The 144,179-nt window shown below is 50.0% G+C and overlaps 1 protein-coding gene and 1 pseudogene across 7 annotated transcripts; both read right to left on the reverse strand.

Annotated features, from left to right (window-relative positions):
• Positions 1-1,413: 1,413 nt before the first annotated feature.
• On the reverse strand, positions 1,414-106,368 carry LOC140688710 (transport and Golgi organization protein 1 homolog). Of its 7 annotated transcripts, XM_072948433.1 has the most exons (22): positions 106,195-106,368; positions 48,205-48,406; positions 45,621-45,750; positions 45,222-45,289; positions 44,965-45,052; positions 44,368-44,428; positions 40,611-40,751; positions 38,716-38,856; positions 17,702-17,833; positions 16,319-16,343; positions 14,755-14,843; positions 14,428-14,505; positions 12,543-12,615; positions 10,372-10,510; positions 8,903-9,001; positions 8,143-8,203; positions 7,998-8,033; positions 7,851-7,921; positions 7,636-7,730; positions 6,475-6,542; positions 3,140-3,298; positions 1,414-1,570 (listed from the first exon to the last, which is right to left on the reverse strand). In XM_072948433.1, exons 8-22 carry the CDS (start codon positions 38,797-38,799, stop codon positions 1,550-1,552), a joined length of 1,230 nt encoding a protein of 409 aa, XP_072804534.1. In that variant the 5' UTR covers positions 38,800-38,856; positions 40,611-40,751; positions 44,368-44,428; positions 44,965-45,052; positions 45,222-45,289; positions 45,621-45,750; positions 48,205-48,406; positions 106,195-106,368; the 3' UTR covers positions 1,414-1,549. The 7 variants fall into 7 exon arrangements, with proteins under 7 accessions (XP_072804534.1, XP_072804537.1, XP_072804533.1 ...); XM_072948436.1 differs by lacking the exon at positions 45,222-45,289; XM_072948432.1 differs by lacking the exon at positions 44,368-44,428.
• LOC116278337 (pseudouridylate synthase 1 homolog pseudogene) lies at positions 62,175-103,124 on the reverse strand (annotated as a pseudogene).
• Positions 106,369-144,179: the final 37,811 nt, after the last annotated feature.

The following is a 144,179-nucleotide window of genomic DNA, read 5'->3' on the forward strand; positions in this document are numbered from 1 at the left end:
TCCCGGGATCCTGCGCCCCCGACACGTGCACACATCCTGCACACATGGACCTTCTTAGTAACACAGGGGGCACCGACCTGACTGGGAAAGAAGAATCAGGAAACTAAATAACCCTGCAGACAGGGCCAGGTCAGCCGGCTGGCCGAGCCTCAGTTTCCCTTCTGTGGAACGGGGACGGACGGTGCCTGCTCACAGTGTCTCTGTGTTAAACTAGAGACAGCACCTCTGTGGTGCTGGGGGAGCCCTCCTGGTGCCCCTTACCGGGGTGGCCAGAGGGCAGTGGGGGCGGCTCTCGGCCCCCTCCTGAGGGTGGATGGTGCCTGTAACCTGGGCGGGCTGCTGGTCCCTGGGGCCCTGATAGTGGCAGCTGTAGGGTGAAGGACGGGCCAACTCCCCTTCCGAGTCACCCTGGCCCATGGTCCCCACCACGCACCCTGGGCTGACTCCTTCTTTCCTTCCTGCCTTGTCTTGTCTCTGCTTCGCTCTACCTGGTCCTCCTCTATCACCTCCTGTCACTCTCTCTGACTTGACCCCCACCTGTCACTCATGCACTGTCTTTCTCCCTGTCTCCTCCCAGGCCCTCAATTCCGGTCCAGCCCTGTCCAGGGTGACAGGGCCCCACCCATCCCAGCCCTTGCACCCTCACGGCCAAGCTGCGGCCCTGGCACTGCTCACAGTGGACGCAGTCTGGGTACAGAGGCTGCTCCTGCTGGATTTGCTCCTGCAGGGCTGGCCGCCTTCCCCACCTGGAAGGAGGGCGGGCCCCGCAGGCTCCAGGGGCAGCCAGGGCAGAATGGAGTGGACTGGGAGACCTGAAGGGAGCCAGGCTTTTCTACCCAACACCATTTCCTTGGCAGTGGTGCTGTCCCAAACAGCGACCCCTGCCCTGCTCACTTCGTAGTAAGGAAATTGTGGGAGGATGAAGGGAGCTCATGGGACTTACTGAGAAAACTGCTGCCCTCAGTCCCCCTCAGTCTGCCTAGAACTGGGGCTGCAGGGGCAGGTGACCACGTGGGGCAGAGGCACAGGCCTGGGTCAGTGCAGGGCCTCTCGCTGGACGCCCACGGCTGCTCCTGGCCCCTCGTCCGCTCCTCACCACGAGACACGGCCCCTTCATCCTGGTCATGTGTCTCACGACTGGACACCCCTGTGACTGACAGACCCTGTGTGCCCAGTGAGTGTTTATAGACGGAAAAAACACCGCCATCACTGGATCTAGACATAGGCTGTGCCCACCGCCCCAGGGGGAGCTCCTAGGCTCCTGCGGTCACTGCTGCCCAACAGGGGTGACCTTGCGTCTGCCCCGACACCCTAGTTCCTGCTGGCTTGTGAATTGTGTGCCCGTGAATCGCACTGTGTCCCCTTGAGAGGGTGTGACCACTGATCCTCCAGGAAGCAGACACTGAGACAGAGAACTGTAACAGGTTTATTAGGGGTGACGACAGGAGAGACCACAGCAGAGGGGGCAGGATGGAGCAGGGAGACACCGGGGCCGTAATGTGCCTCTGCCGTCAGCTCTATGTGTCACTGCTGCAGCGCAGGGGCCTCTTCAAAGCTCACACCGACTGTCCTGAAAGGCAAAGAGGGCTTTGTGTTTTGATGGGGTCTTCTTTCCTGTTTTGCCTTCTCTTATGTATGTATGGACTCCAATGGACGCTGCAGTTGCATGTGCATCTCTGTGTGTCTATATAACGAAAATGACTGTCTTCAGACCTCAGACACAGACCCCAGAATGCACACACTCTCATTATTACACTTCCTTCTTTAACTAGTAAGACATGAGTTTTAATAGAAGAAAGGGACCCTTCGCCTCACCTTCAAAGCAGACAGTGGTAAACTCGGCCTGAGCTCTCGTATCTTTAGTTTAACTTAATGTACTTGCCGGGGTACCTTTTGATGAATCCGTGTGCAGACATTTTCTTTTAAATAGGAGAATGCTGAGTGAGAAGTATGTCCATTTTTGAAAATAGTATGTGTACTTGATCCAACCTTCCTCACAATGACATCCGAAACCAGCGTTACCCTCGGTTCACATGTAACAAACCTGAGACCCTGTGGAGGCCCCCCTGAGTCTCGGTATTCAGGACTGAACGTCAGGAATTCAAGCAAAGAATCAGAAATTGGAGACTGTGACATAAACGTGGCAGATGCACAGCTGATGGTGTGGTGACCAGAGGGTGCAGGGGTGTGGGGAGAAGGGTCCTGCAAGGGGGGGGTCCCCTGATCACCCACGGATCTCCCAAAGAAGCTGCCTCATGCTGAAGGCCCAGACAGCTGCTCAGCTGGTCTGAAACTTGCCTGCACTTTTCGAATCACTGGGGCAAAAGAAAACTTCAGCCACACAAAATATCCTGAACAAACCCAGTTAAACGTCAGTTTCCCTCATGCCCAGGGCTTTCCTCCACCTGGGACAGGACACTCAGAAGCCCAAGGGCGACAGTCATCTTTGCAGAAGGTGGTGAACTCAGGGCTTTCTGGCAGCAGCGGGTTCTGACGGGCACAACTGCAGGGCCGCACTGGGCCCCCTGAACACACGCGTGGCTCTGCGTGGGCCCCGTGCTGCCTTCACACATCCTGCCCCAACGGCCTGCCCTGCTGGGAGTGACCTTCCAGCTCCATCTGAGCGAATCCAACAAACCCCCACTGGGCACCCCCCATCTCCTTCCTTCCCCTCCACAGCCACCTATCTGCTCCTGTGTGGCTCACGTGTCCCTCTTCTGTACTCCGGGGCCCTGTACTGGCCCTTCTCTTACGGTGACCACAAGCCGTCTGTTCTGACTGTCTCTCTCCCCCTCTCTGTCTCCTCCCCACCTCTCGAGGAAACACCTTAAGCCCCTGAAGTTACGGATGTGCCTCCCCCCTCACAGAGCACACACAACATGGTCCGCGCACCAGGCACACGTGCAGAACTGGGACGTCTGACTTTCTGTCAATAGCCTCTTTCCTTCTCTGCAGGAGACACCTGCTGCCCAGGGCAGGGCGGGGAAACGACACAGTCCATCAAACGTGCGCGCTAAGGACCTAGAACATTACAGTGTCCTCGGTCAGGTTTACCCCTGTGCTGCAAAGCCCTGGAGTGACAGCTCCCCTCCTTCTGCAGAGACTCAACGGACACAGATTGACTGTGCGTTCATCTTACCACAGAGTGGAGGTGGAGGTGCCGGTTGAGGTCCCAGGGCCACCAGGGTGGTCCCGGTGGAGGTGACACACAGCCCACGAAGGGTGGTGGACATCGCCTGGGGTACAGCACGTAGGCTGCTGCTGGGATGGGACGGGGGGCTCTTCCAGCCACACGGACCTGCAGGACAGAAGTTTCAAAATATGTTACTATGGTGGGCAAACACACGAACACAAACGCCAGCCAAGACAGGATCCGTCCCTGTCACCTCCCCATCCACCAGGGTTCCAAAGAACAGCATCAGTGCCCCCCAAACTCTGCCCTCTGGCGGGTCCCACTGGGAACCGAGGGAAGTTGTAGGAGGCCAGGCTGTAAGTCACTGCCAGGGGCTGCACACGTAGGGAGGGAAGGGACCAGGCCTCGGGGGTCAGAGACAAGCCAGCATCTATCCCCAGGGCCACCCCCCCACCACGGCTCCTTCTCTGAGAGCTAAGAGCAGAGAGGAGAAGGAATGGTGGTCTCAGGTCTTCCCCTTAAGGGTTTAAGCCACTCCAAGTTAAACTTTGGGGGTAGAAGACAGGAGCCCCATCCTTCCACGCGGGAATACCCAGCTTCCGCAGCGCCACTTATCCCAGACACTGCCGTTTCTCCACTGAGCACCCGCGGCTCCCGTCAAGTGTCCGGTGACCTGTGTCCGCGTGGGTTCACTGCTGGGCTCTTGCGCGCGTCCCACCGGTCCCGGGTCTGGCTTCGTGCCAGCTTTGGGAACTACAGCTTTATGACGCAGCCTGCAATCGGGGGCTGTGATGCCTCCACCACTGTGTTCTTCTTTCTCAGGAAATCATGTTGGCTCCCCAGGGTGTCTGGGGGAATCCATATAAACATTAAGAATTTTTCCCCTACTTTTATAAAAATGACATTGAAATCTTGAAAGGGAAAGCAACGAATCTATGGATTGCTTTCTGGGGCACGGACAGTTTAACAATAATAATTCTTCCAATTCATGAGCATGGGAGACTTTCCCATGTAGTTGTGCCACCTTCATTTTTCTCATCAGTGTTCTGTAGTTTTCTGTGCAGACATCTTTCACCTCTTTGGTTAAAGCTGTTGCCGAGTGTTTTACTATTTTTGGTGCTATTGTAAGTGGGGTCGTGTCCTTTGTTTTTTTTTTTTTTCAGATAATCTGTTAATGACTAAAAATGCTGTTACTGACTATTAATTGTTTTTTATCTTGCGACTTTAATGAATTTGTTCATTAAATTTAACATTGTTTGGTGGTGACATCGGGCGTTTTCTACACATGAGACCATGTCGTCTGCAAACAGGCCACTCTGCTCCTTCCCTTCCAGTCTGACTCTCTCCTTTCCCCTGTCTTACCGCTCTGGCTGCAGCTTCCTGTCCTAGACGGAACGGCAGTGGTGAGCGTGGGCGCTGGACTCTGCTCTCCTTCCTGATCTCAGAGGAAAGGCTCTGAAACGTTCACCACAGAGTACAGCGCCAGCTGTGCACGTGTGTGGATTTCACCGTGTTGAGGCGAGTTCCTTCTGCACCTAATCTGGTAAGAGAGTATGCCAGGGACGGGCACTGAACCCTGTCAGAGGCCTTTCCTGTGCCTACTTAGACGGCCGTAGGAGCTTTTATTCCTTCCGTCAATGCATCACATTTAACCACCTGTGTGTCCCCCAACATAAATCCTACGTGGTCATGGAGAATGATGCCCTTGATGTGGCGATAAATTTGAACTGTTCGTATTTTCTGAGCAGTTCTGCATCTGTACTCATCAGGGAGCTTGGCCTCCATTTTTTGTAGAGGCCTTTTCTGCCTTTGTATCAGGGCAACGCTGGCCTCGGAAAGTAAGTGTGAGTGCTCCTTTCTCTTTGAGTTTTGGGAAGAGCTAGAGGGGTGCTGGCATCAAGTCCTGTTTACTGTCTGGTTCTCTTCACCAACGACGCCGTCAGTTCCTCGGTTTTTCTTTCTCGGGATTTTAATACAGCTGGTTCCATCTTTGCAGTAACTGGTCTGTTTTGTTTCTTCCCGATTTAGTGTTGGTAGGTCATATATTAGAATTAGGAAATACAGTCTTTCCATTTCTTGTATAAGTTGTCCAGTATGTTGCTGCGCAGCTGTCCACAGTAGCCTCTTACAATCTTTCGTATTTCGGTGCCATCAGTCATAACGTCTCCTGTTTTATTTATAATGCTGTGGACGTGGGTCCTCTCCCTCTTGACAATTTGTTAGTCTAGGTAAAGGCTTGTCAATTTTTAAAACCCTCTTCAACAACACACTCTTGGTTTTGTTCACCTTTTTTATGGTTTTCATCTTCGCTGTTTCATTCATTTCCTCTCATCTGTATTCCTTCCTTCTTTCTGTGAACTCTGGGCTTCTCTGTTACTCCTGGAGGCTTAGAACCAGATTGTTTACCTAAGGTCTAGGTCCCTTCTCCACACATGCAACAGCTGCTCAGCTGAGACTCATAAAGACTTTTCACGTCCTGTCTCTGATTCTCAGAACTACACAAGGTAACAGTGACCATCCTGCTCTAATCGTAAGGAAACCAAGGCTCAACGAGGAGAGAGATAAACCCCCAGGGTCACACTGCTGCCAAAGGCAGAGCAGGGTGCTGACCAGCTCTGACTGCCGGGCCCTGCTGGGCGCCTCTGCTCCCCTCTGTCTGGCGGTGCTGCCCAGGGTCACAAAGATCTCTGGACAGATGGCGATCCTGGAGGCCTGGAGGCAAGCTGGGAAGGGGTTTCCTGGCAGGAGCAATGCTGCCCACAGAAGTCACACAGGCACAGCCGTGGGATTTATCTCACTCCACAGGCAATACTCAATTTAACGTAAACTAGGAAAAGCAGACTAACCTTGTTCTGTGGAAAACTGTCTGGAATTGTCTAAATGACACAATTAAAAGGTACGTATTTTGATACCAAGAAGGAAAAGTCCTTTCAACCACGCTCAGAAGATTTACCAACTGTTGCAGCTGCGCGGGCCGTCAGGGAACCGGGCTATGTGAGCGTAACGTGAAACGCTCTTCTCCAGGAACAAGAGCCAGCCGCGCCAGGGGACGTGCGCGGAGGTGAGTGTCATCCCCTCGGGTTGCTTCCGGCCGCAGAGCCAGCCCTGCCGTCTGCAGCCTCTAAGCACCCATGGCCTGTGTAGGCAGCACCAAAGGTGACCCGCTGAGTGGAGAGGCCGTGGGGAAGAGTCTGCTTTTGAAAAGTGACACGGCAGACGCATCACAGAACACCCAATCCAGAAGCAAGGCCAGGAAAGGGCGGTTGGAGAAAAACAGATGTTTCCAGAGATAGTCCCGACACAAAATGACCACGGAGACACGACGGGAAGAAGGCACTCACCTGGGTGTCCTCGGCCTCGTCGGGGAAGAAGCCTCCGCTCCTCACAGGCGCGGCGCCAGGTCCTGAACCTGATAAAGGGAGAGCAGCGCTGACGGCCGACTCTTGACAGATGCCCGCTCCCGCCCACGCCCGGGCTGCAGGCAGAGGCGGAGGGCTTCCGTCGTGTCGCAGGCGACCCCGAGGACCAGGGGAGCCTGGGCCCCTGACCCTTGAGGAGGACACCCCAGAGCCCTAGTCCAGGTGTTTTCATAACTAATTAACCTGGATGGGAGCTCACGGCTCAGATCCCTGGAAATCAGCACTCACGCAGGGGACTCACCATACACTTCAGGGGAAGCCACAGTTTCTATGTAGGTTAAACATGAAAACAGAAGAGCCGTTCATAGGAAGAGTATCAACGCCCCCTGACCACGAGCTCCACCTCGCTTTCGCGTCAGCCCACTGGTTAATTTTTAAAGTCTTTCAGTCTGATAGAATGTCTTGTTTAAGTGACCAGGTGTAAGTATTTATGAAAGAAGTGGCTTTAGAAAGACTAATATTGTAATAATGGGCAAAACAATGGTGAAGTATCTGGAGAATCCAATGGAAGATCTAGAGTTACACTTACAACTCTGGAAGACTGAGACTATGTAGAAATGTCACTTACTAGCTGGCTACTCTAGGTCACTGTGCAACATTTTTTGTAAGAATGAAGGGACCTGCGAAAGTAGTAAAGAAATGCTGGCTGTCTTAAAGCAGATCTTGAATAGAATATTAATGCACCAAGACAAACGAAGATGATGTTTTCCTCATCAGGAAACACTGCCTTCATTCTAAAACACTGTGCATGTTATGTTTCTGAAATCAAAGGAAAATCCAGCCTTCAACAGTGTCTCCAGGAGGGAAGAGGGTGCTGACGCTCATGTCTTCTAGTGCACAGAAACCAGCCACGCCAGCCAACCAAGGGCCTGGGGGGCGGCCCACTGCTCACAGGGGACAGAGCCCTGCTGGTGGGTGGCATGTGAAAACAGTGTTCTGTCAGTCAAGTGGGAACCTGTTCCCTGCGGTGAGTGTATGGCATGGTGTCCAGGAAACCCAACAATCACCCATGGGGACAAGAAGTCCACTGGGCGGCTTTTGCTGCAGAAATGAAGCTGCTGCCCTTCACGGTGCGCTCCTTACCTCTCAGGGGAGGAGGCAGCCTGTGTGGTCCCCCTGGGGTGGGCGCCTGCCTCACGCACTCCCCTGCCTGCCTCTGTCCGCAGGCGACGTCCAATCTTAAAGACAGAGAAAGAATGGCTTCAACAAGGATTACATCATCAATTCCTCTCCTCGACACAAACAGCCAATCCTTAGAAATCTCAAAACACTCTTAAAAATGTGTCAAAATTCTGTACCTTTGTTTCAGGTGGGCAACCTCCCTTCTTCTCATCTGAGCCTTTTCCATCTCCAGGCCGTGAGCCCTGAGCTGTGTGAGAAAAACCACACCCACGTTCAGTTGTGGCCGACTGTGCACAAAGGGAAGGAAGGGAACAAATTCTCACCCAGTTGTCTGCAGCCTTCCTCTCAGCAAGTGTGATCTGAAAAAGTCAACACAAGAAACGGCCCGTGGTTGGGGCTCTCAGGGCCACGGGAACCGTCTGCATCAGGTGCCGAGGACTCGGGTGTGTCAGGGGGAAGGCAGGGTACCTGGTGTCTGAAGGCGTCCTCTGCCTCCTGCATTTTCTGTTGCAATTCTTCAAGTCTTCTCCTACGAGGTACAAATTGTTTCATCAGAGAAAACACAATGCTGGGTATGATTTTAAATAACCTGCTCAAGTCATATGATCCGAACTACACGCTTGTACACATTGCCTAACCACACATGACAGATGTCACATGACTGTACAAGCACAGTAGGCTCGAAGCTACCGCTGCAGTCACTCCTTCCCTCACCACTACGTCACGCCCGCCACGTTCTGCACTCATGTAATTTCCTTGCCCATCCTCAGCATTTCCCTACTGTATCCTGTACTGAGTATCTTTCATCATAAAATTCGATTCTTCTTTTCCTTACATCCTTGTCCTGCCTCTCAGCCTTACGACATGTAGTTCTCTCCAGTGGCGTGGCCATAATTACTGGTGCACCTGACGCTACACCAAACTGCTGTCCTCAGGTTGAGAGCAGTTTATAGCACCTTCAGAAACACCTCTGTGGACTGTCTTTCCACAGTCTGGCCAGCACTGGGGACCAGCAAATTCTTAGTAACTTAATATTTTGTAAAGTTAAACCTTTAACTTAACGTGTGTAAAACTTAACATTTTCTCTCCTGTGTGAAGTATGAATACAAATGTCTTCTGAACATTTGTTTTGGTCTGTGTATGATACTGTGTCTGAACATTTTAGAAAAGCTTTTAAAAAATCCATGAGGGGTTTTCTGAGCTGCGGGTGTTGAGGAGCTGAACTCACTTGTACATTCGTGTCTCTTTTTCAGCCAGTTTTGCCCTCTCCTCTGCTGCCAACAGCTGCTTCTTTTCCACCAGCTCACATCTGTTCATGTCCACCTTGCTAAGAGGAAAAGAAACTCTGTGAAATTCTGCCAGTTTCCCTCCCAGAAAATGGAAGGGAAGAATTCAATGTTCCTTTTGCCCTTCCCCATAAATGCACAGACTGACAAATACAGAGGAAAGAATTAAAGGCCCCATTAATAGGTATGAAAAAATTAAACTCAGACCTCTGGCAAGTGTTTGGTACCCGAGCTTCCCTTCAGCGTCTCCATCCCTAATCACTTGTGCATAAAGTACGCTCACAGGAAGAGCCCAAGTGAGCTGCGCTCCGGGCGCCCCCAGGCTCAGGCTCCTGTGACCAGGACAGCGTGAGCTCACTGCGTTTCAACATGGGACACACGGCCTGACCAAGTCATCACAACCGAACACATTAGGATGAAGCAAGCGTTCATGACTCATTTCATTTCTCCCATGGAGAGCCCTGATTTCAGTCAAAGCCTGGGGCACAACCTGGTTCTTCAGGGAACAGAAGAAAATGTTTCCTTTTGAACGTGGGTTAATGGGTGTGAAGTCCATGACCTCCCCCTGAGAATGAAAGGAAATGCTGGACAAATTATGAAGTCCATGAACAAAGGTACCAAGTTGCTAACAAGCCAGGAAGGAACATGAGGCCAAGATGGAGAAGGAAGCCCAGGACGGGGTCCACCTTCCCCAGGGCTCACCCGGCAACTACAGAGGAAACCACTGAGGCACACAGCAGCCCGGCAGCTGGTGACCCACCTCCCCACACACGGACACCGCAGTCAGACGGCTGGAGCTCACGGCCGTCAGCGCAGGTGATTCCTAGGGAGCCCCGCAGGCCTTAGGTGGGATCCACGAGAGCTACGTGCCAGGAGTAGAGGTGGACAGGAGACACACGGGCCTCAGGAGGGCTGAGCCTACACTGACTGATCTCAGCTGCTAACTGGGTTAACAGGACGCAGCACTGCTGGTGCCCTGATCACCTGCCAGCTGTAACGCCCACCTTCTCTGCAGCAAGTTAACCTCACACGAGGCCTCCGATTTCCTCTATTTTCTACACAGCGTCTAGAGTTTAATAAACGTTATGGATGCACGGCAGACCATGACACTATGATGGGCTTGAAACCGAAGGACAATGAAAATGGACTCAGGAGGATCCAGATAACGAAGTGATTGAATCTGGCCCAAGAACCCGCTAAGATGTCAAACTAAACGCAAGCAAGACCTCCGGTGACCAGTCAGGATGAAAAGCAGCAGGTGACAAATCACGGCAGGAAAGTAAACCAAACACGTCCAGGTCAAACACGGTAAAAAATGGTGGTGGGAATTCTGACACACATCGTGACATCCACGTTTCCACACATTCATTCACACGGCAGCATGTGTCGGAATTAACACGGAACGCCTTACCCTTGGGTGCCCAAACTTCCTTCTCCACAGATTTCATCAAGGAAGCGCACTTTCTTCTCCCGCCGGTGGAGACTGGCTTCCTTCCCCACTTTCAGACACCCCGACGCAGCGTGGTGGGCTTGCGCTTTCTTTTCACTTTCTGTAAACACAAAACAATTGTCTCTGCACGTGTACGTGCGCACACAAGAGCTTGGCTGAGCTGGGGGTGGAGAAAGGAGAGAATCCTGAAGGCAGGAATCCACTTACCTTCCCAGAGCAAGCTCATGTCTACTACACACATGTCTCATTTCACTGCCCTTCATGATGTTTGTTTTTTCAAGCAAATTGAAGATATGTAGCACCCCCGAGTCCACCAACTTTATCCGTGACATTTTTTCCCAACAGCATTTGCTCATTTCTTACCTCTGTGTCACATTTTGGTATTTCTTGAAATATTTCATTCTTTATCATTTTGATTTAAAAGAAGCATGACATTCCTTTAAGACAAAGCCTAATCCAGGGGAAGTCCCTAACTCAGCAATTCTAGGAAACCTGAGAGAGACGAAGAGGCTACGCGAGAGAGGTATGAAGCCACAGGCTTGATCCATGAAGTTTAAGGCAAGACTCCATCACCACTGCATATCTGTGCAAGGGTAAGGTGGGAAGACCTAACCCAGAAGCTGCTGCAAGTGCTCCAGGAGGTGACGCTAAGACAGCCAATGAAGGTGGCTGCACGAAACAGATTTTCAATGCAGAGAACTGCAAGGGGAGGCCGCCCAGCACAGTCACAGCTGGAGAGGAGAAGTCAGCGCCTGGCATCGAGGCTTCCGTGGACAGGCTGATCTTCTTGTGAGGGGCCAACACAGCTGGTGACTGTACCCTGAAGCCAATGCTCATTTAACACTCTGGAAGTCCTACATCCCATAAGCATCATGTGAAATCTACTCTGTGCTCTATAAATGCAACAAAGCCTGGACGACAGCACATCTGCTTACATCATGGTTGACTGAGTATTTTAGCCCACTGTTGAGTCCTACTGCTTAAAAAAGATGCAAAACATTTCCTTCAAAATGTTACTGCTCATTGGTGATGCACCCGGTCACCCAGGAGACCTGAGGGAGATGTTATGAGATGAATGCTGTCCTCATGCTTAACACGATATCCATTCTGCACCCCACGGATGCGGAAGTAATTATGACTTTCAAGTCTGATTATGTAAGAAATACACCTTGGAAGGTTTTAGCTGCCAAAGGTAGTGATACCACTGATGGGTCTGGGCAAATGAATGGGAAAGTTCCTGAAAAGGATTTTCTATTCTAGATGTCATTAAGAACATCTGTGATTCATGGGAAGAAGTCAAACTATCAACATGAACCGGGGTTTGGAAGGAATCGATTCCAGTCTTGATGTGTGACATTGAGGGGCTCAAGACCTCAGTGCAGGAAGAACTGCAGATGTGCTGAAAATAGCAGGAGAACCAGAGTTAGACGCGGAACCCGAAGATGTGACTGAACGGCTGCAACCGTGTGGTAAATGTGCACGAATGAGGAGCTACTTCTTATGGACGAGCAAAGAAATTGTTTTCTCGAGATGGAATCTACTCCTGGTGAAGATGCTGTGAAGAAGGTTGAAATAACAAAGGACTTACGAGAGTGCATGAACTTAGCTGAGAAACTACCGCAGGGTTTGAGAGGACTGACCCCAATCTGGAAAGAAGTTCTCCTGTGTGTAAAATCTATCAAACAGCACTGCCTGCTACAGACGACTTGTTCCTGAAAGGGAGAGTTAATCCTGTGACAAACTTCATTCTGGTCTTATGCTATGAAACTGCAAAAGCCACACCAATCTTCAGCAACCGCCACAATGATCGGTCAGCAGCCACCAACATCAATTCAGCACCATCCACCAACAAAGAGACAACACCTCACTGAAGGCTCCGAGGACAGCTGGTAGCTTTTAGTAATAAAGTATATTTTAATTAAGTTATGAACATTGGGGTTTTTAGACACCGTGGCATTGCTCACTTAATGAACTACAGTATAGTATAAACATAACTTACATGCACTGGAAAACAAACCGAAAAAACCCTGTTTGACTCTATTATATTTATTTTATCTCAGGGGTCTGACACTGAAGCACACTACCTCCCAGGAAGCCTGCATATGAGGTCTTCATCTCAAGAAGCAACATACCTTCCAGGCTGCAGTCCTCAGTCATCACGGTTCTTTGCATCCCAAGCTCAGATCTTGTCTTCAAACCACCTGGCTGCAAGACAGATGTGAGAAAAGACGTTCAAGAAGTACTGATCCACAGCAACGTGAATGTACTTAACGCGACAAGGCCGTACACATGGAAACGGCTAAGACAGGCCATCGGCTCCGCGTGCGCCACAGCACAACTGAACACTGACACAGTGGTGCTCGGCTCTCTGAGGTAAGCATCTCTGGGGGGGACTAACGTCTGTGACCCTCTCCTTGCTGCTGAGCTGCGCATCCTCCCGCACACACACTTCTGCACATTTCACTGTGGCTTCGTGGACACGAGCTTTATTAAGAGAAATTTCAATCTAAAGCAAAACATTCTCATTGATGACTTAATTCTCAAGAATAATAATTTGAATAGGTATCAACATTTTAATCATCTAGGGCACGAAATTGCTGTTCCTTGTGAAAGCTGATGTGTACAACGAAGTCCTGCTGCACCTGGAGGCATTTACCTCCGAAATTCCTCAAGTATTCATTGAAATAGCACCTTTCAAGTTCTCTGGAGATTTTCCTTTTTCCAGTATCTTCACCCAGGATAGAAACAAAGCGTGTACTAAGATTTCACTGGACACTCAGGGTGATATGCTCAGAAAGTGTAACTTTATTTTTCAAAAACAAGTTATTTGTGAAGTGCAAAACAAACTGTAGACAGTAAATCTGTTAGCCCTGGTACACGTCCAGAGACTTGGGGAGCATTCTCTCCAGACGGTACTAGTGCAGTGAAATGATTCTGAACATTCAGATTTTAAAAAGAAAAGAAAGCAAGTGTCACACGTCCCCTTCCACAGGCCTGAGCGCATCTGGGACTCCGTATGAATCTCGGCTTGGGGTCGAAGACACTGCGGCATTTGAGTGTTTACAGCAGACAGGGCCTTGTACTTCAGGTTCTAGCACTGGCGGTCCTAACAGCTCCTCCTCACCCCCTGCGTCTTGCATTTCCTTCTTTAGCTGGTCCTCTTCCACCGCCAGCCTGTCAATCTCTTCCAGCAAGTCCTGGTTTCTTCTGATGGGCAGTTGCTTCTCTTCAACCCATGTGGAATCCTGCCCCTTCTCAGCCAGGACCCACAGCCACCCCTAAGTTTCCTGTGAGGGCGGCTGATCCAGGCTGGGCCCGGGACGAATGTCAAGCCCACGAAGAAATGCAGAACAAAGAAAGACCTCCAGGCACAGCTACTTCCTCACCTCCACAGACTTCCTCCTCACTGGACAATGGGAGGCACGACCGGACGACAAGGGAAAGCAAGGGTGGGAAACTTATCATGTCGAAGAGCTCACAAATGAGTGTCCCTGGTGGAATACACACCCAGTTTATCCAAATTCACATGGAAAGTTCCCTGTTGAACATCAACAGGGCAAGGGGCTGTACTCCTTGGCTAGCAACTTCCTTCCCCTCTCAGGTGTTTCCTGGCATTTTCCATGTATCTCGGAGGGCGCTGTGAGTGGCAAGAAAACTCCCTAGGTTGTGAAAGTAAAATGTATTTCCTAGTCTCTGAAATAGGAAAAGTCACGGAGGTTTTAGACCATGAAATTCTGGGTCACTGTTCACAGGGAGGTGCCGCTCCCAACTCCCACACTCTGCTGTGGACAAAAGCAAGAGGAGGGGAACGCGCAGCCTGCCCAGTGCACAGAGCGCCTCGGAGCCCCGTGCCGGCCAGCGCAGCAGTGCCAGGCTCTCCCGGAGCCGGCCCCGCGCGGACGTGGAGGCTGTCGCTCAGAGATGCTACCCTCCAACAACACACGCTGCGTCAGTGACAGCTCCGCCTTATCGTGCCACCGCTCTTGGAGTGTGATCCAGGGAAAGGAGGAGTTTTACCTTAAATTTAAGGGCTTCCCCAGAGAGCATCCTATTGTGACGAGTGGTGTCTCGGCGACTTATCTTTGACTCAGTGATCTGCGGAAAAAGGAATCAGGATTACAAGCATTAATTACAGTGTTAGACCATCATCTCTTCTGTGTGTGATTCCTCCCACAAACACAGAAAGCAGTGCTTCGCATCTATGAGGCTGGCTGTGAATTTGGACTCTTTGTGGAACATATGAAATGGGACAGCAGGATGAAACAAAAGAGAGAAAACTTGCCAAGCTCTCAGAGGTGGAAGGAGGTGCAGGTGAAATCATGAAAAACAAGAAGAGGACGGTACCTTCTGTTCCAACAAAGATATACTTTTTGAAAGTTCTCTGTTTGTTTTCATGAAGCTATTGATCTTCTTATTTGTTCGCAGTAAGTTAACTAAAAGAAGATAAAGCAATTTGTAGGACTGGTAGGAAAACCCAGTTAAATTGAATTATCCCAATGTATCAGCAGCAGAGACACATTATCTGACTGGTACCATGAGTGTAACTAACTTTTCAGCTTTACTATTGTGCTTGAAGGAAACAAAATTTAGTAGCATTTTATATGTAAGAAAAGCTGGATTCAATGATATTCCCATTTAAAATGTTTTCAAAGATGAAGAAATACAATAAAAAGTCTTTTCCTAATTTCCCTCCCATCTCCAAGCACCATTCCTAGAAAATTCAGTCACTTCAAATAATTATGTCACCACCAGGGATGGAACAAAGATCAAATATCCAATTATGAAGGTAAATAAATAAGTCTCTGTTTAAAAAAAAAAAACCTTATTTCATTCATGTTGACCTCACTTCTAGACCCTAAGTGCAATTCCACAGAAGGCAAGTTCAAAATGTCGACTGGCTACTCAAAGATGCCTCCCCATCTTCCTGCTGCCCAGCTGACTGCCTATCATGGAAACCACGCTGGGGGCCCTGAAGGACAAGGTCGTTGGAATTAGACACTTCCGTACCATGGGGGCTTCCCCACCTAGTCACTGGAGGACCTGGGTGACTCACAGGCCCTAAAGACAAGCTTTTCCATCCCCAGGATGAGAATGCTCCCATCACTGCTTCAGGACACCAGCACACACAAAGCAGTCGGCCACAGGTGACTCCATGTGTGACGCTCCAGAACGCGGCCCTGAGAACCAGGCTTCTCTCTCGGGCATTTAATTCCCTCATGTGACCACACAGCGCACACGCATCTCTCTGCCCAGCGGGGAAGCTCTGATGCTGAGATCCCTCTTCTCAGCACCAGCACTTCTGCATCCACTGTCACCAACACCAGTCCTTGAGGGCCTACTGAGCACCGGGCAGCCGCCCTGACCACCACGCACACCCCTACTCGGTCAGCAGAGTCCGTGAAGCCTGCACAGAAAGCACCAACCTCAGGCTGCGTCCCTTTCATTAAGTCTCGACCGGCACTAATGGCCCCCTTCACTGCCGGGTCACAGCCCATGCTTCCCCTCAGCTGTGCCACACACGCCTGGCTACACCTGCGTCCCCCCTCAGCCTGGAGCGTCCTGACAGGCTCCACTGGTGTCTCAGCACCTTTACTCTTCACCAAGACCCAGGTCACATCAGGGAGTCACTGCAAACATCACTCTTCTCATCACCTGCTTCCTAAAGGTTTCTATGCAAAATCAAACTCATCCTGGTCTCCCTCCTCCTGTGACCCTCCTGGCTTCTTAGCTCAATAGACGCCAACTTCCTCTATGGTGTCATGTACACACCATCCCAGGAGGAAATTTTTCAAGAGTTCAGAGGTCTGACATCAGAAGTCACTGTGTTTACTCTTAGTTGAATTAAAATCCACACTGAATCCCAGTAATGAGAATATATTACAGAGAAAACTAGACCCCAATATCTTACCTTGATACTTCTTTGGACGCTTCATCTAGGAGAGAAAGAAGCAAAATTAAACTTGATGTCAAAACATATAATTAGTAAATATACAGTCTGTAATAAACTATCAAAACAGTAATCCACTGAAACGACGATTAGCATTCCGGTTCAGCATAACAATTTATATCATTGAAAATAACGAAAATCAGCATTTCCTATTTCAGGCACGATCTTTCACTCACCATTTCTGATAGAAGGCACAAGGGTAAATAACTGATTTGGGGCCACAAGATCGGCTTACATTCTATTAAATAAACACCAATCTACTTAACTTTTATAATGCTTGTTAACTATTTTATGTTCATAAGACGTTCTTACAAATACAAGGATGCATCATTTATCTGAATTTTTTATTGTCAAACCTTACACATCCACACTAAAGTCAGAGCCTGGATTGTTGTATAACCTTGAAAAAAAAAGGGGGGGGGGAACTAAAAGAAAAATGCAGGCAACACCTTTACACTAGGATAAGCCCATGTGACTCACTACAAGCTTTTCTGAAACCTTATGCAGAGCTGACTGTGTGCTGAACTGATGCACAGCTGTCACACATGAGGTCCTAAGACTTTTGAGGACCACTGAACACACAGGGGCACCTAAGAAGGCAGCAAATGAGAACGGACGTGGGCAATGGCTGGAATAAGAGCACGAGCAGCAGCAGGACAGGCGGCGACCATTTCAGAAACCAAAGTGCCTCCTGACTCAGACGTGAGCCACCACGTCAGGAATCACAGCTCAGTAAACCCAGGCAGGACTGCACTTTAATGCCATGCAAGCACACATCTCCTTGACCCTCAAAACATTTTTTTATTCAAAACTTTGAATGATGATGAGATACTGAGGCCAGCCCAAACCTCGACGAGATACGGGAGTACCGTCACAGGGCCAGACGCCGGCGGTAACCACGGGCTGCGGGAGCGCGCACCTGCGGGGGGCAGGCGGGCACTCACGGCGCTCCCCTAACTTCACAGGCTGCTCAGGGAGCGCTGAGCTTCCTGGTCCCATCACCCCCCACACAGGCAGGGCCACGTGGGAACAGCGATGGGCTCACCAAACACGAAATAGTTCTGTTCTGTTACTGAGAAGAAGGGCTTATAAATTGTCGTTTTCTCATTGAGAATACACTGTGGTCTTGCTCATTGAGTTCTCACTAAAAAGACAGTATTTTGCAATGAATTTCCATTTCAAAACTAATTTCTGTTCATGTGAGTAATCTGAAAGGAAACAAAGAAAAGGGTGGGACTCCTGGATTCTGGCTGAGGCATGCAACTAAATTTACTCCAGTGACTCTCAAAATTCTTGTTAGGTGTGATTAAAAGGACACCGCTCAGTTACTGTAGTAACACTCACAGCAAGGACGGTCCGGAACAGGAACACGAGAAATGAAGCAACAGCCCAGGAGGCAGCCATCGTGCCAAGCCTCCACAGAGCTCCGGAAACAGCAGGCCCAGGGCGGAGAAGGTCAGGCAGAAAGTGGGCGATCTGAAATGACACCGGAGATAATGAGGAACCTCAAAGACACTCACAGTTTATCTGTCACAACGAATCGTCTTTACAAACCCCCTGCCAGCCTCCAGGAGGCAACCGCGCCCCTCAAGTGGCTCCTAGGGGAAGACAGAGCGGACACTCGAGCCCAAAGGGAGCAGGAGGAGGCTCCTGGGAGTGTGGGGACGACACTGCCTTCATCTGCTGATGGTGTCATCCCTGCACATCTCCGTCAAACATCAACAGACGGCATTCACTGGAAGGTGCTATGATTACTAAAGCTGTAGAAAGAAGCCTGAGTGTTACAGACTTGCTCTTGCTGACAGACACAGTGCAAACATTTAAAAAATAGTTAAGAGAACTTAACTTATGACTGTAGAAGCCAACTTGAAATTGAAAATAAACAAATGAATACAAACCTACAGGGGATGGGAAGCCTGTATCCTCTATTGTGTTTTCATGAAGCACCTGGGTAAACTCCTATGAAGTATCCCCCAAAATACACCCAAAACGTACAGAAGACGGGAAAGAACAGCAACCAATGTAAGTGCTGAAACACAACTGAGAGCAACACACAGAGACGTTTGTGTGTGTCTGTTGCACATGAGTGAGAACGTGGGTCAGCTGCTGTTACAACAATAAAATTACTATTCCAATGAATATTAATTATACCTTATTTTAGCTCAACATGCGAAAACCTATGGTGGTTTTCTTTCAACGTTCACTTTGATTCTGAACCAGAGCACGTAATGTCAGACTTCCGAAATACGTAAAGATTTGTATAATCCAGTAATCTTGTATAATACGATTAGAACTGTGAGAATGAAGTTATGTGAAAACAGAATTCAAAATAATCAGTACAAATAATTCACACGCATACTTCATAATATTGTACCTACACCGGTGAACAGCCATCCTGAAAATTAATCTGTATTTCTGGAATGTGTGGTCTCCAAAACAAAAGGTAAACACATGGTTTTGTAAAAACTAGATTTGAAAGTACTACAGCAGGGAGTAAATGCACAATGGCATTTATACTAATCCAGACACCAAGCTTCAGCCTTGCGCAAATAAAACCTCTGTAGAAAGCAGCCTTTGAACTCGGTAACACTGCCATTGCCAGCTCTCAGTGGTGAGGTCAGTAAGATGTGTGCTGGTGGGAAGCACGCACGGTCTTTGCGTAGCCGCTGTCTGAGCGAGCAGTGGCTCTCAGCACAGAGAACAGACGTGCAGATCAAAGGCACAAAAACACAAACACCGTCTGGTCACCAACTGGTAAAACCCCCTTGTCGTGGGCATGCCTGTCATGCATGGTGCTGTCTGAGCGCGGACATCACTAGCTGCCTCCTACCTGGACTCTACCCACCAGGGCCGAAGGACTCCGGTTCTGTCCATGAGCAACGGTGGAGGACAAGTCAGTTTATCCAAATGCTCAAAGCTGTGGTGGGAAAGAGGGCTTTGCTCACTTGTGAGAGCTCAGCCTTGTTCCCTCTGAGGGAAACATCCCAACAAAGATGACCTGGAAACACCCTCCTTAGCGAGCTCAGAAGACACAGAACAGACTCTGCTTTGGGTGGAGGGTCCCCATGGCGTGATGCTGCCTCGGCGCCAAGGTTGTTCCTGACACGTGATTCTCCCAGGTCCCTAACAACCTGCTGCACGCCCATCAGAACAAACCCACCTAAATCCATGGGGTGTTCTCAGCCTCTCTCTCTCCTTCCTAGGTATGAAGGCGCTTTATTCTGAGAGAGTGAAAACTTTCACAGTATGTACCTGAATTACCTTTGTATTTGAACAATTCTGAGGACACGAAGGACCCTGTCTGCTTTGGGTAAATCAACACTCAGCACGTGGACACTTCACTCTAAAGCAAGGACGACAACGCGTCCCCCCGGCCATGTCGCTCCTAGGCACTTCCCCGTTACAAACATCCCAGCTGGCCGCAGCCACTGATATCCACATCGGCTGGGCTCTCAGGGCTCCCGTTAACCTGGCTGGACACAGGGTCCCGGGGGCAGCCTCCAAGAGGAGAAGCAAAGGGACGACTCAGAAGCTGCTGCAAGTCCAATAGAAACAGAAGCACAAATAAGCAAGTGGGACCGAATTAAACTTAGAAGCTTTTGCAAAGGAAACCATAAGCAAAACAAAAAGACAACCTACGGAAGGGGAGAAATATTTGCAAAAGATGAAACTGACAAGACCTTAATTTCCAAACTATATAAACAGCCCATACAACTGAATAAGATGAAAACAAACAACCCAATAAAAAAAAATGGGCAGAAGACCTACACAAGCAATTCTCCAATGAAGACATACATATGGCCAATAAGCACATGAAAAAAGCTCAGTATCACTAATTATCAGAGAAATGCAAATCAAAACTACACTGAAGTATTACCTCACACCAGTCACAACGGGCATCACTCAAAAGTCGACAAAGGAGAAATCCTGGACAGTGTGGAAAAAAGGGACCTCCTACACTGTTGGTGGGAATGTCATTTGGTGCATCCAGTGTGGAAAAAAGTGTGGAGATTCCTCAAAAGACTAAAAACAGACTTATCATTTGATCCAGCAATCCCACTCCTGGGCATACATCCAGAGGGAACCTTAATTCAAAGACACATGCACCCCAATGGTCACAGCAGCACTATTTACAACAGCCTAGACATGGAAATCACCTGAATGTCCGCCGACAGGTGATTGGATAAAGAAGCTGCAGTATAGTTACACAATGGAACACTACTCAGTCATAAAAAACAGTAAAATGATGTCATTTGCAGCAAAATGAATAGACCTGGAGGCTGTCATTCTAAGTGAAGTCAGTCAGAAAGAAAAAGAAAAATAACATATGATATCACTTACATGTGGAATCAAAAAACAAACAAAAAACTAAAAAAACCCCAAAAGAGCTTAATTAAAAGACAAAAACAGACTCACATAGAAAGCAAACTTAATAGTTACCAGGGGGGAAGGGAGTGGGAAGGGAAAAACGGAGTTTGAGATTTGCAGATACTAACATGCAGATAAAGTAGAAGAACAACTAGCTCATGCTGTGGAGCATGTGGGATTATATTCAATATACTGTAGTAACTTGTGGTCAAAAAGAATATGGAAATCCGCACGTTCCTATGTGACCGAAGCACTGCGCTGCACACCAGGGACGGACACAGCATGGTAAACTGACTGTACTTCAATAAGGACATTTAAAAAAACATAGGGCTACTGAGTATTTTTGTTACATTAAAATTTCTGAATGAAAGAGTACACTCCTCAAAAAAGGAAATAAAGCTTGCTAAAAGTCAACAGACCAGAAAGCACAGAGCACAGATGCCGCGTCACTGGTTAACCAACCAGCGCCAGCCCAGAGCTGAGACCCCGCTGCTCCCAGGGCTGCCACACGGCACAGCTGGGAAGGGCGCACTCCCAGGAGAGCGCGCCGCACGGGGACTGGACCCGAACGTGCAGCTTGAAGCAGGATCCTGACACGCTCTCCAGAAGCCGGCCTAACTCTATGACTCCTAGGAAATGAGAAGTTCTCAGATTTTTAAAAAACAGCTTTACTGAGATATAATGCACACATTCCCCCATTGTAGGCGTACAACTCAACGGCTTTTAGTACATTCACACTCCCTTCTTTGATGCAACAAAGTAACTATTTCAGGCTTCCTCCTGTCAACCCTACTGTGTTTGGTCCAAGAAATCCTGACAGGACCCAGATCTTGATGAGGACGGACGCCGGTGGCCAGGGCCGCTCCAGGCTGGCCAAGAACCTGCCCCAAGGGCCTCGGTCTTCACAAAGGGTGAGGTCCCATCAAGGACCCCATGAGAAAGCAGAGACTTAACCACAGTGTGGAAGAAAGCCCAGGAGAAAGGAGGAGCCCCCCGGTGCCCGTGTTGACTCACATTCACGTCCTGGTACGTGGGACACCCTAGCCACTGGGGCCCAAAGAGCAGCCTCAAGACCTCCAAGACCTCCATGTCCTGGTCCTCTCAGGGGCCCTCAGGTCCCCAGGCAGGTCGGGGGGGGGGGGAGGGAGGGGCGGGGAAGGGGGGGAGGGAGGGGCGGGGAAGGGAGGGGTGGGGTTGGAACTGGGGATGGGACTGAGAAGGGAGTGTGACAGGAAGGGGGGTTTGGCACTTGGGAGGAGAAGGGGGTCACAGAAAGGATGAGGGTCAACCAAGCTCTTGAGGGGAGGAAGGAGGGTTCAGACAGGTCAGCAGGTCAACAGATCAGGAGAACAGACAGCAGGTCAGATGGACTCTCAGGAGCAGTTGGAGGGGACGAGACTCCTTCCTCCGAGCCTTCTCCTGTTTGAATGATGCCTTAGCAACGCCGATGCTTTACACCCTCTCTCGACCAATCACCTGCCTTCACCCCTGAACATTCCGGGCGACCTCACTTTTAGAACACGCCCCACCACCTGCCATCCAACCCTGGGTCCTCTCTGCAAACCTTTCTGACCTTATGCTTTCTGGTCCTTCTCAACCCAGGTCCCCTGACCCCACTTCTGGGCGCTCCCTCCTCCTCCAAATTCCCAGCATTTCCCATGCACAGTGGCTGAAAAATACGTACGGCAAAGAATGACAGAACCAAGAGGAATCAGCTGCACAAGCAGAGCGGGAGGTCTTCACTCCCCCTCGCTCAGCACTGCACGCAAAAGGCAGACAGAACATCCATAAGACGGAGAAGATCTTAAAAGCAAACCATCTCAGGGCGCCACACCCATATGGCCACCTATATCTGAAATACACCTGCAGATGACACATTGCTTTTAGGTACATACGACACATGCTTAAAAATCAACCCTATTACTCTCACCAAAAGTACATGTAATAATAAATGACTATATATTGTCACACCTCCTACAGTTCACTTGGGTGATTCATGTACAACCAGGTCCAAAGAGGCACAAAGTACTCTGGTGGGGCAAAAGAAAAGTTAACACTTTGGGGTAGTCATGACTGCGAGGGGGCCTTCTGGGCTGGCGGAAAGATTCGGTATCCAGATATGGGGGTGTGGTTGTGTTCATTCAATCAGTCAATACTGAGCACGTGGGGCCTGCCAGTCACAAGGGTCAGAGAGACCCTCCTATCTGTCCCCATTAAGTGGCCAACTGCTGACAGTGAGGAAGGCATGAGGTGCCAGGAGTGGCCGCTGGAGTCCAGTGAGGGGGCCCCGCAGTAATACAGGCTCTGTGCCCCACCCTGCCAGCTGCCCCCAGGAGCCCCACTTCCAGGCAAACTCTGAAGGGGACTGAGGGCAGCAGCTCCCTCCTAAGTCTCAGGAGCTCCCACAGTCTGCCCAGTGTTCTTAGTGAGAAACGGGCAGGGCGCAGCCAGTGGTTTGGGACTCTCTGCCACTCACGAAGAGGAGTTGGGCAGAACCATCCGGCTCCTTAGTGGTCCCTCAATCCAATCCCCTAGGAGCCCCTTAAGCCCGCAGGGCCCTCCCTCCTTCCAGGCGCGGGAGGCAGCCAGCCCTGCTGCGGCCCTGGGGACCAGGCCAGGCCACCGCCAGGGCATGTGGGGCTGCGCCGCCCGGGAAGCAGTGGGAACAGTGGGGCAGCAGTGAACACCAGCGGGAGCAGCCTCTGTGCCCAGACTTCATCCACTGTGAGCAGGTCCGGGGCCACAACTTGGCCGTGACCGTGCAAGGGCTGGAACAGGTGGGGCCCTGTGGCCCTGGACAGGGCTGGACCAGAGCACAGGGCCTGAGGGCCTGGGGGGGAGACAGGGGAAGACACAGGCAAGGAGAGAGACTGTGTGTGAGTAACTGAGAGAGGGGGGGATTAAGTCCTAGAGAGGGACAGGAGGTGACAGAGGGGACCGGGTAGGGGGAAGCGGAGACAAGAAGGAAAGAGGGAGCCAGCCCAGCGTGCATGGTGGGGACCTGGGCCAGTGTGGCCCGACCCTGGGAAGGGGCCCAGAGTGAAGGGGGCAGAAAAGGCAGGAAGCCTGGCCTCGCAGTCCCTCCCGCTCTGAGGTTCTGGCCTCCCTGGAGCTGAGCTCCCCAGGGGTCACCATACTTGCAAACATTGGTACCTCCCATTCTTCTTGGGACTGCTGGTTCCAGCCTCTAGGTCTGTCCCTGTCAGGGCTGACATCCAGGAGAATGGGCTCCCCTTGGGGAGGAAACTCCAGAGCCTGCCCTGTGGGAAGCTGACCCTGACTCCTCACAGACCCAGCGGGGCTGCGTTTCCAACTGCACCGTGGGCCTTCCTGGCTCCACAGCTGGGCTTCAGGCGCTGTGCTGGCCCCAGGGTCCCCCGGCCTGGAGGGACTGAGTCCCATCCGGGGTGAGCAGACTTCAGGGATCCTGGGTCAACCAGAATTCCCTCCAACCCTCAGGAGTCGGGGCCCCCAGTAAATTACCAAATAACATCAGGGAAAATGCACTGAGGACTCACACTGAGCAACACGATGTGCCAAGTGACCAAATTCTTTAACTGGAGTACTTACTGCATTTATACAACATTCTCGACAATGCATTTTATACATAAGGAGACAGAGAGGGTGTGAATCACCTAAGGGTCTCAGGGGTGGTGAGCGCTGTAACTTGACCTTGAACCAGGGTCGACCTTGGAAAGGGATTCCAGCTGGAGCCCATCCTGTGACCTGCTCCCTGAGGTTTGAGGAAACCACTGGCTTTGTCTTAGGTAATTCCTCTTGCAATGACACTAAGTCATGCCTCAGTCAGGACAAACAGAGTGAGGATGTGGTCATCGGTGATCCTGACTCCTAACGGCAAGTCGATTTCGTCTCAGGAAATTGGTCTTTTAATATCATTAAGTCAGGCACCAGGGCAATTAAGAGTAAAAAAACATAAAATCCATCATACATACGAGTACTTTTTGTATTTTAAATAAGTAACTTTATGAACTATGATGGACGCATTGCACTGGTCCACGACAAACAGGACACTACATACATTCATTACAAAGAAGTGCTGTCATGGGTGGGGATGTGGTGACAAGAGCAGGGCCATTTTTCACAGGGAAGGAGGTCCTACAGCTCCCAGTACAGGGTGGGTAAGTTCACAGTGCTTCTCCCCACGACTAAACTCTCACCCCCCCACACACACAGGCAAATACATATGGATCCTAAAACGAGTATCTAAAGACATGTGCACACATCACCTGACCACACACACAGTTCCCATAATACCATCTTAATACTTCAGTTCTGTGAGCCTCTCAAGTTTCCCTCACTTGCGTTCCCATCATCTAACAGAAAGAAATCATAAACAATACTTCAAGCCTGATTCATTACAGTTCCTCTGGGAACTTATTTTCTATTACTGCAAGCGTCAGAAGAATACAAAATTCAGTTTCAGATGGAGTTTTGGCTCAGCAGCTTTCACGGCTAAAAGCTTCCACCAACTACACAAAATTACTGGCTCGACTTCTCTCATTCTGTGCTTTCTACGCCAGCTAAAATTCCTTTACATCTCATCACTTTGGATTTCAATCCACGGCCCGATACTGTGTTTTGTAGATAAAGTGTGATTGTTCTATAGGATGCTATCTATTGATGAGCATTTTATTCTCTAGACCTAAACAGTACAATTGACTTCCACCCTACAGCTTTTCCTGTAACTGGAGAACAATAATGAAGCTTACACTGACGTCACTCCCCAGGGAACTGCCGGACTCACAGCTTGTCCCATCACACTCTGACCTCCTCTAGTAAGTGTCTGTCCGGAAAAATCAGGCCCACACATGTGGATGTGACTCTGTAGGGTCAGCGCACCCACACTTCTCCATTCACTTACTCAGTAGTCACTACTTTTCTATTATTTGACCTACAAATTGCCCCCCTCCTACCCCTACACTGAGCATTTCAAAAGAATGACCTAAAAACTAAACTTTTTATCCCACAAACTCTAATCTCATTACTAGGAGCCATAAGGTTAGCCTATGAATGAATTAAAAAGGATTAGAACGAATGTATACGATAATCAGTTTAAATAAAAATACCCTTTTGTCTCATAAAAGTATAATTAACTTCGTATTAATCAAGTGGCATTAGTCTTTGTTACTATCATTTTTGCATTTACAGTGCCCTACATGGATACTAACAAGTAAATCACATTTAACATCCTCCTTACTATGCTTAGATTGCAGAAGATCATCATTACTCACTACAGAAACTGTCACCATGCTCAGCACCCACTCTACATGAGCTGGCGTAACACTTACTATCTTATCGGTGCTCCCCGCCTGTGAGGCTGCACCAGGACGATCATTGACAGCTGTGGAATCCAATGCCTACGGCACTGATCATGTACGAAATCTTAACCTTCCTCAAGGCTAAAACTCATTATCACAAACGTTATATAATACAATTAACACAGCTATCAAAAAACATATCTTCTGAATAAATACTACATCTTACAGCCTGTTAACCAGCCTTATCAGCTCATTCTTCCTGAATCAACTGAGTGACACTAGCCTTCACTTTTCCACTAACCTTCCTCTGTTAGTGCCTCCGCTTGCATCAGCAACTTGTCTTCTTCCCCCAGTACACACAGCCAGCCAAGTTCATCTTTCCTAAGGATGATTAGCCTCCAAAACTATGTCATCACAATGCTAACCTTGCTACAAATATCCTTAGACTTTCACACTTCACAAACGATCACATTCTATAGTTTAATAAAAAGATTAGTCAAAACCCTAATCATTTATTACCCACTGAGAAAATCAGACAAGATGATTAAATTCAGGACTTTCTTTCTTACTGTATGTACTACCTGGATCACTTCCACTTGTCACTGCACTAATTTTGATCCAGAATCTTACAGGTTCATTACATTCTCTAATAATTCAATATAAACTCAGGCAGCATTCATCTCTTAATCTGGCGTTTCCCTATGACTGACACGTGTAGGAGTATTTACGATAAGCAGACCCCTTTAGGACCTGCTCCTTTGGTTCCCAAGAGCATCACTGGAGTTTGCATTCCTGGACCCGGAGCACCTACAGTCATGCTGCTCACACTAGGCAGCTAGGGCACATCACACATTATAATATTCAAGCCCCTGGAAAGTGACACGGCATATCTGGCCTTATACCATCTTTGTGAGGAATGATCATGACGAGCCCCAACTGTCTGTGCGAAACAGACTTACAGCCGCTCCCCGCAGGGCCCTCCAGCAGCCACACACACCAGGAGCTGTGGGCATCCGTGCTCAGACAGCATGAGGTCCCAACGCTGCTCCGGCCCTGACAACCACCGTGCCTCATGTCATGGTCTGAACCACGCATCAGGCACGCCAGGCACGGGGTTCAGCGCTGGGACGAGGAGCCCCTCAGCTGGGGTGAAAAGCAGCGGGCTTGCTGGGGCGCTGTAAGGAACCCAGCGTCTGCTCTTGAAGAGCCAGTGCAGACTCGCAGGCTCCCCACCACGGCAGGGACACAGCAGGCTGAACGCTGCCTGGGGCTCCGGCCAGCTGGCAGGGGTGGCTCAGGCGGGCCCCCGGACTCCCCCAGGCTCCTGCTCCCGCCCTCCGCGTTCTGGTGCTGCTCCGCCCTCAGGCGGAGGCTTCCACTGCCGGTGAGCGTGCATACCGTGGGAGAAAGTGGCGCTGGCCTGGGAGTGGCCCTGCCTCTGAAAAGATGGCCGGCAGTCACAGCCAGCTAGTGTCCCCGTGCACACTCTGCAGGGGACAGCACCAGCACCAGCACCAGGGCAGGGCCTGCCATCCCCAGAACTCACTTTCCTATGCACACCTGACGGGGTGGGGCCAGCTCAGGGCTGCGGCCCCAATCTCTCTGGCCCCGACCCACCCTCTAGCCAAGGTGTGCACACTGGGGAAAAGGTAAAACCAGTGCAGAAGGGCCGCTGCAAGTCCTCAGGCCTCAGCCACATCCCAAACCAAAGCGGACACTGCCACCACACCCAGGAGAACCCCACTCCCACAGAGATCCTGCTCCAGCCCCACGGGACCCCGTGCCACCCCTGATAGGGCTGGAACAGTCACTGAGCAGAGGAGAAGCCCCTGCTTCAACCTGGAACTGGCTCCAGTCCATGTGACTCCAGCCCTGCCGCCCCACTGCAGTGGCTGCCAGCATGTCCCGGGGGAAGAGGGCACCCCAGGATCACTTCAGGTTCAGCTCTTCCTGACAAACCTGCTGGGCACAGAAGACTGCACAGGAGTGCTCTCACACAAGGACACCTTTAATTCTGGGACTGTAACTGTTTCACCTAATTTCACAGAGCTGTAGAAACTCAAAATGAGAAGACACAAGAACACGTGTTAAACGGAAATAACCATAATGAAAAGACATAGATAATTTACAAGACGAAGAGGTCAAAGCAGCAGTATTAAGAATGACAGCTGAACTGGGAAAACGAACAGATGAACACAGGAAGAACTGTAAAAACAGAACCAGAAAATAGAAAAAAGAACCAGTCGGAGCAGAAGTGTAGGGAATACAGAAGATCAGGCAATACAGATGATCCACCAGCAATGTGGAAGACAGAATGAAAAACACCCAATCAGAAAAGCAAGGAGAAAAAGCCCGTTACAGGAGTTTAAGGGGCTTCTGAGACAGCACCAAGCACACTAGCACTCACGTTACGGGGGTCCCTGAAGGGACAGAAAGGGTGAGCAACCCTTAGACAAAAGCGTGGCTGAAAACGTGCCTAATCTGAAAAATGGAAAGAGATGTCCAGGCGCAGGAATCACAGACAGTCCCTAACGGGATCAGCTCAAACAGCACCACATCAGTCACAGCATCAAAAGGGAAATTTAAAGAAGATGACAGAATTCTAAAGGCAGCGAGAAAAAGAAAAGCCTCACATAAAAGGAAATCCCTCATAAGCCTATCAGCTGTTTGTACTTCACATATTTTTAAACGTACATACGTGCACTGTTCAGTCTCTAAGAACGTTTAGAGCTTTAGCTTTTTAAACTTACAGAGTTATTAAAGGAATAAAGCAACCACAGAATAAGAATTAATTCAAAAGTATACATACACCCTGTTATTAACAGCAACACTAATTACGACTGCCAAGACATGAAAGCATCCAAATGCACATCAACAGGTGAATGGATAAAGACGACGCACCATAGATACGTAATGGAATGCACGTCACTCATAAGAAGGAAGGATATTTTGCTATTTGCGGCCTTTCATTCACTTTTTTTTTTCCACTTCAAAAACCAGAATTTTTTAACTGGCATAAACACTTCCATTGCATTAAAAACAACAAAATACCTAGAAATAAATCTAACCAAGGAAGTTTACCCATACTCTGAAAACTGTAAAACACTGATGGAGGAAACTGAAGATGATACAAAGAAATGGAAAGATATCTTGTGCTCTTGGACTGGAAGAATCAACATTACCAAAATGGCCCCACTACCCAAAGCAATCCACAAATCCAATGCAAACCCCATCAAATTACTCACATTTTTCACAGAACCGGAACAAACAATTCCAGAATTTATATAGAACTATAAAAGAACCCAAACTGCCAAAGTAATCTTTTGCCAGGTTTTTTTTCCCATTTCTTCTTTTTGTTTTCTTTTCTAATGATTTGATGACTAGTGAAGTTTGCTTAATCTTTGTTGTAAAGCTGGTTTGGTGGTGCTGACATCTTTTAGCTTTTGTTTATCTGTGAAGCTTTTGATTTCTCCATCAAGTCTGAACAAGAGCCTTGCTGGATAGAGTGTTCTTGGTTGTAAGATTCCCCTTTCATCACTTTAAATATATCGTGCCAGTCCCTTCTGGCCTATATATAGTTTGTTGAAAATCAGCTGATAACCTTACAGGAGTTCCCTTGTATGTTATTTGTTGCTTTTCTCTTGTTGATTTTAATATTTTCTCCTTATCTTTAATTTTTGTCAATTTGATTACTTATTCTATTCCTTGGTGTGTTCCTCTTTGGGCTGATCCTGTGTGCAACTCTGTGCTTTCTGCACTTGGGTGACTGTCTCCTTTCCCAAGCTGGGGAAGTTCTCGGTCATTATCTCTCCAAAAATTTTTTCAGGTCCTTTCTCTCTCTTCTCTTTCTGGGACCACTGTAATGCCAATGCTAGTGCACTCCATGGTGCCCCAGAGTTCTCTTAAAATATTCTAATATTTTTCATTCTTTTCTTTGTTTTGTTCTGCAGTAGTGATTTCCACTAATCTGTCTTCTAGCTCACTGATCCGTTCTGCTTCACTCTGTGACTCTGTGTATTCTTGATTCCTTCCAGTGTGTTATTCATTTCAGCGATTTTATTCTTCAACTCCATTTGGGTTTGTGTTTTCCAACTCTTTGCTAAAAACTTCGCTCTATGCACCTATACGCCTCTTGAGTTGCCTCAGCACCTTTGCCGTCATTACTTTAAACTCTTTCTCAGATAAACTGTCTAACTCATCACTTATTTCCTCTTCTGGGATCACCTTGTGCCTTGGCCTGGGAGATATTCCTCTGCCACCTCATTCTTTCTATCTGTATTTTTAGGTAGGTTAGTTATGTTTCTCAACCTTGAAGAAGTGGTCCCCTCTGGCAGACATCCTGTGTGTCCCAGCAGTACGCTCCTCTCTTGTCACCTGAGGGCCAGGGTCCAGCCGGTCCCAGTGTGGACTCTGGCCTGTGTTTGCGGGCTCCTTCCACAGGCTTTGGGATTGCTGTTTTCTTTTTTCTGGTAGCTGCTCCCTGGTGCATGAGGCTGCAGGTTTCCTGGCAGGAGAAGTCAGTGCCTGCCCACTGCTGGAGGAAGCTTGCTCCTGGGCCTCTGCTGGGTAGGGCCCTGTCTAGAGGTCTTTTTGGCTCAGGAAGTCTGCTGATGGGTGGGGCTGTGTTCACACCCAGGGTGCTATGTGGCCTGAGGCTTCCCAGCACTTAAGCCTACAGGCTGCTGGGTGGGCCTGGGTCTTGGTGCTGATGATCCAATCAAGATGGCAGCCTCCAGGAAACCTCATGTAAATGAACACTCCCCCAGTGTCAGCCACCAGCTGTTCTATCCCCGGGGTGAGCCGCACCCATGCCGCATGTCCCAAGGAGACCTTGCAAAACCAGCAGGCAGGTGTCACCCAGGTTCCCATGAAATCACTGCCTCTGCCCTTGAACGTGGCACATGCAACATTCTGCGTATGCTTCCCAGGAGAATGAAGTCTCTGTTTCCCCCAGTCCAGTGGGGCTCCTAGAGCTAAGCCCTGTTGGCTTTCAAAACCAGATGTCCTGTGGTCTCTTCTTCTTCCCAATGCCAGAACCCCAGGCTGGGGAGCCTCACATGGGGCTTAGAACCCTCACTCCTGTGGGAGGGCCTTTGTGACTTACTCTTCGGTCTGGGGAGTTATGGGGCCCAATTATATGCGAGCACACCCCTTCTACCGTCTTGCTGTCCTTCCCTCTTTATGTTTCCAGTTGAAGATCTTTCTTGCCAGGTTCCAGTCTTTATCTTATGGTCGTCTAGCAGTCAGCTGCAGTTCACTGCGGTTCACATGCCACTCATCTGTGGCAAGGTGAGCTCATGGAGGCCTATCAGCCATTTTTCAGCAGAGGCATTGCAGGCCAGAAGGAACAGGCATGAGATATTTCAAGAAATCAAAGGGAAAAACCTAGAACCTAGGCTACGCACTCAGCAAAGTTAATAGTCACAACTGAAAGAGAGTTAAAGTGCTTCTCAGATGAGCAAAAACTGGGTTCATCAATCCTAAACTGACCTTACAGAAAGTATTAAAAGGTCTTCTTTATCTGGAAAAGAAAGGCTGTAACAAGAAAGAAGAACTTATGGGAAGGGGGAAAATCCACTTTAAAGGCAAAAAAGGAGCAATGGCTGTGAATCAACTACTTAACTAAGCTACTGCAAAGACTGAAGGACAAAACCTGTAAAACCAACTGTAATTAAAACTTACAGGAGGCACATGAAGATGTAAAAAAGTAAAATCAAAAACAAAAAACGGAGCAGGGAGTAAAACAGTAGATCTTTTAAAACTTCTTAAATGACAATCACTTTAAGACAAACAGCTACTGTAACAGAGCAACATATATGAACTTCATGGTGACCGTAAACCAAAAACCTACATTAGATATGCAAAAACAAGTGAGAAAAACACTAACATAACAATGAAGAAAATCAACTAACCCTAAGGGAACAGTATAAAAGGACAGAGAAGTCATATAAAAACATGAAGCAAGGTGGCAGGATACAAGATTAACATACACAAATCAGTTGCATTTCTTTACACTAACAATGAAACAGCAGGAAAAGAAAGTAAAAAACAATCCCTTTTAAAATCGCATCCAGAACAATAAAATACTCAGGAATAAATCTGACCAAGCAGGTGAAAGCCTCATACATGGAGAACTATGAAACATTGATTAAAGAAACTAAAGTTGACTTAAAGAGATGAAAAGTTACTCCATGCTCTTGAATTGGAAGAATTGCTATTGTTTTAATGGCAATACTGCCTAGGGCAATCTACAGATTTCATGCAATCCTTATCAAGTTACCCAGGACATTTTTCACAGAACTAGAACAAATAACCCTAAAATTTATATGGAACCATGAAAGACCCAGAATTGCCAAAGCATTACTGAAGAAAAAGAATGAAGCTGGAGGAATAACCTTCCCAGACTTCAGACAATACTACAGAGCTACAGTAATCAAAACAGTGTGGCACTGGCATAAAAACACATCTCTGGATCAATGGAACAGAATAGAAAGCCCAGAAATAAACACACAGACCCGAGTCAATTGTCTTCAGCAAAGGAAGCAAGAATATACAATGGAGAAAAGACAGTCTCTTCAGCAAATGGTGTTGGGAAAACTGGACAGAGCGTATAAATCAATGAAGTTAGGACACTCCCTCACACCAGACACAAAAATATACTCACAATGGCTTCGAGACTGAAATATGAGACATGACACCATAACACTCTTAGAAGAGAACATAGGCAAAACATTCTCGGACATAAATTGTAGCAATGTATCCTTAGGTCAGCCTCGCAAGGCAAGGAAAAAAAGTACAAATAAACAAAAGGGACCTAATCAAACTTACACGTTTCTGTGCAGCAAAGTAAACCATAAAGGAAACGAAAGACAAACTATGAAATCAGAGAAAATATCTGCAATCAATGTGACCAAAAAGGACTTAATTTCCAAAATATACAAATAGCATATGCAACTCAACAACAACAACAAAGCAAATGATCCAAACCCCAAAACAGGCTGAAGACCTTAACAGTCATTTCGCCAAAGAAAACTACAAACGGCCAACAGGCACATGAAAAGATGCTCAACATTGCTAATTATTAAAGAAATTCACATAAAACTACAATGAGGTAGCACCTCACGCCAGTCAGAATGGCCATCATTAAAATGTCTACAAAAACAAATGCCAGAGACAATGGGCAGAAAAGGGAACCCTCCTACACTGTTGGTGGGGCTATAAATTGGTACGATGATTATTAAAAACAGTATGAGGGTTCCTTGAAAAACTAAAAGTGAAGGTACCATACGATCCAGCTATCCCACTCTCGGGCTTATCCAGAGAAAACACTAAATTAGAAAGATACATACATCAGAATGTTCAAGCAGCACTACTTACAAGAGCCATGACATGGAAGCAACCTAAATGTCCCTTGTTAGATAAATGGGTAAAAGAACAAGGGTTTTATATATACATACATGTATATGCACACACACAAACACACACTAGAATACAACTCAGCCATAAAAAAGAATGAAATGATGCCATTTGCAGCAACATGGATGGACTGAGAAATTATCATACTGAGTAAGCAGGTTACGGAAAGACAAATACCATACGGTACCACATGTGGACTCTAAAATATGCCACCAATGAACTTATTTACAAAATGATTACCAAGTGGAAAGCAGGAGAGGGGATACATTAGCAGTTTAGGGTGAGCAGATACTAACTACTATAGACATAAACTACTACATAGCAAGTAAATAAAAAAGTCCTACTGTATAGCACAGGAAAACTTTTTCAATATCCTGTAATAAGTCATAATAAAAAAGTATGAAAAGGAGTATATAGAGAACTGAAGGGCCATGCTGTATGTATTCAAACATAATATTACATGAATTAAGCCATTACATAAACATAATAGAGTAATAGTAGACTATACTGGAAAATGTAAGACTAGTCGAGATTCAAAACTAATTACGTAAATTATACCATTAACAGAAAAGCACAATGAGAAAATAATGATTAAGTAGGATAAATGTAAAAGAGTATTTAATAAAATTCATCAACTAGTCATGAAAACAACTCTTAGCAAAACTGTAAAAGAAAGCAACTTCCATGACAAAGTGAAAATAATCCAAACAGTATGGTTTGGGCTTGAAAACAGATACATGTATCAACGGGCCAGAATAAAGCTCATAAATAAACCCATGCAGATAGCATCAGTAATTTATGACAAGGGAGCCAAGAACACACAATGGGGAAAGGACAGTTTCTCCACTACATGCTGTGGGGAAACCTGGATAGCTACGCAGAAAAGAATGGAAATGGACTCCTACACCTTATTACCATACCCAAAAGTCAAATCAAAATGCATGAAAGACTTGAATGCAAGACCTGAAACCATAAAACTACTGTAACAAATCACAGGCAGTGAGCTTCCTGACAGCAATCTTGGTGGTGAGTTCTTGAATTTGACAACAAAATCAAAAGAAACGAAATTAAACATAAGCAGGTGGGATACATCAGGCTTAAATCTTCTGCACAGCAAAGGAAACCAACAGTAACATGAAAAGGGAACTTACTGAATGAGAGAAAAGAACTGCAAATAATGTAACTGTAAAGGGGCTGATTCACACAAAACAAAACAAAACAAAAAAAACTACAACTCAGTAACAATTTAAAAATCCCCAATCTGATTAAAACATGGAAAGGTCAGTATCACTAATCAGCGGGGAAACAGAAATCAGTGCCACAAGATATCACCTTACGTGGGTTAGAACAGCTACTATCAGAAACACAAGGCATGACAAGCGCAGGCAAGACACGGAGAAAAGGGAAACCTGTGACTGTTGGGAATGCAAATTAGTAGAGCCACAATGTAAAACAACAGAGAAGTTTCCCAAAATACTAAAAACAGGGCGATTATGTGATCCAGCAATTCCACTCATTTATCTGAAAGAAATCAAAACACTGATTTGAGACAGTATCTGCTTCCCCATCTTCACTGCAGCATCAGTTACAATCATCACGATACAGAAACAACTGAAGTGTCCACGGATGGATGAACAGACAAAGAAAATCGGGTATGTGTGTATATATCTAACAAAATAGTATTAAGTCATTAAAAAGAATGAAATCTTGCTATTTGCATCAACATGGACTGACCCTGTGGACATTAATGCTAAATGAAATAAATCAGACAGAGATGAACATGCCTGATTTCACTTACAAGTAGAAACTAAGTAAGACAAAATCAAGAACAAGCTCACAGAGAACACACTGGTGGTCGTCAGCTGTGGGGAGGAGAGGGGCAATACTGGTGAATTGGGGTCAAAGGATACCAATTTTCATTTACAAAATAAAATGGGGTCACAACACACACAGCACGGTGACCACCGGTAATATCATCATATAAAACATCCGATATTACTAACGGAATAGAATCTTATCACACAAAAAAAGTACAAATATATATGACGATGGAAGTTAACTAAACTTCCTGTGGTAATCATTTCACAATATATACAAATATCAAGTCATTTTGTTGTATGCCAGAACCTAATATAAAGTTATGTCTATTACATCTCAATGAAAACAAAAGCACTATGCACTTTCTAAGAGAATGTATTTGGGATAATGCATACATTTAACAACATTAGTAATAATAATAATGAAGGTAACCCTAGGCACTTCCTTTGGTGATCATTGTGCTAATTCACATTATCTCACTTACAAGACAAACATAACACGATCTGTATCGTAGGTATTTTATAGACAATGAAACTGTGGCTTGGAGAACTTAAACAATTTTCCCAAGACAGCAAGTAGCAGAGCCAGCCAGGATTCAGACCTGCCTTTCAATTAGCTAAAACTTGGGACCAGAACAAAAGTGCACAGGCAGATTTGCATCCTACTAGACTACATCTCACTACTTAATCACTTCTGATTCCGGCCACTTCAACTCTCTGAACTTCAATTCTCATTTACGCATAAAATGTAGGATATGAAACCCGCATCGCCTATCGTGGACAGTTGTACTGAGAAAGAATGGGGCTGACGTTGCTTTGAAAACTGCAGTAAGATAAATACAAGGAAGGTGGGCAGTGGTCCTAGTGCAGTAGCTGCCGCAGTAAAAGCATTAGCACAGGTTAGTCTTGGTCTCTCTCTACACAAGGTAACAATGGGACACTCCACTGTTTGTAGGCATCTTCCCACTAAATAAAAACACGTAAATGAAGCTGAAAAGAGTGCAGCACATCCAGAATCAGCTCATTAACAGTGTTGAGGTTTGATGTGTGTGTCTGTTTTGTTTTGCTACACAGAGGAGGGCTGCTATTACTAACTTGGCAACTGTCTAATTGTGGTTCTGTGAGAAAAACATATTGTGGGCCCTATTCCTGCCGTTTCCCGAGTGGGAGAGGAAGGTGGGGGTGGCAGGGATGGGCTTACTCTACGGCATAGTAACATATGTCCACAGTAACACCCATTCTGATGAGACGGTGCAAACCCTTCAGGATAAGCAACGCTGGAATGAGGAGAAGGCATCCTGCACCAGGCATTCATCTTCATGGACTCCACATGCCCAATTTCAGGAATCACACACTCAGCTGTCCAAGAAAATCCAAACAGCACAAGACAGGAACATAAAAGGACAAGTTCTTGCCTTTTGTTCAAACACAAAAGTGACAATTGCATTCCACTTTACAGAAACCTGCAACTGTGCAGGCAGGTCCTGCAGGCGGTTGCAATTACCCAGGTCACTTCAGCTGTCGTTACTCCTCTCCCTGAGGTAGAAGATCTCTAATAAAGACTCCCATCTTTACTTCTTCACCAACAGCAATTCCACTGACAGGACTGTCCACCTTCTTTGGAAGGAAACAGACTGAAAACTGGCTTTTTACTAGACACAACTGCGAAGTAAAGTGCAGAGGAAGGAAATAGAAAAATGAATCTAACGTGAGTGAGCATGATGAGGCCAGTAATATTTAGAATCCAGACTGGGAGAAACACAATCTGAGCACCATGAACCAAAAAGAAAACAAAAGGAGAGCCCACAACTTCCTGAAGCTGATCATCTAAGTGAACTGATGATGGAACAGAAAAGAACAAACCTGACTCCCTATCAGATCTGTTCCTTTGACTTTAACCCTGTGCTGTTTCCTAGGCTCAGTCTGTCTGGCTCTGCATCTTTTGAGAAACAATGTTGCCAACAGCCTGACATGTACAGGAGAGCCTATTCTCAAGACTCTGACACTTAAGGATATTAACACATTTCCATTCACATGAAGATAACAAGTTGCAGAATAGAAAATAACACTTATTTTGTTGGAGGTTTACAGGGACACCATGATCTGACCCACACGGACAGCTGCAAAAACACAGGATTCCAAGAACAAAGAATTCCTACACCAAGAAGTTTGCAACAACCAAGCACTCCCTTTCCTCTTTTTAGTATAAAAGGAGCCTGAATTCTGACTTGGAGAACACCGTTCTCCGGGACATCAGTTGGCCATCTTCTGCGTCCGTCACCCCAGCTTTCTGAATAAAGTTGCTATTTCTGGCTCTGACACCTTGTCTCCTGATTTACAGGCCTGTCATGCAGAGAGCAGAATGAGTTTGGACTCATAACAATAAGCTATAATTAATGTGCAGATACTGAAAGCTTTCTCTGCAACCAGAACCAGATGCCAGTTTTCACCCCTTCTAGTCAATACTATACTGAAGACACTGTCCGGACAATAATGCAATAATGACAACAAAATAGGAGGCGTAGAGATCAAATGTTAAGCAAGAAAACTCTTATTCTGTGTGCAAGGCATTATTACATGCATGGAAAATCCACCATAATCCAATGACATTTACAATTACTAACTGAATTAAGGCATGGTTACTGGATCAACTGGAATATTCTGTACGAGCAAGAAAGAAACAAAATAAAATTCACCTGCAACAGCAGACCAGGAAACGAGTAGTCACAGGAGAAAAGAACCAATAAAAAATTAACTTACACAAAATTAAAAAAAAATTCTTCAGGCCTTGTGGGGCCTCGCCTGCCCACCCCCCGCAGGGGCCGTGAGGCCTCCCCAGCCAGGCTGGGCCCAGCCAGGGCTGCGGGGCGCTGTGCACAGGCCGGGAGGGGCCCAACATCGGCCTCCCTGTGCAGCTGGCGCTCGCACCACGCTGGCCCTGGTCAGCAGGCATCCAGTGCCTGAGCCCAGGGGCTCTAGATAACAGAGATTTTAAAAATAAGTCTTCAAATCAATGTAAAAAGATACTAAGAACCAACAGGAAAGTGAGCAGACAATATAAAGAAAAGTAGGCCCTGGACGATGACAGGCCTTCTCAAAGGCAACTCCCCTGATGCAGGTCCAGGTGAGAGGATCCCAGCAGGGCTCAGGACAGGAGGCCAGGAGGCAGGATCACCAGGGAGGGGACAGCACCCTCTGCTGGAGGAAGGTCCAGGGTCTAGGATTTCCAGAGGGGGCTCCAGGTCTCCTGCCTCAGCCTTGGCCCCCACTGCATCACCAAGCACAGCCCCATGTCACCAACCCCAAGCTGGGGAGGATTCTGATTGGCCAGGTCAGAGAAAGTCATATAAAATGTGACTATCACACAAGAGACAGGACTCGACTGTCAGCACAGCACTTCTAAAGAAGAAAGCTTAATTTCACCCTCCAACCAGGCAAGAGGTTACAAAATGCTCAAAAGAACAAGTATCAGACTCACATATTCATCGACTGGGTCAACAACGGTGGGAGAAAAAATGATCCTGTGTTGCTGAGCTGGCCCATCAGCGTGACCCCAGGGCATGGACAGGCTGTTGGTTGTCTCCCCATAGATTCAGATTCCTCGATCCACTGCATGGTCCTAAATAAATCACAACAAGAGTTAGTGGCCTGTCTGGGAGCAGGTGGATGTGGGGGCAGAAGGAGGGGTATAAAAGAACTGTAACCAGGTCAGAGGAACTGTCCCTAGGGGCTGCAGCACTCTGGGGTGTTTCCTCCCCTGTGATGAAATCTGCATCTCCTACCTTTCTCACGTGGACCCGTGAACAGTAGAAAGTGCTCCGTTCAGCGCTACGGTTACGTGCTGAGCTTTTTGGGACACAGTCTAGGTTGGAACCAAACTGTACAGACTTGGAGAGAAAGGGATTTTAACTACTCTAACCACTTCCTGTTGAATGAAACAGAGAGCCCGAGCCTTCAGATTTCAAAAGTGCCCAGTTGTTCAGAAAACCCACCACAGGGCAGGAGAAGGAAAGAAACCTCCTTAACTCAGGTCCCAGATGAGAAAATTGCCCTGTGACACTCAGCCCAGAGGGCCTTCAGCCTGAATGTGAATGTGAGGAACCAGGGCAGAAGTGGGCGCCAGGCCTCCTCTCCCCTGCGCAAGGTGGAGGCAGCTCTCAGCATCCCTTCCTCACCACCCACCTGTCCAGCCTTCCTCACTGAGTCACAAGGGAAATGGGTGGAAAGGATTTCAGCCTCATGTGTTTGGCCCTGGGCAAGGCTGTGATTCCCCTCTCAGGCCCAGTAGAGGGCAGTGATGTTCCCGGAAAAGGATGTGTCTGGAATCACAATCTAGAGGGGAGGACAGGCCGCATTCTGCCTGAGGACAACCCAAATGCTTACCCAATGTTTTATTAGCCAGCGTAACAACGTTTATAGTAAAGGGCTGAGCCCAGACACACCAGAAGCCAACCTCTATGCTACCTCGTCTCATCTGCCCAGGCCACAGCATTAGATGCAATTTACCCTCAGAAATTCCCTCTCCACTAAATGTGAGTTCACACTTGACCCTTAGCGAACTCAACAACCTTCCGTTTAGGTTCCTTAGGAAGGTTTGCAAATACAACATCCAGAGCTTGTTATACTGACCCCAAAGCACCCCAAACGTTAGACACACATGAGATACACTTTTCGGGTGAGATTTTCTATTAAAGTAGAGAGCTGCTCCATGCTATGGATAAGGGCAGTGCTGTCTGAACATGTCCTGCCACACACGAGAATGCAAATCAACACTGGGACAGGCTCCTCATGTGTGTATCTTTGCTAATGCTCCTTCCTCCTTTTTGTAAAGTCTTGTAAGTTTACTCTCCCTCAGGGGTTCCAGTACTCTCCCTACTCAAATTTATAATTTCTGATCTCTAAATTATTAATCTACTTAGAAAACAGAATGGTACTGAGATAGGCTGGCAATCTGTTAAGAGCTAATGAAGGCAAACCTTCAGGTAAATTCCCAACCAAAACATGTGTTATAATAAAAGCCAAACTGACAAGGTTTACCAAAGATGTCCATCTACTACTGGGACATTTTAACTCATATAACTGACACATTTTCCCAAAATTCGTTTGTGCTTACTAACTCTGCAGTTAACACCCCGAAGATTTAATTCATCAAAAGCAATCACTTAAGCAATGCACATGGGTATGTCTGTGCCCTGCGTTCTCACAGGCTGCCAAGCATGATACGGACATGAGACTAAGTCACCAGGAAATGAGTATGCATGTGACCCAGGGCCACACCAACTCATCTACTGTCCTGCGTCAGCAACTACAGCAGGAGGGGCTGTAAAACCTACAAAATTCTTCTGCCAGCTCTGAGATGACAACAGTACTTACAGGTTCCGGGGGCCTCATGCCAGCCAGGGGAGCGCACACAGTGCGGTGCTTCTGCACTGGCCCGGGCCGGGGTCCAGAGAATGTCCTGGCTGTCTGGCATTGGACTGTACACTCGGGCACTTCTAGCCAGTCCTCTCACCACTGAGGAAAGAAAAGCCAACACATATTTCTTATGTCTATTTATACATGTTGAGCTTTTGTCATTACTTTTCCCGAACTTCCAGTCTGTAGTAGGATAAATACTGCCCTCCTTAAACTTTGAATTATCTACACACAAAAGCAGATGAAAACTCTCCAAACCCACATTTAGTCAAACTTAGCCTACTAGGGCCTTGGTCTCTACAGAAGCCAAGTTGGTGCCAATAAAAACAAAGGAGTAAAAGTAGTACCACTGGGTTGGCCACAAAGGACGAGGAACAAGGGCAGAAATCAGAAGAGCAGCTTCAGTTTTCCAGCACAGGTCAGGAGACAGACAAGAGGATTCTACCATCTCTGCCTCTAAACAAGAACCGACAACACGGAGGACGCCCATCTAATCTGGGCAGCTAGGTTAGCTGGTTTCAATCAATCATTTCTTGTCATTCAACAAATAGATACTGAGTGCCTTCTGTGATTCAGAGCAAAGGCAAATGTAGAGAGAAATCTAAGATACACTCAGTTCTCAATTAAACACCCCGATAGGAACTTAGAAAAACATGTAAGTTAAGTCCATGTATTAACTCCAAACTCCAGTTCAGCAATACCATCATTTTCCTAGACCACTAATCTTTTGCCAAAAGAAGTCACCCATACTTGCTTTCTTTTAGATAGCAGAACCTATTATTATTAAGCCAAAAAAAGATTTAGAGGTACGCACCAAAGCCTTCAAACAATACTACAAAGAACTGTAAAACCACTGTAAACTGGATTCTCAAGATGTTAACAGCAGATGAGAGGACAGATTTTCAATGTCAAAAAGCACTTCACCGGAAAGGACAAAAGCCACATGATCATCTCAATCGATGCAGAAAAAGCATTTGATAAAATTCAACACCCCTATATGATAAAAACGCTCAGCAAAGTGGGTACAGAGGGAACAGATCTCAACATCACAACAGCTGTATATGACAAACCTACAGCCAGCATAGTAGTCAATGGTGAAAAACTCAAAAGCTTCCCACTAAAATCTGGGACAAGACGAGGCTGCCCACTATCCCCACTCCTATTCAACACAGTCCTGGAAGCCTAGCCACAGCAGTCAGGCAAGAGAGAGAAATAAAAGGGGTCCAAAATCAGACAAGAAGAGGTAAGTGTCACTATATGCAGATGACATGATACTATGTATAGAAAACCCTAAAAGGTCCACACAAAAACTACTAGAAATAATCAAAGAATTCAGCAAGGTAGCAGGTTACAAGATTAATGTTCAAAACCAGTTGCATTTCTTTACACTAATGATTAATCAACAGAAAAAGAAAGTAAAGAATCAATCCCCTTTAAAATAGCAACCAAAGTAATAAAATACCTAGGAATGAATCTAACCAAGGAGGTGAAAGACTTACAAACGGAAAACTATAAGACACTGATTAAGGAAATTAAAGAACACTTAAAAAAATGGAAAGATATCCCACGCTCCTGGATTGGAAGAATCAATATTGTTAAAATGGTCATACTCCCCAAGGCAATCTACAGATTTAATGCAATCCCTATCAAATGACCCAGGACATATTTCACAGAACTAGAACAAATCATAGTAAGATTCATATGGAACCACAAAAGACCTAGAATTGCCAAAGCATTACTGAAGAGAAAGAACGAGGCTGGAGGAATAACTCTCCCAGACTTCAGACAATACTATAGAGCTACAGTCATCAAGACAGCATGGTATTGTACAAAAACAGACATCTAGACCGATGGAACAGAATAGAGAGCCCAGAAATGAACCCACAAACTTTTGGTCAACTAATCTTCGACAAAGGAGTCAAGAATACACAATGGAGTAAATACAGTCTCTTCAGCAAATGGTGTTGGGAAAACTGGACAGCAGCATGTAAAGCAATGAAGCTAGAGCACTCCCTTACGCCATACACAAAAATAAACTCAAAATGGATCAAAGACTTAAACATAAAACAAGATATAATAAACATCCTAGAAGAAAATATAGGCAAAACATTATCTGACATACATCTCAAAAATGTTCTCCTAGGGCAGTCAACCCAAGCAACAGAAATAAAAGCAAGAATAAACAAATGGGACCTAATTAAACTTAGAAGCTTCTGTACAGCAAAGGAAACCAAAGTAAAGGAAACCAAGTAAAACAAAAAGACAACCTACAGAATGGGAGAAAATTTTTGCAAATGAAACCAACAAAGGATTGATCTCCAGAATATATAAGCAGCTCATACAACTCAGTAAGAAACAAACAACCCAATCCAAAAACGGGCAGAAGACCTAAACAAGCAATTCTCCAAGGAAGACATACAAAGGATCAATAGGCACATGAAAAAATGCTCAATATCACTAATTATCAGAGAAATGCAAATCAAAACTACAATGAGGTTATCACCTCACACCAGTCAGAATGGCCATCATATAGAAGTCCACAAATGACAAATGCTGGAGAGGCTGTGGAGAAAAAGGAACCCTCCTACACTGCTGGTGGGAATGCAGTTTGGTGCAGCCACTGTGGAAAACAGGATGGAGATTCCTCAAAAGACTAGGAATAGACTTACCATAGGACCCAGGTATCCTGCTCCTGGGCATATATCCAGAAGGGCATATATCCTACTTCAAAAAGACACCTGCATCCCAATGTTCATAGCAGCACTATTTACAATAGCCAAGACATGGAAACAGCCTAAATGTCCATCAACAGATGACTGGATAAAGAAGAAGTGGTATATTTATACAATGGAATACTATTCAGCCATAAAAACTGACAACATAACACCATTTGCAGCAACATGGATGTTCCTGGAGAATGTCATTCTAGGTGAAGTAAGCCAGACAAAGAAAGAAAAATACCATATGAGATCGCTCATAATATGTGGAATCTTAAAAAAAAACAAAAACAAAAACATAAATACAAAACAGACTGATGAATATAGAATACAAACTTGTGGTTGCCAAGGGGGAGGAGGATGGGGAGGGATACACTAGGAGTTCAAAATTTGTAGATACTGACAGGCATATGCAGAATAGATAAACAAGATTATACTGTATAGCACAGGGAAATACATACAAGATCTCGTGGTAGCTCACAGTGAAAAAAATGTGACAACGAATATACATATGTTCATGTATAACTGAAAAATCGTATTCTACACTGGAATTTGACACATTGTAAAATTACTATAACTCAATAAAAAATGTTTTAAAAAAAAAAGCACCTCGCCGGCAGAGAAATAAGCTATCAAGTAACATGATGAACAGACTTCAACAACTGACACTGAAAGCCAATGACGAAGCACTGCTTCACACAGATTCACAAGCACAAAGCAAAGCTCATGAATTTCTGTCAGTGACAAAGTATACTGATAACTGTATACACGTTTATAAACCCTGAAGTTACCATTTCAGAAAAATGACATTATACATTTTTTATCTCATTCACTAAAATATTAACAGTTGGTAGAGGTTGGGAGGTAAACTATGGGTAACTGTTCCATTTTTATCCCATCATTCTGAATTTCCCAAATTGTCTTTATACTTTAAACTTTGTACTATACTAAACAAGCAAAATGCATCATGAAAAAGATAAATTTTTCTGCTTTCTTACTTCCATGTCCTTCCAGTGTCTAGTGTCCGCCCTCCATCGCCCTCAGGATAAACAGGAACCACTGTAACAAGTATGAGGTATCTGGCTGCAGATTCCTAAGAATGGCATTATTGGTATTCCCAGGGATAGGCACCTCAACATTTTAATAAAATGTAAAGTACTTGATTTGAAAACCTTGTACAAGAAATTATACTTTGAACAATAGAACACCCAAAATATTAACTCAAGACCAAGTCAAGAAGTAGGGTCTGCAATATTGGGACCTAAGGATGTGCCCCCATACGAACTGTTGTAACAGTTGATGAACACTTGTCTGCACACACCCTCGCTCCTTCTTGAAGTCTCTGGAATGATTCGATCCCCGACCCCAAACCCTCAAAAGCCCCCATCACCCAGGCTCTGAGGCACCAACCTACTACCCTCCATCAGGTTCTACTGAAGGGACATGAACTCCTTCAGCGCTGTGGTGAGTTGGCTAACTCTTGATCTCCACTTTGCAATCCACAGCTGAAACTAACATACACTCTTCCCCACAGGAAATAATGACCAGTTCCTCCGGACCACCAGCTGCTGGTGCATAGAGGAGCTTGTACTGACCAGGATTTCCCTCTGCGTGGTCCCAGCGAAGGTGCAAAGTGCTGGTGGAAGGGTCATACACTGACGTTCCTCACGGTATTCAAAGGATCTGAAATGCACAGGAAGCACATCATGTGTGATCCTAACAACCCAGCACACGTGAAGCCCAGGTTTACTGAGGGGTCCCGGGAACCCCAGAACACAGCAGGACCCCTGTAGTGGGCCCCCAACAAATGTCTGCTAAAGTAGTGAATAAAGGAAAAAATGTCTGTGATCACCTGGGTCATGCCTCATCCCTCCACAAGGTATTGTGGCCCCAGAGCACAGTTTGTTTCTTGGTGTTATCCTGGAACACAAGACCAGAGACACGTAACTCCAGGAAGGATACTGAAAAGAATTAAGATCCTGGGGAAGGTATAGCCTCAGGGGTGGAGTGTATGCTTAGTGTGCACAAGGTCCTGGGTTCAATCCCCAGTACCTCCATTACAAAACAAATAAATAAAACCTAATTGCCCCCCACCCCCAAAACAGACAAAACCCGAAAACAATGAAGGTCATTATTAACATGCATTTTAAAAGATTAGCAAAACTATGTCACCCCAGTGTTTCTAGTGGAAGTTGTGATTCCATCCCCGCAACAGTTACTAAAAATGCCACAGGAGTCCGGGGTCACTTACTGGTCTCGCCTCTTCCCGACATCTGACCTCCTTTCCCATCAGGACACAGGGAGGACACGGTGATGGCGTAAGGAGCACCTGGCTTCAGCTTCTGCAGGACCACACGGTTCTGTCGACCACCTATCCTGGTCTGGAGTCAAACAGGGATAAGTGTCACTTCTGCTCTCTCCAGCTCACTCATCTGTTAGAAAAAGCTCTTTCTACAGGGGAGCTGTTTGGACCTTTGTCAAGATTTGGAAACACATTCCGTCATGAAAGTTTAAAATATATCTTACGGTATCATTTTAAATGTAAATTATGCACCTTAAATCATAAAAAGGATTCTAAGCCTTAAACAGGTAATCTTAAAAAGATATTTCAACTCGCAAGTGGCCAGCACTGGGAAATTCCATCCAGAACACGCCTCACAGATATCTTTCTCCAAAAGGCATTAATCCTAAGTGAGCTGCCAAAGAACCTGAAGATAGAAAAGAACTGCACAATAGTAGAGGCCACTCAGGATTATTCTCACCTTTCTACAGATGGTTTTTACTTGCTTTAGAAGCACATTAAAATGATTCACCAAAAGGTCCCCACTTCCAAATCTGCCCCCTGACCAGCAGTAGCTGTGCAGACTGTGTGACAGTTCCCCCTGCCAGGCCGCACTCAGGCGGGGCTTCCCAGTCCTCTCCCTGACTCCAGCCTGCTGGTATGAAGCACCGTCAAGATCCTCCGGTTACGGAGTTTGAAGGTTTTTTTCAGTTCACTGCTTAAGGCCATCCTGTTGGCCATCCTTAAGGCTATCCTGTTGAAAGTAAATTTAGATGCTTTGTTAACAGTCTACTGAATTCAGATGTTTATGCCACACTAATTACAACCGTGTGAAAACAGCAGGCTGCCCGCGGTGAGGGCACATGAGGAAGGCTGGATGCACTAGCACAGTCCAGAGGTTTCCCACTGAACACCGTCCACTAGAGCAGCCTGAGTTTCAGAGAAAACCTCAGTGAATCACCAAAGTCATCCTCACGATGAGCCAGTTGAGCTACAGCAGCTAAGTTGGACAAATTTGGGAGTTTGAGATTTACAAATGTTAAAAATAGGTAAAAAACAAATTTCTTCATATAGCACAGGCCACTATATTCACTATCTTATAGTAACCTTTAATGAAAAAGAATATGAAAGTGAACATATGTATATATATGCATGACTGGGTGTTATGCTATTCAGCATAAATTGACACACTGTAACTGACTATACTTCAATTAAAAAAACCACACTAAAAAAATGGGGAGGGTATAGGTTAGTGGTAAAGTGCATGCCTGGCATGCACAAGGTCCTGGGTTCAATTCCCAGTACCTCTGTTTAAAAAAATAAACAAGTAAATAAACCCAAAATTACCTCCCATTAAAAAAACACTAAAAAAAATTAGTATGTGAGGTTATGAGAGCAAAATGTAGACATATTTGTTACTTAACAAATCTGAGACCACCCAGTTTGTAGAACCAGCCTTACAAGGAAGCAGAAGGGTGTGTGCCTACTTCTCCCATCCAACTCTCCAAAATCATTCCACCACCAGGGAGCCATCACTTTGATTATTTCTTGGATTAGCATTACAATGCAACTATGCCGAAGAATAACAAATCTTAAGGGATTATCAGCTAACATGCTACATGGGGTAAGTTTATGAGATGCCCTTTAATTATGTTAAACAGCTCAGAGACAGTAAGAGGGACTCAGGACAGCAGCTGGAGGGTCAGTATCACCAACAGAAATGCCGAGGACAAGCTTTGCCTAAATCTGGCCTGACACAGACAAAAGTTCTGTTTCTGTCATAAAAATACCAATCCATCAAATGTGTCTTCCTTTCTATAAAAGTGAGTTGATCACTGTTGGTAATTAGTTTATTATTGATAACCTATAAGACAAATTCTCAATCCAAGTATACCACACAACCTAAGTCTAGTTCTATGGAAAACGCAACAGGGCAACTCACAAGTCACACTGGGGACAGAAGGGTCACTGATTCAGCTAAACGCACTTACTGTGCAGTACAGAGACCTGTAACCACTGCCAGCATCCACCTCTGCTAATACCTCCAACATGGTAACGAGCTTCCAAAAGTGAGATAAACATGACGAAGAGAAGATCTGAGAGCCAAGGAAATGCCTTAAGGAGCCCGACAATAGAATACTAACCTCTGAGTTCTGCCTATTCTGGCTTCCTGGGAAAATACTGAATACTCTGCAAAGCACACCCTAAACGTAGAACAGAGGAAAACTGTGAAGAAGGGACAGCGGCTGACAGGCAGCGCCCGAGAATGCCCTGCGCACGCCCACAGTCACAATCCGAGTGGTCTCCAGAGACACCCCTACACTTCAGCACCACGGACCCTGGTCTCACCTGCCTCCCTACGTGGTTATCTGCCTTAACAGAACGAGACATGCTGTAGGATGACCTGAGACGTGTGCCTGTCACTCTCCCCCCAGGGTGTACTCCAGTGTTCTCCTGGGGCAAGGCCAGGTTTGGGTTGACCCGTGGACCCACAGAACAAGACTGGGTAGGTCTGCCCAGCCCAGCACCACCCCCACCCAAGTGCCCCGCATACCTCAGGATAGAAGGGGGCAGCCCGTGGATGCTCGACCTGGCAGAGCAAGGCCGGAAAGGAGTGTGGAGAGGCTCACGCAGGACTTGCCACAGGAATCTGACCTTCCCTCAGGACGGAGGCTGGTCCAGCTCCTTCCAGTGGATTCTGTGCATCTGTGGTGCTAGTGTTAGCCGGAGTTTCTGGGACTTGTGAGTGGACAACCCTGATGGACAGACATGTGAACATCAATCCATCAGACAACAAACCTGTGATTGATGGATCAAAGGGAGACTCGGAACACTGGGTTCAGTGGGTCCTCAGGTGTTTCTCTGCCATATTCACTTTACAGTATCTTTGAAATCTTTACCAGACAGATGCATAAAGGTTCCTTCAAGACATTCAATTACACAAGAGTTACATGCCCTAGGCAATTTATAAATCCAGAACAGCTGTCTACTAGATGCTGTTGGTAAAAAACCAAACAGCCACCCTCTCCTGATTTCTAAGAGGAGTGGGCTTGGCCCCCAGGGCTGGGCCTCCTCTGCGTGGCCTCGGGGCACCAGGCACAGCTCAGACCAAAGGTGGCTTACAAGTAATCTAAACCCCAACGATGGTCCCATCCTTCCTGCTACACCTGGTCTGGCATGACAGGACAGGAAGGAAACACTTCTGAAGAACTTCCAGGAGAAATATCATCACTCCAAATAAGAAACCAGGAAGGCTTCACGGCAACAGCCGATCACAACCCCCTTCTGCTTCTTGCCCGCCTCCCTTGAGGCCTTGAGGCCAGCGCGCACCTGACAAGCGCCAAGGGAACTGGAGCAAAAGAGCCCACGTGGCCCCCAACTCGTTCCCCTCTGGGTGGATGAGGGCGACAGTGGCAAAGTCACAAGGTGGGAAGAGCCTGGTTACAGAATCACCACTCGAGGAACCCAGAAAACCTCCCCTGACTTGACCTGAACTTGAAGACAACTTGTGCCCTGTTTCCGCACATGAGCTGCAGAGGGTTTCAGACACGGCAGCTCAGTGACCTCAGGGAGGGACAAGTCTCATCTTCTGTAAGCTGTGCCACACCTGAGGGACGGCCTTGAGTGGTGACATCCTTCTACGACACAGGGGGTGAAGCCACCACAGCAACGGACGCAGAGCAGGAAAGTGAGGAGAAGCAGGGCTCCTGGCAAGCTCTGCCCGAGCCTCACTGGGAGCCAACAGACAGTCCTGCCTAAGCCACTCTGTGCAAGACACTTTGTGACCTGAAGCCGCTTTCTGATGGAAATAGAAAGAAAGGGAAAAGAAACCCAAACCACCTGCAGGCTCGGCACGCCTAGATAAAGACTGTTAGCACTCTGATCACCTCCTCTATCTCAGCAAGGACTGCACCCGGGTCCCTGGGCCCGCACCACCCTGACCCAGACACACAACACGGCCGCCAGAGGCCCTGGGGGAAGTGGAGACACATCCGGCTCAGACAGACCCCACGCAGGACTGATCTTCCTCCCAGTCTGGCCCCTCTTCCAAGGGGATTGCCTCACGGGGCTGGTGCCACGAACAAGCCAGCACACATACCACACTCCGCAGGCCACACGGCACAGAGTAAGACCTCAGGAAATGCGAGCCCCACCAGCAGAAGTGGGGACCAGACAGCCACACGTAAGGAGTAAACCCTGTGATACACTATCTGGCAACAGGAAGGTAGGGAGGTAGGGGAGTGATGGAGCCCACTCACTGAGGAAGTGCCGCGTGGGGAGTGACCCTCGATGTCTGCAGAGCAACGTGGACCCGGCAAGGCCCAAGCAAAGGCCCTGACACCAGGCCTCCAAGGAGGCAGCTCAGGGAACGGCCCAGAGGGAGCCCCTGGGGGGCCCTGGGGGGTGCAGACTGCTCTAAAAAGAGGTTCCCCCTGCCCCAGCAAGGTACAGATGCCACTGGGTGAGCAGCCTGCCCCCCTGGCTGCTCAGGGTCCTTCCAGACTGCCCTCTGCTCAGCAGCTTCAGGACACAAGGACCACACTGTGCGTCCCGTTTTACAACCTGCTTCCTCCACCTAACATTAATAGGAACACCTTTCTATAGCATTAAATGTTCAACTATCATCTTTGTAACAGATGTATTTTTTTTTACTAACTGCTGTATCATAATGAATTTACCCAATCTCCAGTTGTTGCTAGTTTCCAGTATTTTACTCTGAAATAAAGCTGGAGTGAACATCTGCTTAGCTAACTTCCTGTAAGTTTATAATTAATTTCCTTAGGGTAAGTTTCCAGAAGTGAAATTGCTGGGACTAGTTATATACAAAAGAAGATGGTTTTTTTTTTTTAAACTGAGTGCCTGCCGTGACTCTTAATAAAACAGCATTAGAGAAACAAGCAAGCGTGTGAACTGAAGACTTAGGTGAGCTGTTTAGTTGCTTCAAAGAGCTGCGGACCCACCCTTCACAGCAAGAATAAAACTTCAAGCCTAACCATACAAATAATCTAGACAGTTGAGCAGCAGACTCAGGAATGCGATACAGGGGCCACAACAGAAGTTTCAAGGTACACCACTCAGCTACTTATGAACATTTCTACATTGACTATAATATAAATTCTGTATTAAACTTTTCATAAGATCAGAAAACAGGTATCAGAAACCTGTTCAGATACTGCCAAAATATTACAAAGTACACAAGAAAATGGAAATTATCCTCAAAGAGCCCAAAGCTTCATAAACCAGGCAAATCCATTCACGTGCTCCTTGGTCTCCTATCTCACGAGACTCACACAGGTCAGAGAAGCAAGAGGAAATGCATGTGGCTGAGGAACCTCTGGAGGGGGCGAAGGGTCACCTGGTTGGGGATTTGCTGATTCACTCAAACACTATCCAGTGACAGGATCTAAAACACTCTGGGGGTAACGGGGGGGAGGGGGAGGTTGGCAAGTCTGTCCGGTTCCTTTTTTCTCCATGGAAAGAGCAGGAGCAGGATCTCCCCAGAAGTGTCCTTCAGAGGCACAAAGGACCCCAGGGTGACCAAGCTGAAGCATCCATTCTCATGCCACAGGGAACTCTCCCTTCAACCAGGTCTGGGAGGGCAAACACGGGGAAAACACAGAAAAGAGAAATGGTGACAAGTGAGCGAACGCACAGGGTCCCGCCAATGCGTGTCCGAATCAGGACACAGGGAGTCTTCCCACCAGGCGGGGCGGCAGGGATCAGCGAGGAGAGACAGTGGTCAGTGGGGGACGTGGAGCCCACACGGAGGAGTCCGCCCTTCCCTGCCTCACGGTTCCTTCTCAGCCAAGGACGGTTAGGGAGACCCAGGGATGACACGGCCACGCACCCTCCCTCCAACCATCCTTCCAGAAGGGGAAGACAGACGGGCAAAGGGCTCACAGCGGGCAGGCACCATCGCAGGGGAGCGGGGACCGGGACTGTCCTCCCGAAGGGGCGGGGTGGGGGGGACTGGGAGGAAGCAGCAGCGGGGGGACAACAGTCACACTCAGGACAAGAGGCCCGGTCTCTGGCTGAGACACGTTCCAGGGCATCTCCCTGAAAGCACTGTGGGAAAAAAGAAGGAACACAAGACCGAGAAATCCAAGCTGTCCACCAGACACACAAACACTAAACTGAAGGAGGCTGGGGGAGAGCCAGAGCCCAAAGTCTGGCTCCTGAACACAGTTTCCCATCTGGTCCTGCAGAGATCCCCGAAGTACCAGGAAAAGGTCATTATACCTTCTCGTGGGCTGTCTACGCTTGTTTCACTTTTGGTTTTCTTTCAAGTCGGCTGTAACATACAACCACGAAAAACACTCTGTATTTGTACAACTGATGTATGTCATGTAAACAGACCCTTTTACACTAAGTCTACCATGAGAGCACCTTTCACAACTTAGCACTAGAGAAACAAGTGTGCTTTACATTTCCGGCTCCAAAACCACCCACAGCCTCCGCTGGCAGGATTCATCACAGGAAGGAATCGCTGCCCATCACTTTATTATTGCTCCATGAAAGCCAGTGGCACCGAATGACACGTATGGCTAATTAATGCACGACAAAGGAGGCAAGAATGCACAAGGGAGAAAAAACAGTCTCTTCAATAAGTGGTGCTGGGAAAACTGGACAGCTACCTGTAAAAGAATGAAGTTGGAACATTCTCTAACACCATGTACAAAAATAAATTCAAACTGGATTAAAGACCTAAACGTAAGACCAGATATTATAAAACTCCTAGGAGAAAACATAGGCAGAACACTCGCGGACACACATTACAGCAACATATTTCTTAAACCAGCTCCTAGACTATTGGAAATAAAAGCAAAAATAAACAAATGGGATCCAATTAAACTTAAAAGCTCTTGCACAGCTAAGGATATCATCAACAAAACAAAAAGACAACCTACAGAATGGGAGAAAATATTTGCAAATGATGGGACTGACAAGGGACTAATTTCCAAAATATACAAACAACTCATACACCTTAGTATTGAAGAAACAAGCAATCCAATCCAAAACTAGGCAGCAGACCTAAACAAGCAAGTCTCCAATGAAGACATACAAATGGCCAACAGGCACATGAAAAAATGCTCAGCATCCCTAATTATCAGAGAAACGCACATCAAAACTACAATGAGTTATCACCTCACACCAGCCAGAATAGCCATTACTGAAAAATCTACAAGCAGATGCTGGAGAGGGTGTGGAGAAGAGAGAACCCTCCCACACTGTTGGTGGGAGTGTAGACTGGTGCAGCCACTATGGAGGACAGTATGGAGATTCCTTAAAAAACTGAAAAGAGACTTACCAGGTGATCCAGCAATCCCACTCCTGGGCATACGTTCGGAGAAAAATAAAATTCAAAAAGATACACGCACCCCAATGTTTGTAACCACACTATTTACAATGACCAAGACATGGCAACAACCCAAATAACCATCAACAGATGACTGGATAAAGAAGATATGATACATACGTACAATGGAACACTACTCAAGCTATACAAAATAATTAAACAATGCTATTTGCAGCAATATGGATGGACCTGAAGATTGTCACTCTTAAGTGAAGTGGACCAGAAAGAAAAATGCCATAGGACATCACTTACATGAAGAATCTAAAAAATAATAATGACACCAATGAACTAATTATTTTGATTTCTTGAATATGTGTAAGCACATTTGTCCTTTATGACTGGATGACCGCAGTCTGTTGATTCTTATTTTGTAGTTGGTTTCATTTCTTTGCTAACTATGTAAGTTTAAAAAGCTAAAGATCTAGTCTCTTCTTAGAAACAATAGCACATATATGCAAACTAAAAAATGTGCAGTATACTGTATATGTATTTACATGCAATATACTGCATATAATATACTATAATACTGTCTAATAATACTACAATATACTATAATAGTTCTACATAATAAAGCTGAAGAAGGAAAAAAAACAAAAGCCAGTGGCACCGATAAATTCCAAATTTGAAATCCTGAGACCGGCCTAGTCGCCATTCATGGGGAACGCGACACGGAGGCGGCAGGAAAACTTTCCGGAGGAGAGCGAGCGCCAGGGGAGCCGCTCCTGAGTTTCCGAGGCAGGTGGCGCCCGCACCCCAACCCCGCTCTGGTTCTCGACGCTGCCCCCTGCAAACCCGCGGGGCCCGGGGCTCTGCGCCCGGCCGCCCGTCTCCAACCCGACTCTCTCCCCAGACCCCGCCGGACCGCCTGCACTCCGCTCCACGTCTCTCCGCGCAGCACGCGCCACCGGCGACCAGGGGGAGGGGGCCGGGCACCCACCTGGCCCGGCAGGCGCCGCCCATGCCCGCCGCCCCACACGTCGCTGGGAAGACTGCAGCAATTACACCTTCCTGCTACCCTTAGCCGGCGAGCCCAGGAACGGCAACAGCCGCGGCTGCCTGGGGAGGCTCCTTAGAGAATCCTGAGCCTCCCTCCGCAACTGTCCCTACAAAGCCTTCGCGCTCCCCTTCCACTTGGAGAGCCCGTGGCCACCCTCAGCGTGCGGTCAGCCAACCCTCTGGTCGCCGCGGACGCCACGCACGGCAAGAGCGACTCCTCCCGCCTCCCAGCCGCGCCTCCGCCCCTCCGAGCACCTCGCGCCTTCCCTCCATTCCCAGGGTCGGTCCGCGTCCCGTCACGCGCTGAGCAAAGGGGGGGGGGTGGCGGTTTGCTGCCGCCCCCATCCCCTCGCTGTGCCTAGTCTGAGCGAGGCGCGCAGCTCCTCGCCGCCCCGAATCCCCTGCCAGGCCTCCTCGGGTCCCCCAGCTTGCCGGGCGGAGCGGAGACTGTGACCTCCACGCGAAGCCCCGCTCGGCGCCCGCGCCCGCTCCCGCACCCGCCGGCAGCCCCGGGTGCCAGGCCCCCGCGCAAGGCTGCCCCGGAGTCCCTGCCCCCCACCCAGCCGCGCAGCCCTCGTGCCCCAACCCCCAACGGCTCCCGCGCCCCGCGCCGGGTCTCCGCGAGGCTCTGACCCCGGCGGCTCGCACCTTCCTCACTGCAGGCATCCTTCGGCCCTCCAGTTCAGCAGGCGCCCGGTGACTTGGCCCGTCCGCTCCTCATTCCGCCGGTCAGTCCTCCAGCCCAGGCTTCCTCGCCGCTGCCACAGCCCAGAAAACCTCCTCCGCCTCCCTGCAACCACGGACTTCACGGCTGGCGCATGCGCACTGCGCGCCCGGCGGGGAGCCCACCCCGCCTCCCGCGAGCCGCGCACAGCAGGGGAGGCCAGCGCGAGGCGGCCGCTGGAGAGAGGCGGGGCTGGCGCCTGGGGCAGCGCTGGGCCTCCGATCCGCGACCCCGGCCCGGCGCCTTGACCCTGGCCGTCCAGCCGGCTCGTCAGGCACGACTCGGGGAGCGCGCGCACCTCCCGGCCAACTAACTTGCGCGGGGGGCAGCGGGTCACGCGGGGACAGCGGGGGACTTGAGGACCGGGAGGATGCAGCTGCAATGAGGGGATTTGATGAAAATCTGCTCTGAATGAAAGGCAGTGCTGTAGCAGAGGGCAGCGCGCAGACTGATGGCTGAAACAGCTAGTTCTTCTCTCCCTTCTCCTCTTCTAATACGCTCAGACGTTTTGGCCTAAAGAACTTTACAAAACAGTTAATCTACTGTGCATTCATTGTACTTGCGGTCTGACTAGAGTGGGGGGGGGGGCTGAATTCAGAAATTATGAGACTCAGAAAAATATAGGCAAAGTGCTTCTATCTCTCAGGATTAAAAAATTAAATAATTACCTAGTTTCAACCAAATCTCAGACTTTCAATGCAAGCCATGTCCAGTGCTTTGAACCACAGCAGGGTTATGGGACTCTGTCTTTTCCTTCCTCTGCAGCAGGTAGACATTCACATACCCCCCCTTCCACAAAGCGGACTTCAGAGTGCAAATTATGTGCCAAACTTAAGGATCCTTTAAAAATGAGAGCCCAAAGACTTTAATTCAGAGCAAAAGAGATTTACACAGCTGAAAGTGTCAATTGATGAATTTTAAATGTCTTTTTTTTAATCAAAAATGAGACATCCTTCCACATTATAGGATCAAAATCTCTCCAGTTTTCACCAGGAGAATATGGATCAACTTATAGAACACTTTGGCTTATATTTGTTTTCATCTGTGTGCAGTAATGACTTCCGTTTTATAAGAAACAACTGATAGAAATTAACATTACTCGTAATCTTTTTAAACATTTTCTTATAATATTTGAATATCTGTATGCATCCCTTATTACCTGCATTACTTGATACACATGAAATACGTTGTCAACAGCAATTAAAATAACTTTACATAATTTATTCTTCATTGTTAACAATCTGAATCCAAAGAAAATAGATCACACTTAGATTTTTATTTCACCAATGAATAAACATTTCTGGTTTTCCCTTTCTAATATGGAAATTCACACTACTTTAATATACAAACTATTGTCTATATTTTTAAATTTTATATATAAGTGCAGAAAAAACAAGCTAAGAATTGCTCAGGTATTTGAGCCATGAGACAGTATTATTTGATTTTGCAAGATGAATTCTTAGTAGTATGTTTCATATTCTTTGACATTATGCATTCCTGAAAAGAATATCATAAGTATTTAAAATAAACATACAGATCTATCTTAGATGTCTTTTTTCTTTGACTTAACCTGATGAACTGCTCTGCATTTCAAATACACTTAACCTGATGAACTGCTCTGCATTTCAAATACACTATACTATTCAAATACACTATTCTTTTTTGTCAGTGAAGATGTTTCACATTTCTACAAAATTTTGCAATTTCAGACAAATATGTTAGAGTGGCTGACAGTTAAAAAGGCATATTTCATTATACAAATTATTAGCAAATTTAATGTAAAGGGGGAAACCTGGTGAGATTTCCCAGTTCCTAAAAAAATAATTTAAAGGGATAAACTGAAAAGTCATTAATACTTTTATCATATCATTAAAAGTATTTGGCCTCAGAGAAGAGAAGTTATGTCTACACACCAATTTGGGGAAAATCGAAGAAATTTCAAAAGAAACAGATTGAAGTCAGTCCATCAACAAACTAATTAGAAAAACATTTTTCTGAATCTGATACTGCAAAGTACTGTGAGCTTATGTTAAATCAATTAAATAAGCATATAATTAATTCATACTTCAGTCCTTTAGACCTATCATATACATATTTAGAGAATGTTTTTAAACCAAGCCTCACTATATTATGTACAAATAAACATCCTATAAAATTGAGTTACTATAAGATTTTAAGTCAAGACTTAATCAGAAACAACTGAAATGGTTATTGTGATATTCTTATTTCCAGTGACTAACTGACATCTCATTTAGACTGACTACTGCACTAAAAGTAGAATACCTGGAGAGAGAGCTGATGTCTATGCCAAAAAATACAAATAAAAAGTGAGGGAAGGACAACATTCTAGGAAATTATTGCATGGGATGCTGGAACTTAATATTTACAAATCATCAGTCAGTGTAAATTTTCTGCCACTTCCCCTTCCATATTTCTTGCCATATCACCTTCCACTCCATGGGTTAACTAGAAGAAATGGATAGCTGTTGCTTCTTTAAAAAGAATGTGCTCATTTATATACCTTTGCCTTTGCATACAGTTTCCCTTTGTCTAAAATGTCCCCCTCATGCTTTCCCCACTTCCTATTCCCTTCTTCCTTGACTTCCTGAAAAACACCACCTCATTTTAGGATGGTCAGCTCCAGAATCACTTCTTCTACCGTTTGTTTCCCCATTGATGAGCCCTGCCTGAGGCAGGTGACACCATCTTGCTTCTCTTTGAGCACCTTTCCCCTTTCCTCATGTACGGGATCTTTGTTGGAGACTTGTGTGCCTTAGCCCTTTTCATCTTTTATATCTGTTTCTTTACAAAGTGACTAGACCATCACCAGGGATCAATATATATTTGAACTTGAGTTCTGAATTAATCAACTTGATAAATACAGAGTTTTGTCCCATGTTTTAGCTAGAATTTTTTGTCTACAAATAAGAGCCCAGTTTAAAATGCCTTAAATATTGCAATATATTAACTCACATAATAGGGAAGAGGAGTAGATAAATGCATGTGATAAGCTGACAACTTGAACGGTCAGTCTACGGCTTGAGGAATTCATTGCTGCTTAAAACAAACATTCTGGGAAGTGGAAATAGCTCAGTACTAGAGTGCAAGTTTAGCACATACGAGGTTCGGGGTTCAATCTCCAGTACTTCCACTAAAAAATAAATAAAAATAAAAGATGTTCCATGAAATAAAACTGAGTAGTTGAAATTCCACTACTAGTAAAGATAACTAGTAATCTACTAACTTATATTTGATTCCCTGCTTTGTAGTAAAATTGCCCACAATATTTTACAGCTTCTCCCAGGAAGCTGTGGAACCAGTTGCCCTAACTGTTGAATCTGAGCTGACCTCGTGACATAGTTGGATCATTAGAAAGCATCAGAACTGCTACTCTATTAGTTTTGAGCCTGGACCTCAAGAACATTTGCAGTTCTGTTCTTGCGCATTTTGGAATTCAGCAGCCATCAAACAAACCAAGTCAGGGTTCCCTGCTGGAGGCTGAGAGGCTACACAGAGCAACGTGCCAACCATTCAAGCTGTAATGGTTCAGACAATCGTAAACCAGCCAACTTGATCACCACCTGATAACAGATGCACCAGCAAGCCCAACCAAGACCAGCCAGGCCCAACCAGACCAAAAGAAATGCTAAACTACACCAGACCCTAATTGTGGGCTGTAGACTCTTGTGCTGTGTCATAGGTGTTTTATGCCACTAAGCCCTTGGATTAGTTACACAACAAAGTTGTTGCACATAAATTCTATACAGTTCATTTCCCACCATTTCATTTTAGTAAGACAAATGTATCTTTATGGTATTTTTCTTTACTTTCTGAATTGAATCTGAATATTAACATATTTGAGTGATGTATTTGATTGATCTTTCTTAAAAAGACAAATAAAACTTGTTGCAAAGCTAGTTACTGTGTATTTTGTAACTGTGGATCAAATGATACTTCACTGCCAGAATTCTTCAGAGTCCTAGGCATATACTGGTCAGTCAGCAATTCAACTTTTTGTCTTTGCAAGTCATCCTCTCAGGTCAGTTACTCCTAACTTTGAATCAGAAGTATCTTTACTAAGCTCTTATTTTCTCCCACAAGGGTGCTTATAGAGCTTTACTCCAGCAAGGAAAGTTACTCAATACCTTGCGGCTTTTTTTCAGAATTTTCTTTTTTCCTTTCTCTAGCATCAAGTTGCAAAGTTTTAACCGGCAACAGCTGACCTAGAATATTTGCTTGTCCTCAGGTAGTCAGTTTCATCATATGAGTTACTGCTCCTGAACTTGCCTGAAATGGAGGACATCTTTCAAAAATAAAGAAAGAAGTTTAATTGTCACCCATGTTCTCTCCCTCTTCTCATGCTATATAATTCTGGCTATGAATATACCTCAAATAGCTAAATCGATATCCCACTGGATCTAAAAGCTTTCATTCCCCCATCATCTGCCTACGACGGTTATCACCACCATGCTCACCTTAAGCGCTCGGTGACGTAACTGCTTTAACAGCTTCTTTGCGTTGTATTTCATTATCACACTATCAAACTCTTGCCTGGAAAGTTTAGATTTTGACTTATTATTTTCTATGACTAAAATGTCCCATATTTCATCCCTCGTTGCGTGTTATAATCTTAACATTTTAAGTGTTTATTCCTGGGACACACACTGAGCTTCTGATTGGCTATGGTGCTTTCACTACAAGCAACTAAACACCTGACAATCAGTCACTTAGTCAATGAAGATATTCAATAATCTTGTCTAAAATAAAATCCGATGTTGGCAATTGCACAGTTAATTCAGTGATGCAGTGAGAATACCAAAGATCTAGGTTCTTTTAATCATTCCTTCCCATTGTTCTCAATAAGCTGGCTTTTATCATCAGACTTATTGTCTCACGGTCTCAAAAGGTCTGCCCTCATTCCTGGCACTGTGTATACATCAGTGTCCAAAGCATGAAGGAGAAAAAAGTCTTCCTATGGTGAGATCTCTTTTACTCATCAAGAAAAATATCTTTCTTATAAGACTGTCAGACAGATTTCAGCTTATATGTCATTGGTTGAAAGTGTATAACATGCAAACTCTATACCACCAGTCAGTAATCTAAAGGTCAGTGCTTAGGTCAAACCTGTTCCCACCTGTTTCTGCAGATAAAGTGATGTTGGAATACAGAGATGCCTGTTCATTCACATCCCACCTACGGCCGCTTTCTCAGCACAACAGCAAAGCTGAGTAGTTGTGACAGCGATTGTGTGGTCTTCAAGGTCAAACATTGTTTACTCTCTGACCCTTAATAGAAAAAGGTTGCTGAACCCCACCATGAAAAATCTATGGCATTACTAGGATGGGTAGAGACAATTCATGATTTATCTCCTAGACTTGGGTATATTGCAGACTAAACAGATTTCAGATTCTATACAGTAAAGAAAAGTGTCACTCTTTGGACAACCAGAAGTATTTGCTGTAGCAACTACTCAGTGGGAAATCTCCGTGCTTACAGAAGGACACAAAAATAAAGTACCAGACCCTTGCTCTCAAGTTAGCTTATGGCTTATACTCATAAGGTACAAGTTTCCAGTTATAAGATTCATATGTACTTGAGAGGCAACGTACAGCATGGTGAGCACAATGCACACTGCCGTACGTTACATACGACAACTGTACAGAGCAAACCCTAAGGGTTCTCAGTATAAGGACAATTTTTTCTTTCATTTTGTATCTACATGAGATGATGGATGTTCAATTAACGTACTGTCGTAATCACTTCATGATGTTTGTGAGTCAATTCATTACGTTGTGGATCTTAAACTACACAGTGCTGTGTGTCAGTTACATCTCAGTGAAGCTGGCAGGAGATGAATGAGTAGACTAGATCTACAGACATCACCGTGGATGGATCTGAGGAACAAAATGTTGGCTAAAGAAGAGAGTAGAGGAGTTGCAGTGGCATCAAGTTAAACATATGTGTACATATTACATGAATATACGACTATATATGTCTGTATGTGAGTAAGTATATATGTGTGTGTTCTGTGTGTATATAGAGCCAGAGGGAGGGAGAGCGAGCGGGAGTGCGAGCCTCGTATTTCCAGATTCCTTTTTGATTAGCTCCTTTGCTGTACGAAATGTGTTTGTAACCCCAAATCAGTGCTCGCTGTGCTTTCCCAGTTATTTGTACATGTGTGCGGAGAAGCATTCACCTTCCCTGGATGAGATCACGCAAGGCAACACGCTGCCTTGTTGTCCCAGCTCTCACGGTGTAAACAAGTATCATTTTCACAATCTATCTGGTGCCACATTTTCCACATCTTTGTTCTTTTCCTTGGTGGCTTTACTGTAAAACTGCCCCCAAGTGTAGCACTGAAGTGCTGCATAGTGTTCGTAAGCACGAGAGGGCTGTGGTTTTCCTCATGGAGAGAATACATGTTAGCTACGTTCCGTTCAGGCACGGGTAAGAGGGCTGCTGACTGGGAGTTCAGTATAAATCAATCAAGACTATATCCTAAACGCTGGTCCAGCCATTATGGAAAACAGTATGGAGATTCCTCAAAAAAACAAAAAACAGGCTACCATGTGATCCAACAATGCCATTCTTGGGCATGTACCTGGAGGGAACCCTAATTCAAAAAGATACATGCACCCCAGTGTTAACAGCAGCACTATGTACCATAATCAAGACATAGAAGCAACCTAAATGTCCATCGACAGATGACTATATAAAGAAGTTGTGGTGTATTTATACAACAGAATGCTACTCAGCCATAAAAGATAATAAAATACTGCCATTTGCAGCCACATGGATGGATCTGAATACTGTCATTCTAAGTGAAGTAAGCCAGAAAAAGAAAGAAAAATACCATATGATATCACTCACATGTGGAATCTAAAAAAAAAAAAAAGCAGCAGCAGCAGAAGGAAAAAAAGAGGACACTAATGAGCTCATCTACAAAAGAGAAACAGACTTGCAGACATAGTAAACAATCTTATGGTTACTGGGGGAAATGGGGGTGGGAAGGGATAAATCCAGGAGTTTGAGATTTGCAAATGTTAACCACTATGTATAAAAATAGATAAAAACCAAATTTCCTCTGTATAGCACAGGGAACTATATTCATATCTTGCATGACCTTTAAAGAAAAGAATATGAAAACAAGTATATGTATATATATGCATGACAGGGACATTATGCTGTACACCAGGAATTGACACATTGTAACTGACTAAACTTCAATTTAAAAAATTAAACAAAAAGAATATATACTAAACAAAGTACATTTAAACAGAAACACACATAAGACAATGTATTAATCAGTTGACAAAAATGTTCCACTCATGAATTTGTCTTATGAGAACTTAATGTAAATATTGAAGATCAACTATATATAAGAACTCAAAAATAATTTAAAGGCTAAGTGGATGCAGATCAATCTAGGAATAATGTGAAAATTATTGGTTGGATATACAGGGAATTAATGTTACAGTTGCCTCTAATAAATGAAGAAAGCAAATGGGCCTGGGATTGGGAGAAGACAAGTTAAATTTTAGTTGTATTTAATGTTAAATGTAAAGTTGCTCTCATTTTACTTAAAAAAGATAGTAACCCACTAAAAAATTAATAATGGCCAATTATCTCTGTTCCAACCTCTCGAGTTCGGATTCTCATTATGTTTTTTGGTTTTTGTCTTTTGGCCTGGGAAGAACACTTACAGTCTGACACAGAAATCATTTATTTCATAATATTGACCATGTTTAGTCTGATAGGAGCACATTTCATCCTCACTGCGTCTTAACTAAGCTCCTACAGCTTCTCTGTAATACAAGACACCCACTGCGTGTTGTTCCAGGGACATGCCTTGTGCTGGCCACTCTGCGGACTCATATCCTCTATCTGCAATGCCCTGCCTAACCAAACACAACTCCGTCTTCAAATCCCGGCACAACCATCCCCTCCCCCACACTCTACCTTGTTTTTTGTTTGTTTGTTTTTTAAGTTTGTACTTATTTAATAAGAAAATTGCTCCTTTAAACAAAAAAATAGTGTCTTTACATGCTGGGGTGTGTATAGATAGATTCGTATGAGCTGAAAATAGATTCGCAGCAGGTTTTCCCCCCAAGGAAAACTCAAAATGATGCAGGTGTCAAGATCCTGAGGCCGGGAGGCCACACGCAGGCTCTTCTGTCTGGCCGAGGCACCCAGCAGACAGCAGGTTGGTGGGTCCTGGTGCAGGTGTCCCGGGCCAACTCCAAGACACTCTTGGGGGTGGCCGTGCCTCGGTCACTGTCTCTGTCCCCTTCATTGCCTCCAGAGGGCTGGGGACCTTGATGTCTGGGGCGGTGGCGCTTAAGTTGTGCATGGGGCAGGGTGCTCAGTCACTGGGCCGTGGACCCGTCATGGCACTCTGTGCTGCCGATGGTGGGGTAGACGTGCTTCTTCTTGAAGGCCATGGCCTCCGCCTCCTCCCGCGTGGGGTCCAGCGGCTCGTGCAGCCCGCAGTGGCCGAAGCGCTGGCTGTGCTTCTCCAAGTGCACCCGCTCCAGCATGAGGCCAAGCCTGGGTGCCGTGGGCACGACCACCTTGGCCTCCCCCCAGCTGCGCTCCATCTTGGTCCCAGGCGCGCAGCCCTCGAGACGGCCACCACCAGGCCCACCATCTTCTGGGCCTGCTGCATCAGGAAGCTCTGATCCTTGATTGCAGCGAGCTCCATGCCCTCCCGCACGAGGGGCTCCTCGCAGAACATGTCCAGGATGTAGCGCTGGGCGCTGGGCTCCCGGGGCCCCTTCCATGAGGTGAAGTTGTGGAAGCTGTGGGTGCCCTTGTAGCAGGCGCGGAGCCGGCTCCTGCACAGCACAGTGCCTGAGCTCAGCCGGTAGGCTTCTTCTTGCATGTCCTGGTCCTTGTGCGTGAAGGCGAATGTGGGCAGCACGTAGAAGTAGGTCCCGGCATCACACTTATTCTTGGAGTTGAAGCCGCCCGTGACCCTCTTCAGCCCCAGTATCTGGATCTGAGATGGGAGGTGGCTGTTGATCTTGTCTAAGATGTTGCCGACCAGCCACACCTTGCGGGACACGACCTGGCCGTCCACAGGCACCCCCGTGTCCGTCCAGGCGCAGCGCTGGAAGGACATCTTCCTGATGTGATTCTCAGGAATACCGCCCAACCAGGGAAGACCAGGTCATCCTCGATGGTCTTGAATGGCAAGGACCCAACGCTGCTCTGCAGGCCGTGGCCCCCTTCCTGGAAGAGGGCACGAGCAGCACAGTGTTCCGCTCAGGCAGCTCGCGGGGCTGTTCCCCATCCTCGCTGCTCTTGAGCTGTTTTGCTGCTGCGCTGTTCCCTCCTGGATCCTGGCCGGGCCCTGCCAGCCGCTGCGGGCCTTCGTGTCCTGCCCCTGCCTGGCCCTGCGGGCTCCAGCGCCTCCCCATTCCCTGCGTGGGGAGGGGTGGCGGCAAGCAGAAGTAGCTCGGTCCCAGGCGTGGGGTCCACGATCAGCTGGGTCTCCTCGGGGCCCAGGCCGCCCCGCCCGCAGGCAGGAGAGCCCCCTGCAGGGCCGGGAGTGGTGGGGAGGGGCGTGGCATACTCCTGGCCCTTGACTTCCCCCACGATGCAGTAGCTCGGGACCTCTTGACCCCTGACCTCCCCGGGGCCCCCTACTCAGCAAACAGCCCCTCCTAAACTGAGGCCACCCCCAGGCTCCACCCTGACCCTCTGAACTCTGATGCCCTGGGACCTCTTAAGCTCCATCTCTGCCCCTCCTGTATTCTAACCTCCTGGTCACAGTCACAGTGGGAGGGAGGTGAAAAGCCAAGCTTTGAACCCGCGGGGGCTCCAGAACGCACTTTCTTGACCACTGGGCTGCGCTGTCTGTCCAGAGATATGAGTGTCAGGTCCACTTTCCACAGCACACGTGACACCCCTGTGCCCTGCAGGCCCCCCAGAGGGCATGGGCCACGGGAGAGGGGCTCCTAGAACATCTGACTCACTCTTGCTCTCCTCGTGCATCCACTGTGCAGCCAGCGGCTCAGGCTCTACTGAGTGCACTCTGGGCCCTTGCAGAGGTTTCAGCTCAGCCTCTGTGCTCAAGGGCTTCCAGTCCAAAGGAGGCACAACAACATAAACCAGTAAACCCCGCTGGGCAGCAAGGGCCCTCCGACAGGCCCACCTGGCCCCCTTCCTCAATAGCGCCTCCTTGTCTCCTCTTGACAAACTTCTGCTCCCTCATCACCTTCTCCAGGAAGCCCTCTTGACCTTCAGGCAGGGCTCCAGGACCCCCAAGTCTCCCTCATCAGGGCCCTGCCCAGAGAAGAAGCAGGGAGGGCTTCCCAGAGGAAGGGAGCAGGAGTTTTGTCTCAGAAGGCGAGCAGGAGTCAGCCTGGCAGAGAAGGGAAGTGAGGACCCAGGTAGAGCTTCAGGTCAGACAGGGCCGCTGGATGGGGGGAGCTTGGTGTGGGCAGAGAGCTGTGGTCTGCGTAGCAGTGAAGTCAGCGGCCTTTCTTCCTGCACTGAGCCTGGAGGGAGACTGGGAGACCTCTGAAGGCCACAGAGGAGGAGCCTCTGGGCACCATAGCACCAGTCCTGCTTCCACCCTTCTCTGCCAGGATGCTGAGCTCAGCCCCCAGGGCTCAAGGGAAGTTTCCATACTGCAGACCTGGGGGAGACGTTGGACAAGGCTTATCACCCTGAGGGCGGTGCCAGGCCTGCTGCCACATGGCCCAGGACAGGTCAGGTGGAGCAGGGGCTGGTCCGTGCACCCTCATGTTACAGCTGGGCCACAGAGGCCTCAGAGCAGGGCCTGAATAGCCCCTGGGGCTGCAGCTTAGGGGAGAGAGCACTGAGCCGGGGGTTCTGAGCCCCCTGTCCTCCAGGGCTCTGCCTTCTCCCCGGGGCTGCCTCTTTTTCCCATTGGCAGGCAGAGCAACCCCTGCCCTTGGTGGACACTGGCACATGCCTGGCCAACGTGTGAACCACGGGAGCTTGTCACCCTGGGTTTTGGAAGAACTGTGGCCTCCCAATTCTATTTTACAACGAGGGAAACAGGCCCAGAGAGAAGTAACTGGCATGCCGGAGACCCCAAGGTGGGCAGCCACTTAACCAACTGACCCCCAGGTCCGCCAGGGCTGAGGGGAGACCACCCTCCTTGGGACGAGGGCTGATGATGGCTTTCTCATGGGGGTGGGGGATGAGAGTGGGAAGACTAGAGACAGGGGAGGAGGAGAGGCCGGGACCCTGGCAGAGGGAGGCCCACGTCTGACTAGACCTTTGTGAGGCTGTGCCTGGCTGCTGGCCTCAGAGGCAGGGAGGGCGCAGCTTCTGCTAAAAAGTGAAGGAACACCTGCTGGTCGTTAAACCCACACCTGTGACTGGTTTGGCCAGCTCTTAATGTCCTCGAGCCTGGGTTGGCTCATTGGACCTGACAAGTGATTCCGCCAGGCCTACTATGCGCCAGCCTACACTTTAGTGGGGAGGAGGCTCGGCCCTGGGCTGGCCTGGGCTTCATCTCCGGGTCCGTAAAATGAGGAGTTGCCCACAGTCACTGAGACTCCTGTGGCCCCCACTTAGGGACACGGCCTGGCGCCCAGGGCTGGAGAGGAGCCAGTGCTGATTCTCTACCTACCATGTGCCCAGAGCCCACCAAGGGGTCTCATACCCATGAGGAGTCTCACACCCCTGGCTTGGTGAAACCTTGCTCCAGTCTCAGATGGCTGCCTCTTAGGCAAGGGAACAGATGCTCTAAGAGGGGCTTGTAAATTACAGAGATCACCCCCCCCACACCCAGGGTGATCCCCCTCCAACCACCCTCCTCTCCAAGCTAGGATCCTTCCATGGCTCCCCATTGCCCAGAGAACAGAGTCCAAACTCCAAAGTCTGGCATTCCTGGGGTGTCAGGATATGCTTCCTCCTTCTGCAATCTTATTCCCTAGAATTTCCTTAATGAAGCCCCAGGCCAGCTGGTTGTTTAAATATGCTCGGCAACAGCTCTTTCCAGGTGGATGGCCTGGCCTGGGACTGAGCTGAGGCCGGGAGACAGGAAGAACCAGGGTCTGGGTCCCCGTGACCTGCTGCGCTCTGTGTGCCTGGCAAGTTAAGTCCCTTGTCCCTCAGGAGAAAGGGAGACACCTGTGAATTAGGGACAGAAGTGCCTGGAAAGTGCCCCTCCCAGCCCACCTCCACCACTACATGGTGCTGCTCGGCCCAAGCTCATGCTCCAGCTGAACTTAACCTTCACTTGGCACTTTACAGTTTGCAAAGGGCTTTCTGCCTATTGCCTGACCTGGCCTCACTCCCTCTCTGGGCAGGACTGGGACCCAGTTTGCAGGTGAGGACATGGGCTCAGAGCAAGAGTGACCTGCCAAGGTCCCACAGGGGCTCAGCTCCCCTCCTCCCCACTCTCCCCACCCCAAGCCTGCAGTAGAGTTGATGGGGGCTTCTCTCTAGGGTGGCTGTGGGAAACCAGCAATGGGAGATGTCCACTTAGGGGAAAAAGGACCCCCACCCTGGCTGCCACCAGCCTGGTCTGGCTGATAAAATGGTTAATGGTCAACCTACAGCAAGGAGTTCCCCCCTCCCCACTCCCTCAACAGACACACACTCACCACAAGCCTGAGAAACAAAGCCAAACTCACCGACAATGGGAGGTGAGGACAGGTCCCCCTCCCCCACCTGCCCTGCCACCCAGGGGCCCATTGGGGCCTGCGGGGCACTGCCAGGTGAGCTGAGCTGACACCCCAAACAGCAGGGCAGCTGCAGACAGCCCTTCCTACTGTGGCATTTCTTAAAGTGTATTTGCCGTTTTGCTTAATTAAAAAGAAAATCACACAAGACTTACTAGAAAGCTACAGTAACGCACAATACACGAGGCTGTCAAGCTGCGATCATTCAGACAGTGTGGTATCGATGAAAGGACAGACACACAGATCAGTGGAGCAGAACAGAGAGCCCAGAAAGAGACCCATATAAATACAGGCACCTGACCTTTGACAAAGGAGCAAAGGCAACACAATGGAACAAAGATAAGTCTCTTCAACAAACGGCGCTGGGATAGCTGGTCATCCACATGCGAAAAAAAGAATCTAGACCCAGACCTTACACCTTTCACAAAAGTTAACTCAAAATGGATCTTATGCCTAAATGTAAAACTATAAAGCTTCTAGAAAATAACACAGGAGAAACCTAGATGATCTTGATCATAGTGATGATTGCTTAGATATGGCACCAAAGGTGTGATCCAGGAGGAAATAACTGATTAGCTGGACTTCATTAAAATCAAACACTTCTTTGTGAGAGACACTGTCAAGGGAATGAAGAGACAAGCCACAGACTGGGAGACTATATCTGCAAAACACGTCTGATGAGGGACTGGGATCCTCACTATGCAAAGAACTCTTAAAACTCAACAATAAGAAAGTGAACAACTCAATTGAAAAATGGGCAAAAGGTCTGAAAAGCTACCTCACCCAAGATGATAAATAAGCATATGAAAGATGCTCTTCACCATAGATAATCAGGGAAATGCAAATTCAAACAACAATGAGATACCAATAGACACGTATTAGAATGCTGAAACTCTAGAATAGACAATGTCAAATGCTGGTGAGGGTGTGGAGCAACAGGAACTCTCGTTCATTGCAGGTGAGAATGCAGAATCGTGTAGACACTTTGAAAGACTGATGCTTTCTGACAAAATTAAATGTACTCTTTTTTTTTTTTGAAGATTTTACTGGTGGGGGGTATAATTAGATTTATTTATTTGTTTATTTTTAGTGGAGGTAGTGGGGATTGAACCCAGGACCTCGTGCATGCTAAGCACATGCTCTACCACTGAGCTGTAGCCTCCCCATTTAATAAGATTCTTAAGAGGGTCTTTTTTTTATTTTTGATTTTTTGTAATTTTATTTATTTTTGAAGTGGGAAGGTAGTTAAATTTCTTTATTTATTTACTCATTTTTTTTTAACGGAGGTACTGGGGATTGAACCTAGGACCTCGTGCATGCTAAGCACACACTCTACTACTGAGCTATACCCTCCCCCAAACATACTCTTAGCATACATTCCAGCATTCACTCTCCTTGGCATTTACCCAAAGAAGTAGAAACTTATGTCCCACAAAAACATGCATGTGGATGTTCCTAGCAGCTTTATTCATAACTGCCAAAACTTGGAGGCAGCGAAGATATCCTTCAACAGGTGAATGGATAAACAAACTGTGATACACCCAGACAATGGAATATTATTCAGTGCTAAAAAGAAACAAGCTATCAAGCTGTGAAAATATATGCAGGAGACTTAAATGCATTTCACCAAGTGAAAGAAGCCATTCTGAAAATGCTATATACTGTATGATCCCAAACCTAGGACATTCGGGAAAAAGCAGAAGATCAGTGGTTGCCAGGGGCTGGGGGAGGGAGGGGCGAACAGGTGGAGCACAGTGTGATACTGTCATGGCGGGTGCATGTCACCATACATTTGTCAAAACCTACAGAAGGCATAACACTGAGTAAACCCTGATGTAAACTATGGACTTAATGAATAAAAAGGTGTCAGTGTTGGCTCATCAGTTGTAGGAAGTGCACCACGGTAATGGGAGATGTTAGTAACAGGGGAAACTGTAGGGGGAATGGAATATATGGGAATTTTGTAATTTTTCCTCAATTTTTTTAATAAACCAAAACTGCTCTGAAAAAGTCTATTTAAAAAAAATGACATGAGTTACAGCCACACACAATAGCATGGGTGACTCTCCCAATTTTTGTTTACTGATGCATCCTTTGTTTCCAGATTGATTGAGATACAACTGACGCTTACAAAGTGTATTTAAGAGGCACAACCTGAGGCTTTGATCAAACAGGCGCTTTGTGTGATGATTCCCGCCATCCAGCTAACTCACAGATCTCTCACCTCACACGGTCACCTTCCCTTACAAACTCAGTCAACACAGAAGCCACACAGCTGAGGGGACAGGCTGCGCGACCCATCCCTGGAAGGTACAGAGCCGGCGGGTGTGAGGGCTGTGGCCCCCGGGGGGACCACAGCCAGGAGGAGCTCCAGGGGGCCCAGGAGCTCCATGTTCTGTTTCTGATCTGGTGCCGCTTACGTGCAGGCTTGGTTTGTGAAAATTCGTCGAGCTGTTCACTTCAGTGTCCACTTTCCTGTGGGTTATACTTCATTAAAAAGGTCCAGAAAAAATGGTGGTTGTGGCTGAAAACTGGAAATCCCAGAAAAGTAGGAAGTTGGTTCCTCTCGTCCATACGCTCCCCATTGGGAGGGGTCCTGGACTTGGGAGGCTGGGGAAGGGACATCTCGAGCAGACGGCTGGCCCTCTGCCCAGCACTTGGGGCCCGGAGCCGGGCAGGAGTCTCTGTCCCGGCTGGGGGCCGAGCTCTAGGCCTGCCGGGAGGAGGGTCAGCTGACCTTGGGAGAGCCTCCCAGCACTAGTGAATCACTGCATCTTGGAAGGATGTTCTCTTGGTTCAGAAACACCCCCTCGATGCCACTGAGGCCAGGCCCAGGGACGGTGAGACTTGGTCCCCACCCCCCGGGGCTCCCAGGGCTGGCGGCGCCAGCAGCAGCGATCTGGGTGTTGGGGGCGGGCATGCGCGGGGCCGCCCTGGGACAGGCACCTGAGTCCTCCCTGGGCACTGCAGAGGCTCTGCGTGGACCCCAGGGTGCCCACTGTCCCCCGATAGGTGGTGGCAGGGCCGGGGCCTGGGCCAGGGCTGGGGCTGGGCCGGTGACATCATGAATCAAGGTTTGGCAGCTCCTTTCCGACCTCGGAAACCCCAACATCCCGCTCCAGGAACTGGCCCGTGGAACTGGCTTTGGCCGGCTGCCCCAGGGGTGCAGTGGGAGGGCCCAGCCCCACAAGCCCCCCGCGGCCTGTCTCCTTCGGGGGCTCCTCTGGAGCCTGTGCCAGTGTGAGAACCAGCGGGGTCAGCTCCCTCGGTCCCCGCCCCAGCCACTCCCATTAACGGCAAGAAAAACAGACAGCTGCCTTCCTCTCTCCGCAACTGGAACCACCACCGCGGCCGGCCGCGGCCTCAGAGCAAGCTGTGGGGCCGACCCACCGCCCGCCGGGGCGGGGGCGGCGAGCAGTGACCTCAGGCCAGGCCCGCCCTCCCTGGGCCCCACATGCTTCACTGCACCAGCATGACAGGCGGGGAACTCACCCCACGTCAGGGGCTTGGACACGATCCTGGCCCCCCTTCACCCGATGGTGGTATTAATCCCTCTTCACCAACACACAGATGACACTAACACAACCAGGGGGTCCTAGAAGAAGCCACGTCCCAGCTGAGGGGTGACTAGGGGCCTGTGGGGGTGGGGGAGTACAGAGGGAGCAGGGCCCCAAAGGAGGGGTGAGGGAGGGGCTGCAGATGGGCAAGGGTGGAGGGCAGATCTGGGAAATGTGATCCGTGGGTTCAAGGGGGCTGTGAAGTTACGAGGGGTGCCTCCAGGTGGCCTGAAGCCCTGGCTGCACTGGGTGCCCTGGGCAGCGCTCCAGGGGTATAGTTGGGATGTGAACCTGGGGGTCTGGAGGGAGGGGGGTCTGCCAGACTGGGAGGAGGAGCCCAGTGGCCCTGGGAAGTCAGTGGGGAGGGGCAGTTTGGGAGAGACACTGGGTGCCACCTGCAGGAGCCAGAAGGTCAAGGAGGTGGATGGACACCCTGGCCAGGGAGGCAGAGATTCAGAATCAGACACCTTGTGACCATGAGAACCCGGAGAAGGGAGACAGAAGGACCCCTGGGGACCCTGACGCCCAACCTCAGTCAGGGGCCAGCAAGGGGTGAAGAGCCCCCTAGAAGGAACCAAGAGGGGAAGGCACCAGCCGAGGGGGACCCCAAAGATGAGGAGGAGATGGGGACAGGGGCTCTCGAGGCTTAAGACTGAGTCAGATAATGGTCATAGGGAAATTTGTACATTGTAAGGAGCTATGGGCACACCAGGGTGGGGCCCTTGGTATCTTTCCAGAGCCAATGGGGCCTGCTCTGGTCGGAGCTGGCAGGGGTCGGTCGGCAGGGAGAATTCCCCAGGGAGACGACTGCCTTCATGAGGGGAGGACGGTGGGGAGGAGCCCATCCACCCCTACAGCATCCTCTACCCTGCCCGTGAGCCACCCCAGCAAAGAGGGGACTAGCAGGGCGAGTGTCAGAGGGGTGTCCCAGTGCCCTTGTTTGGCTGCCAGCCTGGGGGGCACATTTACCCTCTGCCCCTCAGTTGGACTGGATGGTGGGGGTGAGGAGGAGAGAAAGGCTGATGACGTCTTCTGAGCATCCACAGGCTGTCTCCCCGGACCCTCCTCACAGCCCCTAGACAAGCACTCTTGTCTTATCTTCCAGAGGCACAGAGGGCTAAAGTCACAAAGCAAAGGATCAGCCAGCCAGCCACTCCACACACAGGCCACAGGGGTAAAGAAGGGCCAGGCCCGCTGAGCAGGAGGCCGGCCTGTGCCCTGGTCCCTCCCAACCCTGTGTGCCTTGGGGAAAGTCCCTGCCCCCTACACCTGAGAGGCAGCTGGGTGCCCGGCCTAGCCAGGCACTCCTGGGCCTTCTCTGGCCCTCCCCTCCCCAGGGTTCCTGTCTAGGGCCTGATCAACTACAAAAATACACCCAGAATCCACGGCTTCTCCCACAACTGCAGCTCTCCCGGACGGATACAGTAGCCTCTTGACCCGTCTCCTTGTTTCCACCCCATCCCTTTTCCCTGCACAGCAGCAGAGATCCTATTCAATCCTATCAGAGATGAAGGCGGACCACAGCACTGTCTGCAGAAAACCTCAAGTGCCTATCACCAGGGGGATGCCCAAGTCCTCACGGTGGCCCATGGGCACCCCAGCCTGCTGCCTGTCTTCCCACTTGTCCTCTGCCCTCCCACCCTCCCTCTGTTCCAGCCTCTTGCAGCTCCCTTAACCCACCAACCATTCTCTCCCCTCCGGGATGCTGGCCTGGTTGGTCCCTCTGCCTGGAACATCCTCTATGGCTTCCTCCCTTGTCTCCTTCAAGTGGTAGGTCAACCATCTCACTGTGGTCCACTCTGACCACCCGCCCAGCTTACATAACCTGCCTTGGCTCTTCCTTAGCCCTGATTACCTTTTTCCATGCCGAACACTTTATGGTTTATGATGTTTATTGCATTTCTAATAGATGTTTGTTTTCTTATGCCCCTCCAAACTGTCATCTCCACGTGGGCAAGACTTTTGCTAGATCCCTGGTGCCTAACATGGGAGGTGTGCAATAATACTTATGGAGCAAATGAATAAGGGTGAGACAAAGTGCTTCTCACCTCCAGAGGAGACTCCAGGGTCAGGCACAGGAGAAGAGGGCCAGGGCGACGCAGCCTTCCCAGAGCCCAACACCACCCATCCCCACTCAACCCAGGACCCTGGACCAGAACTGTGACCTTTTCCAACCACAGAACCAAGACTTCCAGACCCTAGACAGAGAGCACAGACTCTCAGCATCTGAGAATCATGGAATCAGAACACTATGGGGGGCTACACACCTCCTTCTTTATCACATAGAGATCAAACCATGCTTGAATTCCCCTAGTGACAGGGAACTCCCTCCTTCCAGGAGCTGAGGCAGTGAGAAAGTCCTTCTAGTGTGGCCAGAGGCCTGCCCCACACTGGACCGCCTAGGGCTGCTCCCAAAGTCTCCTCGGGGAGCTGCACTGCAGACCCTGATGGCCCGCAGGCCCTTCCACTAGAGCGAGATGAGTGCTCCTCCCAGCAGTGGGCACACTCCCAGCACCTGGAGACAGTCTGGTGACTCAGATCTGACGCCGTCAGCTGCCCTCCCTCTCCTAGGGTGTTTGTGTTGAGATTTAATCGATCCTCCTTCCCTGGGAAGCAGCCATCAGCCATCCCTTCTGTGTCAGGACCCATAGACAAGGCCATCCCCACTTCCTCAGTGGGCAGGGCAACCCCTTCCCAGGCCAGTTGACCAGGAGATCAATGCCCTGGCATTGGCCTTGAGAGCTCAAAGGGGGAGGTGTGGGGAGCCCAGGCGGCCGGCTCAGTGTCCACCAGGCCAGGCCCATCTGGGTCTCATGAGGACCCTAGGAGCAGCCAGCCGAGTAGGACAACCGACAGCCCTGGCCACCAGGCCCAGCGGAGGGGTGGAGACGGGGAGGAGCAGCTTCAGGAGGGGCCCCAGCACCCAGCCCTCCTCCCCACAGCCCCTCAGCCTGATGACTCTTGTTTGAGAGACTTTCCTACAAGGCTCCAGTGCAAAGTTCCCTTCTGGCCTTCCAGAACCTTCTGGAACCTTGTCAGCTGTGGGGGCAGCTCTCCAAGCTCCTCTCTCCCCATGACGCACAACCCAATGCTCTGCAAACTCCGTGCTCCGGGTCCCTCCAGCTGACCCCCAGTCCAAGCCCAGACCCCACTCTCCTCCATTACTGAGCCAGAGGCAGCTCTTTCCCTCCTGCCTCCTTCCCCACCCTCCTCTTTCCTTCCTTTCTTTTAACTCATCAGCCCAGATGACAGCTCCTCCAGGAAGCTTTGCTGACAGCCCCATGTTCTCCCACGGTCAGTTCCCTGCCCTTCTGAGCTCCCAGCCCCTTCTCCCTCCACGGCAGCCTTGGGTATGACAGGGGTGGGGGGACACTAAGGGACTTGTTATTCATCCTCCTGTCCCCCATCCTGGCCTGGGCCTATGAAGGGAGGACCGCACTGCAAGCTCAGCTCTGGGGCTCCACCACGCCCAGCCAAGCTCTGGGCCCTGAGGAGATCAGCGGTGATGGACAAGAGAACGAAGGAATGTGGGGATGGTCGGATGTGCTCTCCCATCCTGCTGGGTGGGAAAGGGGGCTTGGGAGCCAGAAGTGAGGGTTTGAGGCAGAAACCAGGGGAGGGACTTGGGCAAAGCCTCCCACCCACTCTGGGGCTGTGGGGTGCAGCACATGGCAGGGCAGCAGAAAGGCCCCAGCTGCAGCCCAGCCCCAGCAGCTCAGGCAGGGGGCTTGCAGAGCTGCAGACACTGGAGACGCCTCCACAGGGGTCCTGCCCAGTGTTGCCCACAAGACCCTCCCTCCCACTGGGCCAGTCCAGAAGGACTGGAGTCCTAGAGGCCACCCTCGGGCTGCAGGGTGGGTGGGCTGGCCACCTATGCGGGATGAGCAAGGCCACCTGTGTCCAGCTCCTGGAGGGTGGCCCAGCCCTGGCCGCCCTGCCGGCCACCGGCCTCTGCCTACAGGTGGAGTAAAGAGACTCCTGATCCTGGGCCGGCCTTGCCTGCATCTGGGCTGCTTCCTCGCGAGGCTGCGAGGGCTTTCCGTTCTCCAGCGTCCCAGGTGGCTGAGGATCGCAGCTGTGCTCAGAGGGGCATGGAGTCCAGAGCAGAAGAGGACAAGCCAGCCAGGGGAATGGGCCAGGCAGTTCTGGCCCGAGCGCTGCTCACCCCTGACACCCTAGAAGCAGTGTTCCCCCAGGGCAAGCTGCAGGCAGGCCCTGAAGTCCCCTCACCAGGGACTTCAGTGGGCCAGCTGCCCACCTCTCAGGCCTCTGCTGGGCACTGCCATGGGTGCCAGGCCTGTGACACCCCAGGCCCTCCAAGACCTATGAGTTCTGATTCCCAAGGGTCCGGGATGCCCAGGCAGGCAGCTCTGAGTCCCCAGGTCCTGCAAGCCCAGGGGCCAGCTGAGCAGGGAGGTGGCATCACAGAGAAGGAAGGTGGGCACAAGGTCAGAGGGAGAGGAGGGAAGGACAGGGCCGGTGGCCGGGGAGACCCAAGCTGACATCCAGCTGAGCGTCCTGGCTCCCAGGGGTCGTGCCCCAGGGCTGTCTCCCACAAGCGGCACTGGCTGTTCTGCTCAGGGGACCACTTTGCCCGTCTGCCTGGGTGCCAGCAGCTCCAGCCCCCACTCACCTCTCTTCCCTGTCCTGGGCCCCTCAGGTTCCCTGAACCACAGTTCCAACTGCCCCAGGCCGGCCCAAAGCAGGTTACCGTCCCCTCTTCCCTTTACCAGGCCCACAACCCCATCCTGCTGACCCCCTCCCCGTCTTCCAGCTCTGGGAGTCATGAAGTTCACCCAGGTGTCTGACCCAGACCCCACCTGCTGATGTCTAACCCCGTCTTCCCCGTTCTGCCTTTGGTAGAAGAAAAGTGTTGCTTCAACCCCTCCCCGAGACCCCCTCTGCCCACTCATCTCTGTGCGGCCTCGGACAGATCCCCGGGGCCGTCGTTTCCCCTCGTGGGAGGAGGCCTCTGACTTGGGTAGAAGGAAGACACCAGAAGACCTGAATTCAAATCCTGCTTCTGATTCTCACCAGCTGTGTGACCCTGAGGCCAGAGCCCAGCTGGGGGCAGAAGGGGAAGGGAGGCACAGAGGGAGACAGCTGGGGCTGGGGCCTCGGGGCTGCAGGTCGCCCATCCCCGGGCTCCGCCTTCTCCTGAGAGCAGTCCCCACCCAGCCCAATGGCATCAGGCCAAGGCCCTCTTGTCCCTGCAGCTTGACCTAGGCTGTCTAAGGAGGCTTCAGAGTCTGGACCCAGCCCCCATGAGTCGCTGGAGGCAGGTGGGACAAGATTTCCCTGTGCCCCTCAAGACCCCCCGGCCATGGGACCTGGGAAAGGTGTGAGGCGTGGGGGAGGGTGGGGTGGAAAAGACCATCAGCATGGCCCAGCCCAGCCCACAGAAAGGGGAGAGGAAGTCAGAAGGGCGGGAGCCACATGAGGGCTGCGGGGGCTGGGGGTTGTCCTGGAGCGGGTAGCTCCTGTGTGCCCCCTGCCAGGGGCAAGAGCCACAGAGATATTGCAGGGCTCCACACACACACTCTCTGGTTCCAGCTTTACTGGAGCTGAGCGCTCCCCTCCCGGGGAGGCCAGACGCAGCCCGTCAGAAACCTGCCAGCTCTCCTGGAGTGGGACACTGCAGGGACATGCAGCGCCTCGGCCACCACCATCCCGCCTGGGCCACAGTGCCACCCCCACCCTCACCCAAGGGAAGGGCTGCTGCTGACACGTTCTGCGGGGAGAGTGGGGTCTTGGCAGGGACACCTGGTGGCTGAGGGACAGTGGGATGACTTGGTGGCATCAGGGGGTCCAAGGGTCTGTTTCAAGCAGAAAGAGGGGCCTGGCTCGGGAACAGCACGGCCATTTCCCCAGCCCCCAGTACCCAGTGTAGATCACAATGATTTAAAAGACACTATGGACATTTCGACGCTACATAACAATATAAGTTAACCAGGTTCCTTGACAGAGGATTCTAGGCGGGGTGTCCTAGGAAAAGGGTGGGGGGAAAGGGGATTGCGGGGCATTCACAGTGGCCTGGAAGCTCCCAGGACAGCAGCTTGTGGAGTGTCCTGGCATCATCAGGGCAGGCAGGGTGGACACCAGGTCCAGGGCCCAGTGTCACTCACCCAGGCTAGCGTCCAGCCCACTTGACTGATCAGTAGACTGAGGACACATTTCCATGGGTTTCTGTGAGAAAATACCCTAAATTCAGGGTGGGGACGAGTGTGTGGGCAGTGCAGGGTGCACCATAAGCCAGCTGCACTCCATTGTTTCTGGCCCCGGACATGTGGCCCCCACCTCCACCTGACCTGGAGCCCGCTCCCCTCTTCCTACTGTGTGACCATGCATCAGTGCTTCCTGCTCCCTGAGCCTGTATCCTTATTCGTTCAATGGGGCTGCTGGCCATAGGGCCCGACACACAGGGCCTCGTGAGGGTCAGTGAGAAGCCAGTACCTGGCAGAGCCTGGTGGACATTTATCAAATGTGTTTCGCTACATTCTCACCACCCTCCAGGGAGCTGAGAGTCGATGCCCTAATGAGGAAACTGAGGCTCAGAGGGCAGTGGGACTTGCTGCAGGTCACAGAGCAGCAGGTGGCAAAGTCAGTGTGTGCACCCATCATGGCTCAGGGAGGCACCTCTCCATGGTTCCGGGCCCAGCAACAGCAGGTGCTTAATAAGTGCAGATCCCCTACTCCGTCTCTCCCACTCCCCACCCTCATGCCTGGTGTAGGCCCTGGCATGCATTTGGCACTTAATAAATGGCGGTTCAGTGAAAGCCCAGTATGCACATGGAGCTCTGTGCACCTTTGCTGAAGGACAGAGCGGGGGCGGGCAGGAGGTGAGGGCACGGGTCAGTGAGGCCCGGGTGTGCCGTCTGCCGGGAAGCCGCCCTCCGACCAGTGTTGTTCTTTCTCCCCGGCTCGCTGGGGGCCCGGGATGGGTGCAGCCATGTGTTTTCCTTGGGCCTCCCTCCTTGGCCCCAGAAGGCCGATTCCCAGAGCCAGCCCTGGCCCCAGGCACTCATTTACCCGGATGAAAGGGCCCTGCCAACCAGGCATGACTGAAGATGGGGAATCATTAGCTGCCGCCGCAAGGCTGCACAAGGGCCATCTGTCAGCTGTCCAGGCTCCCGCCGGCCTCACTTTGACATCCCAGCTCTACAGGGGCTGGGACACCCTCTGCCCCCTTGCCCAGAACCCCAGCCCTGACCCTCGGTGAATGGATGAATGAATGAACAAGTGAAAGAAAGAGAGAGAGAAAGATCCCAGGCGGTCGACTACTGCCCCAATCACTATCCCAGCCCCGACTGCATGGGGCCCTGGACCAAGGCGAGGATCTCTGGAGCCCAGTCCAAGAGGGAAGCAAAGAAGGAAACTGGGCAAGTGCTAGATCTGTGGAGCCCAGGAGAGCCTGGCCCTGCCCAGGGGGAGGCTGCCTGGGGGGGGGCTTCCTGGCGGAGGTGGCGCCTGCACCAGGTGTTGGTGGAGGAGTAGGAGCTCATTAGAGAAAGAGGGGGTGTACCAGGAGGGGTACAGCATGAGCAAGGTCCAGAGAGCTGTCCCCATCGTCAGGAAGGGAAGATTCAGCCCAAATGAGCATGATGTGGGTGCTGGGTGGGCCCTGAGGCTGGCGGCCTGGAGTTTGGGGGGTGAGGCTCTCTGCACCTGCATGGATGACGTCCTGGGATGGAGACTGGAGAAGCTGGGGAGGAGGGAGGACGGAGGAGAGGAAAGGCTGAGGCTTCACCACTGGAGGGCCAAGGTGTGTGGGCCCCAATGTCCGGAGAAGGGAAAGGGGCCAGGTTTGGGGAATATTCAGAGTTGGAATCACAGGGCTTGGTGACCGTGCTGCGGGGTATTTGGGTCGAGGGCCCTGACCAGGAGCCTGGTCTGTGGGTCAGGGTGAAGGGTAGGCCCCCCACCCCCAACCCAGAAAAGCATATCTGGGCCTCTTCTCTGCCTCCTGCCCCCTCCCCATTCCTGTTCATCCCAGTTAGATGTCTCTGTTCTCCCTAAACCCTGTCCTGTATTCATCTTGGCTTGGACCATCCTCTCCCCCCAAAGCCCCTCCCTCTCCATATCTGCCCTTCAAGGCTTCCAAGCTTCCCCTGCTCTGGCCACATCACCTGCCATGAATGCTGCTGTCCAGGAACTGGCTAGATGGATAACCCTCTCCAAGCCCCCAGCCCGGGGAACAGTTCACCCCACCCATACTGCTGGCCCAGAAGTTTCCTCCTCAGATGGGCAGTGATGGCCAGAGACCTGGCAGGAGTGTTGTGTTCAGGCAGGCGTCAGTGCAGGCCACGTGGTCCAGGCTTAACTGACATTGGTGTGCGCACTTGGGCCTCCTGAACAGCTGCCCCCACCCCCCTCTGCCTCCTGCCCTGAACCCGTTCCCTCCACCCCTTCCCTGCACGGTCAGATCCGTGTGGCCAGGCCAGTGACAGGCAGCAGATGAAGCCAACTGGGCAGCCATTTGCAGAGTAAGGGACTATATCCTCACTTGGCTGGGTCCCCCGGCTGTGGGCCTCTCTTGGGAAGTGATCACAGGATTCAAGAATGTGCTGTTTCTGTCTCCAGTCCCCTCATGATCAGAGCAACAGCGCTGGTGGCACCAGTCCCACTGCTCCAGGAGACCACCTGGGTGGGTGCAGAGTGACCCACCCTGCCCAGAGGAACTGGTGGCTGAGTTCCTCCCCTGGGCCTCGCCCCCGCCCCATCGCCCTAGGTCGTGGTGGAGGGGTAGGCGGGGGAGCTCCAGAAAGGGCCGACTGGGGTTCTTTCCAGAGTAAGGAATGCCCCACTCCTGGGACAGTGTTCAGTAATGGCCAAGTTAGGGGAGGGGAGTCACCAGGGTGTTGGACCAGAGTCCCAAGGGAGCCCCGAGTTGAGCAGCTCTCCACGCTCAGACTGTCTGCACCAGGTAGGCCGTGTGCCAGTCTGAGGAGCTGAGGAGGGTCCCCCTGAAAACTCCTGTTCACTCAGAAGCTCAGAACGTGACCTTATTGGCAAGTAGGGACTTTGCAGATGTGATTAAGGTAAGACCGGAGATGAGATCACCTTGGGTCAGCGTGGACCCCAAATCCAAGGACACATGTCCTTATAAGAGACAGAAAAGAGGAGGGAACACAGGCACAGAGGAGGAGGCCACATGAAACAGAGATGATGCAGCCACAAGCCAAGGAGTGCCTGCTGTCCCCAGGAGCTGGAAGGGACAAGGAAGGATCCTCCCCCCTGAAGCCTTCGGAGGGAGCTCAGCCCTGCTGACACCTTAATTTAGGACTTCTGGCTCTACGAGAGAATGAATTTTTCCTGCTTTAAGCCACCCAGTTTGTGGGACTTCATCGTGGCAGCATCAGCTTCCCCTCCAGCTGACTTGGTGAACTCCGCGGCCCTGAGGACGCAGGAGGGGTGGGGGCGGGCCCGGCCGCGCTGTCACGGGGCCAGGGTGCCCTGTACTCACTTCTCCAGGAAACTGCAAAAGCCACACCTGCCCCATGTCCACCGCCGTGATAAGCACCGTGCTCCTGGGAGGACCCCGGCCCCCAGGGTCACTGTGTGGCCACCACCATTGGCCTTTCCAAAAACTCAGACCACACCTGTGCTCCACAGCTCCGCGGGTTTGGGGCTGTCGGAGTGACACTGGGGGAAGGGGCATTACAGACCCTGTGCAGATGAGGAGACTGACTAAGGAGGGGGGACACGGCCAGCCAGGGCCCCCCACGGACAGTTGGGAACAGCACTGGCAGCAGCCAGGGCTGCTGACCACTTTCTAGGCCTTTCCTGTGGCTGCCCTGTCCCTGCAGGCCCTTGCGCTGCCCAGCCGCTCCCCCACTGCCCCGACAGTCTGCTTCTCCTCAGCTCATGGCTTTGCCCCAGTCGAAAACCCCCAGCGTGCTGACCCTCCTCCATCCTCGTCCCCCTGAACAGGCCTGGGCCCCATCACCAGCCGCCTTGTTCTCACGCCTCCTGTCTCCCCAGGGCCGAGCCTGCTTGTCTCCATTTCCCTGTGCCTTTTTACCACCTGTCAACTGCCAGACACTGCCCCCGACCGAGTCCCCACGTGTGAAATGGGGACCATGAGACCATCCTCCCGGGGCTGTGGACCCAAGCGACTGCACAGACTCAGAGCGCCACGGTTGAGCTGAGAGTTGAGACGCACCTCCTTCTCCTCCAGGGAGCCCTCCCGGCGCCTCTGTGTAAGTGAATCTCTCCTTCCTCTGCCCTCTCAGACACAGATGACTATTCGCCTGTGTCTAGAGAAGGAGACCTACATGCTGTCTGTGAGCTCCTTGGAAGCAAAGACGGTCACCCATTTCTTCATTTGACAATTATTTAATAACCACCTGCTGCGAAGCAACCTCCACATCTACAAGATGAAGTCAAATCCTTGGCCTGGTGCTCAAGGCCCATTCTGGGCCGCCCCTGCTTGCTCCTCAAGCCTTGTCACACCCACCCCTCGTGCCCCCCCACCCCCCACCTCGCAAGTGTCAGCTCTCTCTGCCTCTGCTCTTCACAGCTCTGGTATGTCCTTCAAGGCTTCACCTGGACATTCACTGCCTCCAGGATGTGACCCCTCCCTCAAGCCCCTGGGCTCTCGCTGTCGCTGGGCAAGGCCCCGCTCCCCTCATGTGGACCCAGTTGGTGCTGGAGAGCTCCCACGGCCAGGGCTATGTCTTACTCCTCCCTGTCCCCTGTGCCCAGCGTAACGCCTGGCATACAGAAGAGCAGGGGGCGCTGGCTGGGTGGATGACCTCAGCTGTGGGCCTGGGGACAGAGGGCACCTTCACCTCCTCTTTGCTCAGAAAGGCAAGTCTGCCCCGTGCCTGCAGGGCCCTTTGGGCCCTGGAGCCACGGTGCCCTGGCACAGCCTCTTGGGCTGGAAAACCAGACCCAGAGGTGCTCTGCTCAGCTGGCTGACTTGTCTCTGGCCACCTTGCCGCCTTGGCGGCCACTCCTCCCAGCCCAGTATCTGGGGCCTTCATCTCTCTGGGACGCGGCTGGGCACGCCCCAACTTCTTCCCCAATGTGTCCCGGCTTGAATGTCCTCCATTATCACGGCACCACACTGCATCCCACCCCATGCATGAAGCCGGCTGCTCCCTAAGACCCCCACTCAGTTTCCACCGCTCCTCAGGCTGCTCCTGTTTCCTGGGAACACCCCTTCTTCCAGTCTCGTGGCAATCCGAGCCAAAGGCCGCCTCCTCCGGGAAGCCTTTCCCTGTGTATTGTCACGTCACTTCTAGAACCAAAGCAGAGACATGGACTGTGGTCCAGGGGGCTCCCCCAACCCTTTGTCCCCAGCCACGTCCGGTTCCCATCCTCTGTGCAAACAGGGTCCCCTGTCTCTTCTCTGCCGCCCACCATCGGGGGACCGCAGGCGTATTATTTCATCACTTCCACCCTTCCTTTCCGAATCTGTGTAATGGGAACAGTAAGGCCCCCCTCTCAGAGCTGCCCAGCATCACCACGCCATGCCCAGCATCGACATGCCACGCCCAGCGCCTGACCGACCTTCCTGCCAGTCTCATCACTGTGCAGGTTCATGAGGCGCCTAGCGTTTTTCTTGATCTCACAGGTGTCCACGAAGCGCCGGGAGAAGTTGATGCCGTGGCGCACGTCAGTGGAGCAGCCGCCCCACTTCCAGCCCTCGGCCTGGCTGTGGTAGCCCTGCTTCTCGCGGACGCACCCGCAGTTGCTCAGGTCGCCCTGGCTGCAGGCGGCGGTGACTGCGTGGGCCACGCCGGCTGTGGTGATAGTGTATGTGAAGGTGGCCTCACGGCTCCCTGAGGGGTGAGGACAGTGCAGACGGTGAAGCCCTGCGGTCTCTACCCAGTGGGCTCAGGGGACCCAGTGCCGGGCCCTGGTCCTGCTGCCGGTTGGCTGTGTGACCCTGGACTCAGCTCGTGCCCTCTCTGAGCTTCTGACTCAGCAAAACGTGGCTGATGGAACCCACCTTGCAGGGCTGTGGTGAGGACAGTAGACAGTGGGCACTCAGTGCATGCCACGGCCCTGTCACCGGCACGTTAGACACTTCTCTTCCTGACCCAGGAGCCTGGGCGGGAGGGGCCCAATTTCCTCGTGGGAGACAGCAGTGCGGGGCCCTGGGAGGGGATGTTTGGGGTCCGTGCCTCTGCCAGCCTCCCAGTGCTGGTTTTCATGAACGAGCCACTTGTGCTGACCCCTTTGGGGGCTCCACACCCACCAGCCAGGAGCCAGGCAGGATCCCCGCCGCTCAGAGCAAATCGCAGGCTCTTTGTTGCTCTCTCTCTCTTTCTAACCAATCACCCCAACACCCAGCTGTGCCTCCTGAATCTCCCTTCTCCCACAACCCTGCCTGCTTCAGGGGCCCCTGAACTGCCAGGTTTGGGGGCCATTCTTCCCTGCTTCCCTCAGCCCCCAGTCACCATCCAGGTGGGTTCAGACTGCAGTTCTGTGCCCTGCCCAGCCCACACACACGTTTTCCTTCACTCTCCTCCGCCTGAGCTGGAAAGGGAAGGCCTGCAGTCCAAGCCTGAAATCCACGCCTGGCTGGACCCCGCAGCCCACTCTCCCCATTCTCCACCCAAAACAACTCAAATTCCAGTGCTGCTCACATGTTCCTGGAAGTTTCCTGATCTTTTTGGTGGAATTTTCTTCCCCTCCATGCCCAAATTTGAACAACCTTCCAAAGCCAGTTCCAATGCCTCCTCCTCCAGGCAGCCTTCCCAGACCACCAGCCAGATGGAAGATTGGGCTACCTGACCTGCCTCAGTGGCAGATCTAACTCTCTCGTTGCTCTTGACACTGTCCACCTGCTAAGCCCTAAGACTGGTACTGCCTGGCTCCACATGGGTCAGAGGCCCCTTAGATGGATGGGCCCAGCTCTCATTCTTTATTTTCCACAGCCCCCAGCCTATGCATCCTGCCATCCTGGCCCCTGTCTCTCAGGCCCCTCTTGCCTTGCCCACAAGCACAGAGGCTTCCTGCGGACCATGGTCAGTCTGTGTGGTTCCCAGCACCTGCCACTGTGGGTACGGAGCTCAGAGACGGCGGCTGAACCAAAGCCAAGCTCTGGTGAGGGAATCCTGCTGCCCTCAGCAATAGTAGGACGTGGCCCTGTCGGTCTCGGGAGGGGCCACTGGCAACCCAAGACCCTATCCTTGCACAAGCTCTATGCTTGTGCCCCGCGAGGGCCAACAGGCCCTTCTGTGTGCTTGGCTGTTGTTCTCTGTTATTAAGGACCAGACTGCGAGATGGTTGGCGGTCAAGTCAGGTCCAGTCCACAAATATCCATTGAGCACCAACTGCATGCCCAGTCCTGTGCTGGGCTCTGACTGTGTTCTAGGGTCCACATCCTCACCCACCAATTGGCTGAAGGGGCTCACCTTGATGGAGTCCCCATTCCCCAGGGTGGGGGCCTCACCCTCAGTGGGGTCCCTGTTCCCCAGGGGGCTCACCCTCACTGGGGTCCTTGTTTCTTGGGGGGTCACTTATCTGGGGTCCCTGTTCTCAGTGTCTCTCCCATTTAGGGTGAGACCCACTGGCCTCTGGGGCCCGGGGCAGAGGAGGCTTTGACTGGCCTCTGCCATCACAGAGGGGGCTGTGGTTTCCTGGAAACTTCCATCCTCTGGAAAGAACTGAGGGGAGGATGGTGTTGGGCGTTCCTTCCTCCCCAGAAAGATCAGGGTCTGCGAAGGGCACAGGGCGGCACTGCCTTCCCAGGGCCTGGCTGCACATCCAGTCTCCCCTCCCCACTGGGCCCTTCAGCCCACACTCCCGCCTCCCGGCCTGGGGACCTGCCCACTGCATGGGACCCACTCTGCTGGCACCACCCGGTGAGAAGCCGTCTCTTAATGCAGTGAGTGGGTCTTGGAGGAGCACGGAGATCCCTGGGCTGTCGAAGCCACCTACTGGGAGCACCAGCCAGACACAGACAAGGAGTGCATGGAGTGAAGTGGGTTATTGAACTCCCAGCCCAGCAGGGCCGGCCAAAAAGCTTACACACGGGCATGCAAGAGCAGGGAGGCAGCGGTGGATGAGCCAGGGAGTCCAGGAAAGGAGGTGATCACAGAGCTCTGCAAGAAGGGCCACGGAGAACCATGGAAACTCAGTGGATGCCTGGACCTGCCTCTCTGAGGGGTGGAGTCAAGGAAGGCTTCCTATAGCAGGTGACACCTTCAAGTGAGTCTTAACAAGAGGTGTGACTTCATTCCCTGTGCGTGCATGTGAGTGTGTGAGCATGTGAGTGTGCATGGTGTGTGTGTATGTATATGTATATGGGGTGTGTGTGTGGTGGGTGCTCGCTCCTGGTGCATATGAGGCAGGAGCAACGGTGCAGGGGTGTGAAACAGTTTGGTGTTGCTGGTGCAGGAAGTATGAGATCAAGGGACAGGAAAAGAGGTGGCTGAGGTCCAAGGGCACCAGATTGTGGGTGGCCAGAGATGACCCGTGAAGCAGATGGCACTTTCTGCGCAGGTGATAGGGCAAGAGGCTGTGGGGTTGGACCCTAGTCTGGCTGCACGAGGGATGGGGACCCTGGGGCTACCTAGACAGCAGACCGGCAGAGCCACGCCTATAGCATCATCACCACCGCGAGCCCCCTGCTCTCACAGCGCCGCAGCTCTCATCGAACTGTCACGACAATCGTGCAAGACAGGTTTCATTCTTAGTCCCACCTTGGAGATGAGGACACTGAGGCACACAGAAGGTATGAAACTAGGTGTTAGTGGCTAAAGTAGGATTTGAACCCAGGCAATGGAATCAAAGCTGAGCGAGGCAGAGGGAGGGGCTCGGGGCCTGGGGTGTGGGGTGTGGGTCATCAGAGGCCCCCCTGACCCCCTGTTTGTCCCCTTTGCAGCTAAGTGACCTTGGGCAGGAGGAGACAGAAGAGGTGTGCACAGCCCCTCGGGAAGGAGATGTTGCTTTTGGACCATCCGTGGACCTGAGGCTTGCAATGGAGGGGCGCTAACTGGGAGGTGAAGGCTGGTTGGGAGCCCTGGAGAGGCGGAGCTAGCCTCCGAGTGGGCGTGTCACAAGCGAGGCCCCCCAGAGAGGGTTATGAATCTCCACCAGTTGTGCAATCACACCGAGAGGCCAAGAAGATGGAGCCAAAAGTCGCAAACCAAGCCCTGCCTGAGCCAGGGCGATGTGGGTGTGCCCTCAGGGGCCCGGGGCCCACCACCACCTGTGACCCTCTTCTCCCCCAGATGCCCATCCTCCCCAGCAGCAGCCAGATGGGGGGCTCCCACGCCCTGTGTCCTCCAGCCCCCAGGCAGGCCAGCAGGCACGGGGTCAGGCCTGGGAGTTTGGAGGGCACTTCACAAAGCCCTCCCTCCCATCCTTTCTGCTCCTGCCGGGTGTCTGCCCGTGCCCAGCTCAGACCCAGTTACTCACGAGTCACTCACCGGGCTGCCACTCCCACTAGTTCCTTTTTCATTTGGCTTTAATGAGCCAAACCCTCTCATCTCAACATGGAGACAAGGGGGAGGCGAGCAGTGAGAGAGTTGTAGTTTGGGGAGAATCAGTGAGGATGCTGTTGGGTCCTGGATCCAGGGGTTCCTGTGGCCCCATTTCACAGACCTGAATGCTGGCTCAGAGGGCTTCCTGACTTCCTCAGGTCACACCGTGCCTGAGCATGGAGGGAGGAGACGGTCCCCTGCCAAAATCACCACTGGGGCTGTCTTGCAGCCCCCACAAGCTGCCTGCATGTCCTCCAGGGTGAGAATGAGCGAGTGTTTAGATATAGAAATAAGCCCCTAGAACCCGTGGGCCTTGCCCAGCAAATGTCGATGGCTTCCTAGTCCTCTGAGATAACCTCCAGCCCTGGAGGCCTGACCCCATCCGCCCCACCAGTCCCACCGGTCATGGATTCCCTGAAGCCTGGCTCGGCCAGGCCCAATAGCCAGTCCACCTGTGGGCAGGTGCAGCTGCCCCCTGCGCACACTGCTCTTCTGGACTAGAAGGCAGCCTGGTTCCCACCGCCTGCCCTGGTGGACGCTGGCCCGCTCTCTGCCTGGACTGGCCGCCTGCGTCCCCACGTGTCTGCAGCTCACCCAGGCTCTGACAGCAGCAGGGAGGCCCCCTGCTCCCAGAAGCCCCACTGGGGTGAAGCGCCCTGCTCTGGGCTCTTGCCACGTGCCCGGCGGGCTGCAGGGCCGGTGGGTAGGCTCCACGTCTGATTCTTTGCGTACCCCTGCTCCGCAGCGTCATTCCTTGAGCCCGCACAACAGCAGGGCCGGGGCTGGACACACTATATGCATCACCTTTTATCTCCCTGACGGCACCATGGAATAGGTCCTCTAAATAAGACCCATCTCACAGGTGGGAACACGGAGCCTCAAAGGCAGGAAGTGGTTTGCTCCGGGCGGTAACGGCCACTTGAGCTCAGCACTGCTCCAGATGTGTCTGGTGATGGGGCTGAGGAGTTGGGTGAAGGCAGCAGGGATGGTCTGTGCGGGGCCAGCAGCTCTCTGGGAGTACACTTTGGTCTGGGAGGCCTAGGGGCCCCTCTGGGAACCAGAGCCCCTCCCAGCAGGGATGTGCACCCTCAGACAGCAGACCCAGCAGCAGTGTCCTGCAGTCTCCCTGGAAAATGTCAAAGACAGACGGGCAGGCCACACAATGGCCACCCCAGTCCACGGCCCTCGTAAGCCCTGAGCGGGTCGCTGAGTGCACTGGCCCTGACTGAGGCCCCGCTACTTCTAGGGCAGTCTGTGTCTGGCGCCCGGCAGGTCAAGATGGGCTCCATTAGCCACAGAGGCCCCCGGCCCAAGGTTTTGGGAAAGCCCTGGACTTGTAGTCTCACACCTGCTGTGTGGCCCCAAGCAAGTTACAAACCCTGTGTCCCCATTTGCCCCATGGCCCCAGGAGCAACTCTAAGAGCAAACAGGACAAATGGGCATCACCCTCACCATCACCAAATGTCAAGTGGGCCTGGCTGGCCAGGGATGACCAGGCACCTTGCAGGGCTCTTCGGACAGGCCCGGGCATCTCTCTGTGCCGTCCGAAGCGTCCTCCCAGGCAGCCTGTCCAGCTGCACCCCGATATGCATATTCTGGACAAATCTGGAGCAGCAGAGCCCTCCAAGACCACTGCCCCATGGGTAAACCAAGGCACTGGCCACTCAGGGACCATCCAGCTCTGCTCTCTTTTCTATTGGGTATTCAAACTTAAGCCCCCACTGAGGACAGCCCCCTGCCCTGCTCTGTGCCCACCGGACCCGAGACCCAGGGACAGGGGGCCTGCCTGGGACAGCAGGGTCTAGCCCACCCTGCCATCCCCTCACTCTGACCTCGAGGGGATGCTGGGGACCAGGCAGATCTTTGTGAGCAGTTCCTGGAGGGGACAAATGTGGCCCCCGATCAACACAGGGGCCTGAGCAGAACAGGGCTCCCCTCACACTCCCAGGGAAGAGCAGGGGGCTGTGCCCACCCTTCCCAGGCCCCAGGCACCACCCCCCACTGTCCACTCAAAGCTACTTACCACTTCCTAGCATCCACAGTGGGCTGGTGCACTATTTTTAGAAAGCCACAAAAAGCCCTAATTCTGCTCCTAAGGACCTGATTAACTGCAGACCTGGGGAGGCAACATGAGAAAGGCACTTGGTTCCCTCTGAGAAGGAGAACTGGGAATCTGGAATCTCGGTGCTGGGGAGGGTCTTGGCGACCATCCTGTGTTACCCCTACTAGGAGTCTGAGGCCCAGAGAGGGAAAGCATGCTGCCTAAGGTCACACAGCAGCCCAGGAAGTGGGGGAGCCCAGGCCTGACATTCTGAAATGACTGAGGTAAGATCATAGGTCTGGGGGCCACAAACAGTCCCAGAGATGGGGCTCAGAGACTGACACCTCAAGTCAAATCCAGACCCTAAAATTGGCCAGTTGGGTGACCTTGGACCAGTCAAGGGGGCTTTCCATGCCTCAGTGTCCCCACTTTGCAAAATGAGAATAATTGCTCTGATATGGCCATGTTCCTGGGAGGCAGGCCTGGCGCCAGCACACGAGGTCGCTGAACTGAGCTTCCTGCCCACACGTGTGACATACCACACACGGGCTCTTTGTGGGTGTACACAGGTTTGGTTATCCGTGCGTCCCTATGCCTGTGTCCCTGGGCATGTACCTGGACTTACGTAGAAATGCGGTTCCCACGAGTGTGAGCAAGTGTGTGCACACCTGTGTATGTGCCCAGGCTTGTGGCCAACATAGCTCATGCTGTCAAACCTGCCTCTCTACCAACCTGGACTTGCCCCTCTTTAAAAAAAAACACAGCTTTTTCTACAATTCACCAGTAAAAATTAAAATTGGGCAGAGAATCTGAACAGACGTTTCTCCAAAGAAGATATAAAAATGGCCCCTGAGCACACCAAAAGATGCTCAACATCATTGACCCCACAGGAAATGCAGATCAAAACCACGACGAGACAGCACTTCATTCCCACTAAAATGATGGCTAAACTAAAAACGGACAGCAGCAAGTGTTGACAAGGACGTGGAGCAACCAGAACCTTCACACACAGCTGGCAGGACGTCAGTCATGCAGCCACTATGGAAACGGTTTGGCGGTTCCTCAAAACTTTAAATACAGAGTTACTATTTAAACCAGCAATCGCCCTTCTAAAATATACCCCAGAGACATGAACGTGTGTCCACACAGCAACCTGTACGTGAATACTCACAGCAGCATCAGTCACAAGAGCCAAAAGGTGGAAAACACCCAAATGCCCGTCAGCGGGTGAATGAATGGATAAGCATGGTCTCTCTACACGATGAAACACTATTCAGCCATGTAAAGAAACAGAGTCCTGACACAGGCTACGACATGGACGAACCTTGAAAACATGCCCAGTGAAATATGCCAAACACAGAAGGCCACGTATTGTATGATTCCATTGATGTGAAATGTCCAGAATAGGTAAATCCACAGAGACAGAAGACAAATGAGTATTGCCAAGGACAAGGGGGATTGGAAGAAGATAGCCACGGGACAGAGGATTTTGGGGGGTGATGAAAATGTTGTGAAACTGACTGTGGTGACGGTCGCACAACCTGTGACTACACTAATAACCACTGAGCTGTGCACTCAAATGGATCAGTTCTATGGTATGTGAACTATCTCTCAATAAAAGCAGTTATAAAAACACAGCATCTCATGGTTTTAGGGGATTCCATACAACTTGTCCTACTCGATTTAGACCCACATGGGGCCCCACAGCACAGTGAGAACGTTGGCTCAGAGGAGGCAAGTGACTGGCCCAAGGTCACATGACAGGCTAACCACAGAGCTGGGGTCTAACCCAGAACCCCAGAGCCCACGCTCAGACCACCGGCCCACCCACCGAAACAGGGAAACCGCACGGTCTGTGTCCTACCTCACTGACCAGGTCTGGGACCCAGGCAACCTTCTCACCTCCTCTTCCTTCCCACACTCTCCTGTTACCATCCACGTCTCCCCAGCACCATGCGTAGCCCGCCCTCCTGGCCAACCCCAGAATCCCAGGGGTGAGGCCCTGGCCCCTATCCATCCCCAAGCCCAAGGCCAGGCACACAGCAGGGCAAGACTGACATATCACAGCCCAGGAGACTAATGGACTGGGAGGGGATTCACAGGGAGTGGTCAGAGGGCCTCAGTCAGAACCACAGAGGGGTCAGCAGGACAGGGAGGCTGTAGGGAGGGACTTGGGACCTAGTCATAAAAAGGATGCTGAAAGCAGGTCCTGAATGACAAAATAAGTGAGCCATGCAAGGGTGCAGGGAACAGTGTTTAGGCAGAGGGAACAGCAGTGCTAAGGCCCTGAGGAAGCAATGAGCTGGGCGTGTGTGTGGTTTAATGTAGGAGAGTCACACTGGGTCGTCTTTGGGAACACATGAGAAGGATTTTAGATTTTATTCTACGAAGATGAAGAGCCCCTGGAGGGTGCTGCTTTGGCTGACACTGGAAAGGACACTCTGGCTGACAGTAGGCTGTTGGTAGAAGCAGGGGGACCCACAGGGAGGCTGTTGAAGGGCCTGGGTGAGAAATGCTGATGGCCTCCAGGGGAGGAGGTGAGTGGCCAGGCTTGGCACACAGTCTGAGGATGGAGACAGTGAGACTAGCAGGTGGACTGGGTGAGGAGGTTTAGAGAAAGACAAGCCCCAAAGGATGCCTTACGTGGGGCCTGGGCAGCTGGTGGGGGTGTCACCAAGAGACAGAGGAGAGGATCAGGTTGGGGGGACCCAGGAAATCCCTTGGCCATGGTAGTTTGGGGTGCCCAGGGCCAGCAGAAGGGAGGCAGGCGCAGCAGGGGCAGGTGGAACTGGGGCTCCAGGGGGACTGGGCGCCGTCCTTTACCCTCTCAAGCCTCAGCTTCCCCGCATACCATGGCAGTGAGCTCAGCGTAGTGGGTTCCAAACCTTTCTAATGGGAGCTTTTGCCAGAGGGATTGTCCCCAAGGAGAAGATCAGAACGGGGCTGCTGGGGCTGAAGTGGGGTAGGGACCTGGGACAGGCCTGAGGCCCCACCAGTGGGATACTGCCAGCTAGTGGGCTCCTAAGAGCCCCCCCACCGCCACCCCACCCGGCTCTCAGGCCCCCACCCCCACCCCCAGCTTAGAAGGGGGTGGGAGAATGCTTCACCCACCTCAACCATTTATAGGTGGAGAGATGGAGGCCAGGGAGGCCAGGAGACACCCCAGGCCACACCAGGGGCCCCTGGTATCACGCAGTGGAGTGGGTACAGTGCCCATATCTTCCTTGGAGCTGCCCACGCCCCACCCATGGCTCAGCAACAGGGCCTGGGCATGCACCCCACTGCCTGAGCTGCCTCCCAGCACACACGGGGCTCAGGCCGAGGAGCCCCTGAGTGAGGGGGTAGGTGGAAGCAGGGGAAGCTGGCGAGCCAGAGATGCATCAGATCCCTGTCTGTGCACTGGAAGAACCAGAAGCTCACAGCTCTGCCCCACCAGACCCCCTGCCAGCCTGACCTGGACCACCTGGGTCCCACCCAGGCTCTGCTGAGTGATGGCTGGACAGGCTACCTTGCACCCCAGTGCTTGTTTCTGTACCTGATGAAGGAAGGTAATCACATAGCCCACCTGGCCAGGTCCAGGGCGGCGAGGCGGAGGCTCAGAAGGGCTGGGACGCAGGAAACGCTCAATGCACAGGCGCTGCTTTTATGACCCATCTCAGAGAGGACTGGACCCTGGGCCTGGGTAGGCCAGTGGTGAGCGGAGGCCTGTGTGTGTGCGTGCGCGCACGCGCTGTGCTCTCTCCGCCCCTCTGTCTGCACATCTCTGTCCTTCCCTATCAGTTTCTGCCTCTCTCTCTGCGTCCCGCTGTCCCTCTCTGTCCTGCTGGCTCTCTCCCGCCCCACCCTGGCCCGTACCCTCACTGGGCCCCAGCTGAGTCAGTGTGTCTGTGCTAAGCTCTTCCCTGCCATTGTCATAAACAGAGCATTGGAAACAGTCACGCCAGGTCTGAACATGCCGGCACACCCACACCCGCGGCCTCTGTTCCGAGCCAGCGGGGCCCTCACATGCCGCCCAGCAGCCCTCCAGTGGGTCGCGGTCCTGCTAGGCACGGGGGCCTTGGACTGGAGTGGGCAGAGCCTGGCCGAGGTCCACACTTCAAGGGGCAGCATGGCCAGAGCACAGGGGTCTGCGTCCCAAACTGGACTGTCCTTCTAGAAGCTTCCAGCACTGCCCTGTGGCTCTGGGAAGGCCTCTCCTTCGGCCCTGGCTTCCAGCAACCTCTCATGAGGGGGAGGGCAGCCGCAAGCAGCTGGCCCTCGGAACGCTCCCTCCCTCGTCAGGGCTGGTGGCAAAACCAACAACTGTCTGTGAGGGGGGACACAGTGGACCCAGAGCCCCGCCCCCCAGCAGCTGCCCCGACCTGGTACCTGGACCCCTGCCAGGGCACAGGGCTGAACTGCGGGTTCGAATCTCTAGTCCTTACTTGTGTGTGACCCTGAGCCAGGCAGCCTTTTGTGAGCCTCAGTCTCCCCATATATGATCGGTGGACAGTGGGACCTGGAATGAGGGATGTTTGTGACAGGCCTGGCCATAGCGGCCTTGGGAGAAGTCCCCCATGGAGACGGGCTCAGGTCCAGGCCAGGCTTTGCCCTTGGAGGTGAGAGTGGAGGCTCATCCACCGTGTGATCTGTGTCCTGCCCCAAGGGCCAGAGTCCTGGACCCCTTGTCCATGGAGCCTGTGGGCAGAACTGGGGGCCTAGTTGGCTGTTGCGGGCTGGGAGTGGGGACAGATGGTAGCCGTAGCGCTGCAGGAAAGGCTGGTCTAGTGCCCCAACTGGCTCCGTGCTCATGAAGGGAGGCCTGCCTGAGCTTCCCAGCCCCTCCTAGCTACCCCAAGCACCTTAGATGGCTCAGACAGGTTATCCTGGGCCTGCAATGGGGGTCTCCCGCCAGGGCTGCCTCTGCTTCCGGGTGATGAGCTGCCTCCCCTGCTGTGGCCCAGGGGGATCTGTGTGGGCCCATGGGGCACCCCAAGCAGGGAGGGCAGGCTGCAGTGGGCAGGGTGGACCGGGGCCCCCTCCTGCTGGTGTTACCGAGTCCAGACTTGTTCTCCTCGCACAACAGGCCAATAAATCAGGAGACCAGATGTTGGAGCAAGGAATAACAACTTTGTTTGGAAAGTAAGCCGACTGAGAGGATGGCAGACTAATGTCTTGGCGAACCATCCTGCTCCAGTCAGATTACAGGCTCCTTTTACACAAAAATACAGGAGAGAGGGTGTGGTTGTTTGTTGCAAACCTCTTCCTGCAGGAATTGTTTGTTCTTACAGCTGTCCATGTGGGCCAGTCCATGGTGTCTCTGCAAACTTGCAACAAACCAAGTTATTCTCTATTTTGCAACTTGCCATCTCTGCCTAAGTGCAGAAGTGCTAACATCCTTAGAGGTCAGAGCCCCCAGAATAGGCTCTCCTGTCTATTTCAGACTAAGGGCAACATTGTTTCACAGAAGGTGCAGAGCCTGCAAGGCTCAGACTGGAAAACGGCCTAGGGTTAAAGCTGAAAGAACAGATCCAATATCGAGCCAGATCTGTTCTCCTCTATTACACTGGCTCTCCCAGCCCCGCATGCCTGCCAGCATCCTAGGACCCTCTCAGTGCTGTGGGTGCCCACCTGCTTCTCCCTCCCCAGTGCAGTCTTCCCTGGACACAGGGCGGGGGGGACAGTAGAGTGCCTTTTTTTTTTTAACATTTTTTATTGATGTATATTCATTTTACAATGTTGTGTCAAATTCTAGTGTTCAGCACAATTTTTCAGTCATTCACAGTGTCTTTTGTGGCTGGTGTCTGGGGATGGAGGCCTTTGGTGGCCTGGGATGTGTGGGCAGGGGACGGAGCAGGGCCTGGGTCGGGTGTGTGCACTGGGCCAGGCCAGGGTCTGACAGACTGAAGTGAGGCTGGAAATTCCTGGAGGCTGAGGGTGCAGTGTCCAGCCAATGCCCTTGTTGTCCACTGGAGAAACTGAGGCATGGGGGCTTCTGTTTGTGGGCAGGGGCACAGACGGTTTCCACGTTCATGTATATACATCTGGGACGGTGGTGGGAGGTGCGTGTGACGTCCCTACCCTGATGGGGACCCTGACAGCTGCAATGTGGGGCCGATATGGCTCCTACCCACTAGGCGTCCCGGCAGATGGAGACCCGTCCTGGCGGGTGGTCAGCGTTCAGTAAACCAGGAATTGTCTCCCACTCTCATCTCTGTGGCTGCAGCTCCTTGTCCCTACCTGCTGTGGCCATCTCTCTCAGGTCCCCCACCCCTCACCCCAAGGACACCCTGCAGGCGCTGGGAGTCCGTGTTGCAGGTTCGGGGCAGAAGCTGACCAAAGAGATGGGGGCTGGACACCTGGAGAGCCCCCTGGCAGCAGGGCATTTTGGTCCTGAGGATGTGATGGGAGAGGCAGGGACCCGGGTGGAGGAGCATAGGTGCTCATTGGTCACTGTCCTTGGGAGCCCAAGCGGGGCTCGGGCACACTGGGGGCAGTGCCCACCCCGGGCTTGGGGACCTGACACCGGCCCTGGTCCTGCTCTCAGGCACCTGCTCTGTGTACCTGTCTATTTGCCACCTGCCAGTGTGTCCACGTGCAGGGGCAAGGAGCCAGGGGCCCAGGCACGTGCTCCCCAACCCAGGCCTGGGCGGGAGCAGTGGGCAGCCCCGGAAGGCCACATGCCACAGGGGCCTAGGCTGTGCCCATCTGAAAGGACAGCCTGGCATGGCCCCCTGGGCCATGGGCCTGCCCGCAAGCCCTGTGGTGGCCACAGAGGTCACTACCCCTCTGGGCCTCTGGCTTCTCTGAACTTATCCCTCCCTCACTCCATCTTTCAGGGAAGGATCTGCAAGCCCAGCCAGAGGGGAAGCAGGACAGGGGAACGCAGGAGAAAGGCCATTCCAGCCATCCCGCAGCCTCCCTGCAGCCCTGCCCTCTGAGCCTCAGCCCTGTGGGGGCAGAGACCCCCCCCCACCTCTGACTCCTCACAGCAAACCTTACAGGTTCTTTGGGGGATGAGGTGGGGTCAGATCCTGGTCTCTGGCTGTGACTTTGACATCCAACTGCCTCCTCTCTGCCCACACCCGCCCTGCTGCCTGTCACAGGGCCCCTCAGGGGCCCCCTTCAGCCTCCCACCTGTGCTCCTGCCAGGAAGCTCCCCTCCCCCCGGAGCCACTGGGTCCTGCTTCAGCCTGGACTGACCCCTGCCTTCTGCCCTGGCCAGGCCGGCACTGTTGCCCCCTCCACTTCATGGTGAGGAAACTGAGGCTCAGACGGGGTCACAGTGAGCAGGCGGGAGTACCCACACCTGAACCCCCCAGACTGACCCCAATCTCGTGGCCCTGGGGTGACCTGCCCTGCTCCAGGAGAGGATGCCGGGTGTGTGCCACCTGCTCACACCCAGGGGAGGGGAGCAGCTCCCGGCCAGGGTGAGCGGGGACGCAGCAGAGCTGTCCTGGGCTCAGGAAGCCAGCACCGCCCATTCTGAACTCGCCCCCCATGCGAATCCTGGGAAGTTCCTTCTGCCTCCAAGCCTCAGTTTTCCCACCCTCCCCACAGTCCCTGGCCGGCCATCGCCCCACACAGCAGCGGGGCCAGCGGGCGGCCGAGGGAGACTGTGGTCTGCACCACAGAGCCCGCCCGGCCTCCTGGTGCCCGCACCTCCGCTCTGCGGACCCTGCGCACGCTGGCTGCTGGCCCACAGGGACTCCTTGCTTCTGGCTGCCTAGGCCCAGGTGGCTGGCGACACAAGGTCGGTCCTTGCTCTGCAGTCCCCTCCTGGCATCTGTCCTGACAGGCCTGTGGGCACGGCAAGCGCCGGGCGTGGGCGGCCTCCGGCTCTGAGCCACCCGGGCCAGGACGGCTGGACTTGGGTGGCCCCTCTCATGGCTGTGTGGGCTTGGGCCCATCCCGCACCTCCCAGCCTCAGTGTCCCCATCTGTAATGTGGGAGTGAGGCTTCACGCTCCCAGCACAAGGGTAGGCACTGTTCCTGCGGGTTTACCCACGGAGGAGGCAGGAGGGGACACCAGAGGGAGAGAGGCTGGGTGGGGATGTTAGGTCGTCAAGGGCAGCCCTGTGGGGGCTCTTCAGTGGCAAACGTTCAGGTCCCCTGAGGAGGGAACTTGCAAACCCCTCGCGCTGGCCCTCTGACCATCACTGGGCAGACCTGCACTCAGCCCCTGCCATCGGGAAGCCCTTTCTCCTGCCCTGCCTCTAGACCACTCTGGGGACAGTCTTGGACATGGGCAGAGCCACCTGCTCTGGCCACCCACCCCCATGTATGGGTACAGAGGCCAGGGCCAAGGTCCCACAGCCAACCTCAGACCTGGGAGGATGCCCACCTGCCCACCTGGCAGGGGGACCTGAAATCTCACGTGGGCCTCAGCCCCAGGTGCAGCACCCCTCCCCTGCACCCAATTCGGGACCTAAGGCAGCCGCCAGACCTCGCTTGTGGCCCCAGCCCCAGGACAGACCCTCTCTGATGTCCTGGAGAACCCCAGCAGAAAGTCTGCTCACAGTCCAGTGCCTCTCCCAGCGCCACCCCACTCTCCACGCGACAGCTGCCTCACTCTGTCCTGTCCCCGTTTACCCCGGGTCAAGGCCATCCCAAAACCCAGCACCTTCCCCCGAGGGGCCTGCACAGCCTGAGATGACCCAGGGCAGGCCCCTACTCTCCCCTCCTTATCCTAGGCCCTGGCTGCCCACCCCACAGCCCTCCCGTCCGGAAAGCAGGTGCAGATGGAGTAGATGCTCAGGACCGCTTGCTGGGGGTGAGAAGGTGATGGGGGCAGGTGCGGGCAGGGCCGCCTCCACCACACTGTGGGCTCGCGGGCCTGGAGGGAAGAGCAGGGCTCACGGAGGGAGGGGACCACCACTGGGCTCCATGCTGTGCCGGGCGCTGGGTCCCCGCAGCAGCAGCCCCGCTATGGCCCACTTTGCAGACGGGCACGTGGGGGCCACACAGGAGCCACCCTGGAGGGGACTCTCTCAGGTCCTGGGCGCCCGAGACAGGATCCAAGCCCAGGTCTGCTGGACAAAGTCCCTGCCCTCTGCACGGCGTGGCACTGCCCGGGCGAGGCAGAACCGATCCGAATCCTGCCCTTGTCCCAGGACCCGCAGGAGCCGGGCCGAGTCGAGGCCCTCCCAGCATCCTTGCGGGCTGGCCTCGTCTGCACCAGCTCACTCTGCTCCTTGAGTGCCTGTTGGGGGAGCCAGGCCCACCCCTGTCCTGCACAGAGGGCAGGAGGTGGCAGTGAGCATGAACAGCAGGGAGCACCGCAGTCAGAGCTGCCCCTCGGGGAGCTGCCCTGGCCACACGGGGGGGGGGGGCCGGCCTGCTGGGGGGGGGAGGGGGCGGCTGCTCAGGACACAGAAGAGAGAGGCTCCAGCCCCAGCTGGGCTGCGGGGCGTGGAGGGGACGTTTCTGGCCTGGGCCCTGAGGAGGTGGGAGGTGCCTGTGGGGAGGGGGTTTAGGGGCAGGTCAGGGCAAAGCCCCTTCAGGCAGCTGCACCCCCAGGATTGAGGCTCTGCAGTGAGCCTTAGCTGCTCTTGGGGCCAGAAAACAGCCCGGAAAAGCCCATGCGTGAGGTTCTTCAAACAGGGTTCCGTGGAGCCCTGGGACCCCATGGCAAGGACAGTCCGCTAAAACTTGCACCGCTCCACAGCCTGGGCATTGAGGCAGGCTCTGCGCCCTGACCCTTCTGGCAGGATCTTGGGGCAGAACTGGGCAGGGGGACCAGGCCACCATCAGAGACAGCTCCTGCGCCTGTCAGCGGTCACTCACCCTCCACTTGCCAGGCCGCACCCTCCACTTGCCAGGCCGCACCCTCCGCCCCACCCTGAACAGACCCATACACCCTTTCCAGCGGCTAAGCTTCTCCATCCCCATTAACTGTCTCCCTGAAAAACTGCAACAAGACCTTAGATAAATGCCTCAGAGGCGCCTCCAAGGCTTGGGCCGGGGTAAACCCGCATAGGGCCCCAGGCCCACAGAAGGGTGGTGGAGGCTGACAAGTCATGCCCACCGGAGGCCTGGGCAATCAGAGGTACTCTCCCCACCTGGGGCTCTCTCCTGAGAGCGTGTTTGTGTGCACAAAGGTCCGTGTGTGCAGGATGTGTGTGCGTGTCGGGGGCGCAGGATCCCGGGAAGCCTGAGGGAGGTGGGCACGTCTGCCCTTGGGAGGCCCCAGCAGGCTCAGATAGAACTTCCTAGGGCAGCCCCACATCCTGAAGGGTAAGTGGGTGTTTGCCGGGCAGAGGACAGGGCAGCCCAGGCCGAGGCATGACCTGAGCAAAAGCCTGAGCACATAAGTGTCTTCAAAGTCTGCAGGTGTTCGGGGTGGCAGGACCCTGAGCAAACAGAAGTGTGATGAGAGTGAGGGGCTGAACGGGGCAGCCTGGAGCAGAGCCAGCACAGGACGGGGCCCCCACCTCACCCTCCAGCAGCTGACCACCTTGGGTCCCTTCTCCTCCTGGGCAGCTCCACCTGGCTTCCAGCCAGATTCCCGAGGACCCCTGTGCCTGGGCGGGCAGGCAGGGGAAGGAGGCATCCCTGGGGGCTGGGCCTGGCAGGCTTGGTGGGTGTGGTGGATTTCTTGGGGGGGCCGGCCCTGCTGGCAACCCAGTGCCACCAGGTGCCCCCTCCCTGCCCGGTGGGGATGCCTCGCCGGTCTGCCTGCACCTCTCTGCTGTGAGTGGAGTATGGCCAGGAGCCTCTTTAGGGCAGGCCTCGGTGCCCCACAGTCAGCCAGGGGATTGGGGGCCTGGTTGGCTGTTGTGGGCTGGGAGTGAGGACAGATGGTAGCCGTCGGGCTGTGGGGAAGGCTGGTCTAGCGCCTCAACCGGCTCCGTGCTCATGAAGGGAGGCCTGCCTGAGCTCCCCAGCCCTCTTCTCCTGGTCCCAGTCACTGTTCCACTGGCCCGTACATCCCAGTGAGCACACGCTGAGCCCAGCTCTCCTCCTGCCATGAGCCTTGTACAAGTGAGTTACAGATGTAAGTGATATTATATGGTATTAATAGAGAACATGGAAACAATGCCAATGTCAATCGACAGATGACTGCATAAAGAAGCTGTGGTATATTTCTACAATGGAATACTACTGTGCCATAAAAAGAATAATGCCATTTGCAGCAACGTGGATGGCCCAGGTGAATGTCATTCTAGTGAAGCAAGCCAGAAGGAGGAAGAAAAATACCATATGATTTCACTTACGTGTGTAATGTAAATAAGACAAACGAACTTATGTGTAAACCAGAAACAGACTCAGACAGAAAACAAACTTACAGTTCCGGGGGGGGGGACGGGGTGGGAAGGGATAAATTGAGAGTGATACTGACTGGTGTACATAAAATAGGTAAACAAGTTCATAATGTGTAGCACAGGAAACTATATTCAATATCTTGTGGCTTACAGTGAAAGAATATGAAAATGAATCTAGGTATGTTCATGTGTGATTGAAGCGTCGTGCTGTACACCAGAAGTTGACACAACATTGTCAACTGACTGTACTTCAAGTGAATATTGAAAACAACCCTTGAGAGAAATGGTCCCATCTCTGCAGAGGCAGGAAAACGCAGAGCAACTACACGGATGGGGAGTGGGGATGGCACTGAGAGGGCAGGAGACAGTGAGGGGAGCTGCAGAGGGGCCGCTGGGCGGGGGCAGATGTGGAGGAGAGGGCCCAGTTGCTCTGGCCCAAGGAACACTTGCCAACCGGATACATGATGTGGCCTTGTGGCATCTGCACAGGCCAGGAGGTGTCAGGCTGTAAATGGGCCACAGGCTGGCCTGGGCCACCTGCTGGCTTCCAGCTGGGCTCGGAGTGGAGGGACACATGTGACCCGGCCTTCCCTGGCCAGTGTGAGGGGCAGAGCTCCCTGGCCACTGGCTCAGCCAGCAAGCTCTCAGGCCAGGCACCTGCCTGGCTCAGCTGTGTGTCCTGAATGACTGCTGGACCTCTGTGGTCCACGTGCCACCCCACCCTGACACACATGTGTACACACAAGCACCCTCCCAGTAGGGTGCCATGCAGGAGACACCCCAGGAATGACCACCGGGTGCCATGAGCTGGCTCCACCCTCTGTCTCCCCCTTACAAGCTGTGTGACCCTGGCCGCTGCCTTAACCTCTCTGTGCCTCATTCCACAGAGTAAGCATTAATCTAGAACCTGCTGTGTGCCGGGTTTCATCAGCCAGCAGGGCAAACTCCCCGCCCTGTTGGGGGGTACATCGTGGCAGGACAGAGAATAAGGACACGGGAAATTATTCAGTGTTCACAGGCGACGCCGTGTGGGAAGAGAAAAAGAGACGGGGTGCGGTGAGAGCGCGGCAGGAGCTGTCGCCACTTGAAGCAGCACGGTCGGGGGTCAGGGGGTCAGGGGACCAGGGCAGGAGCAAGCTGAGGAGGGGAGCCCCGCTGGGGGAAGAGTGTCCCAGCCCGGGGAACAGCCCGCGCAAAGGCCCTGCGCAGGTGGCCGCCTGGCTGGGGAGCCAACCCCCGGGCTGCCGGCATGAGTACTGGTTGACAGGCGGTGCTTCCTGCACTGGCTCGGTCCCGGCCAGAAATTTGGGCAAGTTCCAGCCACCTCCTTCCTCCGTGCCCACATCATTTGCTTCCACAAGCCCATCAGCTCCACACCGACCCCCAAGACCCTCCCTTCTCTCGACCCGGCCAGCGTCCTGCACCACCAACAGCACACATGTCACACCAGCGCCTAACTCTTGACCTTGTCCTGACAAAGCTCCGCACCGCTGGGTTTACCCGGTCTCTCCCTGGTGCGTTACCCGCCCCGATGTTAACACAGACCAGCTGTAGTGTGGGCCAGGCCCCAGGGGCATCGTGGCTCTGTGACCCAGCAGTCTTGCAAAGTGCTGGGCACTTTGCAGGCGAAGACACTGAGGCTCAGGGGCAGGTGACCCCTGGGGTGTGGCCGAGCAGGATGTACAGCCAGGCCACTGCCGCCTGGTCCCCCTGCACCCTCCCACCTCCCAAACCAACCACCGCCCTGCATCTGCTCCTCAGAAGAGCCCTCCATGCTTTGCTCCATTCAGCTCCTCCCCACCTGCCAGGGACCACTCTCACCAGCACGCCAGTGTGGGGAGCTGCCCCAGCCGAGGTCACAGTCACCTCCACCCTTCCCCGCCTGATGATCTGCCCACATGCCTCCTACCCCCACACTGGGGGCCCTGATACAATGACAGAAGATGGGGGTTTTCTGCTCTTTCCCGGACGCCACCCCTGCCCCACCCTGGCCACCTCTTCCCTCCTTTCCTGATCCTCTCTGGCAACAGAGGTTTCTAATCTGGGATCCTGGGCTCTGGGGCCACGAACAGAACCAGGTCCCAGATAACCGGCTCCCTTTGTAACCCCACGTAGCTCATGCTGTGCCTCTGCAGAGGCTATTCTGTGGACTCCATCAGCCTCACTGGCTCAGGAGAGGCCAAGGGCCCTGGACCACGTTCCCTGGCTCCCTGATGACCTGCCAGCATGAACGCCCAGCCCAGTCTGGCCCCTGCTGCCCTCCCTGTCCTTGCTGCGGCAGCCTACCACAACTCCTGGGCGTCCTGCAAGGGGGGCTCCCCTCCAAGTGTCTGCAGGGAACCCCGCCAGCCCTGCCACCATGGAGCCCCACCTGCTGTCCCAGACCAATGATTGTGTCCTCCTGTGCGGGTGGCCCTCTCACCAAAGAAACTAAACTGCTAAGAAGGTGGGCCGTGCCCCAGCCCCTCCCTCCCTGCTGGGACCCTCCCAGCACACATGCACCCCTCCCTACCTTTGCCTCTGATGCCCACGGGGCTCGCCCGCACCTCTCCTGGAATCTCAAACACAGCCCTGACCAAGTGAGCCCGACTCTGCGTGACACACAGCCCCGCCCCCAGAGACCCCCCCCCTCCACCTGATGCCTGGTTCTTGTGTTCGGCTGTTAGCGCCTCCTCCCGCCCCTGACCCGGAAGGCAGCTCCAGGAGAAGGAGGACCTTCCTTCTGCCTCTTCACTGCAAGTCGTCCCTGGCGCCAGGTCACCTCGCAGGCGCTGGGTAAGTAGCTGCTGGAGAAGGATATGTACGGCCTCACCACGCGCAACCCCCAAACGGCATCTGCTGACCACATCGCCCGACAGCCCCCTCTCCTCATTTTCTCTCCCGCATCCCAGGAGGCCCCTGCAGCCCTGGCCACAGGCCACGGCACCTGCTGGCCCATCAGAATCGTCATACCTGCAAAAGAGGAGGGGCCTCCCCCCAGCCAGAAATGAAAACCTCCCTCATCCTGGGAGAAACCAGACCCATCCTGGCCTCCTTCCTTCCCTCCTTCCTTCCTTGAACACTCAGCAAGCACCTCTCATGTGCTGGCACCACGCCTGGCCCTGGGGAACAGCGGCAAGCACTCCAGGCTGCCTATTCTCAGTGAGCCTGCAGAGAACTTCCCAGGGTGCACGTGTCTTCCCCAGGGAGCGCGCAGGGATGGGTGGCCAGGGCGGCCCTGCAGACGAGACCCTCCCCTGCTGCCCTCTGCCCAGAGAGCTGCCCCTGGGGCTCTCCCCACTGGTCATTCACCTGTAGTGCCATCCCGGCCCCTGTCCTGGATGAGGCTGCTGAGGCAGTTCTCTGGGCCACCAGCCATGCTGTGCCTAAGGCAGATGTCACCGCAGGGGCCCAGGGAGCTGGAGGCATGGTTGCCGACATCCCTGCCCAGGCAGGCACAGGGGGTCTGCATGATGCCGCAGGGTGCGAGCTGTGGCTGCCGGCCAGGCAGACATCGAGCCAGTAGCACAGCATCTGGCAGGCAGATCGGCTGGGGCCGCGATGGCCCACAACCAGGTGCTCCACGGAGAAGTTGTTTCTGTGGTGGGGGGTCATGGGGGCGCCCTGGGTCGTCATCCTGGGGCGGCCCTGGCACTGCGTCTGCAGGAACTGCTTGCTGGCCTGCAGGAAGGCCAGGGGCCCGAGGGGCCGCACAGCCTCCACACCTTGTCACAGCTCTCCACACCCGGGTACGTACGCGTGGGCTCCAGGAAGGAGTCAAAGACTGGCAGGTGCTCTGAAGACACATACCTCTGGGAAGCCAGGGTCAGCTCTCTTCTGCCAAGTGCATGGGGATGTGGTAAAAAGTGAAAAGAGGAAAAAAATAAAAGAACAGCTGTGCAGAGATGCAGGATGCAAGATTTTGTAAATGTAAAGAGGAAGGGGAGTAGCTGCCTTGGTCGTTTTTAGTTCCTGGTTACATCCATACCTGAAACTGGAACTGCTCTTCCTGTCCCTGCAACATCATGAGAAACATCTCTGGATCTTAATCACAAACCTCCCAATTTCTACAGCCTATTTTCTACCAGCCGTGCCTCAAACGCTTTAGCACCCTTCCCCACCTTTCCCTCAGCTAGCTCCACGTCATTCTCCAGGTCCCAGCTTAAACAGCACTTCCTCCAGGAAACCCTCCTGGACTACTCCGCAAACTTTTGCTCCACTTTTTATGGGTATAAAAGGGAGCACTCTGCACCTCACCATATTCAGTAAATGTGATCACTTTCCCGTTAGAGAGTAAACACCAGAGTGTAAAAACCACTTCAATCCTACTGCTTAGCACGTAAGTCAAGGTACACACTCAATAACGTTACTAAATGGATGAAAATCAAGCAACCGGTGGAGGACGTAGAACGAGTGAGAATGATGAACACCCTTCTGATAAAAATGAAGCTGCTTTGACTCTACCTCCCTCACCCCTTCCAAGTTTCTGGTTCCCCCCTCTTGAATCTCCACAACAGGCCCAAGCTGGTCATGACAAACATCATTTCATACTTTGGTGCCAACACATTCAGGAACCCAGGCTGCAGGAAGCACGTTTCCAGGTAACTCGCTGTAGCACAGGAAAGTCTACAGTAGTTCTGGGGGAAAAAATTACACGTTTTGAGACCTAGACAAATCTCAGTTCTGCTGCACATTTACTGGCTGTGAACCCTAGACAAGTTATCAGAGACCTGGTTTCCTTATCTGTAAGTAAAAAACTAATACCTCAAAGGTGAGGATGAAAATGACTGAAACCACAGCACCTAAGGCAAGCTTGCAACTAACGCTAGTCAGCTGGTCATGGTGAGGTCCACGCAGACCTCACCCCTACACCCCACCCCCAGCTCCCACCAGCCATGGATGGGTTCAGAGCCCAGAGCCTGCCCTAAGACTGCGCACCTGACAGAGAACTTGGAGAACATCCATCCTGTTGGCTTTCCAATGTATGGGAGCCCTAAGAAGTGAAAGAGAAAAGAGAAGCAAAAAGGAAGAAAGAGTATCTCAGGGTCAGGCGGGTGGGCGGGCAGAGCAGGCTGGACGTGGGGTCGGGTAGCTCGAGACAAGTCCTTTTCCAGGATAGGATTCCATAGCTTAGACTGTCACTTGCACCTATTGTCTTCCTACTAAAACCACACGCACTCGCAAGGGCTCAATTCAAACTCCACTCTTTATGTCCTCTACGTAATGATTAGGAAAGGACTTTGCACAGAAAAGGCAAAATTTCTAATGACAGATTCAGAAAATGAAAAAAAAATTTTCTTCCTCAAAATCTTTAAGTCCTTCTGGAAACATTAAGCTTTAAAAAAATCAGTGATTCAAATATTATTAATATTTCAATCAAGAAATCAAGAAGATAAAATAAAAAATAGACAAAAAACAAATTTCTTCTCTATAACACAGGGAACTATACTCAATATCTTATAGTAATCTTTAATGAAAAAATATGAAACCAAATACATGTGTATGTATATATACGTATGACTATGATGTATACCAGAAATTGACACATTGTAACTGACTACATCTCAATTAGAAAAAATTTAAATAAGTAAATATATCAGTTATTTAAATATCATTAATCTGTCAATCAAGAAATCCTTTAGAAACCCAGCACTGTTAACCAACATTTACTAAATACTAATAAAGCACAATACAGATTAAACTTATATTAAATATCATCAACCTGAAGATTAAAAGCTATCATCTGGACCCAGGATTCCAATTCCATTATTTGTATGTGGATCTTACTTAAAAAAGGGAAAACAATTACACTAAGAGGACTTGACATTTCATCTAACAGAGACATAAGTCACGGAAGTCGACAGCCGTGATAGAAAGTTACCAGATATCAATCATCTTCAGGCTAGGAAAAATTCTTATCAGATTAAAAAAACAAAACAACTTTTCAACTGACGCGTCATGAAACTAAGGACTTTTTTCAGTACACATTTAAGCTTTAATTTCTTTTAAGGGCCCAAGGACGTGATGGGCAATTTAGCACTGGCACCACGGAAGGCGCTGAACCAAAGCCGTCCGCGGAAAACGCAGGCGAGGGGGGCAAACAAGACAATGATTTCGGGGCTGTGCACACACGCCGCTGCGAACCCCTTTCCAGACCACGGCCGCCGCCGCGAGCATCTGAACGACTTCGCGGCTTCACAGTCGGACGTCAAGGGTTAGGCCGCGAGGCCAGCACCCGGGGGTGGGGAGCCTTAGTTCCCGTTCTGGGGGGGGGTCCCTAGGTGAGGGGTTCCGGTTTCCACCCCACCCCCCGCGCCCAGGGAGGGCCGCCCGGGAAGCGCCGCGAGCAGCGCCCCAGCCCGAGCGGCCCGGCTCCCCCCTCCCCCGCGCCGAGACCCGAGGCGCGCGGACGGCGGGGCAGCCCGGCTGGGGTCGGGTCCGGGGCCGGGCCCGACGCCGGCGGGGCAGCCCGGCTGGGGTCGGGTCCGGGGCCGGGCCCGACGCCGCAGCTCCGTCCGCCGAGGCCGGGCGGGGGCACTCACCACACCACGCCGTGGGAGCCCTCGCCGAGGTCGCAGGTTGCTGGAGCGCGGGGGGACCGCGCGGCCGCCGCTGCAGCCGCCGCCGCTGGCGGGTGGGAGCAGGGCCGGCGCCCCCGGGGAAGACCCGCGGAGCCGCCGCCCGCTCGACCTACTGCCGCCTGCCCACCTGACGAACTGACGATTGGGTGGGCGGGGGAGGGGGCGTGGCAGAGGAGGGCGCTGGGGCGGGGCCGTGCTGCGCACGCGCGGATTGCCTCTTGTGGCTTGTGGGCGGGGCTGCGCGCTCAGGGCTCACGTGTAAAAACTGCTGTCCTCTAAGATTTCATTGAGTCATAGTGGGTCTCTATTAGAGGTCGTAACCAAGATCATTCAGACAGTTTTAGTTTCTTCTTAAACTTCTTAAAATAAATTATTTTAGTGAAGTAAAATAGAACTAGAGTAAACGGAAAAAAACCATACGTATAGATCAATAAATTTTGACAAAATGAACATACTTACAGAGTCACCACTCACATGAAGAAACAGACCCAAATTCAACACCTCAAAATACACTTCATGCCCCTTCTAAGTCACTAATTCCTTTTCCCCAAAGTAATCACTGCCCTGAACATCTACCAAAATAGGTAAGTTTTACCTTAAAAAAAAAAACTTTATATACATAAAAACCTAGAGCATTATTTTGTGTCTGGCTTTCTTCCCCTCATTATTATGTTTGTATATGTACCCATATCACTGCCTGTAGCAATCATTGTTTTCATTGCTCTATGGTGCTCCATTGCACTGCTTTTATAAAAGTTGGTTGATTTGACTGTCAGTATTGGATTATTTATAGTATTAGGCTGTCATGCATCTTAATAATCGTCTATTTTTTAATCGCTTAGTAGTGTTCCATTGTATGGAGATATCATGATTTGTTTATCCATTTACCGGCTGATGGATGTCTGAGCTGTTTCCAATGTGGGGCTATTACAAATAAAGCTGCTATAAATATTCAAGTACATGTGCTTGTTGGACATGTCTTCTTTTCTCTAGGCCAAATTTCTGGGAGTAGAATTGCTGGGACTTATGACAGGTATCTGTTGGACTTTTTAAGAACCTGCCAAACTGTTCTCCAGACTGCTTGTACCATTTTAAGTTCCTGACAGCAGCATATGCGAATTCTAGTTGCTCTACATCTTCATTTGCACTTGGTGTGGATGGCTTCTGAATGTTAGCCATTCTAGTGGCTGTATGGTGGTATCTCATTATGATTTTAATTTTAATTTCCCTAATGAAGATTTTGGGCCATTTTTTTTTCAAGTAGCTTCTTTAGTAAGAGTCTCTGTTTTTTTTACTGGATTGTTTGCCTTATTGAGTTATAAGTGTTCCTTATATCGATTAGTTACAAGTCTTTAGTTGGATATGTATGGCCCTGGGTCCCCAGCAGCAGCAATGTGAGCAGCAGCAACTAAGAATGCAGGATCCAGAGGGTGCCAGGGCAGCGGCCTGGCCCCTCATCCTAGCTGAGGGGTCCCCCGGGCTAGGCAGGCAGGCACGGGCCAGGCTTGGACATGCCAGGGTCTGGCAGCGAGTGGGCCTGGCTGGGCTGGGCCAGGAGGCAGGGGCTCTGAGTGGGGGCAGGAGGAAGAGAGGGCTCCAGGTGACTGAGGGGGAAGCGGTGGCTCCTAATGTCCGAGCTCCTAACCCTGGCCTGGGGCTGCCAGCAGCAGCTGGAAGAGAAAGCAGAAGGGGACTGTGAGCCCCCAGGGAGGCTGGGGCTCGGGCACACTGGAGGCAGTGCCCACCCCGGGCTTGGGGCCCTGACACGGGCCCTGGCCCTGCTCTCAGGCACCTGCTCTGTGTACCTGTCTATTTGCCACCTGCCAGTGTGTCCACGTGCACGGGCAAGGAGCCAGGGGCCCAGCACACACAAGGAAGCTCAGTAGCTCTAGGAGACACAAGGATTCAGGATGCAAAGAGCAGGGTCCTACAGCAAAGGACCCTGAGAAAGAGGACACGCGGGGGACTCTGGAATCCTTGCAAAAGCACCCCCACTGCTCCTCCTCCTTAGAGAGACTGACTCTGGAAAGTGGGGCAAGAAAGAGGACACACCCGTCCATCCTCCCCCACCACGCTGCTTTCCATATCAGAGGGCGGCGGGAGGAGGAGAGGCAGGGCCACTTAGCATCGGGAGCTTCTCGTCCACGGACGGCCTGCCACCAGCTCTCAGCTGGGGCGTCATGCAGCTGACAGACCCTGGGGTTTGTCCTGGATAACACACTCCACCAAGGCCGCATCCCAACCCCAGAGTGGGTGGGGAAGGAGAAAGCCGCCAGGCCACCCAGTCACCTCAGAGACCTGAGGCCACCTTTCTCCCTCCCTCTACAGCTCTGTCTCAGTCTTGTCTGTCTCGGCCCAGTGGTCATCAGCGACTCGGTAAATACTGACTGGGTGAGAAAGTAACAGCGATGGGACAGCTGACATCAGTGCATCACTCCACATCTGATGTTGTATAAATCAAAGACAATCCTAAGTGAGCAGTGAAAGCTTAGACCAGCTCTTTCATTCAGGAGATGGCTACATGAAGAAGTCACTTCTTTCATCTGTACCTCTGGTCATTTTGCTCTGTGACCCCCCTCTTAAAACTGGGTTAAGGCCATGCACGTTTCTGTTCACACCCTCGCCTGGCACAGCTTCTCGGCCAGGCCAGGTCTTACCTGTTTCGATGGGTCATGCCCCAGACAGAGAGTGGGCTGTTGCCTGAAGACAGGAAACCCAGGCAACGGCCTCAAGGCCTGTGGAGCAGCACAGGAACCAGGGCTGCGTCCCACCAGTGAACGGGTTCCCTGACTGAGCAAACATGAAAGGCAGCGCCTTCCTTTCAAAGGACGGCTTCCGGACTTATTTCAAATCTGAGACGATGCGCAGACGCTGGGTGAGCCTCCCGTCGCTAGCAGACGCTGTTACACTCCAAATAAACACATCACATAAAAAGTTCTTGGACAGTTAAGCCTGTTATAAATTGGCCATTTTAGCTGCATCCAAGGAATGAGTGCTCAATAAATAAAATCCTTTGAAACATATGCTATCCACGCAGATGCCAGCAACAGACAAAAACACGCAAACATCCACATCAGTGGTCTCACATCAGATCTCCGTGGTCCATTAAAACTACCCCCTTTCTTATTCAAAATAACTGAGATCATTCTGTCCACTCTGCTTCCGTGCTTGGGTTTTCTGTAAAACCACTGCCGGCTGTGTCCCTCTTCCCTACCAGCTTTCTAGGTAGAGAAATGTCCCATCTGTGTCACCTCCTGCGACCAACCTGCGTTTTGTCCCTTCTTATCCACACTGGGCCTCACCAGTGGCTCCCTCTCTCGACGTATGTTCTGAAAATTCTGAACTGCGCCGAACAAAATAAGCACGCAAGCAAACAAGTAATTATATTTTCTGCTTGCCCTTAACGTTTTCTCCAATTACTCCTCTATTTCTCTCCTTCCCTTCTGTGACAGTCTTCTGAATTGTGCATTAAGTGCTCACATGGGCCAGGCACTGTCCCAGGCTCCAGACATAACACAAAATAATAACACAGGGTCCCACATCTGAGTCCCAGAATATCCTCAGGAACAAAAAATAGTATGTGCAGCATATGCAGCAATGAGGACCAGAAAAGGGGGTGGGTGGCTTTCCTGCCTACGTTCTTTATGTCACCATCTACTCTGTTCTTTCGGCGTCTTTTTTATTTAACGATCATCCTTGCAGTTTCCTGAATACGTACTTTAAATATAATTAATGACACCATTCTGGCAAAATCCAGGACATTCTCTCATTATTCATCCTCCACGATCTCAGGAGAGTTTGACATGACTGCAACAACATTCGAGAGACTAGACTGATCACTGTCTTTCTTGCAGAATATCCTGTTCTCTTGGATTTCAGGATTCTGCATTAGCTTTGCTCTCTGGTCCCATTTCAAGGCAAGGCTTCCCTCTCAGACTCATTTCTATTCCAATTTCTAATCCTAATTCAGCCTTTCTTTCAGAACAAAACCTCTTCTCTTCTTTACCAATTGGCAAGTAATCAAAGAAAGTTCTAGTTCTGAAAGCTTTATCAGCTCCAAAAACGTGCACATTTTTGTTGCCCCAAAGTTCCATTTCCGTAGCATTAACCATCTGACAGGCAGGGTCCCCTTCTCCATCAATGTCTAAAATCCAAGGGATCCTCGCCCCCACCGTCAGCCCTTAAGATGCCTGAATTAAGTTGCCTAGGGCCAAAAACACAGAATAAGCATAGAGTTTTGCCTCTTCCCTTCAACAAGTGGTGACTCTTTTATTCTTTTTTGGCAATGTCTTAACATCTACTTTTTTACTTTTATTCCCACGACCATGACTCTAATCCCAGACTCTCAAAGCATTTCTTTCCTGTTTTGTTTTCTCTGCCATATTACAGTAATACCCAAGCAATCTGACTCTAGTCTTTCTCTGACTTAGCCAGCGCTGCATGAAGTTGCCAAAAGAATCTCTCTAAAACATCACTTAAATGGGTAGACACCAAAGCATTTTTTTTCCTGTCTGTCCTTCATTATGTTGTCTACACGAAACCCAGCTCCTGAACTTTCCCCAACCTGGTCCCCTTCCGTCACCTTGCCTATTCTAATTATGCCTGAACAGAAGACCTCTCATCCACTCAGAGCTTCTGGATCCGTCCCCCAGTCACCAACGTCATTATGGCTTTGCCTTGTAAAATCAGACTGCTTAAGTCTGCAATGTTTCTCCGCTAGCCTTCCCCAGTGTTGTAAGCTTGAGTATGATTTCTCTTCTTTATATACATTTTGGTAATTTATTTTCGTTACTTGCTTTTAATATAAATGCTGTCACAAACCTATTTTTTTTTCAGTTTATAACTTACAAGCACAGGAACTCTCCCGCTGAAACAGTGTAGGGTGCAAATACTGTCACCACACATACTGAGCACTTAAAACACCCTGGCAGTCTAGGATTAAAAGATGTACTCTTCAAATGATAAATTCACACAACGCTAAGTTTAACCATGAGACACAATAATGACATAGTTAAATAGACAATTTCATATATAATCTTGGCAGATCACAGTAATTATAATCATGAATGCTGTGAAACTTCAAAGGAACAACAGTAAATGGTTCTGTATTAAAAATATGAAAATGGAGATGTATAGTTCTCAAATTTCAGGCATTTACTCATGCTGAAAATGTTCTTCAAGCGTGGCGAGCCTTTTCACCATTCGATTTTTAAACAAGGCGAAACAACTCAATAGTGAAAGATTATCTTTAACAGGCATAATTCCTAAACTATATGTCATTTAATAAGCAAGCATGGATGACAGCTTGAGCCACTTCAAAGGAGGACATTTTTTCCCAAATGTCTGTGTTTTCATAGCTTCTGAATGTCGTCTTATGTATTAGAAAGTAGACTGCTATGTTGGAAGGAAAGATGCTATGTTTTAAAATTCCAATGACTAAATACTGAAAAGACTGGGAAACTAACTAACAAGATGGCTTCCCTGATGCTAAAGCTCTTTGCTGATTCATTCTGACCTAAAATTCCGGCAACTTGTTTTTCTCTTTTCTCTAACAAACCCCCACCTTGGCTTCACTTGCTCCACTATTTCTGTGCTTAGCAGCCCCCAGCCTTGCCCTTACACTCTCCACTCGCCAGACATTCTTTACCCAGAATCACTTATCCCCTGACCCAGGAGCTGTGCTCCAGGAGGGAGGCCACGGGCTGACAGCCTCAGTGGAATCACCAGACCCTCCGGAGTCTCCCCGTGACTCCAGGTGGATTCGTCAAGACTAAGAAGAATAGAGCACCCTGGAAAAGTGCCCTGTTTGTTGTTGCCTTTCTGTCCCACCTAGCTCTTCTGTCAAACCTCAAGACCCCAGCCCCAAGATGGGCTCCCAGTCTCTGAGGCACGAGCCCGCTGTGACCCCTCTGCCGGGCAAAGCCATGGAGCTGTTCTTTCCTACGTCTCCCAGAACTCCGCCTCCGGGTCTCAATCTGCCTGTTGGAGAGGCTGCTTTTTCAGCAACAGTACTTCTGCCCTAATCCTCACCTGTTCTCCTCAAACTCTTTTTCTTCCCAACTCTCTCTGAGAATCAACTCAGGCTCGCATTTGTGAATAAAATCTGGGTAATGGGCAAACAGAAAATGTGGGTAAAGCCAGACGGACCAAGGAGCTCACATACTACAGAACTGAGTCGGGGACCCGAGCAGCTAAGAGAGCCTGTGGGCACAGAACGTGAGGAGGAGCTGAGGACCTGCTGCCCGGGAGGAGAGGCGCCCCCACGCGGGCCAGACACCCGCAGTGCACCGGACAGCGGGGGCGCCTGAAGATGAGAGACGCAAAAACGAGAATTTCAAAGGCTTTTGCCGGTAAAGTTTGTATTTTGCTCGTATAGCAGGGTTTCCTGCAATTCAACCCTGTTCAGAAAAAGGGGCACGTGGCGGTCGGCTTTAAATGTAAGCATTCTTCCTTATGCATGATTATTCTGTAACAAGAAATGCGTAGTGAAATGGAAATTTAAAACATCCTCTAGAAGAACCACCACGAGAAGCTTAAATTAGCATCTTTAAAATCTCTCACCCTGAAATCCCAGGACAGTCTGGCCAAGAACTACGTTGTTTACTACATTACGCCCACAAAGCATCACTTCCTGTAAGACTGGAGAAATCTACCATATTAGTTTCTACAGCAGGTGTGGAAACTGCCTTCTAAGGGAAAAATAAAGGAGAGCTAAGAGGTTGCTGAGGAAACTAAATGGAAAACTGTAAGACCATAACAGACAAACCTCCGAGAAAATGGCCTGGGGGCCAGTTAATCGAAACTCTCCACACGGGGGAGAAGTGCACCATCTGGACGGCGGTGACGGGTTCACGGTGGACACACCTGGCAAAACTTACTAAACTGTACACTTTAAACATATGAAATTTATTATCTATCAGTCGACGTAAAAATAAGGGGGGAGAAAAAGTATCCTGGCTACACATGTATGAACACAAGTGTCCGTCTGCAGGAAAGCAAGAACACCAGTGTTCAAACTCGGAAACTTGAGAACATTCTTGTTGCTGAAACACACTCACAAATACCCTCCATCCACATGAGGTAAAATATGTAAGGTTTAACATTTCAAATGAAGGCAACAATTTACATCAGTGTAATGTTAAAAACAAAATAACTTTTGGAGGGAAGAAGAGAATGAGAAGAAGGCAGCAGGAGGAAGGGTGGCTGCTGGTATGGGTGGCTGGTCTCTCCCAGGACTAAATAGCCATCTGTGAATTTAGAAAGTGGCAGGTTTGCAAGGAGAAAGGGGACAAAGCATTCATCCATCTACTCCTTCATTCAGTAGACAAATATTGATTTACACCTTATGAGTACTAAGCATTACAAATCCATGATCACAAAGAGCCACGGTGTGGTCTCCACCTTCATTAACTTCTAGTGCGGCAGAGGAAAAAGGCTATCAATCAAGTCACCTTAATAATGACTAATATTCCCGCAAGGAAAAGATCCATGAGAAAGTGTGACAGGAGTGTCAGGGAAGCTTCCCCCGGGAAGGTGTTCCTGAGCTGGGATGTGCAGAATGAGTCATCCTTAACTGCGTGAGAGGGGACAGCATGTGTAAAGGCCCTGGGGCAGGTAAAACACGGTGCTTTGGAATAACTGAACCAGAAACTGCTCCATGTAAGAGATATTCAGGAGTTAAAACCTACGTGTCTTTGTGACAGACGGCATCTGGAAGGAGAGGGAAGCAGGAAGAACGATACCAAGCTTTACGCAATTGAACACGTCCGCAGGGCATTCACTCAGAAAACGGCGGCGGGAAACCAGGCTAGGCGGAGGTGTTTGTTCTAATTTCACAATGTCAGAATTTTCAACTCAAGCTGCTGAACAACAACACATCAAAATGAAAAGCTTCAGTGTATCGGAGGACACAATCAACAGACTGCAAAAGGAGCCTACAGAATGGGAGAAAATATTTGCAAAACAGTATCTGATAAGGGCTTTAATGCCGAGAACTCTTACAGCTCAACAACAGCAGCCACAATACAAACAACCTGGTGAAAGAATGGGCAAAGGGCTTGAAAACGCGTTTCTCCTAAGAAGATACAGATGTGGCCAACGAGCACGTGAAACGAGGCTCAGGGTAACTGATCACTGGAGCATGAAAATCAAAACCACAACGAGACATAACCTCACACCCATCATGATGACTGCGATAAAAAGAACCCTAGGAAGTACCAGGTACCCACAAGGACGTCGAAAGACTGGAACCCGTGGACACTGTTAGTGGACGTGCCAAATGGGGCAACTGCCATGGAAAACAGTATGGCGATCCCTCTGAAAATTAAAAATAGGGCCACCATGTGATCCAGCAGTACCGCTTCTGGATACAAATCCAAAAGAATTGAATGCAGGGTCCTGAAGAGACCTTTGTACACCCGTGTTCATACCAGAATCATTCACAATAGCCAAAAGGCGAAAGGAGCACAAACATGCACCAGCAGATGAAAGGATAAAGAAAATGTGGTATAAATACACAGCAGAATATTACTCAGCCCCCGAAGGAAGCGCGCTCTGACACGTGCCACAGCACAAGAAGCCGGGAGGACATCACGCTAAGCGAAGTAAGCCAGTCACAAGAAGACAAATGCTGCATGATTCCACGTACATGAGGCACTGGAGTCGTGAAACTCATAGAAAAAGAAAGTCAAACAGTGGTCTCCAGGGGTTGGGGGAGGGCGAAACCAGGGCCGTTTAACAGGCACAGAATTTCAGTTTTGCAAGATGCAGTCGTTCTGGAGCTTGGCTGCCCAACCAGGTGAGCACACTTTACTTTGCTGAGCTGTACGCTTAAAACATGGGCGAGATGATGCATTTTATGTTACGTGCATTTCACCATTTGAAATTTTAAAGCATGCTGAATGAAACAGTCTCAGAGCTAACTCTCTAGCTGTATAATTGACTGCTCCGCCAATAGCTAGCTGGCTGGATGGATTTTTGAGGAAAGCTACGAACTGAAAATACAAATCACGGGAATCACACAAAGCAGCAATAATGCTATTTCACTACTTCACATTTATCTCCTCCCTGCATCCTTAAAATCTTGGATTTCCAGGGACTCTAACAAAAAGTCTTCTCACACGAAACTCCCGAAAGCCTGAGTTTCACACGGGTGTCTGGTTTCATCTACTCAGAAAACAGCTTCAAGGATCTGAAGCAGCAGCAGCAGATGAGGAGTGTTCGTGGCTGCACTAGATACAGCGGCATCTCCCCCTGTCTGCTGCACCCAGCTCCAGCCCAGATGGAAAGCGACAGGCGCAGACAGAGACGAAAAAGGAAGAAGGCCACTGCTTTGAGCAGCCTTGTTTTCCTAGAGAAAAGTCCCCTGCTTCCACCCCAGCCTCCCGCCCATGGAGCAGCACCATCGGCCTACCTTGCTTGCGCACGTCTTCCACGGCAGCGACCAGCTCCTCCTTGAGATCCTGACTCACCTTGGCGATCTGCTTGCCCTTTTCCAGGAAGTTCTGAGTGGCCTGCTCCACAGACGCGGCCAGCACGTGGGCTTTCTCTGACCTCCCCTTCTTACCAGATGGGCCTTTGTTGCTTGTGTTGACAAGGGTCGTCACCTTAAACATAAAAGGACAACTGTGAAATTAACTGCCAAGAAACAGCACTGTCATCTCGCCATTTTTACTCAGCCTTCGCTCACGACATTGCACACACACATCAAACAGCCTCATCCTCCGGAAGACGTGGAAGGACACGGACTTGCGTGCAAAGGAACTGCTATTCACCTCACGCAGATGACCTCAGGTCATCAGGACGAAGGCCAGATGTGCCAGTAGCTCAAAATTTCCAGCCAACTGGAGGCTGCGCCTTCGCAGACTGACCTGTGCAGTGCTGGTCAGGGTAGCCAGCCTCAGGGAGGAGATACAACAGAACACAACGTGGAACCGCCTCTGAGCCTTGCGTGAGGAGAACCAGTACCCGATCCTGAGCCTCAGAGTCAGGGCGGAGGTGAGCGAGGGGTCGACACACGGTGGGCCACTGATGCCCTCTGCTCATGGGTCAGTCACCGAGGACTTCGGGAAGACTTCTGCTATCTCTGAATTCCATCTTATAAAATCAAAACAGTGAATTTGATTTGAAGGGACTGAATGACGCAGTACCCGGATTTCGTTAACCAGCTAAAACTTTGAGAACTGAAATCAGATTGAATTTCTCACTCCTTGACTAAGTATTATAATTTGGATACAGATCTCAGCTGCCAAACCTCTTTCTGCTCTGTATCTAGAGCTGCTTAATCTTGTAACACAGCTTTTACTATCTTACAAAGAACTTCTCTCCTACGTACTTCTGAACCTTTATTTTCTGGCAGTGAGAAGTCTGAAAGGGAAGTGAACGCCACGGCTCCACATTCTGTTCACCGAGCCATCGACACCTCTGCATTTTTTAATCCGCTTCATAAGAACGCGGGGGCTGCGGTCACTGTCACCGGCACGCGTCCTGGCGAGCAGACTAAAGGTTTTTTTGGAGGTTACCAAGAAAGTCAGTCCCCAGCAAAGCTCCAAATGCTGTAGTTTCTGCTCTTTACTTCAGATCCGAGAGCAAGCAAAGTGACTAAGGTCACAGTGAACATCTAGCGCGTTTACGGGGCGCGAGAGAGCACAAGACAGAACGTCTTGAATAAACGTGGGCCACGATGACGAGCACAGTAGGACCATTACGTAAGAAACGGTCAGCACAGTGTTGCGAGCGGCGCTAGCCCGTTTCTTTAGACGGCTAAATAACTAGACGCAGTGAATTGAAGACGGATTCTGTAAGGACATTTAAGTAAGAACGCTAGACAAAAAAAAAAAAAAAAAGATAAAATCGTTAAGAATGCGACTGCCAGAAAGCAGCAGTGAGCTGTAAACGTGCCCTCGGCCAGTGACACGTGGTGGCTCTTCCGCTCCCCCCCGAGGCCACCATCAGAAGCAAGACCGACTGTCACAGAAGCTGCTCTCCTTAATGAGAATTTCCCCCAACGCAGAAGCACAGTTCTCTTCCAGGAGCCCCCACTCCTGCAAAGAACCACACCCGGAAGCAGGCACTGAAGCCCCTCCACAAACACTGCAAACAGCTCCAGAATCTCTCATTTTCATTTGTTTATTTTTCAGTCAAAGATATTCCGCAGCTAACACTGAGTTTCAGGTGCAGGACGTGTCCATCTGACACGTGGGTGTGCAGAGTGCGATCCTGACACGTGCACACGTTGTGACAGGGGACCACCGCGCCGATATCCGGCACCTGCCTCCCTTTGCAAGGCTGCGGGACGGCCCTGGTGTCCGTGTTCACCGCCCTGCGCAGCAGCTCTCTCCTTGGGCTCTGCATCCGAGGGAAGCATTCCTCTTCTCGCTGACACCTGGTTTGTTCTCATTTTATGTACAATTCTGAGAAGTCTGTGATCTCATTTTTCAGTGCTCTCAAAATAGAAAAACAAAATTGATGGGGAGGGGAGCTGTTCGCTTGCGGCATATTGACAATCTGGGGAGTGGAAGCTGACACAGAATCTACCAAGAGGGCTAAACGGCCACACTGTGCTTCGTCTACTGGCAAGGCAAACAAAGTGCAACTTTTCCTGTTATCTCACGGCGCATTACTCTATCGAGCACAATTCAGGCAACGCTCATAATAACAAGCCGGTAAGGAGCTATCAGTTATGTGGGAAGAAATAAACATGGGACATGACCAGGAAGGTCCTAAGAAACATGTGATGACTTTCAAATGAAGCAAATCAATTCAGTCCTCCGTTAGGAAGAGCTCTCAGCTCCGCGTGTGGCGGAACGTAAAGAGACGTGAGAGAGAAGAACAGAAGGAGCGTTACGAGGCCCCATTAATGCTCACGCCTTAATCAGTTTTGAATAAGGAAATAATCGTTCATCCTCCCCATTGCTATTCAGTGTTTCGCTGAAGGACAGAGTCAACAAGTTAGATAAGAAAAGACAAGGACAAGATACAAGCACTAGAATGGTCGAGACTAAGTTATTCTTCATTCCTTGCAGAAAACGTGACTGCATCAAGAAAACGCAGAAGAGTTAAAAGACAAACTATTACAACCACTCTAGGAGCAAAGAGCTGGGTGGCTAAACATTAGATTTAAACAGTACAAACCTAGCAGAGCAGCAGTCCCAGCGAAAAATCCAGTTGTAAACATCCTATCACCACACACTCATACTATCAGAGATAACCGTCACACAAGGTAGAGACTGCTGCGTGAGGAAAATTACCACTGCAAGGGAGAACACAGAGGACGGTCTTAACAGCAGAGGGACACCCCAGTGAGCTGCGAAGGCTGGCTGCCCGGGTCCAGGTCTGACGACCGGTGTGATGCTGCATCCTGGGGAGACGGTGCTTACAGGCCTTTAAATGCCTAGGGCAGCTCGCTGGCAAACTTGTAAAAGGTGGTTATTCTGTAGAAACTCCTGGTTGAATGGTACGTCTCCCCTTACCCTATCCAGGCTCTCTCCCCAGTCCCCACACCAAATGCCACCCCAGGCGAGCGTCACTCAAGACCCACACGCTCTCCTTTGCTAACGATCTGTGAGCCCGTCTGCTGTGCGGCAGAGAAAAGAGGAAAACACAACGTTCCAGCCACAGAGACAAGAGCAACAGGGTGAACTCGGATGTGACATAGGAGACGAGGTCGGACAGACGCAGCAGAGCAAAGCCTCTGAGGCCTCTGAGAGCTGAGCTGAGGGGTTTAGGTCTTACTAGTCACTGCCAAAAATTTTTTTAAATAGCAGTGCACGTGTTAAAGTGTCCGTTTTCTCTTTCCATACACTGCTCAGAAATTGCGCTTTCATTTCCACACCTCCTGGAGCACTTCTTAAACTGATCTCTAAGGTAACCGATAAGTTCCCCGAATCAAGTCATTTCTGTCTTATCATACTGATCTGTCACATCAACTCTCCTTTGTCCGGGAAACACCTCCTGGCTAATTCTCTTAGTAACAATCTTTTCCTTCTCTAAACTCCGGGAGCTTTCAAAAGGACCGTCAAACTCCCTTCTCTCTGTGCCCATGTTTTTCTTCCCCCCTCCTACACCAGGAAAGGCATGCTGCTACCACCGCCCTTTTAAATCACCCCGATCTTCTGACCACATCATTCAGAGGCATTAGCCGTGCCAATTTCCTTCTAAACCTTCAACACGGCCCCTTGTCTGTAGGCCCGTCAGCCTTAGCTTAAAAGCATGCTTGGTTTTCTCTAGTCCCCCCTAAATATTTCCTCAATGTCTCCACCTCACATCAAAGAAGAAATTCTGTAGCTCACAGATAAGAGCGTAAGTGGTTCGTGGTCCTAGGACCAGGACATGATGAGGGTCCTGGTGGACCCCGGCCAATGGGAAAGTCTCAGTGACAGCCAGAGGGTGGGCACCACTGTTCTCAGACACAGTGATGGTAGGATCTGAGGGTAAACCCGTGAGGCACAGGCTGGTGCAGACGACTCGTCGCCTGATGTCCTAGGAGCAGGGCCCCGTTCCTGCACGGTGGCGGTCGGGAATGCAGCAGCCAGCGCCACTTCACTCCTTTCTTTCTCTTACAGTGCTTTTAAGACAATTTATCTGACCATGTCTCTTCCACCGGATCAGTTCTCTGCTTCCAGACGCACACGCTTGACAGACTGGGAAGACTTCTTCCAAAACAACAAGCAACAGTGAGGGCACCAAGGCCTTGGTCTCGGTCACTCTGTCCCATCTGCCCAGAGCCAGCAGCAGGGTAGTTTGTCTAAGCCTCACCCAAAGGGCAGGCAACTGAAGGTGCACTTCGGAGACATCACTGTCACTTGGGGCTTGTCAGAAATGCAGACTCTCAGGCCCCACTCCAGACCTACTAAAAGGGAGTCTGCATTTTAATGAGAACCCTAAGTAATTCATATGCACATTAAAATCTGAGAAGCACCGAATTCTAGGACCACGATCATCAGACGGCATCGCATCTCAGAATCACCAAGATGCCTGTCAGCAGGCGGATCTGTAGACCTTGCGGGGCTCCTGCCCAGGGAGGTCTCTGGCAGGACATCTCACGTCCAATCTCAGGGAACTAGGACATACGTGGTTAATGGATTTACTTTCAGAAACAGCACTCTAGCTGAAGCAAAAGAAAGTGAGAGAGACAGAGCAGTGATTTTCTAAAGGCGAACTTTTCCTCTTATTTCAGGTGCCATCACAGATCACGTGTCCTCAAAAACAACCTGCTGATGCACTGGTCAAGTTGTCGAAAGGCACCCTCCTCTATCAGACCAGGCAGCCAGGAGGCACTTGCAGAAGCAAGAGTACACACATGTGAATGCTATGAATCAAGCCATTATTTGAGCTCTCCAGGAAGCCACTAAAGGAGAACCAAGAGCAAAAAACTAAAACATTGATAACCCTGAGCACCGTTTTGCTAGATTCATGCACTTGGCACATGTGAGTAGGAAGCCTTTGTGAATCCCACTGTTGCACGGCTGTGAAGCATTTCATTTGTCACAATCACTCAGCTAACGTAACAGAGGGCTCTGATTACTGCTGCAGCTTAAAAAAGAAAAAAAAAATCAAGAGCACTGTGAGGTGAATATTTGAAAACAAAATGATCAAAAACAAATTCTTCTATTCCAGGAGCAACTGCAGATAAATTTAAGAATTCCTTAAAGAGGAAAACTCTTCTAACTTAAGATAGAAAAGAGTTAAATGCTCCAAGGGGAATATATTTGATAACACGAAGCCTCGAGGAGAAATCTTCAGTCAGGTATTAAGAACGGCCGAGTTAAACAAGTGCCAAGCAATGCGTCAAAATGACGTCTCCCTTGAATTGTTCCTCGACAACCCGAACTGGTCACCCAGCAGTTACACGGTCAACACAGATACGGCTTGTGCTTCTCCTTATAAAACACATGAGCAGGTAAATGCTCCCCTTGTGGGAAAACCCATGAGAGATTATTTCCCAGTACGGACTTTCCATGACATCTAAGACACGCGCATGTGGTGCACTTTGGAGGAAATAAGACCAGCGCGGTGACACCAGTGCCTGAGCGAAAGGAGGCGATAACACAGATTTCCGTGACCTCACTAGTCACTGAAGTAAGACTTCCGTGTGGCAGAAACGATGACGCCAGCATTTCCTGTGAACTGGTCTTGCTTCCCAGACAAAACTCCACATCCCGTTTTAGACAAACAGAAGTACATCGTAAGAACTAGTTGCTGATCCTTCCACAGCTTTAAAACTGAGAATCAAAACACAAAGAAACGGTCGTTTAATCATGCACTGGCAGTTTACAGAAGGCAGAAATCAGAATTATCCTCTTTGCCTTTGAAATTTCCTCCCAGGTGGCTGACACTGACAGTGCAGATCAGGATGTATGTTCATTGACGCCCAAGTCCTGCAGGCAGGCATTCTTCAGCTCTGAAGACAAGGTTTTGTCATTTAATCTGAAACAGACCTGGACTGGTGCTGGTTACGTATGGCTGTAAAGAGAGCCTATACATGACGTATGCCGTTGAAGTTGCTGTTATTATATTATTATTATTATTATTATTATTATTATTATTATTATTATTATTATTACTATTATTATTATTATTATTTGCAGGCTCACCCTGACCTGCTCAATGAGGTCCAAGGCGAGCCTTCTCTCGGTTGCTTTGGTATATGCTTCCCAAATACTTTATCTTGAAGAACATACAGATACACTTCGACTTAACTGATTTTCCGACTTTACAGTGGTGAGAAAGCCACATGCCTTCAGTAGAAACCACACTCTGAATTCTGATTTCTCACCGCTTCCCAGGTCAGCGCTACGCGGCAGGGCGCTCTCTCACGATGCCGGGCAGCGGCGGCCACAGCCCCCGCTCAGCGACGGGAGCGCAGGGGAGAGGACAGGGACCCTTGACCGTTCTGTACCCGCACAACCACCCCGTTTTTCACTTTCAGCACAGGATTCAATAAGCTCTTCGACACTTCACAGCTTTGTGCCACATAATTTGCCCAACGGTAAGCTCTGCTCTGAGCACATTAAAGGCAGACGGCACTAAGCTATGACGTTCAGTAGGGTAGTGACAGTAAATGAATTTGCCCCGACGATATTTTCAGCTGAAACGATGACCTTATTGGGACACAACCCCATTGCAAGTCAAGGAAGATCCATAATACCAAAAAGTAGATTTCAGAAATTAACCCCACGGCAGAAATGCTATGACCGGTGTTGAGGTGTTTCTAAGGCCAAGAGCAGTAATAGCCAGTTATACCTATCTATTTCTTTCTTTCTTTTTTCTGGGCTAAACTTTCTGCGGCTGCAATTTACAGAGTAGAACAACTGGGCACTGGACCATCCATCCTGCAGGTCAGAAGTGACGCAAACTTATTTCCCAGCAGGAATCTCTCCAGAGTGGCTGTAAGCCAAGGCGCAACAGGGGGCCCTTCTCTTTAGGCACTTTTTCTTCAGAAGAAACTCAGTTTCCCTTAGAAGATGTTAAACTAACATTTTCTCCACTCCCTGCTCAGGCGAGCTGTGTCACGTTAAAGTAGCAGCTTGAGGGACTTCACTTGATGTAATCTCCAGGGAATACGGTCTAGATTCACTGCCACCCAAAAGCTTATCTGAGAGAAACAACATTTACTTTGGCTTGAAGGACGTTCAGTCCAACTCTCTCTCCACCGATTATAATACCCCAACCACACTAATGTAAAGCAGACAAGCAGAGAGACATGTTATTATACTGGACGCTGATGGAAACGTCTCCACCTGCCTTCGTGTGATACCAGTGACCTCGGTGGAGAGGCAGCCCCACAAAGGGTTTTAGGAAGCTGTGTGCGCCCTGCGGTTACAGCTAAGGTACCATTCTTTACGTTATGCAGACAAATCTTTGTATGATTTTAGTACCAAGAATATTGGAGCTTTATTTATTTTTCTCCTTAGAACCTGGTTTGATTTTATTTCATGGGCATTAAATTGTGGAATAAATTAATTATTCTTTTTCACACTGACTTCAATTAAGAAAAGCTTGACCCAAGTATATGGTCCCCATTATAAAGCATGCAATTTGACGATTATTATTACTGAATTAGTCTCAGTCTTTGCTCCTTATCCATACTTACATTCATCTTGGTTTTCGGTGTTTTTTTTTTAATCATTTTCCTTCAAGGCATGTTAACCTTCCAGTACTTTATATACCTGAAGTCTAATAAAGTCTAAACTTTTCTTATGGAAGACAGTAAAATATATTCTGTCAATTCTAAGATTTACTTTTTCCCCACACTTCTACATATGCAAACAATAAGGATGACTCCTACAACCTGTGTCACTAAGAAGGTATATTTGATAGAATTTTATTTTTTTCTTAAAGGTACTTAAATATATATCTTATAATTGACGGCATCTGAGATTTGACAGAACACAGCAAATCAAACAATCCCAAGAAATAAACTTGTTTACAGGATCTGCTAAAAGCCTACTAGATTTTCCTAGAATCTGCACAACGTGCAATGTCTACTCTTAGGGCGATGAGAAAAGATACTCAAAATTAAGACACAGAAGCAACGGCAGAATTCACTGAAGGAGCAACAGCTTAGAAGCAGGGACTTTAAGTGAGTAAGAAAACATTTCTGTCTTTAAAACCCCTGAATTGTTCTGACCATCAGTGCCCATCTGAGGAAACCCCATGCTGTTTTTAATGTCCCTAACAATTGAAAAATGACTAAACTATGTTAACGAGTCACTATTTTGGATTTACGAAGGCTGAAATAAAATGAAACAAAATAGACCGTTACAAGAAAGAGGAGACACAAATCTGAGACCGCAACAAGTAAAAAATACGTTCCAATCAGTGCCAGGTTAGCTAAAAGATCGAGCTGATCGAAACTTCTAATCCAGCAGGAACGTAGGGATAGAAACTTTATCTTATGAAATAAAAACGATTTGTTCGTTTTCTCATTACTTTGCAGCAGCCATTAAGTGTGTCCTTACTTTCCCTCCTCCCTCCCCTCCCCCCTTGCGTGTGCACAAGTGCACACTCAACACACACGCACAGAAGACACAGGCTGCAATTTTTACCACGCTACTTTGACTTTCACGGTTTTTTTCATATAACACATATTTTTAAAATACTGTCAAATTCCAGCTGCTAACTATAGTATATTTGAGATGTAAATTTCAAGCCATCATTTGGAAGTACTAATTAGGAACTCTAGATTCTTGGTGAACTCAAAAAAGTCATAGCTGGAATTAACACCAAAAAGAAAACCATAGAAGCCATTAGCACTTCTTGGAACGGAACTGACATTACTCGTCTCATGTAAAGGGGAACGGAACTGACATTACTCGTCTCATGTAAAGGGGAACGGAACTGACATTACTCGTCTCATGTAAAGGGGAACGGAACTGACATTACTCGTCTCACGTAAAGGGGATGATAGTTGCAAGCCACAGGGGGATTTAACAGAAAACCTACTGAGTTTGGGGTAAAAACTATGCTTCCCCACCACCATATTTAGAAAGTTTCTTCCAAAACAACAAGCAGAAGAACCCCACCAAAACCTCATTCTTTTGTGGAGTAGTCTCTGCTCTGGAACCCAAATTAATCACGATGGATGATGCCACCTTATTCCTTCCTTAACAGACCCCTAAACAATAAATGCCCCCCAGATACGCCCAGCTCCTTACACACACCACAGGTGTCTGCTTGAATCAGGAAACAAAGTGTTCTCTCTCTGACTCAGATAACACCACCAAGCACGGAGATTTCAAGTGTTACTTTGTCTGGCAGTTTCTTCCCCTAAGATAATGCTCAACACACACCTGCCTTAGTTTACACACAGTACAAATTTCTAAGACCAAAACCAACTGTACTTTATGGGCAGAAAATGGATGTGGCTACACAGTTTCACTACAGTGTGCGTGACATACCCAAACGGCCCCTCTTTTTTCCCCCAAAGAGATCATTATATGATCCACTGACATTTCTTGAATCTTGATATGTAAGAGTACATTATTATCCTCTCATTAAGCTCCAAACGTCTGGTAAAATGCCAATGGCTTGAATAAAGACCACATTGACATTTCACTGCAGGGTCATCTCGTTGTGGACAGAATGCCAGCCCTACACTTGAGTGCACAGGCGTGTCGTCTAGCTGCACTCCTTAAGCATCACTTCTCAAAGGCTCAAGGTTCTAGGGGATTGTAAAGGGGGAAATGGGCAGATTGTAATTACCCTGTCTAGACTCTGCTCGTGAACATGTATTTGGACAACTCACCAAAAAAGGAAGCATCTCATTTTCTAATTCCGAGTATCATTTCTCTTGAAAAAGTCTCCTACACTGCTGCTGGGAATGTAGTTTGGTGTAGCCGTTATGGAAAACAGTATGGAAATTCCTTAAAAAACTAAAAACAGACTTACCATATGATCCAGCAATCCCACTCCTGGGCATATATCCAGAGGGAAGTCTAATTTCAAAAGACACATGCACCCCAGTGTTCACAGCAGCACTATTTACAATAGCCAAGACACAGAAGCAACCTAAATGTCCAGTGACAGATGCCTGGATAAAGAAGTGTGGTATACTTATACAATGGAATACTACTCAGCCACAAAAAAGAGTAAACTAATGCCATTTGCAGCAACATGGATGGTCCTGGAAATTATCATTCTAAGTGAAATAAGGCAGAAAGAGAAAGAAATATACCATATGATAGCATTCATATGTGGAATCTGAAAAAAGAAAAACAGGACACTAATGAACTCATTTACAAAACAGATAGACTTGCAGACATAGTAAACAATCTTACGGTTACCTAGGGAAAGGAGGTGGGAAGGGATAAATTTGGGAGTTTGAGATTTGCAAACGTTAGCCACTATATATAAAAATAGATAAAAAGCAAATTTATTCTGTATAGCACAGGGAACTATACTCAACATCTTATAATAACCTGTTATGAAAAGGAATATATGTGTGTATGTATATGCATGACTGGGACATTATGCTGTGCACCAGAAATTGACACATTGTAACTAACTATACTTCAATTTAAAAAAACAGAAGTTTAAAAAGTTACACATGATGTTGTGGAGATACTGGCAAAATAAAAACCATGGATTTTAAAAAAAGTGGATGAGCATTTCTGAAACTGCAGAATGGGTGTAGAGGATCGGGACCGAAGCAACACTGCGGAGCAAGTCGTCAGTAAAAGGCAGTGGCATGTGGCAGTGGAGAGGATGCAGGCTGTGGAGCTGCCAGGTCTCATCTGGGTGAGAAATGACTGCATCAGAGACTTGGCTTCCTCTTTTGAAAAATGAGGGCAATGTCATATACCTCACAGGGATGTTGAGAAGTTTAAATCTGACAGCTTAAAGCACTCAGCTCTGCAACAAAGGAGGGGTCCCAAGAACAATAATAAGCCCCACCCACTCACTACCTGTGAGATTCTCAGGACAATGAATCTCTTTTTCTTTTCCTCAGCTCAAACTTAAAAATTATCCTAAGTGACTTCAAACTCCTACATTCCGTATCTTAACGAAATTCAGTTCTTGACTTGTGGTTCATGATGGTCAATGTGGGGCATAAAGATCTGAAATCTGTTCTCTGTATCCACTCAGATACACTACAGAATTGGGAGAGTATTAATTTAGCAATGAATTTTCTGAGGTCAAAATTCAGAGGGGTTAACAAAGGAGTATCTGAAACCTCCTTTTGGGGATTTTCAGAATAATTTGGGTGCTTTACCCAAAGCACTCTGGGGCTTATGGGGGTCCTGCTGCCCCCTGGGGGCCCACTCCAGTTTTTCACCCGAGTATTTTGTGAAATTCCTCATAATTTTCTTTAGACATGCACCTTACTTTTTTTCCCATTATGTTTTTATAAGCTTGTGAACTGAATATTCCTGTAAATAGCACCATTAAATGAGCTTAATTGCAGAGTCTATTTTTTTGTGTGTTGTAAGCAATGCATAATTCATATACATTTTTTTCATACACAGTATGGAGAATAGTTCAACAATTTTTAAAGTTAAATATTTACATTTGGAAAAATTGTATTTTTAGCCATGTGCTAGTGACTCTGAGAAGGGGGACCTACTGAGCCAGGATGTCTCAGGCAGGTGTTTAATCGGACTAATTAAGCAACACGTACAGAACACTTCTGGTTCTCCCTTTGCTCTTTGTAAACGCAGGTGAGCAACAGGTGATTGCCTGATTAGACTATTTAAAACCCACTCACTTTTTATAGCTAAGGAAATTTCTTTTGAACTCAAAATTACAAGCTCAAAACATAATATGTGGTCTCAAGTCTTACCTATTTTTCTTCTTGTTCTAGGCACCATTGGTTAAATCTGATTTTTTCCGTGGTACTTTAACATTAGCACAGGGGGTAAGAGTAATAAAATGTGCTCCATATATAAAGGACAGAAAGCCACACAGTCTACTGCTCTCACAATGTTTCTTCTCATGCCTGACTCGCTCTTAAGAAAAATCAATACACTTAGCTGGCCTAGGGATCGAATCTGAGAAGACTGGCCTCGTTGGCACTATAAACACTGAAGCCAACCGACTATAAAGCTCGCGTTACCAGACTTCAGATGGAGAAGGACAAAGCGTGCTTGCTTCTCACGCTGCTTCCTCCCCTCCCTGTAGACACTGAGGACATCCCCAAAGTTCAACCTGAAATCACCAGACTGCACGACAAATCCCACCCCTTTTCGAGCACTGTTCATATGCTCTTGAGCTGTGTGTATGAAAACGAGGGAGAACACACAAATGTGTGTGTGTGTGTGTGTGTGTGTACATACATACACCCCTGCGAACTGCTGGCTGAAGTTCCTACGGTTTACGCACCTAAAGCCCACACACGCACAATCTCACCCCTGCACTCGGAGTCCCGCAAACCGCGGGACGCCCTGCACGTGGACAAACGCCACGCAGACGATTCACACGCATTTTCTCAGCAGCGACGTGGCCCCTCGCCATTCACCCGCTGCGTTCTTACTGCTTCCTCCTGGGCTGGGAGAGCGCCTCCCAGGCAGCACCGGGGAAAGAGGGTCCGTGAAAGGTGTGTGGTGAATCTGAGGGTGGCAGGGGTTTCGTAGGGAAGAACAGGAGGGCCTTCAAAGCATTAAGGGGGGAAGGCGTTTCATCACACACAGACAATTCCATCGTGTGGTAATTATATTCCACAATACCGACAACTGAAAAAGGAAAAGAAAAGAAAAGAAGGATGAAAAGCAGAGACGACAGTCCTTTACAGGGATGGGATGGTCAGATTTGCCTCGGTACCTGGATAAGCAGAGGTATGAGACCCCAGGAGGAGGTCTCAGACCTCACCCAGCACCACGTGACGTCACCTGTTTATTACCAACTTCAGGACATTAGAAAATCTTAGACCAACAGTCACCAACTGGCCCTCCTGCCAGGAAGGAAGGAAAGCACGTGCCTGGACGTGTGCTCCGCAAAAGCTTTTTCTCCTGGAACTGACGATGCTTCCTCTCAACGAATCTGCACACATACACGGAATGATGACACGACTCTCCTGCCAGAGGGAAGCGACACCAGACGGGTACTTGCTTACGGTCACACGGAAGCCAGCGGCGCGGTCCGGCCTCGCAGCCAGACCGACTCCCTCTCGTCGCATCCTCGCCTGATCACCTTCGTTTCACGTTTGCCTCGCACGATGGACTCGGGCAATTTAGAGACGCTCCACTTTATAATCTACACTCAGATAGAGTTCCCATGAAGCGAGCGCTGTGACACGCTAAACGTGAAAGCCACGTGTCGTCACGGCATGAGAATCAGCTCCTAAAGACGACGAGGGCGCACGCAGCTCAGGCTCCGGGCCCGAATCCTGTGAGATGTGAGACGGATGCAGCGACAGCCCTGCGCCGAGCCCTTCTGCGGCCCCGTCTAGCTGCGCTGTGCCGTCACCCCGAGCCGCTCGGCACGCAGTCAGGACGGCACGGTGACCAGGGAGCGGGTGCCCCAGGGCCGGTGTGCGGTGCAGACAAGCTACTCACTCACACTGACTCATTATTCCTCTACAGCGATGCTAGCCCTGAACGCAGACATCTCCAGTGAACAACACAGGGTCTAAGAGAAGCGGAGGCTCCCTGTGTTCTCAGGAAGGTTTCTAGAGACACCAGCCAAAGCGGGAAAGCGAAGGGGCACGTCCCAGGGATTCACAGGGCATCAAATTCCAAACAAACGTGAGGGCCCCTCGCCTCCCCTTCCTGTGCCTTCTTCCCCTAAGAGTTGTCACTGTCACGATACGTGTGGGCACATCAGACGGAACCCAGAGCAAACTGAGGCGAATGAGCAAGAGAAGCAGAGGAGCCAACTGCAGAGACGGGCCAGGGCCCCCCGAGGCCAGCAGGTGCTATGGTGCTTCCTGCTGGGCCGGTGACGCAGGCAACACCCAGGGGGCAGCCCCAGCGGGCGGGGCGGGAGACGGCAGTGGGGGTTCTGGGCTGATGTCGACGTGGGTCAGAGCAACCTGTCCCTCCAAGGCCACGCGTAGGCAGCGGCTGAGGGGTCTGGAGACAGGATTCAGGCTTTTGAACTCAGCCAGGAGATATGAGAGCCAGGAGCTCGGCAGAGATGCAGTCCCCATGCTACTCACTGGGCTTTAGGACAGAGAAGGAACCCAGCACCGAGAGAGAAGAGGTGAGGGAAACCCATCAAAAGATCAGCCCTAAACACCGAACCAACAGACAGCCGCCCGCGGAGACGCGGCAGGTGGGGCGCGGGATGCACGGCGACTCACACGCGCTCCCCGGCTTCCCGGACACACAAAGTCCTGTTCACAGCACACTGCAGTCCGTCAAAGTCTGCAACAGTAACGAGCTCTAAAACACAGTGTACCTGCCTTAACCTAAAAATAAAATTTTATTCATAAAAAATGCTAACCGTCCTCTGACAACGCAGAGTTGTCACAAACCTGCAATTCGTGAGAACAAAACAAAACAAAACAAAAAACGCCCCAGTATCTACGAAGCACAGTGAAGTGCAGCACAAGGGAACAAGGCCAGCCTGGGGGGGGGACGCTCACACGTGTCCACCTCCGTGACACAAAGCGGGTGTGCATGTACGACACGAGGACAGGACGCAGGTTCACGAGCTGCAAGGCAGGAATTATGCTTCAGAGACGCTTCCTGCTCGCGTCACGACTGCCCTGCAGACTGGATGGGCCCGGGCTTCTCGCACGCGTTCGCCTTTGAACCAGCCCGGGTACCTTCCCGTTACACACGCACCCAGACCCGTGCACGGAACCAGCGTGTATCCAGGTGGGGCCTCGGGCCGAGCAGCGCAGCCACGTCCTGGGAACAATTCGTACCGTCTGCCTAGCTGACGAGGGAGTGGTACGCACACAGGCCACATTTATATATATTTGGATCATGCAGTCATTCAAACAATGGGTAAAAAATTAAAATTCTCACCTGGTAGATAAAATGTAACCACGTGGCCTTCTCCCCAGTTCATTCTCTCGTTTTAGAACGCATCTCCCGTTTGAACTCTCAACGGCCACACTGACGCCAGCGGGGGGGGGGAAAGCGATCTATGTTTACAAATGACTTCTGGTAAACAACGCAACCGAAAAGATTCTTTTCACAAGAGAGGAGAAACGGTTGCCAAAGGAGGCGGCGGGGCGTCAAGAGGGCCCTACTCCAAATCTGGCTTAAAAGAAAAAGCCACCCGACCTTCACAAGACCAAGAGGACTCACAAAGGAGTGAGACGACGGGCCCAGTGCGTCTTCAGGGAGCGGGGACGGCAGCCATCTAACTCCTCTTGGCCTTATGGCAGAAAACTTTTCCTTAAAACTTTGAAAATACCAAAGCAGAAAGCAAAAATGCAAAGGACCTTTAGAAATGTTACAGCATCCTACTTATCTATTCTTTGACTTTCTTACTTCATCAGAGTTACTTCCTTTCATTGCCCTTTATACTTACATACGATCTCTTTCAAAATAAAAATAAAAGGCAGTTCCCATTTTGTAGAAAGGTTAAAGTTTGCAGAGGGAAAAAAAAAAAAACAGAATCACACTTCAACAGAATCACACTTCAGAATGACATTACTCTCCACTGCGTGACCATGATCAGCCACAAAGTGGGTGTTCAGACTTAGCAGCTCGTTTTTCAGCTGCAACGAGGAGTTACTGAGCCACGTCTCCGTGCCATTCAGGCTACCGAGCAATGGATACACCCAGGTGAGGGAAACAGTCATCGGCCTTGTCCTCGTGGCATTTGAATCGAATGGTGGGGGGCACAAAAACATCGAAGGAGTAAATGCAGTAAGGACACAAGACAAAGCTTGCACGGTGAGATACAGGAAACGGACGGCTTGCTCTGAGAGGGAACGAAGGGGGTGGGCTCCTCAGATGGGCGGGCGGGAGAGACTGCGGGGTGAGGCTGGACGATTAGGAGACGGATTCTGTGAGATCTGAGGACCACTTGATGCTGACACAGCAAGTCAGGATAATTGTGGAAAACTTCTCTCTTCTAACGATTAACCACCCTAGACGCTCAGTCAGCACTTCCACTAACGGCCTGTGTGTTAACTCCGCGCACGTTTTCAGGAGCGTGAAGGTCCCTATCCATCCAACCAAGGCTCCACCTCAGACGGTAAAATCCAGCCCAGCTCACCCCTCACCCACTCGCTGGCCCATTTCAGCATCTGGCTTTATTAAATGTGGTCAATACCTTCTTCCTTCTCACTGGCAATGAGCCCGCACCTCTGTTGCTCACCATTATGTGCCCAGAACTCACAGACAGCGTGGCTGAGGGTGGGTCTTCAAAAATGCAAGTTGAATGAATAAATGATTACAGCTGCTCCTACTAAGTTTCTGTGTCATTTACATTTTAAAAACTTGAATCCAATTCAAATAGAAAAGACTGCTGCAGAAAGTCCATTTGAAAAGGATGCAATAGCAACAAATGTTCTTGTAAACACTCTGTTTCTGATCTCTTTTCTGATTTAGTTAAATCTCAGCCCATCTTCAGTGCATGTACAGCGCTACTGTCAAAACAGAAAACATTTTCCTTTGTATTCATAACGCGGCCCCAACAAAGCTGGGATTGCTTCCCGTCCTCACTCCAATACGTTGATTTGAAGACCAGAACATACAACGGTGACAGCCTGTTTTTCCTAATGATGAGGATTCTCTGGGATTCGAACACCACATTTGAATATATTCGATAGAAGAGGTACAACATGGAAAGGTTTTGATATTCTCCGTTAGCATTCAAAATTATTTAGTACCTATGATTACACAGAACGCTCTCTGACCAGATAACATTTGGGGAGTAAATCCATGTGTTTGTGTATAGGTAACACCATTCCTGCCCACAAGCAATTTGTTTGGAAAAGCAGGTGCGACACAGGATCTCACACGTAGAGCAGAAACCTCCAGACACCCAACGGAGAACATATCAGACTATGAAACACGGGAACTGGGGTTAATGACTGAGAGCTTCGGCTCAGTTAAAAGTACAGTATGGTATATAAATCACAGTTTTTTGAACCAATGAGAAGTTAAATTATATATGTTGACTCTTAAATCCCATGTTAGTTTATAGATGGTTTTCTCATCACAAAACACATGCAGATATGCTATTCCACGTGGCATTTCTTCCCTAGGTCTTGTACAGAGTTAAAAGAAGGGTAACAAATTGCCCTAAAAGTATGCTGCCATGTATACTAGCTTTCCCACTGAAAGCATCAGACATTTCAGACAGAAACTCATGCAAGACAATGTTACAATCACTTAAGGACAATAATCATAGCTGCTCTTTATATGTGTGTGCACTAAATTATCTGTTTTTTTAATAAGCCAGAAAGTAGGCGATGAAAGTAATTTCTAAGGGGAACGAGCTGGATGTCTCCTGAAGAAGTGAGGTCTAACTTTCAGGTGCGATGCATTCCCGGGGGCTTCATCTTTCAGTCACAGCCTGAATTACATGCGCTCACTTTCCACATCAAACTAATGGATAAAGGCAGCAGGAATTCTACAGCAGGACGGAGTGGGGACCGATCATCTTTTATCCCTGTTAACTACCTGACTCGGGGGAAACTGGAGATTTCCACAATTAATGAACCAATTTCATTGACAATTAACTTATTAATAGTGTCCAGCTTTACGGCAGGCATGTCATAAGCCTCTCGTATACCCACAGTATAGGGTGGGTGTATCACTGGGTGTGATTCCTCGAGTCTCTACTGGGTTTTATCACTGAGAAAGGAGGCAATTCTCCTATCATGAAGCTGGGTCAGATACGTCGGAAATGCACTTGCTAATTTCACGTGAGAAGTAATAAACACTGTGTCAGTGAATAAAGCAGATCATGCAGTTACCTGTAAAGGGTGTACTTCTTTGCACATTGATGGGGAAGCAGGCGGTTAGAAAGTTACTTCCCTCGTGTTGAGCCAGCACCATCTACAACAGTCATGGTTGGTCACTGGGAGGTCAGCTCGTGTCTAATACAATTAATATCAGCAAAACAGCTTCGGGAACAAACAGATGCCTGCAGTTCTGCAGTAAGGGGGCACCGCCTTGCACCCCTACTTGCCCTGGACAGAGTTTTTAAAAATTGTGGTAAAACACACATAACCTAAAATCTACCATCTCAAACCATTTTTAAGGACACAGTACAGCAGCATGATTCTGTGAACTTGCTGATGCTTCAGATCTCCAGAGCTGCCCTGGTCAGCTTTTTGAGTCTGTCTGGCCAAAGGTCATCATGCACTGTTCTGCTGGGACCCTGGGGCACAGTGTCCGACAGCATGGCTCACACTTGGAAACATGCACTTGCGTGTGGAGGAAGGGGGAGTCTGCCATCGACGGTGGGGCAGGCTGTGCCCTACGCACAGGCACTGGACGCAGGGGCAAGCAGGGTCCAGCCCAGCCCTCACTCCACTTCCTAAACCCCAGTGGCCACCCAGGGGGACGGGCAGCTTCTTCTGTTCACACACAGGTTGTCTGAGTCAGCGCTGGTCCTCCTGCAGGGTCAAGGCGGGGGAGCGAGGAGACGTCGAGAAATCGACGGGGGGCCCCTAGGGAGAGTTTAAATTCTTCGGAGCTTTTCATCTCGACTTAGACATTAGTCATATTTTTTCACGGTCTTCCCCTCCTACTTCATTTTCTTCAGCTAAGCCAGCACTTTTATGAAGCGTGATGAGCGCATCCATGGCGATGGGGACAAATCTAAGTGAACACAGCCGGAAATGGGAACATTCTCTGCCTCCCTACCCGTGTTTGTCTCCAGACCACGAGCGATGCCCTGAGCAGTGACGAGGGACAAAGGCAGCAGGGGCTCCTCGCAGAGCCGGGAGCACGGGGACCCCCCCGCACCGCTGCAGGGATGTTAAGCCCCTCAAGGGCAGGGGTCTTGGTCAGTTTTGTTTATCAACAGAGTCCAAGCCATCAGAACAGTTCCCAAGACTGAGCAGGTTCTTAAGCAGTATTTATAGACTGAACTCATGATTTGGGGGGATATTTTTAAAGTCCAATTTAAAAATGAATTTATTTTAACCTGAATTGACCTCGTTCCTTCCTTCCTTTCAAAAACCTTGGCAGGATACCAGTGTTTTCTTCTCTAAGGACTCACCTACCTGCTGCTTAAAAATCTGTTCTCGAATATTGCTCTGCACCCTACTTCGGCTTCTCATGCTGAGTTTCTAGAACAAGCATATTCCACTTTTGTGAACATTACTGCAAAATTAGAGGTTTGTTTTTTTTTGTCTATGCACAATTTATGATTTCTTAAACATTATCTTTTTTCATACATTCTTTTAAAATTCAACAATTTTAGTACATCGCATTAATGACTCAATCACTCATGTCAGTGATGGAAACTTGCACTGACAAATATCTGTCGTTCTTGAATACGTATTGACACCCTTTGGCAAAGTTCAGTCTACGCTACCCTTTCAAACTAGTCTGCATCTCACCCGTCCAGGGAATTCTTCCCTGACTTGCGCTGTTCTCTGCTGCCTCTCCTTTGCTGTATCTCCCTTTACTGACAGTATCATCTGTTTAAATTACACTCTGTCATTTGTTGCCATACCGCCTTATCACTAATCCCACGAGACTGAGGGAGCATTTTTTTTCTTTCTAATCATAATACATTGCTAATGGCTATGCACAGGATTATAGAGCTGGAGGGAAGAACAACTTCATACTTGATTCCAGTACTCTTTGTTTGTTCTGTTTTATTTTTTGCTGGGGTGGGGAGTTAGGTGTATTTCTTTATTTACTCACTTCATTCATGGAGGTGCTGGGGACTGAACCCAAGACCTCGGGCAGGCGAAGCCTGCGCTCTGCCCCCGAGGCCAACGGTCTGAGTGCTAACTCCCTAACGCCGCACAGCTCTTCAGAGCTGTCAGAACTGGAGGCGCCTCACAACCACCACAAGGCAACGAGAGCAGGAATAACACTTAAGATTTTACAAATGAGGGGCAGAAAATCTAAAGACGCAGAGTTTTTCCCAGGGCCGCACTGCCTGGTGAGAGTTGAACACAAGACTTCTGAGTTACCAACAAGGAGACGCCGGGAAAGCTTCCTAAATTCTCTGAGCCCAAACTGGTTCTCAGGCTTGAACTGAGAACACCTGACACAGAACTGCCTTCCAGATTAAACGAGCTGACACAGTAAAGTGCTTGGCACAATGCCTTGTATACAGTAAGTGCTCAATAAACGGGACCTATTGCCATTGTCATCAATGTCCCATGAACAGCACACATTCTCCTCCTCATCCTGGGGTTGGCAGGCTGTGGTTCACGAGCCACGTCCGACCCACCACTTGTCTCTCAGGGCCCGCAAACGAAGATTGATACTCACATCTTTCAGTGGTTTTAAAAATCGAACAGATCATGACTCATGATACATGAAAATCTATAAAATTCGAATTAATTTTCCATAAATACACTTTGTGGGAACACAGACACGTCTGTCTCCGTGTTGTCTGAGGCTGCCTTCTCACTACAAAGGCGTAACTCGGTAGCCGTTATGAATCTGAATACCCTGGGGTCCCCAGGGCCCGAAGGACTGACTCTCCGGCCCTTTAAAGAAAAGGTTCCCCAGCCTTTGTTCTTCACTTTCAAGCTCAAGGTTTCCGACGAGCTGTCCCTGAGTCCGGATTTCTTTTCCTTTCTGTCTCCTGTATGTAGCTACTCATTTTACCTCTTCTTTATAAGGAAGTAAGGGAAAAGGATGACCAAACAGTTTGCCATTGTCAGGAAAAGTCTTGAAGGCCTGTGGTACCCTGTTTGTCTTTCATTTTTATCTCAAGTCCCCCCTCCTTTTGCCTCAGAGAGGAAGCTGGGGGCAGAAAGAGAGGAAGAAAGAGATCAGGCCAGCTCAAGTTCCAGTGCGAGTCACCAGATGGCAGCTCAGGGGCCAGAGGCGCTCACCTTCTGCAGTCTCTCTGGAATCCAAGGAAAGGCAAGGCAGGAGCGACGCGCTGCAGCTACACGCGCCGTCAACAGCAGTCCCTGAGCCGCTCTGGCTTCAGTCTGTTCTCGCTGCCACCAGACAGAGAAATGAAGGGTAAACCAGGTAAGAGCGGCTGAGAGGCTGCCACAGGGTTTCTCAATTCAAACAAGGGTAAAACCTCGCTGGAGTTGTTCTGCCTTACAGCCACCCACAGTCCACAGCAAGTTTCTTCTTTCTTTTTTTCCTAATTTATTTATTTTAAATTGAGGTATAATTAGTTACACTGTACCAATTTCTGGTGTACAGCACGGCGCCCCAGTCATGCACATACATACATACACATATTCGTTCTCATATTCTTTTTCATTACAGGTTATTACAAGATATTGAACACAGTTCCCTGTGCTCTACAGCAGGAACTTTTTTTTTAATCTATTTTTATATATAGTGGCTAACATTTGTAAATCTCAAACTCCCAACTTTATCCCTTCCTGCCCCCTTTCCCCAGGTAACCATAATATGGTTTATTGCCTGCGAGTCTGTTTCCATTTTGTAGATGAGTTCCTTAGGGTCCTCTTTTTTCTTTTTTCTTTTAAGGTTCCACATATGAGTGGTATCGCATGGTAGCTTTCTTTCTCTTTCTGGCTGACTTCACTTCGAATGACATTCTCCAGGTCCGTCCACGTTGCTGAGAACGCAAGTGAGTGTCCTGAGAGTCTACTTTTGCTCAATGCTGTTTGGAAACTATGTCTAGGCTTTAAAATAACAAGGCAAAAATGACAGTATTTGACTAACACCCCAAGAAATCTTTCTTCCCTTCTGTTCAGCTGGAAGCTGTGTGTATGACTGTGTTTGAAACAAAAGGTACCCTTTGCTAAGAATATCTCAGGGTACATCCAGCCCATGAAGACTGTGGATACACGACAGCTCCAACCGAAAAGGAAAACAAAACTAATGGGACCACTGATGTGGGCTTTTAAGTCTCCCCAGACAGTTCTCTGAAACGAAGGCTGTGGACATGACTGAGTGAGAATGCATGTGTCTCCACAGACAGACTCGCATGTGCATCAACACAAACACAGACACACACACGTATCCTGTCTTCTCTTTGTGTTGTCGTGTTTACAAGCTGATGGGCTGTGGCTGAAATTAACTCACAAGCAGACACCTCTGTGGCATCTCAGAAAAAGCAACGGAGATCATGAAAGGATGTTTGAATTAAATGTTCTCACTGCGTTCACGGTATCTCTCACCACTCAAAACATGCTCCACTGACAAACGCATCCATTCCCACCTTCTCTCTAATATAACATAATGATAAGTAAAACAAATATAATAGTGTTTCCTACATACAGAAGGACCTGACCTTCACGTGTTCCTAGACAGGTTCTCAAAGTAGGTTTTGAGTATTTTCTGAAAGTGGTTTGACCCAGTAGCTCAGGGTAAGCACATCAGAAGTAACAGTATCTCAAGATAAGCAGTATCACCATTAAGGAAATTTGTCTCTTGTTTCTTCGCGGGACACAGCAACCGCGAGGCCTCATCCCTTGTGAGAAACACAACCTCTCAGAGCTTCTCAGGAAGAAGCTGCCTGACTCAGAGTCCCTGCCGTCTACCCAGCTCTGCAAAGTGACCTAAACACGCCTTCTCTCTCGCTGTGCACAGGTCTCCCGACTTCATGAGAGATAAAGACAGGAATTCTTTCCCGACAAAGCTCCTCCCTGGAGAAAATGACCTGTCCAGTGTCAACAGCCAGTGGGTGCTGTTACCGAACTTCAAACTTGGTCTGTCCACAGCAGAGCTTGCTTGTTTTCTCCCTGGACCTGAATGCCCACCCGCCCTTGAGCTGGTGTCTTCTGTTCCTTGGCCCTGAAAACGCGGAAGCAGTAATGCCTTTGACTCCATGACCTTACTACCTCTTGCATCCTTCCTTCCTTCCTTCAGTCCTCCTCCACAACTCCACCCTCCCCTCCATCCTGTTCAAGCTTCCACGGCCACTTCTGCCCCGGAAGAGCACAGCAATCGCAGTCCTTCCAGCCTGCCCGCCTAGCTCTTGTTTCTGCCCCCGAAGCTAGTCCCAAGGCAGCTGCGCTCTGGCAACAGCGTGGCAGTCACTCCTGCGCTGAAGCTTCAACGAGACCCCAGTGCCTGCAAAAAACTGCAAACTCCTTAGCTACATCCATTTTTTTTTACTATTATTATTATTATTTTTTCCTCTCCTGTTCACATTTATTAGTCTGCATGACGACCTAGATGATTTAAACACTGGGGAAACATCTCCAACAGTCACGGTGACCTTTTAGGGTTTGGAGTGCCAAGGATATTTAATGCATTACTCCTCATCCCTCCAGCCACCCTGTAAGACCTGCATGTCACCCACATTTTACCGACAGGAAGAGCCAAACTCAGGGGAGTCTGGCGACTTTCCACGGCCCTTAGTCCCTGGTATAACGCCTTCCATAGGCTCATATTCTTTACATAGTTATTAAATTACATAACCGTCTCCTCTTCACCTCTGCCTCTTCTGGTAATAACCTTAAGACGCATGATGTTGTAACTTTTTGTTCAAATTCTTCATCTTCAGATAAAATGGCTTTTGATTAACTATGAGGACTCGGCCTGTGCCAGGTTCAAAAGTAAGAGGTGCCACCTTCCCTGGGGTCCACACCTTCTTGATTCAAGACAAAGATGGCCCTTCACCAGCCCACGTGGTAAATTAAAGGCTCCTGCTTGAACTTGAAAGAGCCAGTGAAGGAAACATGATTCTTCTTGCTGTTCTATTTTATTCCACTCTAGCTGCCTGACTGAAATGGAAATCCTCAGACTAAACATTTAAAACTGTAACAGGTCAAGAATATCAAGGACTTTCTCGCCATCTTCACTCAGTTTGAAAAAAGAAAGACCATTTGACCAATGTTAAGTAGCACGTGACTGCCTCTGGCCAGGGAGGCTGCCATAATTTCTAAACCTGTCCTGCCGTCTCTTACAGAGGAGGACTGACGTCAAGCAGCAGTCTTCCTATGTAAGGACATTTGATTAAGATGAATTCCATAAATACTGATTTACAAAAGTTACCACCGAAATGATGGGCAGCGGATGCCTGTTTTCAAAAACACTATGATTTTCTGAAGATACACTTTCTTATTCTTTGCAAAACTATTCTTATTATCCTTAAGATATCTACACGTGTAAAATCACACTGAAGTCACATATTCTGAAATTAGTACAGTACACAGGCATACAAAAAATGGATGAATTTGTTTCTTAAAGCATTTTATGTTCTTTGATTTTTTAACCTTTGTGAATGTTAATGTGAGCAAAGATTAAAAGTTTTAAGACATTTAAAATAGCTGAACAGGGTGTGGAAACTGAGACACCGGAGCACACAGCTTATAAACACATCAAGGGAGAAACTGAATAACATAAAAACAGAAATAAAGTTCCTGCTCAACATTAAAGAAAGGGCAAAACCATATTAATCAGGTGGAGAGAAAAATAACCCCACGGAAGGTCGTACGTACTTCGAGGGCGGGGCTCGTCAACAGGGCACGATCAGGAGGCGAAGCCCGGCGTGGGGAACACTTGTCCCAGCTTCTGCAGTGCAGTGCCAGCTGCTGGGACAAGCGTGACCCACAGAAACCAGCAGGACGCATCAAGTAAGCCCCCGGTCAGGGCGCAGCGGCAGCGTGTCAGCTCCCTGGACAGCCTCTCGACCTGCAAACGGGCGGTGCGCACTGCCACGGCGACTGGCGTCTGAGGTTTTTTGATACTATATCACTGCAAAGCTGCACAGGAGAGAAAGGTCTGTACATCGCTAACTGTGAGGTCAGGACAGAGCTGGCGATATGGTTTCTGGAATTTAAATGTAATTTCTTATCTTCACCCTATCTGTCTGTTGTGAGGAACTACACAGGATGTCCAGGAAAAGTCAGACACTAGGACGCCAGCCCGGGACTTGACACCCAGTGATGTTCACTGAGGAAGTAAACTCCCGAATGCCTCGAGGGAGGACCGTGTGTTTGGAGCAGAAACCCCGGCGCAGGGCCCGGAGCTCAGCGTCACTGGAACAATGTGAGAAGCCGTCTACAGGGCCCAGTGAAGACGGAAACCCTCTTGACCGGTCAGGAGGGCTTCGAAGCACCGCATCTACTCCCACGACCTCGGTGGGGGACACTGGGCTGCTGTGGCGTGGAGGAGAACCAGGCGGACTGCAAGGTGCATGTGCGGTCAGAGCCCGCACTTGTCAGAGAGGACGCTGAGGGAGAAGAACGGGTCTGAGTGCCCGGGTTTGGCCCAGACTTGCGACTGCTAAGGACACTGCATAGAATGAGGCTGCAGAGTTGAAGGAATTCCTCTGGGCAGTAACAAAAGCCCCACTTCCAGCAGCAAGGCACGCGACACAGAGGGTACACAGACCAGGATGCAGGAGTTTCCCAAAGCACACCTTCCACCTTCTTAAGGAGGTGGGGTGAGAGGTTCATAGAGACACGGTTCTACAAACACACGTGGACACACAAACACACCCACATACACATATCCACCCTTTCTGTATGAGCACTTGTGCTAAGTGCGTATCACTTACCTGCCACACGGATCATGGCTCTCAGCTCGCCTTTTCAGAGCCCCTGCGTGCAACGTACAGCTTATGGTCTCTACAAAGGCGCTGGGAGGAGGGGTGCAAGTGAGACTGAAATCCAACTCCCCTCCCCCTCACCAGGCCGGCAGTCACGGCCAGTCGTCCCGGGGTGGACAAAGCACGTCCCGGGCAAAGTGAAAAAGGTGCCTCTCCAAGTAGCCTTCCGGCCCTTCGTGTAATTTATAAAAATGCCCCAGATGGGCTAACGGTGATTAACAATGCTGTATTAGTTTCTGGTATACGGCACAGTGATTCAGTTTATATGTATATATATTTTCCTTTTCATATTCTTTTTCATTATAGGTTATTACAAGATATTGAATATAATTCCTTGTGCTATACAGCCGGACCTTATTGTTCATCTGTTGTATATATAGTAGATATTTGGGTCACTTTAAATTGTGCTGTTTTTAATGTCTTTTTCATCGCTAACATTTTTCAAGCCTTTCTTAACTCTTAAAACATATCACAGAAAATTATTTTTTATATTTATGTCTGATAAGTCCAGTAACTGTAGCTTTTATGGCTGTGACTCTCCTGCGTCTTCTGTTTATTTTGCTGGCTCTCACTTGTGGTATATATTGATAATTTTTTTTTACCTCAAACACATCATTTTTTTGAAGTATAACTTGAAAAATATCTTAGAAATTATTTACTCCTTATGCGAAGTTTCGTATTTTCAAAAAACCTGTTTCTGCCTATTGCTTACCGAGTTCACTGTCATCCTGGGACTATCTCACATTAAATTCTCCATCTGGGGTTTGACCGCACAGATAGCATGAATTCTAGTTGCAAAACCTGTTTAAGGCCAACTCAGATTTTCAAGGGAACCTTTTTTTCTCCTCTACCCAGGCTCAGGTTAACGAAGACAAGATGGCTTCACTCTTTGTGGACTGAGCTTGCTTCCAGGTGGCTTCCAGGTTTCTGGCTGAGGGGAGGCTCCTCTCCTCCTCTCCAGCTCCAGCAGAACACAGACTTCACGTCCTTCTACTCTGGGCTGTGCCTCCTTTAGCAGAAAATGGAATTGCACCTTCACATACAACTGTAAGGTGAAGTCTAATTTGGGCACCTACCTTTCAAGCTTGCCATTTTCTCTTCTATTATTTAGCATTCTGGGACTTGTCACTGTTCTCCCAGGTCGTCTGAAGGATGCTTTACATCCTGTCTAGCATCTCAGTTATAGTCATTAGAAGAATCACTGCGATACCCAGACACCTCTGTGCATGCCTTCACGATGGCAGCCAGGAACCCAGACTTACAAATGCTTTTCATGTGACATGCCCAGTTAGAAAAATGTACCGCAAAGCAAACACCACAAGGTGGGTTCAGCCCTGAGAGAGGCCAGTCTGTTCTCTCTGGCCAGTGCAAATAAAAGTGAAAGCTGCTAAGAAAAAGCATCTGGTAGTGCAAAAAAAAAAAAAAGGTCCAAATTACATGTAGTGGCTTCTTGCTGCTGCTTAACACTATACTACCGAAACTATTTCTGTTCTTAACCCAGATCCTCTTCTGCAGGCCGATAAACACTGGAGGGTGACTGGGCCCCTAAAAACTTGAACATGAGAGATGCAAGGTGACTATGTGAAAGCTAAACTAAAATTTAACACTTGGATCTGAAGTGAACTGGGGCATCCTGCTGTCCCAGCAGGGGGTCCTTCTACTTCATTCATCTGAAACTCTCGATTCCGTGCTCACCCAGCAACCTCCTGATTCCTACATAAGCCTGTCTGTGAGCAGAGAGGATGCTGCTCATGCCGACAGGGCTGTTTCTAGTCCAGGCTCCAGTCATTTCTCTTGGTATATACATAAATACATATATATATATATACACACACATCTATTTGTTTTAATATTCTTTTTCATTAAAGGTTATTACAAGATATAGAATATAGTCTCCTGTGCTATACAGAAGAAATTTGTCTTTTTAATCTATTTATATATATATATATATATATATATATATATATATATATATATATATATATATATATAGTGGTTATCATTTGCAAATCTCAGACTCCCAAATTAAACTAACGGAGTGGCACTTCAGGTGACCCCCTGGCTCATTCATGAATTTTAACTGTCTCTTAGCCCCCTCTCAGTCTAGACGTTGACCAGATCGGTATTTTTCAAATCCAGATTTCCATATTAACAGGTACGCACTGTGCAGTACCATAGTATGTGAGAAGTACAGGACACACTCTTGGAACAGTATTTAACAGAAACAGAGGAAAAGACAGTTTCTTTTCCTTATTAAAAGAAGAATAAATCTGTTCTACAGAATTTAATTCGTCTTAAAACTGAAATTGAAATTTTTAAGAAACCTCGTCAAAGTTGCTACCAACCACCCGCGGCTTTACCACCAGATTCCCTGAGCTGCTTTGGTGGGAAAGCGGCGAGGCAGTGCTTGGATGACACCACCAGGCACCACTGCCACGTTCGTGTCTTCCACCATCCGGCTGGCTGTTTTGTTAAATGTCTACGACACCTCCCTTTCTGGTTCTTACTTCCCTCTCTCATTCTGTTGATCAACCTGTTTATAATGCAGAGGAATTCTATTTTGTGTTCACTGTAGACTGACTCTTTGATTTGTTTCTCAGTGTACACCCCTAACCCAGTTCAGTCAATGGGTAAGACACAGAACAGAAACTCAATTATCAGTACCCACAGAAAGTATTTTGCAGCCAGATCGTGCTATATGAAAATCACACTGAGCCACACTGGAAACATTTATATGAGGTTTCCTCTCAAGGATGGAGCGGAAACTTCTCATGTTTTGCACCTTCCTCCTTTGGCTCCGGGGACTAGCGTGGCAGCGATAATTCAGGCTGGGTTTACAATAATGCATCCATCCATCTCCTTAACTGAACTCTTGCCTTGAGGACACAGTTTAGTCTCCTTAACGTACAGTA

The sequence above is a fragment of the Vicugna pacos genome, chromosome 23 (assembly GCF_048564905.1).
Source record: "Vicugna pacos chromosome 23, VicPac4, whole genome shotgun sequence".
Lineage (NCBI taxonomy): Eukaryota > Metazoa > Chordata > Mammalia > Artiodactyla > Camelidae > Vicugna > Vicugna pacos.

Coding starts and splice junctions, on each gene's coding strand:
- LOC140688710 (XM_072948437.1), bottom strand. CDS start 38,799: ATGCCCTGGGGTCACGCTGATGGGCCAGCTCAGCAACACAGGATCATT. Junction 10,511..12,542: donor TGAGGACTGCAGCCTGGAAG/GTATGTTGCTTC, acceptor TTGTGTTTACAG/AAAGTGAAAAGAAAGCGCAA. Junction 7,922..7,997: donor GGAAGGCTGCAGACAACTGG/GTGAGAATTTGT, acceptor TTTCTCACACAG/CTCAGGGCTCACGGCCTGGA.